At 41.7% G+C, this 126,499-nt stretch overlaps 9 protein-coding genes across 17 annotated transcripts in view; 3 read left to right on the top strand and 6 right to left on the bottom strand.

Moving 5' to 3' along the window:
* Nucleotides 1-8,568: 8,568 nt before the first annotated feature.
* On the bottom strand, nucleotides 8,569-14,920 carry usp18 (ubiquitin specific peptidase 18). The gene is made up of 10 exons (XM_079294931.1): nucleotides 14,685-14,920; nucleotides 13,527-13,623; nucleotides 12,691-12,845; nucleotides 12,537-12,616; nucleotides 12,317-12,451; nucleotides 11,732-11,827; nucleotides 11,497-11,658; nucleotides 11,287-11,418; nucleotides 10,574-10,611; nucleotides 8,569-9,984 (listed from the first exon to the last, which is right to left on the bottom strand). Exons 1-10 carry the CDS (start codon nucleotides 14,740-14,742, stop codon nucleotides 9,912-9,914), a joined length of 1,026 nt encoding a protein of 341 aa, XP_079151057.1. The 5' UTR covers nucleotides 14,743-14,920; the 3' UTR covers nucleotides 8,569-9,911.
* Nucleotides 14,921-15,422: 502 nt separating this feature from the next.
* On the bottom strand, nucleotides 15,423-17,309 carry pex26 (peroxisomal biogenesis factor 26). The gene is made up of 5 exons (XM_079294119.1): nucleotides 16,975-17,309; nucleotides 16,694-16,834; nucleotides 16,156-16,481; nucleotides 15,922-16,062; nucleotides 15,423-15,796 (listed from the first exon to the last, which is right to left on the bottom strand). The coding sequence occupies exons 1-5, from the start codon at nucleotides 17,178-17,180 to the stop codon at nucleotides 15,690-15,692; spliced, it is 921 nt and encodes a 306-aa protein (XP_079150245.1). The 5' UTR covers nucleotides 17,181-17,309; the 3' UTR covers nucleotides 15,423-15,689.
* Nucleotides 17,310-17,422: 113 nt separating this feature from the next.
* Nucleotides 17,423-19,195, top strand: llph (LLP homolog, long-term synaptic facilitation factor). The gene is made up of 3 exons (XM_079294053.1): nucleotides 17,423-17,515; nucleotides 18,199-18,406; nucleotides 18,680-19,195. Exons 2-3 carry the CDS (start codon nucleotides 18,211-18,213, stop codon nucleotides 18,841-18,843), a joined length of 360 nt encoding a protein of 119 aa, XP_079150179.1. The 5' UTR covers nucleotides 17,423-17,515; nucleotides 18,199-18,210; the 3' UTR covers nucleotides 18,844-19,195.
* A 138-nt stretch (nucleotides 19,196-19,333) lies between these two features.
* Nucleotides 19,334-24,830, bottom strand: hcls1 (hematopoietic cell-specific Lyn substrate 1). Its single transcript, XM_079294052.1, has 16 exons — nucleotides 24,730-24,830; nucleotides 24,043-24,126; nucleotides 23,884-23,957; nucleotides 23,046-23,169; nucleotides 22,825-22,935; nucleotides 22,504-22,558; nucleotides 22,296-22,406; nucleotides 22,106-22,216; nucleotides 21,924-22,034; nucleotides 21,779-21,834; nucleotides 21,463-21,532; nucleotides 21,157-21,305; nucleotides 20,906-21,073; nucleotides 20,175-20,331; nucleotides 20,034-20,099; nucleotides 19,334-19,940 (listed from the first exon to the last, which is right to left on the bottom strand). The coding sequence occupies exons 2-16, from the start codon at nucleotides 24,124-24,126 to the stop codon at nucleotides 19,804-19,806; spliced, it is 1,584 nt and encodes a 527-aa protein (XP_079150178.1). The 5' UTR covers nucleotides 24,730-24,830; the 3' UTR covers nucleotides 19,334-19,803.
* A 995-nt stretch (nucleotides 24,831-25,825) lies between these two features.
* Nucleotides 25,826-42,603, bottom strand: golgb1 (golgin B1). Of its 2 annotated transcripts, none has more exons than XM_079294378.1 (20): nucleotides 41,014-42,603; nucleotides 39,688-39,766; nucleotides 39,336-39,506; nucleotides 39,123-39,236; nucleotides 38,872-39,033; nucleotides 38,657-38,779; nucleotides 38,288-38,401; nucleotides 37,362-38,043; nucleotides 37,199-37,275; nucleotides 36,341-36,401; nucleotides 30,845-35,888; nucleotides 30,331-30,742; nucleotides 30,008-30,241; nucleotides 29,090-29,926; nucleotides 28,801-28,994; nucleotides 28,538-28,697; nucleotides 28,215-28,315; nucleotides 28,061-28,132; nucleotides 27,467-27,554; nucleotides 25,826-27,355 (listed from the first exon to the last, which is right to left on the bottom strand). In XM_079294378.1, the coding sequence occupies exons 2-20, from the start codon at nucleotides 39,754-39,756 to the stop codon at nucleotides 27,218-27,220; spliced, it is 8,853 nt and encodes a 2,950-aa protein (XP_079150504.1). In that variant the 5' UTR covers nucleotides 39,757-39,766; nucleotides 41,014-42,603; the 3' UTR covers nucleotides 25,826-27,217. The 2 variants fall into 2 exon arrangements, with proteins under 2 accessions (XP_079150504.1, XP_079150505.1); XM_079294379.1 differs by having other exon boundaries at nucleotides 27,467-27,548.
* A 573-nt stretch (nucleotides 42,604-43,176) lies between these two features.
* guca1aa (guanylate cyclase activator 1Aa) lies at nucleotides 43,177-44,583 on the top strand (the record flags this gene model as incomplete). The annotated part of the gene is made up of 4 exons (XM_079294791.1): nucleotides 43,177-43,374; nucleotides 43,932-44,081; nucleotides 44,164-44,257; nucleotides 44,456-44,583. 4 exons carry the CDS (start codon nucleotides 43,177-43,179, stop codon nucleotides 44,581-44,583), a joined length of 570 nt encoding a protein of 189 aa, XP_079150917.1.
* A 1,187-nt stretch (nucleotides 44,584-45,770) lies between these two features.
* Nucleotides 45,771-52,363, bottom strand: orc5 (origin recognition complex, subunit 5). 2 transcript variants are annotated; one of them, XM_079294466.1, is made up of 14 exons: nucleotides 52,097-52,363; nucleotides 51,929-52,021; nucleotides 50,795-50,980; nucleotides 50,430-50,504; nucleotides 49,983-50,094; nucleotides 49,530-49,660; nucleotides 49,381-49,429; nucleotides 47,784-47,874; nucleotides 47,601-47,656; nucleotides 47,256-47,368; nucleotides 47,044-47,091; nucleotides 46,843-46,953; nucleotides 46,127-46,239; nucleotides 45,771-46,012 (listed from the first exon to the last, which is right to left on the bottom strand). In XM_079294466.1, exons 1-14 carry the CDS (start codon nucleotides 52,208-52,210, stop codon nucleotides 45,967-45,969), a joined length of 1,338 nt encoding a protein of 445 aa, XP_079150592.1. In that variant the 5' UTR covers nucleotides 52,211-52,363; the 3' UTR covers nucleotides 45,771-45,966. The 2 variants fall into 2 exon arrangements, with proteins under 2 accessions (XP_079150592.1, XP_079150593.1); XM_079294467.1 differs by lacking the exon at nucleotides 51,929-52,021.
* A 1,000-nt stretch (nucleotides 52,364-53,363) lies between these two features.
* On the top strand, nucleotides 53,364-76,638 carry lhfpl3 (LHFPL tetraspan subfamily member 3). Its single transcript, XM_079294292.1, has 4 exons — nucleotides 53,364-54,071; nucleotides 72,995-73,225; nucleotides 73,881-73,938; nucleotides 75,209-76,638. The coding sequence occupies exons 1-3, from the start codon at nucleotides 53,636-53,638 to the stop codon at nucleotides 73,901-73,903; spliced, it is 690 nt and encodes a 229-aa protein (XP_079150418.1). The 5' UTR covers nucleotides 53,364-53,635; the 3' UTR covers nucleotides 73,904-73,938; nucleotides 75,209-76,638.
* A 30,935-nt stretch (nucleotides 76,639-107,573) lies between these two features.
* kmt2e (lysine (K)-specific methyltransferase 2E) overlaps nucleotides 107,574-126,499 on the bottom strand; it is a 26,284-nt gene continuing 7,358 nt past the window's right edge. The window contains exons 2-25 of one of the 7 annotated variants that reach the window (XM_079294472.1): nucleotides 125,098-125,282; nucleotides 121,313-121,427; nucleotides 120,528-120,757; nucleotides 120,238-120,377; nucleotides 119,582-119,763; nucleotides 119,424-119,462; nucleotides 119,120-119,320; nucleotides 118,790-118,956; nucleotides 118,495-118,612; nucleotides 118,280-118,389; nucleotides 117,916-118,168; nucleotides 116,798-116,896; nucleotides 114,485-114,556; nucleotides 113,705-113,890; nucleotides 113,011-113,340; nucleotides 112,562-112,861; nucleotides 112,211-112,361; nucleotides 111,900-112,129; nucleotides 111,755-111,811; nucleotides 110,934-111,494; nucleotides 110,317-110,585; nucleotides 110,070-110,149; nucleotides 109,868-109,947; nucleotides 107,574-109,776 (exon numbers count right to left, since the gene is read on the bottom strand). In XM_079294472.1, coding sequence (XP_079150598.1) covers nucleotides 108,745-109,776; nucleotides 109,868-109,947; nucleotides 110,070-110,149; nucleotides 110,317-110,585; nucleotides 110,934-111,494; nucleotides 111,755-111,811; nucleotides 111,900-112,129; nucleotides 112,211-112,361; nucleotides 112,562-112,861; nucleotides 113,011-113,340; nucleotides 113,705-113,890; nucleotides 114,485-114,556; nucleotides 116,798-116,896; nucleotides 117,916-118,168; nucleotides 118,280-118,389; nucleotides 118,495-118,612; nucleotides 118,790-118,956; nucleotides 119,120-119,320; nucleotides 119,424-119,462; nucleotides 119,582-119,763; nucleotides 120,238-120,377; nucleotides 120,528-120,757; nucleotides 121,313-121,427; nucleotides 125,098-125,168 — 5,073 coding nt within the window. In that variant the 5' untranslated portion in view covers nucleotides 125,169-125,282 and the 3' untranslated portion in view covers nucleotides 107,574-108,744. The remainder of the gene's footprint in view (nucleotides 109,777-109,867; nucleotides 109,948-110,069; nucleotides 110,150-110,316; nucleotides 110,586-110,933; nucleotides 111,495-111,754; nucleotides 111,812-111,899; nucleotides 112,130-112,210; nucleotides 112,362-112,561; nucleotides 112,862-113,010; nucleotides 113,341-113,704; nucleotides 113,891-114,484; nucleotides 114,557-116,797; nucleotides 116,897-117,915; nucleotides 118,169-118,279; nucleotides 118,390-118,494; nucleotides 118,613-118,789; nucleotides 118,957-119,119; nucleotides 119,321-119,423; nucleotides 119,463-119,581; nucleotides 119,764-120,237; nucleotides 120,378-120,527; nucleotides 120,758-121,312; nucleotides 121,428-125,097; nucleotides 125,283-126,499) is intronic. The other 6 variants (XM_079294474.1, XM_079294473.1, XM_079294475.1 and 3 more) reach the window with 6 other exon arrangements.

The raw sequence follows: 126,499 nt of genomic DNA, 5'->3' as shown, positions 1-126,499 counted from the left end.
GATATGAAGAGCCGAAAGGTTCATCTACAAACTGCTCGCTTATGATGGGCTAAATGCAGAGGCTAAATTTCATGTATGCATGTATGTGACAATAAAAATAAAGTCCTAATGTTGATTTTCTCCAATTCTTAGAAAAAAGGGGCCTTGAGGAGCCTCTCGGCCTGGAGCAGCCTTCCCGCTTTCAGGCCACAAGAAAACACGACTCTGCAGGAACTCCATTAAACATACAATAAATACTGGTATTGATGTCATCATGGTAACAACACCTACGCCAAGCGATTGCAGCGCACAACTCCACAGCTCAGTGACAGAGCACTGAGAGTGAAAGCATTCAAAGAGTCATTTCAGCGAGAGCTGGGTTTTTTTGCTCAGTCAGTCTTTTTTTTTTTTTGCCCACAGACGCTGCGTTGCATCTCAGCCGTAACAGGAACTCCGATGTTCCCACCGCCTACAAGCTTAATGTGACCTTCTGTTCACAACTGACACGCATTTATCTGTCACCGATGCGGGGAAGCAACAATGGGCAACTGACAGGCGGACGGGCACGTGCAAACACGCTGAGCACTGCACCCTCTTTTGACTTAACAGGAACGCCTGTTTTCCCACACAGGCTTTAGACACCAAACATGTTCCCACAACTGTTCTTTGAGATGATAACAGAGATCAGCGCACCTCTTTCTGTTGTTGGTGTACAACCACCACATCGCAGGAAACATGGTGGCATGACTGAGAGCAGCCTCTATAAAAGATAAAGACTGTGTTTTGTAAGAACAGAGGAATCCAACATCGCTGCCCGGCCCATGCTGTGTGAGACCGGCCACAGGGTAGAACCAGCTCTCATTCACACATCCACTGCAAACAATTAGGCTTCACTCACGCTGCCACATCAAATAGCTGCATAAAAACGCTAATGGGATTGCATGTCCTGCTGTTGGGATTTTTGTCAACATGACACACATCTAAACCTGCAGAGGTTCAACCTTACTTCCAGATGTTTGAGATTGCACCCTGATTTCAATATTGCAAACAATCACTGGCTCCTCTGCAGCACAGAGGTGCAGCAGTTAAGCCTCACTGTAATGGAACTTTGTGTGGGCTGAGAGCTCATCGACGTTGGCTCCCACAAAACGTCCACATGAAAATGCTTTTGCAATGTCATATCTCGGAGAATAGGCGCAGTTATCCAGACGACTACAGCAGTGGACTGTGCAGCAGATCAAAGAGGCAGGCCTGGGGCGCATTATATCCGATTTAATTTCGAGTTGAGGCCCTTCATTCATTTCTGACATTTACAGTTGGATCGTTGTGCCCCTTTTTCGAGGCCTCTTGGCTCCCGGTCTGCACTGAGGCCCCACCAGCCACTCTTGGAAAAACCCGGTGCATCTGACTTGCATTGCCTGGCTCCACTTGTGTGTTCTGTTTGGCCCGTGCCGCAGGAGGAGGAGAGCGGGCCAATTACCAGCTGCCGCTCCGAGACCAATATGATGTCATCCTCCCGCTCCGCCATAACAGGCTGCAGATGAGAGGGGCCGGGCCTCTCAGCAGCCTTATTCACTTAACGAAAAGCAGGAAAGCATAAAAGAAAAAAGGAAAAAAATTAAAATGGCATTGAATGTCCCTCAACATTAACATTTTTCTTCATCTCAACTCACTTATTATCCATTAAAGTAGCCCATAATGCATCACAGCCTGTTGGGAGCGCAACAGACTGGAGATAAAGAAGATAAGAGCACCTTGTTTGAATAACACTGATAACAGCCCATGTGAAAGCAGTGGCATTGCCATTGTGCTTTGAAGCCTGTGCGTTTCACAGAGGTGAGGCGGAAGTGAGGTTTCAGCGACAGAACCTTCTATTTGTTATCAACACGCCCTACCCGTCAGAGAAATCGCCTGCGTGATGTAGTCTGCTGTGCCCTTTTTCGTTTGAAGCGGCACTCCCTCGTTCTTTGGAGAAGCCGCAATCAGCCAACTGTGTCCTCACAAAACAAAGGAGAGAGTTTCACAACTACGCAGGCAGAAAAGACACTTCGATGCACTAAGACACAAGCCCAGGCACTCATTCACTCGAAAACACACGCTCGCAAAACTCTGGAGACGACTTAAGTGCTATCCCAGAAGGCCTTGCATTTCCGAGGAAGTCTTGAAGCCACATCAGAGAATCTGAAGGGGCCTGTGGGCTGCAACAGATCTCCTCTCATTTCCCCACATACTCCATCTCCAACACCCTACAACCACACGCTACGTATAGACTCTGGAGAGCCGGAGCCGACAGCAGGCCACAGCTCAGAGTATAAACAAATGGCAGCTTTAACTCTTTACGCGCGCTCCGCTGTGATTTTATCGACGTGAGAAAAAGAATCAAGTCAATACCGTTCAGGAAAAAGGTTTATCGAGAACTGCCCAAAGTCATTCATGTGTGGAGACAGACGTTGTTTACAGGTAAAGAAAGCTGCGAGTTATGTGTGAAATGTGGATATTGCAGGATTATTTACTGATTCATACTGACAAGACGCAGGAAGTCTTCCTGCATGCTGTTGTGATCTGTGGTTAGGTAGTTAGGGAAATACAAACCACTGCTGTTAGCATTGTTTTAGCTGTGTATACATTCAGAAAGGCCAGTTTTAGTCTGTGTGGGTTGCACGACGATGAGAGCGGAGGAAGAGTTTTATTTCCAAATTCAACACATCAGTTTTGATTGGAGGCTACAGCCGAGGCTGTACTTAGGCACAAAGTTACTGTGCGCTAACATCAACATGCTAACATGCTCACAATAACATGTTTAATGTTGAGCAGGTATGATGTTTCCCATGTCAAGCATCTTATTTAGAGACTGATTTTGTTGTGCAGGTATTCAGACATAAACCAAAGAACTGGAGCAATGGCGATTTTAACCTGATGATGAAAACGGGTCATCAAAGTGATTACAATTCATCCTGTTTAGATATTTCAGTCTGAAGCAAAGCGATGGATTGACCGACCAACCTTGCCATTCCTATAAATAGTTACCGTCGTCTTTGATCATTAAATCCCACGAATATATAAAAGAGTTCGGCCTGCAAAAGTGTCAACAAAACAGCTTAAAGTTACATTTCCCTCATCTCCAGAGCCCCTTCTCTCCCCCGTAGCTGAAGATGCATTATCAGGAGTATCTGTTGGTTATTTGTTGTGGGAGAGTGAAAAAGGCTTTGACATTAAATTCCACACTAAATCTTCACAAGCCGAGGTTCAGATACGACTCAGGGGAGGGTGGGGTAGCAGCGAGGTCAGGCGCTTCACCTCAGCATGAGGCGGTGAAAGAATTTACTTCATACCTTTTACAAATGAAAAAGCTATCAGTGTAATAATTTACGATTGATGAATGATAAGAGAGGCTGTTTATTATCAGCTGAGTGGCAACGACCATGTAACCGCAATGTCCACAGCTGGGGATCTTTATGGCAATGTGTCAGAACGGGACCTCCCAAAGGGCCTGCTAACAAATTTAAAGGGCTCCGCAGATGATGATGATGATACCAAACTGTCAAACCTTTGCTTTTTTGCATTAAGGATCCATCTCTTTCTGTCACTATTGAATAAATGGAAAACAATGCAGAAAAATGTGCAGTGGAGATGGTCAGGTTTGAGGCGATATGAATGGAGCTTCCACCCAGACATCCAATCAGAGTCGTACCAATCATGCCAGCAGAATGGACGACCCGACTGTCTGTAAACATGACAAATGACTGCAGTCATCCGGTGGCCTATCATCCTCTCTCATGAGGGCGGACTCCTCTCTGTAAGAAGACCTCTACCTTGTCAATTCGTCTTTGGGTCCACGCCATAGAGACTGTGTGAGCTATGCCCCGCATCGCATTCCTCTGCCATCCAACCTCTGTCCTGCCTGGACTTTCCCACAGAACCCTAAACCCTGTGAATGAGAGTAGGCCTTTGTTTCAGGCATTTTTCATCCTGATCCCAGCAACTTCCCCATGGTGGAATGCAACAGGAATGCCAGAGCCAGCTACCTGGCATTAGAGAGTCTTTGTGCGGAAATAGGAGAGGCCGACGGAGAGAGCAGGTCAAAGAGGTTTGACAATGGATAGCTCACTTCTCAAGGTGCCCAGCCCATACTGCAGAGCGAGTGAACAGCAGAACCCGGGTCAAGTCTCCAAAACATGACACGGTGCAATAAAAACAGCATCATTTGCAACCAGGCCAGTTTCGTTATGAGCTCTTCCCCTGTCGGGATTTTCTCCGACTGTAGAAATAATTAACTGGAGCGCTGATGTAACAACTGATTGGCATGCATGCACAAGCACAGCAGAAATGGGTGTCTGCAACAGTTAACAGGTTGTTATGAGCTTATCACTGGCTGAGAGCTGGAACGGTGAGGCAGCGGTTTGCCTCAAGGTGCAATTCCATTCATTCTTGTATCGTGAGAGACCAGAGGAGGAGGATTTTAATTTGAGGGAAGCCATGTGAAGATGAGGATTCATTATGATACTATCTGATGACGTTTGATCCCAACAGGTCACAACAAGAGTTAGTTTGAGTGACTTTCAATTGTGATTCTGCAGCACAGCATGTGCAGAATAACAGCATCGTCGATGTTGTGGAGGTGCAGAAACATGGCGGCGTACATGTCAGAGCAGGAGCTTTGAGAGACGGTTACCCCGTCAGTAAAGCCATTTCACCTGTAACCCGAGCAGCCGGGCTTCCGAGACGACGGCCGATCTTCTGCGGATCCTGAGTCTGATGATAAGGAGCTGAGATAAGGCGCTAACTGAAGGGTAACGACAGAGCTATGAAGACAAGGGTGGGGCGTCAGGTCATATATCCCCGCATGTCCTGACCACAAATTACCGAGGGGGGCCTCTCCGCTCACCTCCTGTGAGAACCAACATCTGTAACATGCCGCCAACTCCTCTCGGTTGGAAGTCCACTTCAGAACAAATATAAATAACCTGAAATATAACTGAGATCGAATACGTATCATTAGCTACTAAATGGTCACTTTCGAGCTGACCAAAATGAAAGTGAATCATTTGGTCCAAACCAAACCAGATTTCAACCGCACTTTTTCTTTTCAGTTCAGTTATAGCAGTTTGCCTGCTCGACGTCCCTTTTTTCCTCGAAAACTCAGCAGATGTTGAATTTATTGCGCTCAGACTGCCAAGAATCTCGGGGAGGACAACTGAACACGTAAAGAGAGGCAAACGTTGTGTTCACCAGACTCCCCTTCTCCCACCAGAGAGGAGATTATTTAAACTCACTGGGGAAAGATAAGGCTTCTTTCCTCAACACAGCCGCTCATGCTACAAATTCCAGTGAAATCACCACAGTATATCACAGACCGATGTGTGCGTTAACACCTAAAGCTAAGCAACACCGCTACGACACAAATATAAGCCAACGGCAGCCTTTTTGAAAGAGAATCGTTTCCTATTTGAAACGTCTGTATGTAAGGATGGCTGTGTGTGCTCAGCTGCTTTGCCACCCCTGAGGGATGTAGAGATATGCTGTGAGATTAGGTCGTATAGGATAAGAGCAGATAGGGGGCAGTTAGAAAGGGTCTCGGTTTTGGAAAATATAGGGGAAACATCTTCCCTGACACAGTCATCTCATAGGGGAGCATTCCTGTAAATACGCCAACAAGACCAGTCACCATTACAATCTCTGTCATGAGCAGAAAAGGGGAACTGTGTAGGCCTGCAGACATTGCATGAATGAGTTGACTTCCTTTTTAAGGCTGTAAAAACAAAAGCAGAAGATGAATGCAGTAAATTCTGAATGAAAGTGGTAGCTGCACTTCCCTACAAAGCCAAAAAGCAACCAGAAGAACCATGCCATCGGTGACTGAGTGAGTGTCCACGGCTAATCTCGCATTCTGCTGCAGCAAACTGCATAATATTTTGGTTGCCCAGTTATGGCTGCATGCTCAAGGACCTCTCGTGGTTGCTGTGACCGACACTTTCTTAAAACACCTTTTATTGCCTGTTTTATACTGCCATTGACTGCCAACCTATACTCCTCTCAGGGGCCACTAGTGATAACACAGCCGAGTGCATCTCAGACCCCCCCATCCACTACTCTGAGCCCACAGTGAGGGATAACAGTTTGCAGTTTGTTTGGCTAACAGCTAACGGGACTACCAGTACTGCTGCAGACGCACCTCGCGGGCCTCTGCACTCTTTTGAGTTCACCTTTTTGTTTTATCATACAAATAATTTTCATGTATGGAACTACACTGCTGCAAGGCCATAAAAACCCAAACAGATCTGCATCACGTTACAACGTGAAAAGTGAATTGTTATAAAGTGATGTTTTTCACTTTATTACGACATGGAAACGTACGATGCGATCGCCTATAATTGACATGGCATGAAGCTCATCTTTGAATAGCTGTGAACAGAGAACAGATACATTGAGGAATGTGGCTCATTTACATGGTTTGATTTTTCATGCATGGGTTGAGACATGCCATGAAACGTTGTCACAAGATAAACAGCACATATACACTTGAATGAACTCCATGAAAGTAGCATGTAAAATTGCAGCAACTACAAAACAGAGCTGTGTAGTACAAGTATAAGGTAGTGTAGTGTGTTGACTTTAATATAGATATAGTAGATGGACAGACACAAACCTAGTGCAGTTTCTTACACCTTACGGTCGAGTTAAAATGGACAAGCTTGCTGAAAAAGGACATTTTGTTGGTAGATATCCTCCCCTTGCATGCCATGTAGGTTATCCACATGTAAAGTAAAGTATGTGCATTATTAGGTATATTTTGGGCTCCTGAATTAACCTTAAATACCTCAATGTCAAAACTAATCGACAGCCATGTTCTTTGCATTTGAATTACTGTGTGGTAGAACATTATGAGGGCTGTTCTTTGACAAATGACACGAAATGACATATTGGTGGTTAATAACATCAAATAGAAGAGAGGAGGGCTGGAATACTTGCTGTCTGGCTGTCACTTGTGAAAATATTGAAGTCAGGCACAAGCACTTATCTAAGCCAGGGAAATCCTCCACACAAGAAAGGGAACATTTTTACAGTTCTCAAATAGCCAAATTCCATTTTCTTCTCGATGCATCACTGGTGTGCTCACCTAGTAACTGGTAAACACACATCAACAATGGCGAAGAGGCATCAATGAATCTTGATATATTCTCCAAAAAAACAAACAGTTTATGTGTCGCCACACTGCAAAGCCTGAGACATATCATTAAAGCATACTTGCCCACTGGGACTACGTTCACACCATATATCTGCCTCAGTATACTGATTTATTGTGCCAATCACTATCACTGCTGGCAAAATGATGTGCCAAACCAATAGAGCATTAGGTGTCCTTGGCTGACTGGATAACACCTGATCAAGATAAAGAGCTAAAAACTAAATTACAGAGATTGTGATCTGCCATAAAGTGTCCGAGTAACAGCATCCAGGGGCCAGAGCTCACCTGCAAACAATAGAGACACGTGGCGGGAAAGCAACGAAGACGTCCAGACGTTCAGTCTGACTTTATTCGTGTGGCCTCGGGGCGTGCTGCCCATATCGTGATGTTGTTCGTGTCAGTGTTGTGATCAAAGTCAGGGCGGTGTGGGACAGGTATTCGTCTAACTTGACACATGGTCATACAACATTAATTATTAATGAAAACCCGACAAAGACAAGAATCAGTTCTTTGATGTTTCTTCAAACATTTCAGTCGGCCTACTTGGGGATGCATATCGCAAATGTGCCTTTTATACAATCGCTGAGTAGTATGAGGTAGTGGAAGGTAACTAGTCCACTTTATGCAACATCTCAGACTGAAACCTGAACGCTTCAGTAAAAAGTTTGCAGATTCAGATAGTCAACGAATAAAACCTGATGCAGGACATAGACTAAACTACTCAACAGTATATCAAATGAGCTTGACTCGCTAAAGCACACGTGTCAAACTCAAGGCCCGCGGCCCGTCACGTCATTTTATGTGGCCCGCGAATCCGCCTGCAAAAACCAAAACCAAAATTTTTTTTTTTTTGGAAAAATAATTAAAAGTTAGACTTGAAAATAAAAGTATCATAAAAGGCAGACTGCAATCACAGCAGAATATATTCACACAGCTACAGCCCAGTGCATGCTGAAGGTATGTGAGCAGAGCTCCGACCAGATACAGACATTTACAAATGTCAGTTTGTGAAGAAACACCATCGCAGACCGAGTTGATGAACTAGCAGCAATCTAACAACACAGCTAGCTAAGAGACGAGCAGGTACGTGTGTTTCTAATGAACTGTTGATGAAAGCACAGACAACACGGATACATCATCTATCCATGTTCATCAGACCTGACTCTCAGTGAGCAGCTCTTGGATGTAGCTGCCATGCACAGGACGACGACAGGGAGGAACATTAGTGATGCAGAGAGGTGACACAAACAGCTTTGAACAAAGTTAATGTCATAACTCGTGTTTGATATTTGTCTTTGTTATTTTCTTTAATAGTTTGATCTTTGATAGAGTCATGTGGGTTTCTTAACCCTCAATTAAAATGATTTATGTTATAACAGAAATGTGTTTAAATATCATTTTTCATTTATATAACTGCATGTACAATATTTGTACACTTGAATAAACAATAATCAAATACAGAGAGAGTTATTTAACAATATGTTAGGGAGAAGTTAGTTATACAGTCTTACAGTTACAACCGGCCCTTTGAGGGCGACCGTGATGCTGATGTGGCCCAGAGTGGAGATGAGTTTGACACCCCTGAGCTAAAGCATTAAAATGCTGCCGACACAGTAATAATGATAATCTGACAATATGCTTGTAGCAGCTTTTATTAAATGATCTGAGCATGTATTCCACGACTAGAAGATAATGCATTATATCGCATGTAAATCCATCCAAGCAGCCACTAATCTCAGTGTTTGTTATCATGCAAAAGTGCTTTTTCTCAGTATACGTCAACAGGCTTATTAATGTCAAAAGATCAGATGAGATCTCAGTGCCACTCTGACTCAAATCTAGACACATAATAGAAGCATCCAGCCTGGTCTTTGGTGCAAATGTGGGAGGAAGATACCCCCTATATATACAGAGAAAGCTCGGCCTGTGCCTCAAGGCAGCGAGATGACTCAGCATGAGGCCTGCTGCCTGTGGCACCGTGCAGACATGTTCCATTCCGTCAGAGCTCTGCAGCACACCGGCACCATTTCACACGGTCCCCCGACTCTTGGCGAAGCGAATGGGAACTTTAGTGGCTCTGCTGACAGCCTATTCCAAGCATTCGAGCACTGCGGTTTTAACGGCGACGTTTCACCTCTTTTTACATACAGAACAGGCTTTTCATTTTGTGCGCGTCGGAGCGCATTCATTTTGAACACAGGTGGAGATGTGCTGGTGTTGATGCATCAATAAGAGTAATAAACTTTAAGGTGCGTCATTCCAAATCAGGTTTTGTACCTCATATGAAAGGGTCTGCAGGTTGTGAAAAAAAGCAATACATAAAATAAGAGATTTTAAGCCCAAATGAGAAAAGAAAATGAGTTAATACAGCAGTGTCAGGAAAATTAACACTGACTCCAATAGCAGATATTTCCCCAAAATAGTGAATATCTAAGCTAAGCATTCTTCTCAAACCATGCCCCCCCCCCCCCCCCACTGAGTGTGTGTGTGGTCTGAGGCTGGAAAACCCATCAGTGTGTTGAGTCTTTGTTGCCACCTGTTGGTGTTCGCCAGACATTACTGTGCTGAAGTACAATCCGAATGAGCTCGGAAGAATCATTAAATATACGACCATACACCACGTACCGGTACAATACAATTTTAAAAATACAGTAAATTCAGCAAATAAATGTTTATGTTCCTATAAATTCCGATAGGTATAATATTGCACCACAACCTCGGGTATAAATCATCTGCGTCCATCCACTCAGCCAGAGAGTTCAGGCCGTTGTCCGTCCTCTTTCGAACCTCTTCTGTACATTAACATGTATGCTGTGCGTCTGTAGAAATAACGGCAATAAACGGTTTGCAGACTGAAATGTACAAAACAAAGTTATGCTTCAACGAGTTAAGGCAGAAAATGTATGAAAGGAACACATTTCAGTGCAATAAAAACAAACAAACATTTGCTAAAAGCTGCTGAAAGACAAGACAACCCGACAGAGACGGATGTCCTCTGTTTATGAGTTTAAAAAGTTTAAAATCCCTTTCGTCTTTAATCTTCATTGAGGAAAAGACAATTAGGCTTTGTCTGAAGATCTGAAGCCGTTTCCGCAAGTAAAAAGATAAAAGCTGCTTGATGGCAGCGGGAGTCAAGAATGTAAGGCTTTAAATGTTATTAATACAAATTTGAAAAACTCTGAAAACAACTGGAGGCCAAGACAGAACCCTGAGGCACTCCACGGTCACGCTTAGCCAGGGAGGAGGAAGAACTCATCTTAGCGAATTTAGCTAACTTAGCATAAAGACAGAGCCAGACTATCTGTTTGCAGCGTCGTGTTTACCATTCAAATATAAGAGCGGCATTAATCTTCTCATCTATAGCTAAGACTCTTCCCAAGACATGAAAAACTTATGTTGAGCAATTACCTTCCTCCATATGTACTCTGCACATTTTCCCAGGAGGCCTATGTGTTGGAAATCAGAGACCAAATGAATCACACATTTGCAGAAAGCTGTATTATAGTAACACAAAAATCCCTCTTGAACAAGTGGAGATTTAAAGATATTTTTCCTTAATGGTTTTAGGGAGCAACCACAAAACAATTTCAAATACAAAATTTCACATCATGTGCTTTTTATACTTTTAACTTATACTTAAGGTACAGTGTGTAGCATTCAGCGGTATCTATTGGCAGAAGTGGAATATAATAGTATTAAGAAGGTTATCTTAAGTGTATTATCACTTTAAAAAAAACAATTGGGTTTTCTTTACCTCAGAATGAGGTTTATATCTACATACAGAGCGGGTCCTCTTCTACAGTAGCGCAGAACGGACAAACCAAACACTGGCTCTCGATCGGGCCATTCACTTTTTCACATCAGGCACCGTAGTTCTCCTACACGCTTTGCACACAGGTTTGCAATCTGCAACCTCGCCACTAGATGCCGCCAGATCCTACACACTGAACCTTAAAGATATGCTGTATTTATTTAAAATCTACACCAGAGCTTTCATGTCCAACTATACATTGAGGTTTTAATATGAAGTGAGAAATATATATTTTTTTATAATATTTAACAAGTACAAGCCAGAAATCAATTGCATTCAAGTGAGACAGATGTTGTCAGATTGGACGTACCTGTCGTACGTGGCTGTCGTCGGCGTAGTACCAGCGCTGGTTCACCCTGTCACGAACGTAGGCAGTATAGTGACCAAACGTTGCAGTTCCAGAGTGCACTACCACTGCGTGCAATGTGTACCTGCAGTCATTCTGGAAGAACACATGAAGTTGTGGATGACAAAAGATATAATGCGGAGATATTATTATAATCATTTTCAGTTTAAGTACCTGAGCAAAGTCTGACGAGAAGGCTTCTTTGAGGGTTTCAGAGAAGTCAATGGTTTCGGGAAAGGTAACCCTGCAATCAAGTTTTCGGGTGTAACCACCGTAATTCCGAAACCTTTTCAGGTGCACGCACAAGATAGGAGGCAGGGAGCGCAGTTTGACAGCCTGAGAAAGAAAAAAAGATGTTTCCACTGTGGTGGTTCATACTTTTCTGGGAAGCATTTAACTCGAACCTCACCTGTTTAGATGGAGTCTTCTTCTCACATGATGCACAGAAGCAGCAATTTATGCCCCTTAGCTCCTGATGCTGAAAGAAGGAGCTCATGCAGTATTCCTGAAAAAGTTCATGTCAAAAATGTATTTTAGTTTGACTTCAGGAAGGGTAACAGTAACAGTTTGACATCTTGAGAAATGAGGCTATTTGCTTTCTTGACGAGAGTTAAAGATTGAGACCACTCTCACGCACCCCTGATGCTCAATAATTGACAGATCATTAGGTTATGGGTTATATTCTGGGCTATTTCTTAGAAACTGCCCCTGGCCCACAAATAATCTGGTGCGTAACCCCCCTACATATTTGATTAGTCTGCATAAGAGGTGCTGGAAAGTGGATTTTGCAAAATGTGTTTCCCTCTGTTTCCAGTACTTATGCTGAGCTAAGCGGCTGAAAGCTGTAGCTTCAAAGTTTACGTACAGACACCAGAGTGGTGTTGATCTTCTCATCTAATTTTGGTTGAACAGACAATTATATAATGATATATTTCCCAAAATGTTGAAATATTTCTTAAAAACAATCCACATCTGAAGAAAAAAGAAACGGCACCAGAGAATCCTGCTCTTCCTTTACGTGCAGAGGCAGGCTGAGCATGTAGCTGGTCAGAGTCTGGACGCCGGAACAGTCTAAACACTCCACGTACGTCTCCACAGAAATCTTGAACAGATTGTGGATTTGAAGAGCCTGGCAAAGAAAACAAACGCAAGCACATTATGGATGATGCACATACGGGTGGAAAAACAACGAACATTCACGATTAAAGACCAACCAGAGGTTTGTCATCCATCTGCAGTTGCATCAAGTTCAAGATAGCGAGGAACACCTCATCAGCATCATGCTGCGTGTAAACTGCAAAACATTGTCAAAAGTTGTAAGATACACCACAACGGTATTAAACATTTTGCACGCTTGTTTTTCCGTACGTCGAACGCAGTTGCGGTCCAGAGAGTGGAGGAAGTCCCGATGAGGAGCCGGGTGAGGGCGGTCGCTCTTCATGGCCGCGAGAACTCTCTTTAGCTCCAGGGGGACGTTACAACCTCTCACACCAGCTGCTTCCCACCTTGTGCAATTCATGAACCTTAATTAATCATCTTCTCTTTATTTTAGCACCTGAGAAAAGCAGCCTTGGATTCAGATTGACACATGTGCACTCCCCTCTTTACTTCTTAGTAACATGACAGAAGACAAATTTCCCCTTGGGGGATGAATAAAGTATATTTCTGTTCTATTCTTCTTCTCAAGGCTGCTGTCATTGTATTCAATTCATATCTATAGTTGATGTGTTAAGACTGAGTTTGAGTTTATTGCATGGATTTCTTTTTTAAATTATTTTATAAGTCTGTATATATGTATCGTGAAGTATTACGGTGCATTCTTTATTGTACTGTTGATCCACAGTTGAGAACTCAGAACAACCAGTTATCTATCCCTCCGATGAAAAATAGTAGTATTGCCCTGTTACTGATGTTCATGGTAATAATTTACAAGTTAATCCATGACCAGAATAAACATGAATCCATGTTATTAGTAATACGTTCTTCCTGCTTTACTAAGCTGTGTCCTGTTGTGTAAACAGGGTGTGGTTTTTACTTACCTTCATACAACAGGTGTGGTAATTGGTCTGAACCAACTACAGAATTCATGGGGGAGCTCAAAATGTAAGTCCTAATTTCATTTGTGTTATGTGTTAGTAAATTAGCTTGTCCCCTTTTTGTCCTCTCAGTGTGTTCACAGCCCAATTTCAGCTTGATTTTCTTACTTGTCTAGTAGGTCTCCTATTTCCCAGGTAGCAGAGAAAGTCTGGAGTAAAGTGTTGACGCAGCAGGACAGATTGTAGTTGGAGAGGCCTCTCATTCCTGTGACAAACCATCAGAAATGTTAAAATAATCCTGTTTGTGAAAACTTGAACCAAGCACGTTATCCACGGCCCACCTAGCGTAGAGGCCCAGAGTGCCAGCGGGCATTCACATGTGTGAAAATAAAATGTAACAATAAAGTCCTGAAGCTAGAGGTAAATATAGCTGCACAGAACACCTACATATTGAATTCAAATAAACAAATCAATCATTTGATAGAAGACAGAGCGAGAAAGACGTGTTTGGTTTGTTGATTTAAGGCCCAATGTACAGGAGATGTTTATTTTACACAGATCCAAGGTCAGTATTTTGTTTTCTATGCCATCGCTGCACACGTGAGGGATTTATTGGTTGTGAAGAGAAAAATAATTGTGTGAAAGGCAGTAATAGTAGGACATTCACTGAAGAAACCACACACTGTGTGTATGTATCTGCATTGTTACAGGTTGCGGTGGGGCCCATGGAGATCTTAATTTAGCCGTAATGTTTTAACAGATGACTGTGTGGGGTCGCTAGATCTACAGTGCAAAAACCTGACGGGGCCTAGAGACCCTCAGGGATTCCCAAAGGAGCTTCAGAGAGGAAACACTTTTATTGTTTTTTACACCCTGAACATTTGTGGAAAATATTTAAAACCAGCCTGCAGTGGCCGACTCAGGTTGTCTGAGGGGCAGGGGCGGAAAAATAAAAAGGGCACCAGCTGCACATTACGTTTTCCAGCATTTCGGGCAGCCTGTATGGCACTGCATTATGTTTTCTCTGCTGGAGGGGCACCCTAGAAGTTACTTTATAATGTGGCAGCACAGCAATATAAAGCACTCAACTACTTCTTTTGTTTTCTGTGTTACTCAGTTAAGGTTTTACATTCATTCATTTTTCACCTTATTTACTGCAGAAGCAAATATATTACAGGCACCAACACAATGCAGTCCATTACAACTATAGCCTCTGTGGTAGTCATATATTGTACATTGCAGGGCTATTGTATTACAGGGTACTTTTGGGAATATTTAAATCATATTTATCAACAAAAAACGTTTTTCAATCAGTGGTCCACTTACCAAAGAAGAGGTCCCTCGCTCTAAGATATGAGAATGAACAGAAGATCCTTCCAGACATCCACGCAGACTTCACTTCACACAGTGAGGTAACTTTAGCTGAAGGTGTGGAGACGAACACAAACGTCTGCGCACCGCAGAGAGACTCGTCCTGCACAGTGTGGCGCAGTTTACTCTGGTAAAAGAAGTGTCAAGCGTTTGGTTTTACAGTATTAGTCTGTCGCCTCAGTGTAAACATCACCGTCGCATCTGCAGCTTGAGGATAACTTTCGTTTTTACGGTTTCTCGGCACTTTGACGTAATCGAAACCTAAAAGTTGACATGCGCACTGCGCAGCCTGTGAAATATGAATATACCAACAGACACAAAACAAATCTAAACTAAGCACCATTTAATTCGGCGACATTATTATTTCGTGATATTTCCTTTATCTCACGTTGTGTCGCCAATAACTTGTCTAATTTATCTTTATCTTTAGTAAAGGTCATTAGGTACCCTTTAAGAGTATTGAGACCCTAAAACAAGGTAAAGGCTATTTCATGTTTTATAATAAAAAAAGTTTGTCATCTCAACCGTTAAAACACTTGTTAAATCCACATGACTGATATCGTATTTATTTTAGCCGATAATTACAGTAATTATCAGCTAACAATATGTTGAAATGTACCGTTAAATTAAACATACACACACAAATTGAGCAGACGTCCGCATTTATTAGTAAAATTGACTCACAAGGACCTGGCTTAAAAGCATTCTGGCGAAATGAAAAGCTGACAAATTAATACCAGAGTTCACAATCCAGTGGAGCCTCTTACGGCGGTGGTTTCTGACTCAGAAAACAGCAAACACTAATAGAAATATCTTTATTTGGAGTAAAAATAAGAAATTAAACTGGTGTTTACACAGGTTTGATGAAATTTGAAAAAGAGACTAAACCATATTCTCTTGTCAACACAAAGTAAAAATGAATCAAAATGATGAACGAAACATATTGTGATTTTTAGTCCTTCACAGCCTCTGGGTGAGAGCCTGATAGTACGGTGCAAACATGGCCGTCCACATCTGTCTGAGCAGTTGGAGAAGTTTGGAAATCCACATGAATGAAGATGGAAGAGCTGCAGGGGAAGAACAGGAAGAAATGATTTATTTATTTAAACACTGATATATTTCCAGTAAAATGTTTCATACTTCAACAAAGCCTTGCGATGAAACTGAGCTACAAAGAAAGATTGAATCAAACCTGGATCCAAGCGGAAAAAAAGCATGTAGAGAAGGAGGGCAGCCAGAAAGACTCTCCGGAGAGGGAATGAGCCAGAGCCGGTCACCAACACGTTTCTGTACAGAAACCTCAGCATGGCTTCAAGTTTACGGGTTACAGATCCTGTACAACACAAACACAATCAGAAAATCTGCATTAATTGTTTGCACTTATATGAATTAGCATAATGCATGTCAGAAGGACTGAGCTGAAGACCTCGAGTTGAGACAGGATGTGCAGTGATCTCAGAGTTTGGACTGATGCCGGGATTCAGAGGCGGTTCTTGATTCTGTTGCTCTTTTTCTTCCACAACATCCAGTGCCGTCTGCCTCTGTTCTTCTGTGAACGCAGCGCTTCCAACCTCGCCTACGATCAGCTCCACAGCTTCATCTCTGTGGCCAAGAGGCACGAGGACATGCAGGAGGTACAGCTCTGCCACCGCCCTGAACCCTGTTACTCTGCTGTTGGATGGGCAGTGTAACCAAACTCTGGCGGCCTCCTGCATCGAGGCTGGCTCTCCCACCTTGGAGTAAAGAAGTATGCTGCCACGAGAGAGAAATTATATTGTATTGAGCTGAAAAGATCAGTCGTAAATTCATTTGTCAAACATCAAATGAATAAAAAAATGAGAATGTCTGCTTGTTTTTGTTATTAAAAATTATATAAAACAGAGACAATTTGCCACATCTCACATTTGAGAAGATGGAATCAAAGAATAACTTTCTGTTGATCTAAAAGCTTCAGCTCTACTCACCACATCTGCATTATTTTAGCCGGTATTGTCTCCTGGTGCTCGTACTGTTGAAGGACCCAGGAGAAGACACCACGCCACTGATTCAGCTCAGCCAGTGCTTGAATCCCTAAAATGCAGAAACCAGCCTTAAAATCTCCACATCTGGGGAGACAAAACACAGAAACACACACACACACACACACACACACACACACACACACACACACACACACAGTGACATTACGAGGAAGCCAGGGAGGGAGGTACATTCAACCGATTCAAGGTGCATTTTAGACTTTCACCTGCTGTCCTCTTGCTCCATGTTGGCGAGACTCTCCAGGCCTCTGTCGCACGTTTCAAAAGCTGCCTGGAAGTCTTTGTGGACCATCATTTGCTCTGCAGCGGTGTCCAACATGTTGCACATCTGTGTCAAAGAAGAAGTGAGCTGCGGGCTGCAAACTGTGCCGAAACTGCGAGCAGGAGCCAGGCTGGTTGAACAGTTGCTCATGACTATCTGTCAAATTAGAGACCAATAAAAAACAAAAAACACAAACTATTTTACAGCGCTAAAAGACCCTGCTTTACTTTGGGCAGCTTAGTTTATACCTGGGTGTCAAATAAACCTGTTTACATTCCATAATCCTTCGACCTTCCTGGTTCGAGATCACCAGCCAATCAGACGTTATGATCTTCAGATTGACTGAAGCAGCCAATCACGTTGCTGTTTCTTTAAACACGCGTCATCGGTTTTCTTATTCTCTTACTTGTAAACACGTGCACGCAGCGGAGTGTGTGTTAGCCTGTCTACGGAGGACATTTAAGCAGCTAAACCAGTTTTTTTTTGTAAGTTACCGTTTACTGTTACCATATGGAACAAGGCTAATACACTTTATTGATTTATTATGCGGTATTAGCTAGCTTTGAAGTGCGTACTTGAGCTGCTTTAGCTTTTGATAGCTAACAAGCTAGCAAACGGTTTGTATCCGTAACGTGTATAGCCGTAGCTATTAACTAATAATTAGTCACTATCACGAATTAACGACAATGTATAGTGTTAGCTTTATTATTCTGGTTGATATGTGGACACGTATGTTATAACTATGATCTTACGTTATGTGAATAGTGTTCATGAAAGGCCAAAGCAATCTCTTTTAGAAACCTATTTTATGTTAATACCTACTTCTATCAAGCAATAACTTGTACTGCTATCTTGGCTGTGAACACATAACTGTCACTTCTCACGTTTGATACCATCCTTCATAATTATCTAACTATAAATGTCCTGTTAGCTGTATTTTCTCTAACGTAATATTGAAATTTGTAATATTTCTGATCCTTTTAGGAGTATTATTTTTGATAGTCTTAATAAATAGTTCATAAACATGGTTTATAGAAAACTTTCCTGAAGCTGGACCATAATGTATTCATACTTGTGAAGTGTTGGCCCTCAGAGAGCTGCTTCCTGTCTAGGGAAAGAATTGGATAAGAATGTGTAAACCAGACTGGTGTGTTGTTTTTTTCTTCAGATCGTCCCTAAAATGGCAAAAAGCCTCCGGAGCAAATGGAAGAGGAAGATGCGTGCCGAGAAGAGGAAGAAATATGCTCCAAAGGAGCTGGCCCGTCTGAAACAAGCTCTGAGTCTGGATAAAAAAGGAGAAGTTGTCATGACTGACATGCAGGAGATCGCCACTGTGGTGTCAGCTGAGGAGATCAAGGAGAAGGCAATGGGGGAAGGTGAGTGAGAGACAGCTGATATAGTTGTGTATTGTTCCAGTTGTGTTTCAAAGTGTTCGTACTAAAAGGTCATTTTTAACTGGTTTCTGTAGATTTGTGTTTTAGCCACAGATTGTCAGATTGGGCTAATGTTTGGTATTAACCTGGGTTCCTTGAGAACCTGACACAAAATTTGAAAGAATTATTGACATACACACAGCATTAGACAGACTTCACTTTCTTCTCTTGGTGCTTTTGGGAAACCTGTTTTTTTTATCGTCTTTCGTGTCACAGATGGGAAGATGGACATGGACAGCAAGCGCAACAAGAAAACTCTGTTGGATGAACATGGTCAGTACCCTGGGTGGATGAGTCAACGGCAGGCCAAGAAACTGAAATGCAGACGGATGGCAAAGAAAGGTATCCAGGGCAAGAAGAAGAAGGGTATCGCCTGGTGAACCAGAGGAAAACTAAAGGCCTTTGCTTCGCCATAAAGACTTTTGACGCTCGGAAAAGCAAATTATTTCATGTATTCTTTTGTACATGACAACTGTGGAATTTCAGCTGTTGAATCTCATTCTGCTCAGATTCATGGTTGTGCATCAGAGTGACATTCTAAAATAATTCACTGCAGGAAAATGTTTGTTCTTATGGAACAGCAGGTTTATTTTCGTGTTTGGACAAGTTTTAAGAAACTAAGACTTGTGCAAAATATCCTTTAGCTCGTCTTACTACATCATAGCAGGCGATTGTCATATTCTCTATTACAACGTACGTTTTTTTCCTACTCTGATTAAAAAATCATCTACAGATCTATGGCTGGTTTTGTTTACTATTGTATAAAGACTGGGTGACGTGTTTAAAATCAATATTACTGGTGCAGCCTTGAGGCGTAGAGGTTGAGACTGCAAATGGTTTTGTTGCATCATTGAGTCATTCCTAATTTTCTCCCCTCACTTTGTTGTAACTAAGATTCTTTGGATTAATTGGAATATTTTTCCCAGTTCTCTGTGAGCACCATCATATAGAAGATGTATTCAAAATTATGAATTAATGTGTGAATAGCCCTGAAGTTACTGTAAATTGCCACAAATGAGAAGTTTATCAATCAAAGGTGCTTAATAAGATAAAGAAGCTTTCCATTAGAACATTTTATTCAATCCAATCAGGTCATTGCGGATAACAGATGACACTCCGTGTCACTAATACGGTCGTACCGTCGGATGCTCATTGCCACAGACCCTACGTGAGATATTACACAATATAGCTAGAAGTCTGCGGATCAGAAGCTATTTTGGCACAAATTTTCTGTGATTTATTCTATAAATACAGTGCTAAAATAAATTTCCTCTGCTGGACAACCTGAGAAACATGATGGTCGAAGTGAAGCCTGTGCACAACCTCCCTGAGCCCGTCGCTCACTCCATCAGCTGAACATAAGCAGACGGGAAAAGGCCAAAGCATCCGTGACACTGCCCCTTCCACCAGCCCTCGTCAATCATCTCTATGTTGGTGATGATGTCATCCGGGTTGAAGGAGATCTCATCTTCAGCCTCTGGGTGGTGGGGGGGGGGGGGGGATTTGTCATCACAAATGTTGAGGGATGATTATTAAATGTCAAAAATGAAGACCTCTAAAGGTGTCTTACCTCCTTCATAGTCATAAATTGCTATCGCCTGCGTGCCATTCGACAGGTCTTCATAGTCGTTGTCGGCTGTAAAATACAACATTGAAATAAGCGAGTGTTTCACATGCAAAAGGTTCGACGTGTAACTCAGCTGACGCAGACCTGTCGGCGGAGGAAGAGGCGGGTCAGCAAGTTCCTCGTACTCTCCTTCGTCCTCCTCTTCAGCTGCTGACCCGCTGGGCAGCGGAGGAGCACCCAGGTCGAGGAAATCGTCCGAGCGCGGAGGCAGAGCCGGGGGCTCATCGTAAAGTGGTTCCTCCTGGAAACATCACAGAACATCTTCAGCATAAGACCGAACCCCAGTTTCATGTTCATCCATTACGTTCGAGTCGCTGAGCCAAGTGGCTGTTTTTTCCAGAACCTCCAAAGACTCTTCTAACCATCTGGGTGAAAACTAATTCTGTCTACTGCACAGTAAAAGTGCAGTAGAAAACTTGTTTTCTTAAGAAAGATGGTAGCCATCTTTTGAGTATTTTATATTTTTATACAAAATAAATAACATTAATACACACTATAAATACTGTAATATAAATACTCACTACGCAGCCGAAAATAGTCCACAACAAATAAACTCATTTTAAAAGAAAGTCTCACTAATACTGGAAGAAAACTGACCCAGATATTAAAATATGGCTGGATGACGATGATGAAGATAAACAGGGAACTGATAGTGTGATGGGGAGAGATTATCTACACTCCGTCTTATTTCTCTCTCTTGTAACGCCAGTTTGTTTTGTTCTTATTTCTGTTTCTATCTTTTCAGATATTGGTTGACTGTCATTGATTTTGTTGACGAAAAATCGTTTCAATGGATAAATGAATGTGTGTCTTACCTCTGGTTCTGGTTCTGGTTCAGGTATTTCTTGTATCTCTGGCATGTTGTGGTGGATTTCAGGTGGCGGCATTTCATACTCAACATATGGGCCCTCATCTGCAGCCTCATCTGCAGCCTCATCTGGAACACTTGGTGGACACATGTCCTCCTCTCTCCTGCTCTCCTCCTACAGGAAACACAGAATCATTAACGTGCATATTGACGTCACTTAATATTCGGACCTCTTTACGTGTTTTCAGCTCGTGATACCTCTTGTCTGCGTTTGGACACCTCTCGCTCTCTGCTCTCTCTGGCTTGTCTCCTCGCTCTCTCTTCTTCCACTTTCTTCTGGTTCTCTTCACCCGAAGCTTTGGCCATGTTCTCGAAACGCGCCTTCATCTTTCCTGCACCTGCACTTGCTGCACGACACAGAGAGATGGTTATGAATACGGTGCATTGGCGATGGCCTCGGCCCCCGCTTCCGATCATTTGAACATGGGAACACGCCAGCACCGGTGGCTTTACAAGACAGATGGCGCAGTTGATTGTGGTGAGCGAAACAAAACCAGAACTTACAGGCCTCTACTGGTTTTGTCTTTTCATACGCAGAGGCAGGGGAGTCCATGTCAGAGAAGCCAACTGCACTCTGAAAGAGAGCAACAGAGAGGAAGATGTACTTGTTTCAAAAGGTCCAGATAGGCACTTATCATCAACATTCATGCCAAAAGGCTCCGTATCTGATTTGATATGAAACCCATTCAAATTTTTAAAAAGCCCCGCGGGGTATTTTTGATACAATTTCACGCAATAAACTCTAATCAGAGTTTACCTACCAAACCTCCAGATGAATACAAATATTAAAATAATGAATGATTGCAGCTGCAATTCTGACCTTGTCCATGCGGTCTGCCTGGACTCCATACCGACCTCCGAAACCTGCAGAATAATCTAAACAGAGATCAATCTGATCAGTCTGATGTACGACAGCTATTTAATACTGTCAGTATATCTTAAGATGTACACGTGTGTCTCCTCACCTTTCTGTGACTGGTGTTTCTCCGTCTCGCTCTTATAATCATAGCCCAAAGCAGCTTTATCCACTTTCTCCTTCTCAACACCAAACTTCCCTCCAAATCCCTTTGAATAATCTGAACGTGCAACGAACAAAGATGAATCCAATGTCAGGCCAAAACGTGTTAATGCCACAACTTAAACGTACCTTTTTGTGACTGGTGCTTCTCTGTTTCTCCTTTATAGTCGTAACCCAAAGCTGATTTGTCCACCTTCTCCGTCTCCACCCCGTACTTTCCTCCAAATCCCTTGGAGTAGTCTGGTGAAAATAAGACGCATGTCAAGCGAATGTCAAGCAAACAGTGTGACAACAGACAATTGCTACAACTTAAGCTCACCTTTTTGTGACTGGTGCTGCTCTGTCTGGCCTTTATAGTCGTACCCCAACGCCACCTTGTCCACTTTTTCTCTCTCCACGCCGTACTTTCCTCCAAATCCCTTTGAGTAATCTAAACACACGCGGATGGGAAGAGAAATTATGTCGCGTCGCGCCTTCAAAAAAGGAAAGAGTTGTACAGTAATTGAGAAGGTGGACAGACGGCTTACCTTTCTGAGATGCATGTTGCTGCACCTCTCCTTTGTATTCGTAGCCCATGGCTGACTGCACAGACAGCACAGAGATGGTATTTAAGATTCATTGCTTTAAGGATCCCTTGCAAAAGTTTTTTATAATTATTTGTGTCAGATTTTCCACTTAGTTTCATTCTAAAACTAGTTGTAATGTCAGAAAATCATGCTGGTAGTTCCCCGTTTTTTAACTGTGATTTAAGGTGAGCATAGAGAAACGTCTTCTAGTGTCAAACTTGTATATCATTTGGTGAAGGTGAAATAATAACTCTCTTTGAGAGGCTCTACTTGTCTTCTCACCTTGTCTACGCGGTCTTTCTGAACACCAAATTTCCCTCCGAACCCTCGTGCTGCGTCTTTCTGGGAGGAGTGCTGCTCGACTTGCGCCACATAGTCGTTCCCCAAAGCCACCTGGAGAGAAGAGTTACACTCATGAAGAGATTCAGCCCACAGCATACGGTTTATGTGAGCGAGGGCGGTAAATAAGAGGAGCTTTTAACCATGTTTTGAGTATCTTGTACCTTGTCCATTCGGTCTTTTTCGACTCCAAACTTCCCTCCATATCCGTACGACGCTTTGGGAGTCTGTTCCTTCTGCTTGCCCTGCTCGTGCTCCATCGTGACTTTGCTTCTGAGCTCTGCAACACTGGCAGGTCACGCAGTGGTCAAACACACTGACACAGAGATGCCAAAAAGAAATAATTTACTTATGATTTCTAGATGTGTTGTGAGAAATCCCTCCAGTGGTGTTGATCCTTTCTATTTGTTAGTCGTGCAATTGTAAATGTTGGAAATATATTAATAGATGCTGGAAGGTGTTACGCTACCAAATAATGCATCAAGTCAAGAGTTGTAAAAGTTAATAAGTTGTTCCCCTTCAGGTTGTCCCGGATGGTTAGTGGTCCAAAGTGTCTTCCTGGAGAACTTAATAACTATAAATTAGTTATAAATGAAGTGTCCTGCTGGAGGAGGATAAACACCAGCTGAAGGGATTCTTCACAACCTAGCAGGTAGCAACTTATAAACTCGTAAATAAACAGTGTGTTTACATCATGCTTTCTCTCAGACAGAGAAGCATTTCAAAGTGTCACAGTCATGACTTCACTCACACATTTATAAGTGTTTGTTGACTTTTCAGGACGTTTTACCTAAATCTGTGATCAATCTCTAAGTCCTAGTCTTACATGCAGCACCACTGCCTGGAACGATGTCAAAGTGTCATCATATTACCCATATTAGGAGAGACTTGCTGTCTGACAGCTTGTGCTCTCTGCTCTCACTTCCTCTTCCTGTTGCTACACGGCACCCAGTCTGCATTTCTCTGCATCATCTAAAGACACAGAAATAATGCATCTCTTACCTGATGTGTTCTGCTCGCCCTGAACCCTCGATGGTCTTTGCTCCCCACCTCTGCTCCTGCTCCGATACGTCATTCTGAAACACACATTTAGAGATGCTTTGACTGACGCAGACATCTTTTCCTCCACCGTGATACGCACCTCCAGGAAGTATACAGTACCTCAAAGTCAGGGTCTGTCTCCCAGTCGTCCCCCTCTGCAGCCACCTTCATGCTCACATTGTGGCCCGCGGCTGACTTCCACATCTGGGGAAGTAAAACACAATGAGCCACAATGAAGACACTACATAACTCTTATTCAAGATCATGTATTCACAACTGTTATACATGCACTGACAGACAAATCTCGATTTATGACTACACAAACTAATGTGCAACCACAAGCTCTGACCTCCATTTGCTGAAGTCTCAAAAAGGAAGTTATTTTCAACATGACGCTTCATTTCCCCATAATGAAACACACTTCATGTCGTACAAATACACTAAAATCCTTATGAAACAGCAATACGACAACATAGAGAAATACTTCCTGTAGAGCCTTAAATACTTTAACACACTAAACATTCTCTATACCCTTCTAATTATTTTTTTTTGTACCATATTTTACTGTTATAATTAGAAGTTGGTAAGTAATTGCAGAAGACGTAATATTGGACATAATGTTATGACATACAGGTAAAAAATAAGATATATATGCAACCTAAAGTTAGTCCACTTTTGAAGTTTACAGAAAACTAAGTATACGTCGGACTAAATCTAGTTCCTTAATAAACGTTAAAGGTGAATAAAATAAGTGTAAATACATTTAGGCTTGTCTGACTTAGTTTGAAGAAAGAAAAACAACATTACCTTCTAGTTGTCAGGTTAATGTATCCGTGTTTAGGCGGATATTACACCGACAAAGTGACCTCGAAGTTCTTCACTCAAGTTGTGACAGTTTGATGGGCGACACGTGAACGCGGATCTCGCGTACGTGAACGCGCGTTGATGTAAATAATAATACAAATTCTATTTTTATCGTATTTTAATTAAAAACACTGACACGGCTTTGTTATTGTAGTACAACATGTGTATATGTAGTATGATTATATTGTATTGTGTTTGAATAAATAAAGAGAAAGAAGAGAAAGAAATGCTGCATTCAAATGCGCTCGGAACTCCGAAGATGAAGGACCAGACAAAGTGCTGATAAGAGTAAATGGGGAGTTTTAGGATTTAAGAGCTACTACAACTACTTCAGACCACAAACACTTAAACACACGGACACTGGCAATCATCGCCATGACTTATAGATATAATTGTTTCCACTTAAAACTATTTTATGAGCAGAACTTGAATGCAGGGTCCGCTACAACTGTGATTTAGCCGGCTGTAGTGTAGCGACAACACTTTGGGGACAGACTCACACAGTTTATACACAATGAACCACAGCGATAGGAGAAACCTGGGAGAGAGATTTACGACGTGCTTTTGTTCATTTGTAAGCAAAGCATTTTAAATTTGGCTTCAGGTGTCACTGTTCTACGTCATTAAAGAGTTTTGGATGAAAAAGTGTCTAAAACAATAGCTCGGAAACCTCGATTTCACTTTTGCAAAAAGTGAATGTGCAAGCAAAGACAGTGTGTTTACGTCATGCTTCTTCCAATATAGAGAAGCATTAAGAGTTCTTAAGACGCAGCGCTTTATTGTGTGAATTATAAAAATGTCACATGAAGTCACTCCCAGAATTATAAATGTTTTCTGAAACGGCTAAATCATTGATTAATGAAAAACATTTCCGAATTACTTCACGAACAAATCAAAACAAATAGTGTTTTGATTTTCAGAATTAGAATTAAAATGAACCGAGCCCAAAATAAACAGTAAAGAAGTCAAAAAAAAAAAAAAAAATCCCAATGTCAGATTTTTCTACAAATGAGTAAATAATGAATGCCTGTCCCTGATCTACACCACCAACACTTTTATTGTAGGTTAGTTTTCTACACAGCCCTTTTAAACAATTATTTACAGTTAAAAGTAAGTTGCAGTGTAAGATGTGATTAAGATCATGAATGTTTAGGAAGAGGAGTACAGAGGGATCATTTCACCGACAGTGAGCGATTAAAGAAACAAGAATCGAGTGGATGATGTCAATATACACGAGGATCATTTTAACTGTTGTGGCAATAAATGACGCTACATCAGAGTAGTCTACAATGGGACGGATATCATTAGAAAGCCGCAGTCTTCCTCCTCTGGAATGAAGCCACACGGTGGTAACATTGCACCAGAATGGCAACTTCATCCGCCATAAAAACTAAGTCTATGCAAGAGGACCGGGAATCTTATCGGATATGCAAGAGGGGGGGAAACCCACATCCAGCTGACAGACATAATACACTTACATATGTACAGATATCAATATGCTCCCTTTTGTTTAATGTGATTTATAGAAGAAAAGAAAACCCACTATAGCAATATGTAACTTAAATTGCACTGTGCTCCGTTTTTGTGCATGAAATGAGTAGAAGAGGAAGAGACTGGACTATAAGAGCACGCCCTGAACCTCAAGCCATCTTAAAATAACAGTTTGGGAAGTATACGCATATTAGATGACAGGAATGATATCACTCTCATATCTGTCCGTTAGGCAGAGATGAGCAGAGCATATAGAGGAAACAGCTAGCCTCTAAAATAACCTCCAAAGCTCACTAATTGACACATTATCTCTCGTTTGTTCAGTGTTTAAACCACAATTCTACGCTCAGATATACCTCGGCCACTACACTATTGTACGAACACCTCCGGAAATGGAAAATGGTTACTTTGGTTTCCGTATGAACTAAACAAACACGATATAAAGTATCTAATGGTGGGCTTTGGAGGCTAGCCGTTTGTCTGGATGCTGAGCTAACTGCCGACATGTGGCGTCATTATTAACAGACATTTAGCTTAACGTTAAACTAGTCCCCAACACGTCAGTTTTTTGTTTTAACGGAACGTTTTTCTATCCCAAATCTAAAGGCACGTGAAAAACACAATCAGCCAGCACACGTGATTAATAAGAACAGACCTTTCCACCATATATACCACAGAGTTTTAGGAAGAAGTCCGTTCATGTCCTCTCTGGGGTTTCCCTCAAAGTCATACAAGAGCAACAGCTTCCGACATTAATCGACATACTTTGGCTAAATGCAGAAGTCCTGTAAAGTGCAACGTTTGTGTGTCGAACATCCTTCACACCCTTCTATAATGTATTCCGTGTAACAACACAAAACATATTGATGGCTTGGGTTCGGCCCGTGTCTCTCCGTCTCTTATCTGTCAGGTTTTTCTTTTTTTAAAAGGGGAGCTGCTTTCAGAGGTATCCGCCCAGACACAGCAGCAGCAGGACGTGCATGGTGATCAGATAGAGGCTGAACAGCAGAGGGGTGCGCTGCCGGGAGCAGAAAGCCACTCGGAGCATCCGCGTCAGACGCGGACCACCTCTCCGAGTCTGCAGGAGAGGGAGGACAAGGTCACGGGAAACATTCAGCGCGTACGTCTTTTATCACTCGAGCTGTTAAGATGACACATGAGGTGGTACAGGACATTAGCGGAGCCTTACTCGGGTGACAACTCCTTCCGGCTCGATCAAAAGAGCGGTGTCTGAGTGGTCCTCTTCTTGTGCGGAGGGCCATTTAGCCTGGCTGTGACTTGTCATGTTAAAAAAAAAAACACTGATGTTAGCGGCCATATTTTGTGGTGTGAACAAATCTGTCAGAGCAAAAAGATGAATGATGTAAATGCAGAGAAACGACAGAAAACATATTAAAGCGCCGTTAGGCAACAGTTATTACAGAATGTGAACAAACTTATGGTAACTTATGGAGAACTAATGTTTCTCTGTCTTCATCGGGTTTTGTTAAGGCAAAAAAAAAGCATGATTTGAAGATTTTAGCTTAGTTTTGGAACAATTGACAAAGTGACATAAAGTCAAACAACTAATCGAGAAAATAGGAAACGGCTTTGATGAGATGAGAGAGTAAAACCGGCCGAAAAACCAAAACAATGAGCTGAAAGATGCTAAAAAGCTCTTTAGATCCAGGTGATTTAGTCACCAGAAGAAACACCTCTCAGTCATTTTAATCCGGTGAAAATATACAAATATTTCTTAAAGCTCTAACATGCCTTCTCTGTTATCACGTATCATATTTCATACCGTTTGAATCGATCCTGTGTGGCCATTAGCTGCTCCTCCGCAGCCACCCTCTGCTGCATCTCTTCACCCAGCCTGATGTAAAAGAATCAAAGCATTGATGATCATCGACACGTTTTAAAACAGCACTTCCTGTAAGGCTTGACCTGTACTCTACCTTCTCTGGAGCTCTTTGACCTCAGCGACGTAGGCGTGGCTGTCTACAAGGCTGCTTCGCTCCTGTGGGGCTCCCGGAGCACTGTCCACTTCCTCTGTGCCCTGTGGGGAAGATGATGACGTTGTGGAAAATTCACATTATATGCAACATCACTGTCCTACATTTTGCTGATTTTATCGTTTACATCACGCCACATTTCTGGAGGGCCAACAGAGATTACTGACACGCAACGTGTTGTGAGATGTGGAACTAAAAGACGAGGAACAAACACACAAGCTGGGGGGCATTTGTGCCAAAAAGTCCTCGTACAACAAAATGTATACCTCTCTCTGATAGTGTTCCTGCTGGAGTTTGGGTTTATGAGCGCGGGCTTCCTCCAGCATGGCGCCGAGTTGCCGCAGTTGTTGGTCCCTCTCCGAGAGCGTGGCGAGGGTCTGCTGCTTCAGCTGCTCTGCTTGAGCCATCCAGTCCATCCGCTCCAGTCTAACAAAAGCACAAGGCAGACATATTCACGCACGACGAAAGGCCCTTTGTGCCACTTTGCTTGATTCAAAAACAGCGACAGAGCGCCGGCTCTGTGGCTCACCTGAGAGTTTCTATCTCCTGCTTGCCCATTTGCACCATATTCCCCAGCTGCATTATGTCAGCCAGCATGTCTTCGTTCTTCCTCTTCTCCTCAAACAGCTGCTGGCTGACTTTTATCAGCTCTCCTGCTCCCAGTCGAGCCAGCTCTGACTTCAGCATCTTGAGCTCAGACGACTGTGCCTGAAGCTGCTCCAGCTGCACAAAATAAGACACACATCAGCGGAAAACCCACGTCATCAAACCGTTTCACATTCTTTGCCAGGAGAGTTGTGGCCTGACGTGTAACTCACCAGTCTCTCCCTGTCATTCTGCAGGGCTTGCAGTGCGTTCTTCAGCCCCCACACTTCTCCAGTGGCGCCTCCAGGGCTGCTCTGTGCCACGTGGCCACCTGCCTTACTCATCTCTTCCAGCCTCCGGCTCAGCTCCTGGACCTTGTTTACCGCCTGGTCCCTGCTGTCCTGGAGGGAGGCCATGGCTTTTGAGAATGACTGGTGCTCTGCTCTCAGCTGCGTCGTCGCCTCCCTCTCCTCCAGCAGACTCTGTTCGACAGCCAGCAGGTCCCTGGCCAGCTCGGCCACCCTCTCCTGGGCGGTCTCCGACTCCGTCCGCATCACGCCTCCCTCCCATCGCAGCTCCGTCAGCTCTTTGCTCCTGCTCTCCTGCGCCCGTCTCTCCTTCTGTAGAGTCTCCTCCAGTGCCACCGCTTGATCTCTCGCCGCTTGCAGCTGCTCCCTCAGCTTCTCAACTTCTGCGCCGGGAGCATCCATCACCTGTGATGCCGTCTTAAAGTCAACAGCCTGACTGAGGGTCTCCCTCTCCACTCTGACTGCTTCTACCTCCATCTCTCGGGCTCTGCTCACGCTCTTGACCTGACTTTCCAATTCCTTGTGTTCTTTTTCCAGGGAGGCAATGCGCTCTCGCTGAGCTGCCAGAAGCTGTTTGTGTTGGGAGTCCTTCATGCTCAGGACTTGGTTAAGTTCCTCGCGGTAGCCGTGAAGCTGAGCCGACAGCTGGGCCTTTTCAGCATACAGGTCGTCTCTCTGGACAAGCAGAGAGCGCAGCTCCTCTTTCAGGCTGTTGTTCTCCCCCGCCGCCTCTTGGATCAGGCCATCTTTCTCCAACATCACCTGGGACACAATACAAGACATTACATCGGCGACGAAGTAAAGCTCGACATATCTTATAAGCTGTCGTTTTGTCTGCGTTACCTGCAGGTGCTTCTCCTCCAGCTGTTTGTACATGTTGAGGACTCTGTCTCGGTCATCCTGCAGGGAGCCCATGGCTTTCATGAAAGAGTCCAGTCTGGCTTTTCTGTTGTTGCTCTCTTCCTCTGCTTTTCGCAGTTTTTCTTCCAGATCTCGCAGTTCCCCTCTTCTCTGCTCCAGCTCCCCCTCGGCTTCTTGTGCCCGGCTGTCGGCCTCCTTCCTAGCTTCCTCTGCAGCCTGGGAAGCAAAACACGCGTGAATGGCGGGAAATGTGTCAAACAATGAACAATATACAAAGTGCACTGTAGATAAAGACATGTTAATACCTGAGCAACAGCCTGCTCCTTCTCCACCAGCATTTCCATCTCTCTCCGTTCCTTCTCGTTTAACTCAGTCTGCAGGCTCTCTGTCAAGGCCTTCGAGGACCTCAGGTCTGTCTCTAGCTGCTCCACGTTCAGACACAGCCGCCTCTCTTCTGCCTCCCTCTCCCTCAGCTCAGTCCTGGCCCGGTCCACTTCACCCTGCAGCCGACCCACAGCCTCATCCAGAGCTCTGGCCCTCTGCTTTAGACTCTCCACCTCACTTTTCAGGGCGTGGGCTTCATGCTGTGCAGACTGCAGCTCCGTTGTAGTTTGTTGAAGCTTGCTGCTCGCCTCCTCTAGGGCAGCTTGGCTCTCAGCGACTTTCTTTACCTCCTCTTCCAGTTTCAGCTGCCAGTCTTTGTCTGCTTTCTCAAGTCTGAAAGAAAAAAAGAATCTTGTGAGTTTTGAGCCAAAAAGCTGAACATAATCAATCAAAGGATTCGGGGAAATAAGACAAATGCAGGGAGACGATCTTTACCTGTCCACTGACAGCTGAAGTTCATCTTTCAGTGACGATTCTCTCTGAAGCTGTTCTGCCAGTTCCTTGGCTCTTGTTTCAGCCTCCCGAACTTCAGCCTCCTTGCTCTGCAGCACATCATTAAAGCGAGTCTCCCATTGTCGGGTCTCGTCCAAAACTCTGTCCCGGTCGTCTTGCAGTGAGGACATGCAGCGCGAGAAGGCGGCTAACCTGGCCAGAGACTCGTCCAGACGGGCTTGCATCTCCTGGGCGCGTCTCTCGGCTCCTTCTGCCACCTCTCTGGCCTCCAGAGTGGCTTCCTCTTCCCGGTCCCTTTCTCTGTCCACCTCTTCCAGTCTCAGCTCCATCTCCTTCAGCTCGGCGCCGAGCCTGAATCTCACAGAGTCGAGGGTTTGCTCTGCCTCCGCTTTCAAAGAGGCCTCTCTCTTTTGTGCACTCTGTTCAAGGATGCTTTTCTCAGCTAAAGCCTCGCGTGCCTGCGTCTGGGCCTCGTCCAGCTGGGATTTGCAGCTGGCCAACTCTGCTTCACACCCTTTCAGGTCTTCCGTGGTTTTGGAAGTCTCCAGTTGGGACTGCCCTAGCTTGCTGTGGAGCTCATCGTGGCCCAGCTGCAGCGACTTAGCTTCTCGACCCAGTTCGCTGATCCTCTCCTGGTACTTGATGCAGTCCCTCTGCAGCTGACGGACCTCCAGCTGCTTCTCCCTCAACAGTTCCTCCAGCTGACGCGCTCGGCTCTGGCTGCCTTCTCGGACCCTCTGGGCCGACCTCAGCTGTTGCTCCAGCTCCCTCTGCTTGCCCGACGCCGCTTCGGCTTCAGCCCTGTCTCTCTGGGCTTGCCTCATGTCCTCCTCCAGCCTGGCAGCCCGGTCACTCTCGCTCCGAGCCTCGGCTTCCAGCTCGGCTCGCTCCCTCTCCAGCCTCTCCACCTCCCGCTGCAGCTCAGCGAGGTGCTCGCGGTTGTCTGCTGCCTCTTGCTGGTAGCCAGCAATGCTCCCGTTGAGCTGAGCCAGCTGGTTCATCAGACGCTCCTCCAGGTTGTCTTTCTCAGCTTCGAGGCTTCGGAGCAGCTCCTTGAACTGGGCCTCCCTCTTTGATCCCTCTTCAACCAGACTCTTTTCTCTCTCTTTGCCCTCTTGAAGGCACTTCTCTAGCGACGCCACAAGGCTCTTCTTCTCGTTACCCTCCTGAAGATCTCGCTCGAGAGAAGCCAGCTCGGCTTTGAGTCCAGCCTCCCGTTCCTGCCACAGTTCCCGTTCTGCATTAACAGCTGCCTCCATCTCCCTCATTTTATTCTCCAACACAACTTTAAAACTTTCCGTTATTTCTGCCTTTTCGTTTTCCTCAGTAGGTTGAGAATGTGTTTCTGGTGCATGCACTGCAGCTATTTGGTCAGCTGGTGTCTCTTCTGGGGTTGAGGGTCTATCTCCGTCTTCATATTGACTCTCCACAGGCTCTGCTTTGGTGGTGATTATGTCTGATTGCTGGGCAGCGATGACCTCTTCTACACCAGCTGCAGAGCTAAGCAAAGGAGCTTGAATTACGCCGTCTTCTTTCTCTCTTGTCCGAACAAGTTGTTCCCTCAACTCTTCAATCTGCTGCCCTAAAGAGTCTTTTTCTGCCACAGTAGCATCCAGCTCACCTTGAAGTCTTTCAACCTCAACTTTGAGAGCCTTGCCCTCTCGTTTTATGACAGTCTTGTCCTGCATCTCGCTAAGTCTCTCATTCTCCTCCTCTAACTCCAGGATTTTCTGCTGCTTTGTTTTGGCAAACTTTCTCATTTTGTCTTTCACCGAAGTCACCTCCTTCTGTGCCTCTTCCGCCTGTCTTTCGGCTTCCTGCCTCCCAGCCTCGTGCGTCCTCACCCGGGTCGCGAGCTCTTGCCTCTCCTGCCTGGCGGCCTCCAGCACTCGCCTCACTCGCTCCGCCTCGTCGCTCACGTTTTCATACGACTTGAGCAGGATCTCGTACTCGTCCTTCGAGCCTTGAACCTTTTCCTCCCATTCTCCGCAGACTCTGGCCGCCTCTTCTTTCGCCAGCTCCACTTCTCTCTTACAGGCATCTTTCTCCGTCAGTATGCCCTCCATGGCCAGTTTGAGGCTCTCACAGGACGAGCCTAGGGTTTGGTTTTCCACCAACGTCCGGTCGACCTCATCAATCAGTTTAACTCTTTCCGCTCTGAGCTTCTCCAGCTCGTCTTCTGCCGACTCAATTTTCTGCTGCAGCTCAGCAACAAGCTTCTCAGTTGAAACTAGTTGCTCCTTCTGAGTCTTGTTTTCTTTCAAAGCATCTTTGCGAGAGATCAGAGCAGCCTGAAGCTTTCGTTGCAGCTGCTGGATCTTTGCCTCGCTGTCTCTTCCTTCCTCCTGCTGCTTCAGTGGAACCTCAACCTCTAACCTTTGGGCTTTTTCTTGCTCGGCCTGCAGGTCTTCTTGTAAGGAAGCTATTAGCTGATCCTTCTCAGACACCGTGTCCTGCATTGAGCGGATGAGAGAGTTCTGCTCGCTGAGCTGCTGACTCAGCTCCATGATTTCATGGTTTTTATTGTCGAGGAACTGCTTGAAGTCCTGCACTTCGTTCTGAAGAGTTGTGATGGAGGATGTAGAATCTGCAGTTGCTGCTTCGGCCTCCATCTCTGCTTTCAGGGATTCAGCGTAAGACTCAGCCTGCTGATACTTCTCTCTAAGATCACGAATTTCCTCCGAGAGTGCATCGATCTGCCTTTCCTTTTCTCTTAGAGCGAGCAGCTCTTTGCCCAATTCCAATAATTCGGCCTCTTTCAGACACAGCCCGGTGTGGGTTTCCTGCAGCTGCTTCTCTAGCTCTGCGTTAGCCAGCCGCACAGTCTGGATCTCGTCCCGGAGTGCTTTCACAGATTCCTCCGTTTGTGCAGAGAGGACGTCAGACTGCTCCGCAAAATGCTGAACCGGGTCGCTGGAATGCGGCCGCGACGAATCCGTCTCAGATGTGGCAAAATCCACCCAGTCCTCCTGGACCCAATCGCCCGCTGCTTGCTTTGCCACATTTTCAGCCAGTCGCTCGGTCTCCTGACGAGGTTCTCTTTCAGCGCTCACGTTCTCTTCCAGTTCTCTCACTTTGGTCAGAAGCTCTTCTCGCTCGCCGCTCTGCACCTCAAAACGTTCCACGAGCTCGCCGTGTTCTTCTTTCTGCTGCTTCAGCTGCTCCCGGTGGTGCCTGTCTTTCTCTTTTGCCTTGCGGATGGTTTCCTTGCGAGATTCTTGGGCATCTTGAACTTTCTTCTGAAGGCTTTCGCACTCTGCTTCCAGAGAGGCCACTTGGGATTGCAACACAGTCGTTTCAGAAGAACCGTCCGCCTGCTGAGAGTTTGCAGCTTCTTCACTTAGCTTTCTATTCAGAGCGAGCGTCTCGGTGAGAACTTGATCCTGCTGGCTGATTTTCAGCTCAAGGGTCTCGGCTGCCTCTTCTTTGGATCTTAAAGCTTGCTCGAGTTCGATGACTTTAGCCTCCATTTCCTGAATGTCATGTCCTCTCGATTGTTCTACCTCAGGAACGTCTGCAGGAGTTTCATCTCGCTCTGTCCGTTTCTTTGCTTCTACCTCAAAATCGGCAACCTTCCTGATGAGCTCTTTGCGCTGCACAAGTGCAGCCTGCAACTTCTTCTTTGTGGTCGTCAGCTGGGTTTCCAGCACTCCTTTCTCCTTTCGCACACTGACAACTTCATCATCCACATGAGCGGCCGAGTCTTCAGAACTCACTTTCTGGTTCTCGTCCCTGACTTTCTCAAGGTCCACTATCTGCTCCTTCAGTTTACCGACTTCCCCGTCTGTCTGGAACTTCTCTTCTTCAGCTTGGAGGAGTTTAGCAGACATGCTGTCACTGAGCTCCATCACCTCTTGCTCTTTTTGGCTGAGACGGTCGTGCAGCTCGCTGATCTCCATGTCCTTCTTTGACAGAGTGTCATTGTTAATATCTGATGTTTGAGAGTACTCCAGCATGCTGCTTTCCATATCTTGAAGCCTCCTTTCCAGCTCGGAGGAGAGGAGCTCTCTGTCCTCCAGCTGAGCACTCAGCATCCTGGCCTGGCCCTCCTGCTCGGAGAAAGCTTGGCGGGCTATTTCCAGATCAGTCTGCAGGTCCTGGATCTTCTCTTCCTTAATTGTTCTTTCAGTGCTTAAAATGTCTATCTGATCTTCCAGAAGCTGCATTTCAACACCGTGTTTCTCCACCACGGAGCTGAGTTGCTGAGAGAGCTTGTCCAACTCCTCTCTGGCTGACTTAAGCTCCTCTATGAAACTATTGCCCTGGGACTCGGCCTCTTCTTTGGTAGCAGTAAGGGACTGTGTTTCATCTTCCAGACTCTTGATTTTCTCCTGTGACTCTGCAGCTGCCGCTCTGAGCCTCTGAAGCTCAGCCAAGAGCTCACTGTACCTCCTCTGAAGCTCCTCAGCTAAGGCCTGAGCGAAGACCTGACCAGAGGCCACGTCACCATCTGCGGTGGAAGAACCGTGCTGAGTTACATGAACTTGCACCGTCTCTCGGATGATGACAGAGGAGGACTCGACTTGAACCGTGGAGGTTTCCTGCTCCATGCTCGTTGCCTCCCATGACTGCAGCTGCCCAAAGTCCTGCATGATGGACGGCCACTCCTGGCCTCCATCTTGATTCACAGCTTCTAGGAGCGTCCAGCTGCTGTGGGCCACCTCTGAATCACTACTGGCGACCATCTCATCCGAGGAGGTCCCTTTGGATTCTTCTGGGGACTCAGACTGGTGTCCAATAAGCTCTGGGCTGCTCTCATTATCAGCAGAAATGCAGCGGACCGAGGAGTCCTCAGCAACTAAGGTGGTCTCCTCTTCCTGTGTATCCTCCATGAAGTCAGGAAGGGCCGCAGGACTGTCACGGGGGCCCGCACTGGCATCCTGACCCTGATCTGGAGTCTGATCGTAGGTTTCACATGATGCAGCCCCACTGGAGCTGTGCTCGTCAGCCAGTCTGAGGGACTCCCGCAAGGCAACCAGCTCATTGTCTTTTTCTAAAAGCTGCTGCTCCAGTTCCAGTAAGTGCGCTGTGGAAGTCAACAAAACGAGGAAGTTGTGATTCATTTTCTGTCGATTGACTTGTCATTTCAGCGCTGAAGCATCGCGATTTATTTGTTGATTATATTTAGTATTAATAATCTAAATCTACACAGTAGCTGTACAATAAATGTAGAGTAAAGTACGAAGGAAAATAGAAATACAAAAACTTCAAATTTGTATTTAAATACAGTACTAAAGTAAATGTCCATATATATTTTTCATCACTGCCTCACACTCAATGTCAAGTTATGTAATTGTGTCCCTATACAGAGTGTCCTTGTAAATAAGAGCTGCATAAAAGGTAAACAAACACCTCTGACAGGCAGAGCAGAATCCCTTTTAGTGTGTGTGTGTGTGTGTGTGAGCGTACTGATCTTAACCATTATGTTCCATGTTATGTATGAATTTTATTTTGGGAGTACGAATCCAGTTTTTGTACCTTTATTAGCTTCAGATGAATCCTCTGCTGATGGTTCAGTCTCATCCTCCCTTTCAGACGCCTGAAACAAAAACAAAAAAGATATTAAGCAAGATTAAAGCTTTTTGATCTCATGATTAAACATTTACTGGAGATACTTTCCTGTACAAAAAGCAGTTTTTAAAGCTCTGTATGGCTTCTATGATTGATCTTAAATCTATATCAGCAGCACACACGGCTGTAGCGCGAGATGAAGGGCAGATAAGCCGGTCAGTCCTAACAGTGGATCAGTGCAGAGGGGATTAGGCGCAGTAGGGTCTGACTATGACCCTGCATCTGTCCCGTCTGAGACAGACACATGTTGTGACCCGGGACCAGGTGTACAGGACCAGCCTGACTCTCAACATAAAAGTTCTTCAAACAAGAGGTACAATAAAAAGACACGTCTGTCTGACTTTGTAGACGGACTACTGAGAGCCACTTTCACTTCTTATACCTCAGCTTATACTAAGCTTCCAGTCCCACATCTTACGCTTCCAACACCTTTTTTGATCGTATAAACACAGAGACAGAAAAACAGAAAGTCATTACGACGGCAGTGATAAACTTTGAAGTTAAATCTTTGTCGAGATGATAAGACGTGCAGAGTATCAAGGAGCTTATTTAAGATTCCCTTTTGAATTTGCATCAAGTCAGAAAAGCTGCTCAATTCTGGTGTTGAGCAGAAACTTGCTTCTAAGTTTTTAAGGCCACATTTGGAGGGCTCACATTGTCAACAACGTATTCCAATGCCTGTTGATTAAATGCCATTATCCAGTTAATGCCTCCAGATACAGATCATGTAATGATACCAGGTGTTCATAGGTTCTGAGCACTGACCGTTATGATTTGATGCTGCAGCTGTTGTGTCATGGCAGTGGTTTCCTCCGGTTCTGTGGTTTTTCTGTCAAGTTGTTCTGAAAATCAGAGATTCATATTTAAACATCTCGACGAAAGTAAAAGGTTTCGCATGCCTGAACTTCACAAACAAACAGTTTCATACCCTGAAGGGTTTCCATGGTGTGGGTGAGCTCGACACAATGTTCCTCTCTCTCACTGCGTTCATCTTTCAGCCTCGTCAGTTGAGTCTCAACAGACTGCACAGTGTGCAGGAACAGGGAAAGGTCAGCAGGGAGGGGGACTTCTTCTTCTTCGGCTGCTTCTTCGAGAGCCAGAGACCGCAGAGGTCCCCAAATTTCAGCCAAGATCTCAGCCTTCTTCTGGGCATCTTGATGTTCCTCCTTCAGCGAGGCCAGCTCTCGCTCCAGCTTATCGACTTCTGCCTCCTCCCTCTCTGAGGCGTCCTGGCTGGCATGGACAACTGCCTCTCTCGTGGAGGCGAGTTCACTTTCCAGCCGAACTATCTCCGCCCTGTCGCTCTCTGAAGCGTCACGCTCAGCCTCTTTCATCAGAGCCAGTTCTCTCTCCAATCTGGCAACTTCCATCTTTTCCTCCTCCAGAGCCTCCCGACCAACATGCTCTGCCTCTCTCAGGGAGGCCAGCTCGCGCTCTTGCGCCGCCACCTCCGTCCTCTCTCTCTCAAAGTCCTCTAGGCTGGCTCGGAGGGCTGCGACTTCTGCATCGGCCCTGCCGGCCTGTTCGGCCCACTGCTGCCTCTCCTCCTCCCTCCGCTTCACGGCCTCGCCCAGCTCCTGCTCCATCTGCCGGAACTGGGCAGTCAAGATCTGAGCAGAAATTAGACAGAGAGAAGTAGAAAGAGGACATGAGTGGGTGTGTTGTGTGTGGCTCAGCCAAACAATGCATGAGATAAGGGGTGTGACTGTTTGAGCAGTTTTCTTTTCATCAAGCAGGAGCACTATTCATTACAACTGAAGCATATGTAAATATGTGCCAACATGCACAACAGTCTCCAAACCAACACACCAGAAATATCTGCACAAATGGCGTCCAGTGCATCCGGTTCTGTACCTGTTTTTGTTGATCAGCACTGCTCACTTCCTCCTGCAGCATTTCCAGCACTTGGGACCGAGAGTTTAAGGCCTCCTCGAGTTCTTCACAACGCCTCTGCGCTGCATGCAGGGCCTGGGACAAGCAACCGCAAAGAGACCAAATCATCGCACAAACAATGGATGCATCTGTGAAGTGCGGCCATCATCTGCTCGTTCACGAGTGGAAAACCTGAAAGGTGTTTTGTGTTTATCCCCTCGAGAGGAGAGGAACTGAGGCACATTTGAGTTATGTGCCAGTTATCAAACTGTAATTACATAATGGGTTTCAGCTCAAACTATTTTCAGAATAAAGTGTGGCAGTTTTTTGAAGATCCGACGGGTCTTATACCTGCTGAAGCTCGCCGTCACGCTGAGACTGTGCCGTGACCCTCAGCAGCTCTTCCTCATGTTTCTGGATCCGTTCCTGGAATCGCACATCCTTCTCACAGACCACAGCCTGCAGTTTCCCCAACTGAAAACAAAAAAAACACACAACAAATCATTGAAAGCCATCGTCCGTCAACAGAGTGCGACTACATGTAACGAGAGACCCAGATATGTCACCTGTTCAGCGTGGGCAGACTGCTTCTCTTGAAGGATCTGTTCTGTGGTCTGGAGTTGCTCCCAGAGCTCTCTGCTTTTGGCTTCTTCCTCACTCAGCTTGTTCTTCAGCTCCTGGAGCTCCTCCTCGACTGCAGCTCCTGTGAAAGAGCTGTCTGGACTCTGCTGTAGACATAACAGATAAAAGCATGTATAAGATCGTTGTTGTAGGAGGATTTGTGAGGCTGAGGCTATTTGGGCTGATTTAAACTTACTGTTGCTCCTCCTTGTCCTCTCAAATCTGTTATCTGTTTGTTGAGTGCCACCATCTTGGCTTTGGCCTGCATTTTGAGTTTGGTGAAGCGAGCGTCAGCTTCCTCCTTCTCGTTCTGTAGATATGAAGCACAAAAAGCATGAGTTGACACCAAGAATAGAACTGACTTTTGGGGTATTGATAGAAAACACACACACACACACACGTTATTCACCTTGAGCTGTGCATCTTTGTTGAACAGCTGAGAGTCTTTGTCTCGGATGAACTCCTTCAGCTGGACCACCAGTTGCTCCAGGTGAGCCAGCCTCTCCATGGCCTCCTCAGGGGCCTCAGACTCCACAGGAGCCGGGCCCTCACCGGCAGGGAGCTGAGGCACCAGCACGCCCTGTTCAAGGAAACAGATATTGTCAGTTTGACCTGTTCAACCAGTTTAACAGCTATATAATATAGTGTATCAAATAAAAGGAGCTACTGAGTAACATTAGGAGAAATGGAGGGAATACCCTTTGAAGCTGCCTTGGCAAATACTCTTTTAATTTGCTATAATTGATGTGTTGCTCTCTCACCTGCGGATCTCCATCGGGGCCCTCCTCTCCAGAGAGCTCCTGGAGGACTGTGGCCAGACGGCTGAGCATAAAGATGGCTCTGTGAGGGGGAAACATATCAAAGTAACATTATCAATATCTGGCATATAATTCAATTTCTTTGCCACACCTGCGCAAGCCCTCTTCTGTTCCCCGTAGATAAAACCATGGAAGTGTTTAACTATTGACTTTCTGTAATGACCTCCATCAATGAGCATAATACATTACTCACAGAGCAGCCGTATGTTTGTAATCCACAGTATTTAATGTAGTTTATGTGCACATTTACTGTCTTTGCCAAGAACAGCTTGAGGTGCTGCCCAACGCTAAATGACACGTCCTCTCAAGGTGTGATTATAGTCCCAAGCATATGTATTTTACCTTTGTATACACAGTGTCTCCATGCAACGGCATGTTACATTACACTAGAGCGGACACTATTAGTCAAACGGATGTAGAAATAATTGATTTTCAAGTCAATGAAGTCAAGGCAATTTGATATCAGAATCAGTTTTATGGCTTACAAGAACTTTGACTCTGGTTTTAAGTTGTTCTTAATGTTACAAAGATAGGAAAAATAAACATAGATCTACATACAAGTAGATGACAAAAACATAATCATTTTTGGGCTCTAGGAAACTATGGTATGTTTTTTTAAATCAGAATATCATAGGCCAAATAATTGAGGAAATAAACTGAAGATTAACCTAAAAATGTATGCAATATTATGTAAATAGTATAATGTGTATGTTGCAAGATTTAGAATATTTGGAGATTTTTCAGAACCATTTCTATAAATCAACTATATAACCTGGATTTACAATGAAAAATATCTCTCAATTGTATTACTTTTTTACAAAAAAGAAAAAAGCAACACATTGGTAGACACTCCCTAGCCTATTTTTCCTCCGAGTCGGACCGGACAGAGCCGACTTTACCCGAACCCGCTCGGACACTCTCACTGCGGCTGCGTCACCCTTTTTGTGAACAGCAAAGATTATAAGCTAGCTAACGCGAAAAAGATGGATGGCAAACTTTCCGAGCGGCTGGACAGCGACGCCTCCAAAAAGATATAGGCACATTTAAAGATCAAGAAACGGCGGCGCGAGCAGGATAATCCGGGGAAACATCCGGTGTTTACTTTCCACGATACAGTAAGTTAGCTAATGCTACTTAGCGAGCTATCGCTGATCACTAACCTAGAAGGACTCTTTAAAACCGGCTTCGATGAGTTGTTCTTCTTCGTGAGTGACAGCTCTTTAATACCGCTCAGTAAGTGGTGTGTTTTTTTAAGGCCCTTTGACTCACCTGTGTTATTGCTTCCCAGGTGAATGTGTCTGCTTTTTATGTGGTATATATCCTCGGATGGAAGGCAGAGCATAGCCACATCACCAAAACATTCCCGGAAACAAAACTTCCTTTGCTCTGATTGGACAGCCGGGATTCGTGTATTTAAGGGACCGTCTGCAAATTCGCAGGCCTTTACTCCTTTCTAGGGAGTATCTGCCTATAAATATACATTTTAAAAAACGAAAAATATTTTTTCTACATCTGGAAGAAGTCAGAAGACAGACATGAGGATGGCAGGACATGACCAAGGAGTCAACCGGATCATCAACCAAGGCAGGCAGCTAGGGAGGAGTCTGCTGCTGCTGGTTCACTACACCGCAGTGTTTGTGGCCTTTGCAGGGCGCTCCGTGCAGTGGATGGTGGACGCAGTGAGGTGGACCACCCTGTTTGCACGCTACACGGTTTCAGTGTTTGACTCCATCTACAGACACCTGCACTGGGGGAAGAGGAAAAGTGCCGCTGGTGGTGCCAGAGAGATCTGCCCGTGCTCTGACATGGCGCCACAGTGACTCCTTGTTTGTTGTAACTTTGTCTGACTCGACATGAAGACGACAACAAAGACTGCAACTGAAACTGAAGGGGTGAACTTTTGGAAACTGAAAGAAGGAAAATGAGGCCTTAACAGTTTTTTTTTTAAAGCTCTTTAAACATAGCTATTTGTTACATCGTCTTACTTGTGCATGTGATTACGTAATATGTGTATGCCATGCTCTTCCAAAATGTTGGAAACTATCTTAAAGGCTGTTTGTGAGAACAAACCCTGTTGCTGCCATTCATCACTCTTATCTCTGACAATAATATTTTATATGACTGTTAATGCAAATATGTTACAGGTTAATGCAAACTAGAGTAAAATATGTTGAGCATATTGTGTCTTTTCCATATCACATTATTGCACTACAGCAGAGGAAGATTATTCGATTCAAATGATTTTTTTTGGGTTGTTTTTTTACAAACACCACATTTCATTTTGGCCAATCCTTTTGTGATATCGATAAATGAAATGAGCCACTCTGGCTGCACCTGTGGAGATGTTGCTTCCCGTGGGTTTTTCCTGTGATTACCTGAAACGTATATATACTTCTGCTTTGCAAGTTGTATTGCCAGAATGAAACCCTAACGCCCGTCCTGTGAATGTATTCAAGAGGCAACCGTTCCTGCAATGAGAAATGAAAAAAAAGAAAAGTGAAATGTTGCTTTAAAACGTCCCACAGCTGCATTTACTGATGACGTTTTTATTTTTACTTTTGTATTAATACACATATTTTATTTTTTTGCATATTTAGACCTCAGTTTAAGCACTAACATACATATGTTGTTTATATGTGACTTATAACACAAGTTGCAAGTCGTAAAAATGCACTGTTAGAAAGATGAACTTGTAACTGCTGAATACCACTAATACGAGATGTATTTAGTATTTCCCTTGTTTCTTGTATCAACACTGAGATTGAAAAGCTTTATGCATGTTTTTAATATTAATTTCACTTACTCAATCATATTTTTTACGTTACTGTACCGATCAGCCACGGCTCATCGTCTTGGTTTTAAACTGTGGTGTCCAAATAAAAGTCTCCACGAAATAATTTTGCAATCTCTCTTTTTATATTTACAGAATGAAACACAAGTAGAGCAGCAACTAAATGTTATTATTTATCAATGATTATTCTGCTGAGGCGTTTTTGTGGCGTGCACAGCGTCACAGCTGCACCACTCCGAGGTGAGTCATCGGTTCAGATGACTGTGATGGATGTCCTGTGTCTCCACGTGAGGGATGAGAGCTGCGTTGTGTTTGTCAGCAGTTCTCACGGTGGACGGAGATGAAATAGGCAACCTGCCCTTTTACAAGAGGCGATTATGCTGATGATCTGCATGTTCCCCTGGATTACGAGACAGTGATTAAACCCAAGGTGGACACAGAGGGGAGGGCACCGCCTCATCCCCCTGAAACACAGACGGCTACAAAAGGCCTCCGCCAGCTGCTACTCACACCCTAAGACCCGTTGTTGTGTGACTGTGAAAAGGGATAACCTCCGCTTCACAGTAGACCACTTGGGCTGAGCGGTTTAGCTGCAAAAAAACAACAACTATCCAGCTGTTTCACTCAGGTGTCAGGAAGAAATGGGTAACTCAACAGGAAGCACCGTGGACGACCTGCAGGCGGTGGAGATGCACCTCTGGTACAAGAAGTTCATGACCGAGTGCCCCTCGGGTCAGCTCACCCTGCACGAGTTCAAGCAGTTCTTCGGGCTGCGAGGGCTGGACCCGGAGGCCAACACCTACATCGAGCAGATGTTCCGCACCTTTGACATGAACAAGGTAAGATGCTGGCATTTCTTCTTTTTTTTAAACCTACAAAGTTGAATTCAGGAGGGTTTTTATACTTTGACTGCAGAGAGATGAACTTCTGAACAGCTTGTTAAAGCTAGACCTAAAGTTAGGTCAAGAGCAGGAAAGTTCCTACAACTTGAAACATGCTGCCCACATTTAAAAAACCCATCAGCATCATTCATGGCCACACAAAGCAGTGACCTCGCAGCAACAAGGCCTTCAGATCAGTTTAAATAAGTGTCTCTGAGAAGTTATATTTAGTCCTTCGCCCTTCAGCTCACAAAGGGCAGTGGCAATCTTTCTGCGTGATTTAAACTGAGAGATTATGAGACGACTGCTTTGATGCCAAGATTGTTGTTCAAACAGACCCTGGAGATAATCCTCCATCATGGAACGCTTTATGGCACACATATCTTTTTATGGATGGGGGGGGGGGGTCCTCTTTCAACTGAGGGTCTGATTTATTAATAATAATGTTTGACACCGTTTTGACAAGGAACTGCAGGGTGCACATCAGGCCTCATCTGGCCGCTTGTTTTCCGCAGGACGGCTACATCGACTTCTTGGAGTATGTGGCGGCTCTCAGCCTGGTGATGCGGGGAAAGATGGAGCACAAGCTGCGCTGGTATTTCAAACTGTATGATGTAGACGGCAACGGCTGCATCGACCGACACGAGCTCCTCAACATCATGAAGGTGCAGTGCCACTGGATTCTTTTTTTCTCTTGCAGCCTCAGCATGGCAAATTGATTTCTTTTTCCCACTCTGTTCCCTGCAGGCCATCCGTGCGATCAATGGGAATGAAAGTCAGGAAACATCCGTTGAGGATTTCACGAACAACGTGTTTGACAGGATTGACATAAATGGAGACGGTGAGTGTGTTCTGGATTCAGGAAGCAATCAATCATGGGTGGACATTTAGATATTTATCAGCTCCAGTGCAGTCTTGAGTCAGGAAACACAGATGAGCAATAACCATCCTTGCACATTTCTTACAAAATTCAACTTTCGCACATGTATGTGCGACACATATTTAATGTCTTTAAAATACAATCTTCCCCATCCGACAGGCGAGCTCTCCTTGGAGGAGTTTGTGGCCGGCGCGCGCACTGATGAAGACTTCATGGAGGTGATGATAAAGAGTCTGGACCTCACCCACATCGTGACGATGATCCACAACAGGAGGTGCAGCATTTAGTCACTACCTCATCCTCCTTCATGGTTGAACCCGAAGGCCTCAGTGCGTCGTGGCCTCTGGTGAAGAGGTAATTTATAGACTGAGATTACGAATAAGATCGACTGTAATTCCAGTGTGCTGCAGACACCGACATGTCCTATGTGTCTCATCTCTAATACAGGGACACGTGTGCACTCTAAATGCAGCCAACCTTTGCAAACTGGTCATGTTAATCGATGCTGAGCTCTTCCCAGGCCACCATGGCGCGAGCGATGATCCCTCATCGGTCCACGAGGGATAAAAGAGGGAGATAGTGGAGCTGAGTGGATATTATATGCAATATATTATATATATATGAAGTGTGCTTAACATCTTTATGCTAATTTCATTAAGTCAAAGGCTGTAAAATACAGGAACAGGTCAAAGTGTTTTACTAGTGCGCAGATTCTCAAATGTTTACCGTTAAAATAAAATGTTTTTAACCTTTTTTTAAGTTTTAAATAAAGTTCAAAGAGAAGGCTTGTGGTTTTGTGTTTCATTGACTGAATGTTTTGCTGCTCTAAATACAGATTTAGATGACTTTTCTTATGTTCGTTCACAGTGTGTTAAAAGTCACTTATATATGCTCTATAAATTCTAAATAGTGGGTGTTAAAGTATCAACCTGAGGGCGGCATGTTAAATCTCAGTGGTAATAGATTAGCATGATTGGAAAGCAGAAAAAAAACTGCAACAATTCTTTGGTTGCAACACTGGTCTAGTTTGTAAAGGCTGTGGTTAAAGGAGGACGGGTAAATGTATTGGTTTTCCACAATACATCTCCATAAAAGCTTGTTTATTGTCTCCATCACAGTATCAGTATCCTATGACATCACTATTCAACCTCAAGCAGCAAAGTAAACAAAGGTGCCACATCACGGAAACAAAATCCCCCCCTTCGAACAAGGACGATGATTCCCCTGCATGGTGCCACGGTCGCTCTGTGTCAGGTACAAAATGCATCATATTCATCTTTTCTCCCATTATTTTCAGCAGGATGAACCACATTATGAACTGGTTTATACCTTGTGTGAAAAGAGAAAAAAAAAAAAGATGTTTCTCTGAATACACAACAAAATGAACAGAGGCTTTTAACAAAAATTAACGAAAACAAATATAAAGCGAAATTGCCAATATGGCATTTATTTTATACAAATGCAAATATCTAACATGGACAGTGATAAGAGACGAGAACAAAGAAGCTCATTCATCAGCCACAAGGGGGCAGCGACATAATTGGATGAACATTCCTGTAGATGTTTCCCAACAACAGTGTGAGCTCTTCATTTTGCTCGTCTATAAATGTATGAATCCCTCTTTTGTCTTGACGTCACTGGGTGTCTTCTCTCCTGTATTCTCAGCAGGTTCACAGGAAGTCATAAAGGTAATTGACTATTTCAAAATTCACCGTCCTGGAAGATAAATCACACAAAACACGTCCTCTGAAAACTAGTAAAAAGCTGAATTGACTTGAATTATTCAGCTTTCAGTCTCGTGTATTAACACGCACACGCACATACACACACCTGGAGATGGCGCAGATGAAGTCCATGGAAACGGCACATTTGTACTTTGGGGCATCGAGCTGGTCGTCGTGGCTGACCCGAGTCAACAGCTGTAAGGTCACCAGAGAGGAGATCTAAATGGAGAATGGCGGGGAAACATGAAATGACTCTCTGCTCCACTTCGTTCAGCACAGCTTCTCCTCACTAAATGATCGAGATACGGCTCGAGCCCAATTTCCGAAAACCATTTCATGCTCATGGCCCAGAAATAGATCGGCATTTGGCCGCGGAACCCAAAACTCATGACCATATGGGTAGAAAACTCTCATGAGACGCCGTGGTCATTAGGCTCGATTTAACATGAAATAATGTGTTATTTGCACCTTGAAATGAGAAAAAAACGAATTAAAAATCCTCTGATTATTATAGTGTTCATGCATATGGGCTAAATTAAACCACTATAGAGCTTAACGAGAAGCATGTCTACAGACAGTTAAGGAGGTTCATTTAACTACTATATTTCCTTGATGGGTACTTTTAGTGTTCTGCTGACAGCCACATCTTTATTTGACCAAAACGTTCTGTCAAAGGAATCTGAAGAGCCTCTTCTAGGTTGTTTTTTTTGCGAGTTGACTGTACCTGTGCACCGTTCTCTGAATGTTTCGTGAAATCGGGAACAGCATGACGTAAATGTGAAGGGACCGAATGTGACCGAAGCAGCCAACCGACCAACTGACCTGGGAGAAGATGCTGGCAGTGGGGGCGACTCTGCTGTCCACCACGCTGTAGAAAATGGCGAGCAGGCGGTCCAGAGGGAACGGCTTTGGCCCCAGAAGATGGTTACTTGTCTAGGAAATGCATTGAGAGAACATGTGGATATTATATTAACAAGCTGAATCTGAGACTCGAGATCAAATGTGACCAGTTAAGATGATTACCTTTTCATTTTTCTTTAAGAAATTTGTTTTTTTTATTTTACCGTGGTGCTGTTGGGAGGAAACAGAGGGACACAAACAAAAACACTTTCATTTGTATGAATCACAAAACACTAAATTGCCTGAACGGGGCTTCACAATCTGTACAACGTGCAACATTCTCCATCCTTAGATTCAGATGTGGTGTAATATATTACAAGATAAAATGATTTTACCTTTAGAAAGAAGCGCTTATCCGTGCGGGCCGGGTTGTAGGATGCCAGGTAGGCAGCAATCAACAGGAACTTGGAGTAATAAGGCAGCTCAACATGAGTGTGAGCAGACAAACCTGAGGGGAAATAAACGCAATGAGTCTGGAAAACTAAGCATACTTTCACACAGTACATCAGGTGTTCAGTGCAACCAAAGATCTGGATTGTTTTCAGCGTGATGCATTGATGTGCCGTTAAGAATTTTTTTTCCGCATGAATCCAGGGTGTCACTGCACCCCCATCAACGCTTTTCCAGTCTGCAGTCGCATGATGTCATTAAGTGCAACAGTGCTCAGTGTGTGTCGGTACCTCTCATGGCTCCGTTCTCCTTCTCCTCCATTTGCTGCATCTGCTCCCACTGAAGGCTGAACACAGAGAAAAAGACACAACGACGGAAAATGAACCACAGCATCGCTTCACCGGAAGGCGGCAAACAAGCGGAATTCGCTCAGACCGGTCGTTGCGTCAACGACAGCGACGTGGTCCACAGACCTGGACACTTCTCGCAGGTAAACAGTCTGCATGGCTTTCTTCAAATGAGGCTCCATGTTTCTCCACAGCTTGTGTGTGTCGGTCTCTTTCACTGAAGACACAAAACAGAGCAGCGTTGGTGTCAGTTCAGGTTCGCTTGGAAAGAGAAAGGGATGTAATCAGGAAGGCGAGGACAAGCGAAAGGTGTAGAGGAGGATGTCATAGCGGCGAAAGATCCAGATGTTTCTGTCACACAAGAGCCAGAGGGGGAACAAAACAGAGCGACAAGAGGAGTGACTCTTCACCTTGAGCTTCGATTATACGTCTGCACTGTAGCTGACATGCACCTCTACGACAACATAGTGCTGCGCCAACTTTCTTTTCCTACACTTAAAGCTTCTATTGAGGTTTTCCAATGACGCTTTGAATGCAAGTCGTCCTATTTCATGACATCGTCACCCTAAGAAAAGAACAGATTGTTATCGTGGTTGCATAAATGTAATTTATGGCGCCGTTAGATTGCACCGATTGATAAGCGTACGCGTCTCCTTTTGTGAGCCGACAGCGGGACGGCAAACTGTTGTTTTTGAAAGACGAAGCATCAACAAATATGGATTGAAGCGAAAATATTTTGCCGGATGAAAAACATGTTGTGCATTGTGGAAATAATTACCGCCATCTTCTTTTCAATACATTTTGACTTTTGTACTTGGCAACGCTGTCTGGAGTTATTGGAAATGTCTGGACCAGACAATCCTGGAATCTCAATTCTACAAAATAGTGTCTCTGCAACTGTGCAGAAGTACCGGGTTTAAAAACACCGAATGGACAGGCGAAAAGAGATGCGCGGCGTTTGAACGTTGATTTGGAATTCGAGTGTCAACATTATGAACGAAGCTTCGAACTGTTCGGTACAGCCCTAACACAGTGGCGACGGAAACACAAGAGCCATATATGTTTCGCTGTATGCGTGTGCAGCAACTTTCTGTGGTGACAATATGTTTACAGCTTGTTCTGCTTCCCCCCTCAGGTTGGTGCAGCTTTGAGGAAATAAATATGGAAAAGTTCAAGAGCTTAAGTGTAGGGGTGTAACGGTTCACAAAACTCACGGTTGGGTACGATACAGTGGAGCCACGGTTCGGTACGTTTCGGTACAGTAGAAAACTATAAATGCCAGAGAAATGTACTTGATTTTAAATATATTTATTCATTACAACTAACATCATGAAGTTATTCTTTGACTTTGAACAATGATGGAACTATACCTGAGTGACTCATCTTCTGGGGTGTCTTCTTAGCAACACATGAGCATAAAAAACAAAAACTGCTCCTTAATGTTCTGTAGTATTGTTACTTACATCTTGCAAAAGAGATTTTTAATCTCAATGGGACTACCTGGTTCAATAAAGGTTTTTCAAATGTATTCGGTTCGTCATGCGTACCGAACCGTGAGCCTCGTACCGAACGGTTCAATGCGAATACGCGTACCGTTACACCCCTACTGGCATCAACGTGATAGAAAGATCCCTCAAATGAACACAAACAAAAGGGTAAAAATAAGGTATCTTTACATATTGATCAGCTGTCAGACGAACGACTACAACTCTTCATGCTTTACCTTTTCCTTCTGCTAACGGCTCGCAGAACTTTGAAAAGTTGAGGGCAGCCTGGTTGAAAAAGAGAAGACGAAGACATCAATGATGCGAGACTGAAAGAAAATCAAAACAATTAAAAATGTGTGTGTGTGTGTGTGTGTGTGTGTCTGACCAGGTGGCGCAGCTCTCTGAGGTCCCGACAGACAGAGTAAAAGACTCCCAGCAGGATGTTGATGTAGGACGAGTAGAACTCAGCAGAATATGACGGATGTTTGTCCCGGGACAAAATCTGCTGCAGCTCACCTTCAAAGGCGTGAACGGACAAGAGACACACACACACACAAAACAAACCTCCGTCACTATACTCGCACGCAAACAGAGATTATTATAAAAAGAAATATGTCTTCTCACATATCAAGTGCAATCACTCACTCCCTCTAAAGTGCTGGATTGATACAGTGGTGTTTCTACACAGTCGCTGCCTGAAGTGTTGGAACAAACTCGCAGGTACAAATCTCACATCTCACACTGCATCCGCCAAGCGTGTGTCATCATTATGCAGTGCATTCATGACACTGGCTGATGTAGCATGTGTGTGTGTGTGTGTGTGTGTGAACGATTATACCTTTACTGTAGTCTGGGAAATGGAGCAGAAGGGGCTCGAAACAGCCGGTGTTTGGTCTGAACTTGTCCCAGACGATTTCAGTGAGAAGGATGACGGTAACGTTGTCCTCAACCTGAGAAGGACACATTAGTGGAAACACATATGTATAGAAACATGTAGTAGAAACACATATATATATATATAAGTTATAAACATGTAACAGCGACTAAATATCACTAACTTTTATCTTTTTACAGCAAAGATCCAAAAAGGTGCAGCCAGAGATGTTTATACCAAACTTTCTCACGAAATGTATGAACAAGCTACAAAGTACAGACAATAACTGAAAAGGTAATACAGTATCTACACGTATCATTTCGACTCCTTTTAGTGCGACTGATATTCCTCATGTTACCTTAAAAAGGACCGTAAATTAAAAAACACAAAGCGCTTGCTGCTCGTTCTCACCAGTTCCTGAAGACGCAGCAGCGCAGGGAGGAGATTGGCATCGGCGTCTCTCAGAAGCTCGGCTTTTTCCATCACCTGAAGAATATATACGTCTGCATTTGAGCTTATTTTGCAACATCCACATTCAATAAACTAGAGGTTGTGAATGGCGGTTTTTATCACGGCACATTACCGTTTTATATGATGCGAGCTCACTTTTAAAAGATCATAAAATGATGAAGCCAACGCATCTGGATCATACGTTCCACATCACTACTCATCATATTATCGTGCAAACATTCAAGTGACACATCCAAAGAATAAATCCTTCCGACGTGTCACGGATTTGATTTTCCTGTTTGGGCGTAAAAGTGCACGACACTCACGATGTATCGCGTCTGCTTGGCGGGAGACTGGGAGCTCTGCTGTCTGTAGACGCGTACGAAGTCGGACAGGGAGGGACTGCGGGGGAGCAGCGAGGCAGCGTCGCCGCCAAAGAAGGACAGCAGGACTTGTTCAAACAGCAGCGCAGCAGAAACGCATTCGACGCAGCTGACTGTGGCGTGAGGCAGCTGCGGAGAGGAAGAGGAGGAGGAGGAAGGGGGAAAGACAATCAGTTTCATGTCTTCACATTGTGTTGGTTCTCTCCTTTGGTTTTGCTGCAAACTGAGCAATTACAACCTGTCACCAATGAAATGCTGGAATTGCCACAGCTCTTCTCTGCTGTAATTTGGTGTTGCAGAAGAGATATATTGGAAAAACAACTTAATTGGCACCTATTTCGGTCATCAATTCATCATTTCAGGCATTTTTTTAAACCAAAAAATGGCAAAATCTTTGCTGATTCCAGCTCCTCAAATGAAAAAGCATCATGTTTTTTTTTGTCTTAACTAAACATCTCAACGTTTTGGACTGTTGATTGGTCAAAAGAAGCAGTTCGAAGACCTCCGAGCTGCTATTTTTTGTACATTTTAAAGAAAATAACCTGCAGATGAATCGACAATGGAACAGTTATTTGCGGCCTTAATTGGTTATTTTGTTGTCCACATTGTGAAAACTGTTTGTTGAGGACAAACAGCATGTTTGAGAAGATATAAAGAGGCGATGCATTCAGCATTCTAACTGCAGTCGGCAAGAAAGACGTCGCTGTACACATGATCGGTGGCTGTTTCTTGCCTCTATAGCGGCTCCCTGAGGGTAAAAGCTCAAAGTGTGGGTGCAAAGGAATCTAAATCAAACTCCTCGTGATTCTGCTCATACATTTTGAATCAAGAAGGGACACACACGGCTACGAACACAAAGATTTGTGTGCACTGAGAAATTAGATTTTTCTGAAATACAATAAAATGTGTTGAGGGAACTGAATTTTTCATTCAGCAGTCTGAAGGAGGCTTGCACTGTTGTTGCAGCGTCTGTTTAAGGTTTACACAGCATCAGCTCAAACCTGATTGACACTTTGTCCCCGAACAAAAAAACCGCACAAACAAACAGCCCCAGAGTTCCCTGAACGTCTCTCTCACCTCAAGTTCCTTCAGCAGAACCTGCATCACGTGACTCTTCCCTGAAGACCGATGACCGTAGATGAAGACTGACGGGTAGCTGTACTGGTGTGGCTGACAGAACAAGATTCAGTACATTTGTACTCAATAGAATTGGGCCATTTCATTGTGATCAGTGAGGTTCCGTACCTGTCCCATGAGCGACAGCAGCATGCCCGCCTGGAGCTCTCTGCAGGGCAGCTGCTCCGAGAGCCTCTGCAGCCTCTCCTCCTCATATCCTGGTTGTTGCAACAGCGCCGACATCCCGATCTTCGCAAAAACAAGGAATATTGGAAGAAGTTGTTCACTGTGAACACGACAGGACACGATGGAAATACATATGCGTCATAATCGAACGTGGATCAAACTTAAAACGCGGTGAAAAGCTAAAAGTTAAAATGTTGAAAACGCAAATAAACAGTCGAACACACTCACAGGAGTTTCGCGCGCGCCTTCAGGTTACGTCAAATGACGGCTTCCGTTTACTAGCCAATCACAAATCACGCAAAGAATCATGGGTAATGGAGTTTATGGCTCTAAAACTCGGTAGTTGTGAAATAAAGGGACCAGAAGATGCTTTTATATACTTTAAGTCTTTAACTTAGTAAAGTGTCATATTATCTTGTAATTCCATGACAGCTAGATATATAGTGTGATATGATGATACAGCTTCAGAGTAGCTCTAACAGGACATTTACAACGTTATAATTCAGCAAGTTAATGCTTTGCTTTATTTTATTTAACGTGCATACAACTGGAGAGAATATGAATACAGGTCTCACATGACAAAATAGATTTGAACCTACATTTTGCAGGGTAGGCTAAACCTAAAACTGCATAAATGTATACGCAACATCTGGAAATAATATTATTCTTCTCATTGGAAGCCAACACCAATGCATTCAGTGCTACAGACATTGTATGTTTGTTGTATTCTTATTCTTTATGTTGCATTGTTGTTTTTTAATGTTTGCATTTGTCCATACCTCGCTCATACAATTGGGGTATAAATGTGATGCAGCTGTAGTGTGATCGGAGCATTCGGCTACATGTAGGACTATCTGCAGCAGTAGCCTACACTGTGGTTGTTCTCGATTGTGTCTGTTTAAGATTTCGCGCGTGTTACTGGAATAATGCGTCAGACTGGGATTAAGGGATGTGGGCTGGCCCTGCGATATCCAAGGCTATCCGCCTCCTCCTCGAATTCACTACAGGGTCTCAGCTGCGGTTGTTGGTCTGCCGGCGTCGAGCACAGACGCACCGTTTCAGCGAGATCTCGCTCAGTGAATCACAGAGCTGAGCCCGTTCGTCGGAATAACAGTCTCAGTTTTTGGACTCGAGTCAGGCAGCGACATTTTTAGACGGACATATGAGGACAAATGTAAAAATCGACGGGCTTCTGAATGGAAGATGGATTTCTAAAGCTCGCTTTTTTTTCCGCCCGGAGCTTCACGTTTCGTTATTGCGAGAGTGATGAATGAACATGGATACGAGAGTGCAGTGATGCTGTGGGAACAGCTGTGACTGAATAAAGTCGTGAAAAAAAATCGAATAAAATCCGAAAACAGCGACAAGTTCTGCAGAACACTGTGCTTTGTTGCCTTTTTACGGATCAGATGTTAGTTTGCTGAGCACAGGTTCATATTGATCCTGAGGACCGACCGGACCCCCCTTCACACAGACCGGAGGATGATCCCCGGGGCCCCCGGCACGACCACCACCATGCTCCCCGCCTCCGAGGCTGCCAAAATCTACCAGACCAACTACGTGCGCAACTCCCGCGCCATCGGCGTCCTGTGGGCCATCTTCACCATCCTCTTCGCCATCGTCAATGTGGTGTGCTTCATCCAGCCGTACTGGATCGGAGACGGCATGGACACCCCGCAGGCAGGCTACTTCGGTCTGTTCCACTACTGCATCGGGAACGGGCTGTCCCGGGACTTGACCTGTCAGGGCAGCTTCACCGAGTTCAGCACCATCCCGTCCGGTGCGTTCAAGGCCGCCTCCTTTTTCATCGGCATGTCCATGGTGCTGGTCATCTCCTGCATCGGCTGCTTCGGGCTCTTCTTCTTCTGCAGCACCGGCACCGTGTATAAGATCTGCGGCTGGATGCAGCTGGCTGCAGGTAGGAGACTCTGCTCTGACTACAGGCTGTAGTTTCATAAGACACTTCAGTGTGCCAGAGTGTGTGGGGCGCTCCAATGAGATTCAATCCACAAGAAATGCTGGTCCACAATCAGAGGGTTTGTCCCCATAAAGTTTGGTATAAAAACAGCTCAACATTCACACAGACTGCTCATAAAAATCCAGATGTTTTCCTGTTTTTGTTCAGGTCATAAGCAGGTCATTGAGATCTGTAAACATTACTTGCAGCTCAAATAAGTTTAATTTACTGGACATTGTTCACAATCACATGTTTTACCATCAACAGATTGTAAAATGATCAGAATGCAGACAGCTTTAAGGGTTACACCTTTTCCTGCTTTTTCAGGTTGAGGACTCCAATAGATTGTTCACAGCCCCATTTCAGTATTTTGTCAATTTTATAGCATTGCTGTGGTTATCAAAGCCCATAAAGCATTGTGTAACTGTCTTAAGTGTAGGTGGAGTGCAGTCTTGGGGGAACGTAAAACCTCAGATTGAAATGGTGAAAAACAGTGTGCATGAGTTAAATGATGAAAAGATACGAGCATCTTTTACAATCTTTTAAAAATGATACCTGCAGGTCAGAAGTGGACTTTGAGGTTACCCATAATACACAGACAGTGATGCAAATGCTTGATTTCCTTAAATGAAAAGAAATGTATTTTCAGAATGTTTTTCATCCCAAAGCTCAAATATTCAAAGACGATTACATCCCTTAAATGCAACATATTCCAAAGTACATCCATATTTTTGTCATATTTGTGTGGTAAACAACTTGGCTGTCATAAAAGCTTAATAAACTCTAGAAACAGGAAAGTAGGGTTTACATTGTGCGTGCCTTTCAACTGCAGCTTATATTGGAAATATGCAAATAGTTATTTCTCTTGATGAGAACAGAAAGGGTTTCTCTAACATCATCAAACCCGTGCACATTAAATGAAAAAGAAAAACACATGTAAGAGTAAATGAGAAAATAAGCATGTAGTGACTAAACTGCTTCTTTCCTTTAATTCTTTTTAGTCAAATTTCCAGCATCCTCTCTGAAGCAGAGAAGATCTTGATTTCCTTCCAAAAATGATGTTTTCAAATAACTGAGCTTTTTATATCTCAGCCAAGAGTTTCAGTACACCCGGGAGAATGACAAGTATCAACTTTAACAACTTTCCTCCTAAATCTTTTGATCGATTGGATCTCCAGAGCAACAGAACCAGAGGTTTATTTTAGGATTTTAGAAATATTGAATGTAATAATCAATAATAATAAACACACAAAGAATATTTTCATGAAAAAATAAATCAATTTCTTCCCATAGTCTACCAAGATTTCATATAAAAATCATCATCATATTTAATATACTAGACCACACATGAGCACAAACTCAGTTACATAATCATCACATATATCTGCGCTCTTCTTATAGGCGAACACACTCACCACCTATGCACACATAACGACAATAATACTCTACAATGCATCAATTACTGTGAAAACGTGACCTCTTCAACTTGACATCTCTCCTCTTTCTTATTGTGCGTATTCCCAGGCTTTTGATGATGTTTGCATTTAACACCAATTTGCCCTTTTCTGCCCGTTTAATCATCACTTTTAAAGAGTTCTCCACCAATTTAGTGTTCGGGTTGCACTCCGATGGCATTGTCAAAAAATGATGCAGCAGAGAGATGGCCTTTTATTTTCCACTCATTCTTCGTGCTCTTCAAAACCTGGCGCCTTCATTACCCACAATGCAACTCCACCACAGACAGTTCTGTCAGAGATTTGGCTGTGTTACTCTAGTAGCTAATGTAGCCTTGAACTGCTCGCCCCAAGCAGAGATGTGGAGGCAAAACATTTTAAAAGTCTTTTGATATTCATGCGCCTGAAGTTTTAAATCTGCTGTTGTTGCGATTGTTGTCGTCATCTGCAAACATTCACACGTTTAAATTAGCGAAAGCACAGGGAAGATCATTTGTATATGAGGGATAAACAGCAATGGTACGAGGTCAAAAAAGGAAGAATGCAATCAGCATGCCATTCAAATTACCTTGACTCAACACTTGCTGGGGAGATGGTGGACTTTTTAATATGCTGTGAAAAATAGACACAACAGATCAAGTGTGTAAATGAAGGAACTGTAAGCCAAAAACAACAGATTTGATGTTATTCCTCTGATGAGTGCCATCACACCAATTTGCACCCAGAGAAACATATAATGACTTTTTGAGCATAATTTAAGGTTCATAATTCTCATATAAATCTAATTTGTGTGTACAGCTAATATCCCATCATCACACTGCGCATCTTCACGGATGCCTGCTTGTAAACACAGCTTGTTCTCAAATGGGAATTTAATGTCACAGCCCATAATAATCACAGTCATAGAGAGCGCGCTTCTATTTTTGTCTCCAGAAACCCACAGCGGGCTAAATATCCTTTCTGATTTCAGGTGAACATGTGTCCCAAAGTCCGCTCATCACCAGTTTTAGCAATAAACAGCAACCACAGCCTGCAATCTAATCACTCGCTGCACAAGCCATTGATAGATATGGAGGTTAGTAGGGCCATTGGCCAGATGTGAGGCTATTTCTTAGCAAATAAAACCCCTGTGTTGCTAATATATATATGTAAAATATATAACTCTAGCAGCTGTGAGTTGGATAATCTTGGAGCGACTGCAGTGTGATGAGTTCCATCAGAATCCTAATGAGTGGCACATCCTGGCAGTTTGAGTTTTTGCAGGGTTTTTTTTTATCACAGTTCAAAGCTGCTTCTTATTCCTCTTGAGTCACATGCTGGCTTTCTCTAGGTTTTTTCAGAGGAGCAGATGTGACCGTAACACATTCAGGTTAGAGAACTAAATCAGATTTTCATCTCTGGTGGTTTCTGTGAATGTGGTTTGCAGTGGTGGAGAGTGCATTTGCTCAAGTACATGCGCTCAAGTACTCTTCAGAGGGAAATATTGAACTCTTTACTCCACAGCAGCTGTTGGTGGTGGTTACGTTTCAGAAAAGATTAAAAAACATCATGACGAGGGGTGCAAGTAATGATCATTTTCGTTATTGACTATCTGTTGATTATTTTCTTACTTCAACGATAAATCATTTGGTCCATAAGTTGCCTTAAAACGATAAAAATGTCACAAATTCCAAAAGCCCAAAGATGACATCTTCAAATTGCTGTATTGTCTGACCAACGGTCCAAAACACAAACATATTTGTCTTAATATCAGTATTAATAATCTAATAGCCACTGGGGCCTTTTTTGTGTGTGAGAAACAAGTACTTGATACTTTAAGTACATTTTTGCAGCTAATACTTCTGCACTTTTACCAAGAAAGAATAATCATTTTTGATAATCTCTAAAGCCCCATTCAGTGTCACTCTGCCCGTCTCATCTCGTCTCTCATTCTCATAGAGGCCGCTGTGAAATCTGCCATTTAAAGGTCTTTTAGGCAACTTAAATAGCCAATATCGAGGCGCTTCTTCTCTCTAAGACGTCTGAAATCCCATCGTGATTGTAAAAAAATCCTCCCCGTCAGATGTCATTTCAGGTGGTATGAAGCTGCTGTGATCTGCTATCAACGGCAGCACACACAGCTCAGAGGCAGCCCTCTTCTCCAACGATGGGATGTCCTGAATATTTGATGAGTTATAGAAATACAGATAATAATAATAATGATCATCGCTGTCATGATGTAGCTGTTTCTTTGCCTCTTTGCAGATGTGGGGAAAACAACACGGTCTGTCTTGATGCTCTGTTTTTTAGTTTGCACAAATCTTTTACATAACTTTGAACAGTCGTTGGCAGGCGCACATATCCAGCCCAAGCAGAGATACAACTTTTTTACTTCTCTCTCTCTAACCCAAACCCATTCATGACCAAAACCAGATGGCCACTGTGGCTCTTATGGAAGTCCACACACTGCTACTTCCTTTTGTTTTGGACCTCCATGTTGGTTACTGCAGACCCCACCAGGGATGAAACCTATTTTTTGTAAGATGAAATCAGACCTGGTATCATCGACAAAGTTAATTCAACAACATACATGAAAATGATGCGAGTCATATGTTGCGGCATTCGCAGTCAAATAAACCTCAACCTAATTGAACAACTACGGGAGATTTATTCATCAAATGAGGGAATATCTTTTGAAAAACGGTTTCATCCCCTCAGAGACGAGTGGAATCCATGCCAAGGAGCATTGAAACTGTTTTAAGCTTGTGTTAGCACCACTAAGACATTTAATGTCGATTTTTCCTTTCATTTCATTCACACTTAATGTGTGAATTAAAGAGCTTTAAAAAAAAAAAAAAGCAATCTGGAGAACGCCAAATGTATTTTTCACAAGCTTATGGCATTTAGGTTATTAATGGCTCGTTATTTATAATAAACCATTTTTAAAAGCTCACTATAAGTGCCAGTGATAATGAAAACAGGAGGCATGTTGGTGCTCAATAACCTGGATGGCCTCCAGAGCCGTGATGGCCATCTGGATCTCTCAAACACACACATTGCAGTGTGGAAGGAACAGCTGCACATTTTCTGTGGGTGTAAATCCGGGGTGTCAGAGGTGGGTCCAATTCCCGGCTGCCTGCCCGGCAGCTTCCTGTGGGCAGTAAGTGAAGTTCCTCACGGCGCTCTAAGTGGTCTCGCATTCGGAGCCAAAACTAGAAAGTCCATTTGGTTGCTGGAGGTTCATTGTTCATTGAGACGCTATCACGTCTGCAGAGGAGACGGATAGATCATGAAAACTGATCCAGGGAATGTCTGAAAGGGGAACTCTTCAGGTTGCAATACTGCTTGAGTTATTTCCGTCCATACAATAATCCAATAAATATCCATGTTTACTCCTTCATAGTCATCTTGTCTAATCTGAAATACACGTTATGAAATGACACATTCTATTCTGTGTTCATTCCTGACAAGAGATACATAAGAATGAAAGATATTTATTCATTAATTCCTGTATTTGTCCGTTTGACTTGTATTTAGATTCAGAAAGAACACATTCAAGGTTTAAAATAGAGTTCTCACCTTATTACATTGTTTTTTTTATGTTATTTCTTACATTTCATATGTTAAACATCTGATGATCACATGTGCCTGTACCTTGTAAATTTAGCACTTATGAAATCTCTGATTATCCACAAACTTTTCATATGTAAAATATTGTTTCCTAAGTGATCAACCTTTAGTTGAGATGGTGAGGCAGAGAGCGAATGACTTCAGCCCGGTCTTTATCCTCTCACACACATAATGAAGGACCTGAAGAGTCTGAGAGGCTTTACAGTGATGTAACATGACCACACATGACACAAAGAGATACACAAACACACACACACACACACAGAGAGAAGCTATAGCAGAAGAGAAAAAAGGATTCAGAGTGTCCACCTCAAGGTTTTTAAATCTGCCCTCTTTTATTTCCTCTCTCCAATCAGTTAAGTGCTCGCTATACTGTCTACCCGATAGGAAAAAAATCTCTTTATTTTTTAAAGCTCAGAGAGGTCACAGTGCATGGATGGTAATTACGTTTAAACAATACAGAAGAACAAACAAAAAGAGAGATGTTGACGCATGCAGAGTGAATCAGCTAAATGAATAGCCAGCCAAGTTGACTGAAGCTCACAGATCTCAAAGACTAATTCTGAGGATTAAGAAAGTGGATCACCTTCTTTAGCTGCTGAGGATTTTAAAGGGACAGTAACCTCTATCAGCCTCTCACTCTTATTGCCTCAACGTCCCTTTGACTGCAGAAACATTTAGGAAAGTAATGACTCGGAGAAAATAATGAAGCCACTTCATCATTGTGCTTCTTTGGCTGCTTCAAAATGAAGCTCTTTAGTCTTTTGACATATTCTGCATACTGAATATCATTGATTTACATTTACTGAAGATCAGATTTTATTCAAACTAAATTAAGTAAAATGTAATTAATAAATAATTGAAATTTGTTGGATTCAGCTCAATGTAATTTCAAACTTTACATGGTCTTTTTTTAATTATGTAAAGGTTACTATTATTTATTTCGGAGGTTTTTACAGTGTGGTCCAAAATGTAACTTTCAATTTCAAAAGCTGATAATAGAAGTTGTTTAAATTTCAGTTGGTAACGCTTAAAAGTTTAAGAATTGTACAGCTGGAGGTTCGATCTCTCTTGATGCTCCTAGCAAAAAGTTAAAGTGTCCTTGAGCAAGACGCTGAAGTCACATATTACTCCCAAGTTACATGTAGGCCGACAATATTTTCTGAGCGTGGTTGACCCATGAAAAAAATGCCCCTTCAAACGTATAGGCACAAAAAGAAGAGCTTAAAAAGGATGAAATGTGTCCTTTAAAGTCCAGCAGCCGGATGGTCAGTGAGCTTCTTAATAGAGCTGTCACCCAGAGAGAATAACCCTGAACACGCAGTGGGTGAGGCGATTTAGAGCTGTCCCATAAGGTGAGGTGTTTTATGGGGTGTGTGGTCTGAGAGGTGAGATGGAACATTGTGTCCAAGGTGCTGCACAGCCGGACTCGAGGTCCTCATATCTGCCTGTCAGCTGCTCACAAATCTTCTCCAGCAGAATTTGACATTAATGCGCACTAAATATTTCATGGGTAACAGAGTAGTTAGAGCTACAAGTTGCAGCAACATTGTGTTTTCTATAACATGGATTACAAGGTCTCTGCTGATATATATTTCACATTGAGTTTGAGAAAATAATCAATGCTTTTAGTGTGGATCTCAAAACATATTTTATTGATGGAGTTTTATACCGTAATTGACTGGTAGTTCCCCACTCCGGCCGTTAGGGGGCTGAAATGCTCAACAAACGAAGAAGAGACAGCGGCGAAAACACACAAACAAAAAAGAAGAAGAAGAAGAAGAAGAAAACTCACAAACAGCGTGTAACGCTCGAGGAGGCTTATTTTAACAACTAACTTTCGGGTTTATTGTGACAAAACCAGAGTGGGCGACTGTTGGAACATTGGGAAGACTAACCAAGACGTTTGTTTGGTGAGTTTCATTTTATTTTTGTCGAGTTTGAATGAAGTGTTGCAACGAGTTGACAAGTGGAAGAGAGCATGTGTTGCATGCAGGTGTTACGTCAAAGTCGGTTCCACGTCAAATTGCGTTTCACTGTTAAATTGATGGCCCCTGCAAACGAAACCAATTGACTGCCTTTCGTGACTGTCTCACGAACTGTGAGACGGTGTTGCTCCTAGAATTAGTCTTTTATTCGCCGTGGCATGATCGACAGGTGAAGCTGCAGGGGGCGTCTCGAGCCCGTTCGAGGTAAAGCGAGAGTGGTGTCTCGTGATTAGGGAGTCGCGAGGTATTTAGAGCCTTAAGTGTGACTGACGGTTTTGATTGCAGGCTCGTTAGGAAGTGGAATGAGCAGAGAGACGGAGATTATGTGAGACGATGAGGAAAAGAAGATGGAAATTACATCCAGAGTCCTTCGTTTTTCAGGGACTGTGTAATTATGCTCCACCAGGTTTAACTCCGAATAAATGAGCAGCAGTGATAGGGGTGTTTAATGTGGATGCACAAACAAAACATGTTATGTAATAGCCACAAGGCCATAGATTTGTGTTTGATTGATTTTGTGGATCATAGCCACCTTATTGCTTTGGCTGAGGAGGTCATATTGTTGGTACTGTTCTGGGCAATTGCTTTGTGGGGACAAGCACCAGAGACCTCACAGGCTCTATTACCTCTTCATTAAACCATTTCTGAGGAAGCTTGTTTAATGTTCATGTTCTTATGAAATTGCTAAGGGACATTTCTCAGCATCGCTGTTAATGGGAACTCAGAGTTGAACCTCCTAATTACACCCTTCATTTTCTTACGGGAAGCAACACGGAAGTCTAAAGAGTGTGCCTGTCGGAGGCAGCCGATAGTCTTGTTTTTTGTTTGCCAGAAGTATGGTTCCATGTTTCATGAGACCTGCCCGGTTCTCTTATGTTTAGCTGAGGCCGGAGGAAGAAACTGTGCCACTTTGGAGTTCTGTTGGCATTTTCCAGAGCTGCGTTGCCCTTTTTAAATTGGTGGGATGATGATGGGATAGTGCCCAGTTGCCAGACAGAGGGAGCCGGTGGTGAAGCTGATTGTGAGATAACGAGGTCTTTCCAGGAGTCTCTGCAGGATGTGGATATGCTGAAGTTTTAGGGTTTAATAACACACCTAATCAGGTGCTAGTTATGGAGCAGCAGGAGAGCTAACAGCTGGGGATTTAGGACGAAAATGAGAGCGCTGAATGGCATGATGGCGAGGAAGATGAGTTAGTGGCAGCACAGAGTTTGACGGTTTGTGTGTGTGTGACTAGAGAGTATCACTGATGCGACCAGCAGCCGTCGATGTTGTTATTTTCCTTCTCTGCGAAATAAAATGTCCCCAGTCTGCTGTTGTCTTATCCTGTTGTATTATGTATCCCCGAGGAAGCGTCACTAAACAGCTTGCCCGCTGCAAAAGGAATAAGTGACAAATCCCCCAGCAGGGGAAAGTGATAATCTCAAGGAGCATAAGCTCGTCCCACAGGAGAACAACATACTCTGTTTTTCCTGCTGCATTTTAAGTCTCATGGGAAGCTCCAGAATAACACTAACTAACTTCTTCGCCAAGGAGGTTATGTTTTCGGTTTGTTTTTCAGCATTATAACAGGAAAACTACTGACCTGATTTGAGCTCTGAGTGTCCTTCAGAGTTATGAATATCAGCCGTTGTCTTATGAGCTCTTGGAGGTGGAGCAGAAATTCTGATAGTAGCCCGTCCCTGCTGCCCCGACCTTTTCCCCCTATGAGGAGTCGTCGATTGCCACCTTCTCACTGAAGACTCCTCAAAACCTCAGACAACCGGAAACCTATGCAAAAGTTTCCCAGCAGAGCTAAGCACCAGATTGAGCGCTGAGGCTCGCCTGGCTGTGATGGGATGTGACAGGCTGAATGCGAGAAACGAGACCCCCGAACCAACAGTGTGCCAAATCGACCGGCGGATGACTTTGTGGCTTCTTGGTCCCTCGGGCCTTTTCAATCTGAGCTCACAGTTCGCTGTGGAGATACTCCAACAACCTTGCAGATTAAATGCTCCTGTTGTTGTCGTCGTCTCTCTGCAGTGGGTCACTTCGATCTGCATTGTAAATGCAAACACAACTGCTTGCTTGTGAATAAATCATGACACTCTTAGACATGAATGAAAGCCTCCGAGTGTCTGGACTCTGTGTTGTGTGTATGCAGTTTTTCAGAATTGAATCTGCCGATAGCAGCTGTAACTGATTCTCAGCGGCTCAAGAATGTAAATGAACCTGTACTCGGACGCTTCATAGTTACGAAATGAAGCAAGAATTCCTCTTAATTAGGACCTGAGGGCAAAGATACAGAGAAAACTCTTCACACAATTAATACCAACCCAAGGGCTACGAGATGGTGCCGTGTTTATGCAGAAACAAATGTGGTGCATTAACAACAAGACGCCATGTTTGCATTCACATGTTTGCTGTGCTGTTGAGAAGCTCTTCCTTGCTACTAATGATCTCAGGATCCTTCATTCATGCAGCTTGTCTGTGGGCTGGATTCGGCTATTTCCATGCTGGCAGTACTCTCTGGTTTACAGTTTGATTGGTGTTTCCAAGATGGAAGCTTTTAGTCTGTCACCACCTCGGGAAACATGAACTATGAGGACACAGTTTAAATGCTGTTTGAATAATAAGTGATACTTTGGTAAAAAACAACAACAAAGAGCTGCCAGTTATTACGCTTTTTGTACATTAGCAGGTCGTTTTTCCGTTGTGAAGCAAGAAGGGCCGTAAAAGGGTAAAACATGACCTGACAGCCTTCTCGTTTCTTTTTGTACACAAATGAGTGACCAGCAGGTATCAGCTATATCAAACATCTGTTTGAGCCATCAGCCTCTGCAGCTGTGTCCTCCACGGCTCGCTCTAACTGCCGTCAATACGTCTCTTCCACCGCCCGCTCGCTTTCACGCGTTTCCCAGAGGAGGGGCCGGCTTTATAGATTTCCCATCGGGGGTTTATCTTCTTGATCGCCGGGCCGGGGCGGAGAAGCCAGCCGGTTGATTTATCCTCCTCCTCCTGAGTTGGGCAGCAGGACAAGGACACGGTGACCCATTTTAAACTTATCTGCCTCGGACGAGCCCGTGCGTGTTCGTGGATGTGCGTTTGAGTGATTGAGTGACTGACGCGCCGGCTCAGGTCTTCATCATATATCAGATTCTGTTATGACACCTGGCTCTCATTGTTTGAGGGTGAATGATGCTCTGATGCTCCTTGATTTATAGAAAAGACACTTCGGCGAAGGTTGCAACACAGCCCAGATTTTAAACTCTGAAAAAAGGCGATGAACTCTCTTCTCGGATGACGGTTAGAGGAATTAACTTTAAGAAAGCTGCTATGAATGAGTACTGAATTTGTTTAGAATAAAATATGAATCGGTACATAAACGCATGTATAGTCTATAGTTTGACGAAACTAAAGACAGTAAAACATTGCACTTAAGATGGATCTTGCCTACTTCCTGAACAGTTTATTCAGCACAGTAACCAATCTTTATATATTATATTCTCTGTGCACTTCCCCCCCGTCTCCAAAATATCCAATTTACAGCCCACAAATCCCCTTTTTCTGGTCATCTCTGCAGGTCTAAAGTGCAACCACATTTCCTCTCCAAAGAGCCAAAACAAAACTCGGATCCATGAGATCTACTTCTCAGCAGGACGTTTCATTTCCGACATCCCACCCTCTCGTCAATCAATACCCTCATAGTGAACGAGGAAGCCGTTTGATGACGAGCATAATACAGACGTGACATCCAGAATGTATTCCTCTCTGTGGCCTCAGAAGAGTTTAGGGCTGCAGTGGGTTGACTGATGGGGAAACATGACCGCTGTTACTGAGTAATGACTCAAATCTGATGTTTATCTGCTGAAATACCTTCTGAATGGGACGAACTGAACCGAAATCCGTTCATGGATCACAGTAACGAGGCGTCTCCTCCCGCTGGTTTCCCGCCGAGGTAGACGCCTAATTACGCCGATGATCCATCGACGATCACAACGGCCGTATTGAGCTGCAAATGAGGAGTTGCACCCTGCTGTGTGGAAAACATGACGAACAATGTTATCCATTGGGAAACATATTGGCGGGGGGATTGAATCAAAGAATGCAGAGTGAAAACTGGGGACAGGCGTAGAATACAAATGAGGTTTGAGCGCGAGACGACATCAAAAGGCTCCGGAGCTCGTGTAGCGCCACAGCGGAGGTTTGTTATTTGATAAACTTAGCAGGGGGAGTGAAGAAGTGTGAGCTGTGGAAGTGTTTACATCCCAGCGGACTCACTTATTATTACGCTGGAGGAACACTAGAGACCCGAGAGAGGAGACGCTCTCGGGTCCGTTTTTCGAAGGTCGTGTGTGTGTGTGTGGGGGGGGGGAGGACGACGTGTGTTGCTTCGGTGATGTTTGCAGACATTCCATTAATGCTCTTCCTCCCTCCGAGCTTGCCGGTTGCCATGGAAACGCCTCTCGTGCCGCTGCTTGCTGGCAGCGTCCCATCACTCTCTCTCGCTCTCTCTCTCTCCACGAGATCGCCAGTAGTGAGCTGTTCGGGTCCTTAAGGAGCCGCCGAAAGGAAGAGGAGGCGATTTTTCGGCTGCTTCCCCAAAAAAAAGCCAACCGCTTGCTTCAGGTCACAAACCACAGGTCAGGAGATCATCATCACCCCCCTCCTCCCCCCCGGAGCGGTGAAGCATCACAGCTGCATGACAAGTGGCAAGATGATGGCTTCTCTTCTCACATCGATGCAATAGTGACAACAGTGGAAGCAGCTCGACTACCATCAGTCTCAAGTTTTGAGCCAAAATGGATGAAAAGAAAAGCTCAGAAAGGTTAAGAGAAATATATGTCTGAAAGTCTTTGATGTCTGTGTGTCAAAAGCTCCAAAACAGCGAGTAAATAAACAGTTTTTTGACACAATCTTGCACTGACTCAGCCTTTGGTTGGACCGTGTAGTTTTAAAGGTTTCTCTACTGGTGGATTTTCCTCAGTAAGACAGAGCTCTGTATATTTTCTGGCCTGCCCTCACATAATCAGCAGTGCTGCAGAAAGAGAGCGAGACAGAGAAGAGGGAGGGGAAAAGGCTTGAAAGAGAGGAGAACATGTACTCTCTGCCATCGCCACAGATCTGAGACGCATTAGAAGTTGCTGAAACGAAGTGGAGCAATACCCTCGGCTCGACTTCAAAGGCAGGTTTTTGGAAGAGGAAAATAAGGACAACCGTTAAAAGATTCAGAACTGCTTGAGTTGAGTTCAAGAATGCCGTCGCCAACATCTGAGGAGGCAGAGAGAAGAGAGAGCACTTCAATGAAACAACGGTTGATCGAGTGTGCGACGTAGAATTCTTCGGATCACAATATCTGACCATGTGGGCTTTTTCCTCGCCCTCAAACTGTTTTATTCCTCGTCTGTCAACTGCTAAGCCTCACAAACGTTATCGGCGTCAGGGGGGATTTTAGCTTTACTGACAGCGAGCATACAAGGCTTAGCGCATGTTTTCCTTCAGTCTGGGATGCAGCGTTCATCCTGTTTGGCAGATCCGTCTCAGGTTCACCAATGGGAGCTGTTAAATAACGTGAACACCTGTTCTTAATCGCCTCCTGATAGGTTTCTGGGAAACTTCCTGAGAACAAAAGCTGCTTCGTGTAATGTTTATATGTAGCGGTATGTTGCGCGTATGGTGGGGCTTTACTCATCAGACGAGACGGAAGGGAGAAAACACTTGTGTCACGCTGACACTCATCCAACCAGCCGATTGGATCCTCGGTGTGGGGGAGCGACCTCCCACTCCCGGACATATTCTGTGCTCAGAAGAAAATCAGAGGACGCTTTGATTAAAGCGCGCTTTGAATACTCAGAAGAAGGCTGTTCCAACTGGGACCGACTTCAAATGAGACAGGCAACCGAATCTGAGGCGACATCAGTGTTTGGATGCAACTTCTGGAGTCGTCTCCTGTGTGCTGTAACGCAGCAGGAGGGCCTCGTGCAAGAGGAGGAGGAGGAGGTGTCTGAGGGAGGAAAACAATACCGCCGCCCAGGAGGATTATCAGAATACCTTTTATGCAGATTATGACTAAAATAAGAAGGCTTTGTTTCTGTGGCACTGCCACGCCGAGGGGTTTAAAAACGGGCCGCTGGAGACGTCTTAAAATAATCCTAATTCACTCAATTTTGAGCACATTCTCACATCACCTGAAGAAGCTTCGAGTCATTTTCATAACATTAACTTCCATTATTTACCATTTTCTTTGAAGGAGTAGCAACGTTTCCACATATGTTGAAGTGGTTTTCCTTTCGAGTGACGAATCTCTTTGTTGCTGTAGACTTTATTGTGTGATGCACAAAAACAGAACTTTACAGGCAGAGCAACAGCAGCCTAACTAAGGGCGGTGGGGGCTGAGTTTCCACATTAGGTTTAAATAAAGGTGTGTCCTTTAACCACGGCCAGATGTTTTTCCTTGGATAAATGATAAAGCAGTGATGATATAATGACTTCTACAGAACTGAGCTGCTTCCCTCTCCGCGCAGAGATTATTAGATTGGAAATTTGATCCTCAATCAATTTTACGGCACTCTCTTCTCCACGGACCATCTCCAAACTAGCTCGTCTTTGACACGGAGTTAAATTTTATTTAGCTTTTCAATAAATTGAATGAGGACAGCCTAATTGCTGATTGCCCCGACCTGAAAGTCAGTCTGCTTTTATGTCTTTGAAGTGTGGTTTCGCCGTCTGTGCGCCTCCCTCTGATCTGACGGAGGAGCGTGGTCTCTCTCACGCTGCGTTTTTAAACAGCCACTTTCATTCCCTTCATGTCTCAAACGGGTTTCATTGGGATTCCAATCGTGTAACCCGTGTTCCTGCCGAATCCCTCCAGTCTTCCTCTCTAATCCACACCTGAGAATGACACAAGAATGACACGCGTATCTCACAATATCAATAACTTTTAGATTCTGTGCTCAAAAATCTCATCCTGATCTTGCAGTTCATTTCTGTCTCTTTTTACACAAACACTGCCACTGATGTTATTTTAAGCCGAGCTCCTCTTTCCTCTACTATTTTGTTTCCTCATTTCCTGTCTTTATTCTTTCTTTCCTTCTCTTCATCTTCAGTCGGTGCTTCATCTTCCTCACCGCTCCTTCTCCCTATCATCCAGAGTGACAACAGAAACATGGTTCTCGTAGGAGATGGAGAGAGGTCACAAGGAATTCTTGCTCTTGCGGGTGTGTTGTGCAGAGTGGAGCAGCTGAAAACAGTTGTAACTGAGATTTCAGCACTGCAGCGTGTGGACAGCTCCTTCAGGATCACAGCGTTAGCGGGGAAGTTCAGCTTGATGCTAAATTGAGTTAGCGACGAGATATTCTTGTCCTCTGTAGTTTCTGTCTTTGCATTAGATAGTGTTGTTGGTAGATTGGTTTGTTCAATATCAGGCCATGTATCAAATATTGATAGTATTTGCAGTGTGGGAATAAGAGCTGTAGCTACCACTGAAGATCCTATTTTATAAGACTTAATCCAGTATTTCTAGACTTTCTGCATCTATAAATTGTACCGGGGTTCGACTGTAATGGTTGCCAGGTTTCCATTAGCAATGATTTTGAGAAACTGGCAACCAATTCTGACACTATTGGACGTGTAGAATGAAGTGTAACTGTCACTTATTAGATTATTATTCTACTGTGTTTCAGATTGTTTTGCTCTGGTGTGCTTCACATAATGTTTGCTCACAGTAAAGTGCTGGACTGATGTTTTTGCTTTAATTCTTTTCTAAATCTTGCATGTACACACGTGGGTACAATTATGATTTAATGTTGGCTCGTTGTTTCTTTTCATGAGCCTGATGAAGTGCTGAACACGGCATGTTTCTCATGCCAACGGTAATAAAGGATCCCTGATCATGGAGCTTTTTATTGGCTGACTATGCAGTGCAGTCTTTTCTGACTTTTGTGTGGACCTAAGAAGTGTTAATGATGGGGGTATATGGCAGGATATGTGTTTCAAATCATGCTTCCTTTCCTGTATTATCTCTCCACACACACACACACACACACACACATGCGCTTCCTCAGTCCTCTGTGGAGTAGAAGGGATCAGGTTGGGGGGAGGGTAGCGGGAGAGAGAGAGGTGTTTCGTCCTCGTACCTTCTTGCATCTGCTGGTTTCTGCCCCAATTAACACCCATTAATATGATTTGTTATGGTCCACCTTGCTTAATGCAGACGGTATGAGCTCTTTATCTCCAACACGCCGCTACACGTGCACACCTGCGCATGCACTCACACCGCCTCGGTGACCGCGAGGTTTAAAGGAACATGAATCGCACAAGGCAGACCACTACAGCTGGGCCTGTGAAATGCACCATGAGTGGGTTAATGTGTGTGTGTGTCTGTGTGTGTGTGTGAGATAGCATGTGGCGATTGGACACAAAGGTCTACACTATGACACCTCCTCCTCTGATTGTCCCAGCTGTCGCTGCCAACAGCTGTCCGCTGAGAAGCATTCAAGTGGAGAGGAAGTGTGTGTTTAGCGTGTGTGTGTTTGTTTCAGAGCGAGAAATCAAGGGCATCCAAATGCATGATGGGGATGTTTTGAGAAAGTTTTTATTGGCAAACTTATTCAGTGTGACCTCCATTTGAACATTTTTAGTCTTCAAATTGTCAGTATATGCTGTTATTGTTTTCCAGAGCCCAAGGTGACGTCTTCAAATTGGTTGTTTTGTCCAAAATCAAAACGTACATAAAATATTGAATTAATAAAGCGGCAAATCCTCAAAACTTGGAGGCAAATGTTTGGTATTTTTACCTGATAAAAAGTTTAAAGAGCAACTGAAGAACCCTGAAAATCTTGTTTTTGCCGTCTGCACTGATGTAGAAGTGTACTCCAGAGTGTGTCGGTACACTGACATCACCAGAGAGGTTGCACACCGCCTTGGACACTATTAAGTTCCTCTTTAAATAGAATAATTATTACATTAGTTTCAATCAACTTTCAACACTATTATCTTCTTATCCTTACATTCACCTTAACTTCAGTTGAATTAAAAAAGCAAACTAATTACTGTCGAGGAATCCAGAATACTTCATCTGTTCAGCACTGTTCAAACAGGCCTGACGTCTCTCGTAAGGAGATGAAAGAGGAAGATGTAGCATTGATCAGTAATTGACCTCCTCTTCCCCGTGCGATGAAGAGTCGTTCTCAGGAGTCCAGTGTGACGGCCCGGATTAAAAGGCCCGCGGGCCGTAGTTTGCCCATGCCTGTTCTATACCTAAGCGCTTCCTGCAACAGTTTTTTCCTGTTTTCCAAAATGTACTGAATTTAATCTTGACATTTTTTCCTGTTAAAGTAGGCTGGGGTCAAGCTGCGCTGTGTAGCTACAAACAGTCCTATGAATGACATGCAGCTACAGTGTAATGTGCAGTAACGACGGGGGTAAACCAGCGGGGTCAGCCTCTTCGTCGCCCGATAAATAGATTCTCCTCATCTCAACATCCCTGCAGCCACAGCAGCCTGCACACAATCGCTGCCATAAATAACGAAAGATACCACGAAACGAAGACGAGGAATCATGTCGGCTCTTTAAATGAGTGACGTTTTCAACCTAAAAGCTCAGGATAACATCCGGCCCGTCAGATATTGGTACAAAATTGCCGAAACTATAATAAAGACTAGGGCTGGGCAGTATACCGGTTTTTTATTTCCGGTATGATATGAATTCGTCACACACCATTATACCGTTGCATAGCCGAAACAACTGCTGTCTGCTTTCAACAGGCAGCTAAATGTATTCCTTGCCGCTGTCAGCGCTAGTTCTCTTATGTATTGAGAGGGAATAATGTGGCCCCCGAGCCAAAACGTTTGCCCACCCCTGGTATAGAAGATGAATGGATTATAATGAGATCAGAGGAATTACATTTCTTTTGTACTTTTATGCAAAGAGTGAGGACGGCATATTTAGCTTCAGGTCGACTTACACTTTGGCTTTCGTGGCATCAAACCCGCGGCTGCTGGAGGTTTAAGTCTGCAGCACCACAGCACAGAAATGGACATTTTAAGGCCTTTAGATGAGTCAGACAGACCCGGTTTCTCTTTCATGTCCTGTGTTTCGGGAGACTTAAGATTTGCCTTTGAGACGGTGTGCAATTCAACTTATTCTATTAATATTACAGCTGCCTGCAGGAGCAGGTTGTTTACAGGAAAGAGCACTGGCTGTGCTAAATCCTCTAATATGAATAAAAGGAAATCAACACTAATACGCCGTGAAGGTTTAGAGTTTAGTGAACATGAAAAAACATTTCCTGAAGATCCGAAGAGTCAGAAAGTAGAATTAAGACATCCTTGCGTGACGCATTTTAAGCAGCCCGACTTCCACTGTAAAAGGCATTAATAAGCCTGTGGATTTAAGGTTTTAGCACGAAGCAGTAATGTAAATGTTCCCCGTGTTGGCAATTAGTTTTTCACTGTCGTTGGAGAAATGTTTTCTTGTGAATTTCACAGATTACATCCTCGGTTGCTTTCTTTCAAGCTTTCTTTTCGTGCCATTGTACTTCACACGGAGTGCAAATTCAACTCAAGATCCTGTCATGATCCTGTCGACTGGGATCTGATGCTAAAGAAGATAATAAAACCGGTTATGTATCAAATTTTTAGCAAATTTGAAGCAAATTAAAAGGAATTATTATATTATTATTATTAGACATACACGCTGTGTCAAACAGGTGCTTCATAATACAGCGTTTATCTCTCCCTTACGCAACCAAACGAGGAACATTTTGTAATAAAAATAATAAGAATAAATGTATTACAAAGAGCCACTGCTGCTTTACACACTTTTCTTCTCCTCCCTTTGCTCAGAAAACATTTATCTCTAAACTCAGGAAGGCTGCAGGAAAGTCAGTGGACTCGGTGCCTCCTGGGAAATGTAGGCGGAGGATGTGGAGTAGAGTGCTTCTACATCAATACTGGCTGTTATTACAGAAGCTTGTTGCTGCTTTTATTGGTACAACTGTGAGAGCGATGTCTGGTTGTGTTTAACTTATGACTAACAGGAAAACAGACACGACCCAGACACCCATGTGGTCATCCTTCCGCTGGATAAAGGTCTCTCTTGTTATTATGGCCGCCACAAAGAGAGGGGGGAGAGGGGGGGTAAAGGGAAGGAGGGACACAGGTCACCGACATTTCCGGAGATTATCCGTCTGCTTAATCTGCTGGCAACGGAACTTTGTGGGCTAACCTGACACACACACTCACGCAGCGATGGAATGTATCCAAGTACTGTTCTTAAGTACAAGTTTGAGGTACTCGTACTTTAGTTGAGTCTTTTCTTTTCATGCCACTTTCTACTTCTAAGAAGAAAGAAGAAGAAGACTCTAGAAAGATGAAGACTCTACTTAATTTAAATTTAGGAAAATGTGCTTTTTTCTTCACTGCATTATATTTGACAGCGTTACTTTACAAAACACACGAAGAGCTTATGAAATGAGATGCACTCAAAGGGGACGTTTCTCTGCACTTTACTTTGAAGTGGAGGAAATTAAAATTCATCATCGGTTATTGTCCCAGACTTTTAGAGGGGAAGCTCCCGCTGAAGTCACAGGAGACGTGCACAATTAGAAGTGTCTCTTTAACCTAAACCTCACTCTGACGTCAACCCTCAACTCACTCTCATTCTCTACAACACAGGAATGAAAGCCTCTGACATTCAGACTTTTGGCAGCATTGTCAACAAATAAAGATCTCAGACCTGTAAATCATTTGGTACTGTGCTCTTCATGGTGTCCCAAATCCATCATATATATTCCTCCCTTGGTAGCCGATGAGGACCTTGAACCCTGACCCATCTTTCTCTCCTCCTGATCCAGGCACATGTCTGATTCTGGGCTGCATGATCTACCCGGATGGCTGGGACAGCGACGAGGTGAAGCGGATGTGCGGCGAGCAGACGGACAAGTACACGCTGGGCGCCTGCTCGGTGCGCTGGGCCTACATCCTGGCCATCATGGGCATCCTGGACGCTCTCATCCTCTCCTTCCTGGGCTTCGTTCTGGGAAACCGTCAGGACAGTCTGATGTCTGAGGAGCTGCTGGGAGACAGTAAGAGGATACGATCTTAATGGCTCATCGATGGTAGACACAGGCAGTGCATGTTAGACTGCAGGTTGCACTTTTTTTTGGGAAACAATGCAGTTGGTCATGAAGATGAAAAGCAATGAGCGGAGAGACGCAGAGAGAGAGAAAGTTGGGTGACTGAGAGGAAGGGCTAATTGAAGCCTGGGGATGCTGGACAGAGTCATGAATTACTAATGGCTGTTTACACAGCTTGCTGCCAGCCTGTCTAAATGAATCACAGCCACAATATCAGCCGGGACCCAGACGCCCGTTCACCCGCATAAGCAGAAAGACTGGGAGGAAGAAGCTATTATCAACCGGGAGAGGGAAGGACAAGACGGAGAGGGATAATGAGCAGAGGAAGAGGATGAGAGGAGGAAGAGAGATGTGCATGAAATATGAGAATGAAGAGTGGGGCGTTCATCAAACAGAGGACGAAGTTTAAATAGGATGTTTTCTTATCTTGTCATTCAGGAGGATGGATTGTGACACCTGTCCAGAAACACCGGAGGGGTGTTTTAATTGATGCATCCTTTAGAGGAGAACCTCTGTGTAATACTGCCCCCTGCTGGTTAAAAAGATGTCAGTCATTGTTTCCTCTCAGTACTAAACTGATTTCGCTCTTTTTTTCCTCCCACAGAGAGCGGCAATAACGCCATATAACATCTGTTAATGGTGAAGCAGTCACAAACACACAGGTAAGGATCAATAATCAATCTTATGTTCGTACCACTGTACCTCTCGGGTGATAATTAAAATTGTTCCCATTGCAACCCACGTTATCATTTTAACGTCCGGCTTTCTCCTTTTATTCCTTTTGAGGCACCGAAAACTGAGTTTCAGATCATTTATTTTCCCGTAACATTACATTTCATGACTAAATAAGCAACAATCAAAGTCATTCTTAGTTATTTATTAAGAGTCAAACATTTATAAACGTTTCCTTTTATTCCCCTCAAGTAGCTTTAAGGTTAAACAATCCTCTAGTTCCACACTGATCAATTACATTGTCAGTGATTCTTGTCTTGCGATACGACGACGTAAGTGCTATTTCAAAACCTTCTCCACTGTATAAAAGAACATGAACATAGTCACGTAAAAGACATACAATTACATCATAACTTTAGCTTGAAAAGGTCGATCATGATGTTTAAAGAGAGTGAAATATTCAAACCGAAGACTATATTGTGTTATGGCTGCACCGTGCTATCAAGTGGCAATATTGTAGCTTTTGGATTTTCCCTAGAATTAAAAATAAAGTTCCGTAGGTTTGAGCAAACAGAAGTCGTAATGACCCACCATCTTTTTAGGAGTGCAGATACAACATAATTACTGCAACCACATGCTCCTCAAGCAGTCTATTATAATCAATATAATTATCAGAAAACGGTAGTAATCAGGATGATATTCATCATCAGGTGAACATCATTTAATGACTCGGTTATTTTTGCACTATTTTAATCAATGAAATTTATGTTCAGATTTAACATATCAAACATGTGTTTGTTCTTTATCTGCAAGTGGCTTCCAGCTGATGCTGTATTCATGAATATGAATCGGAGATACTTTTGCATTTTAAGTAAATAATGTGCTGTTAAAAGCATATTTGTACAATAACTGGATGGTGTGTGTGAGTGAGTACATCACGGGGCTCCACCTACTCCCTATTTTCTAGAGATTTATTTTTAATTAAAAGCACTGAAAACCGTGTGTGTGTGTGTGTGTGTGTGTGTGTGTGTGTGTGTGTGTGTGTGTGTGTGTGTGTGTGTGTGTGTGTGTGTGTGTGTGTGTGTGTGTGTGTGTGTGTGTGTGTGTGTGTGTGTGTGTGTGTATACACACACACACACACACACACACACGTTTTAGGCTATTTATTATCAAACAATTGGCTGTAGTGTAAACCAGAGTAACTGATCTATATCCATCCCCCACTGTTTTAAACTAAATGAATTTCTTCTTTGCCTGCAGGTCTTGCTGCCTAGACGTGATGTTACTTCAGGATCCAGCTTCCCTCTCGTGGTCCGACCTGTAGCGCTGATGTCTTGGTAAAGAACAGATCGAAGAAGAGGAGTGAGAGGAGGTCTGGAAGAGGCCACACAAACCTAGGTGGAGGCCAGGATGCTGCTTGTTCTCTCTGAAAGCTCCCCCCTGTAAAATAGCCTCCTCATTCTTCTCAAACTCAAAATTCTTGGAGGATGAATCCTCAAAAAGACCGTCTCAAAGTTTACCTGTGTCGATATGTCACTGCGTCATCTTACATGAGCTCTTCAAACTGACATTTCTTTTGTCCGTGTGGATGTGAGGAAGGCTGTCTGTGCTTATGTTCAGCTGAAAGAATATATTTAAAAAGGCTCTTCATGTTTTTAATTCAGATACACACCACGGAGCGACGGCCGCTCAAATCAAATCAAATTATCCAGACTTTGACCGACACAAATAAGGACTTTACAGACTCGAGGTCAAAACTGTCAAATCTTCTTTCTTATCAAGTCAACAAAGGAGTTTGACGTTGACACTGGTTGACCTTTTGAAACGACGGCACTGTTTCGTTATAATTAAATGTTTGATGTGATAGAATCAAAGGTAGTAAATAGAAGTTTTGCTGCTGACTACTTTGCAAAACGTGTACGAAAGGAGAAAAATATCAAGTCTTATAATCTGTGTATACGTAGATTACGTCCTTGTATTTCGTCTTGACTTCGAAATGTGCACTTTGAAATGTCAAGCTATTGGTCCATTATTAGTGTGTGCCATGCAGTATCTCGTAATCTGACAGTATTGTGAAGTAAGAAAAGCTAAACTGAACATGAATAGACGGATACGTTTGTTTTAATTGTCGTTCAGTCTCCCGGCTAAAAGAGATGAACACACGGGGAAACCTTCAGTTTGGGATACATGCTTAACTTTATTGCTTTCTGGCAGAGAGTTAGCAGTTGCATAGATAAGAAGATTACATATTGTGGCCAAACGGTGGAATTTCAATTTTTTATACTCCGAAGTCAAACTTTTTTGGGTCTTCGTGGGACTCTGTATCCGGTTCTTTTTATATACCCATGCCTCTAAAGTTCAGCAATTAACGTATCTAAGTTGTTATAACTGTACAAACGACAATTATCCGTTTTTAGCTAGCTAAGTAAAACACCATATTGCTGCCTTCACACTAGATTTTGTAAATTTTTACTGTTTTTTCTTGTTTGCTAGTGTTAAGCTAATTGGCTAACAGAGTTGGACCAGCTTGAGTGGTATCAATCATCTAAGCTAGCTAACTCTCTGCTTAAAAGCTAATTAGAGCAATTCCCGAAATCTCCAATACCCTGAACGGCTTTTTGAAACAAAGTAGCTTTGAGTGTCACACAGCAACATTATAATTGTGAACGTGCATCCTTTATTATTCCTGTTACTTCAGGTAACATGTCGAGCTGAAGGCTTCTATATGGGTCTGTTTTGATGAGTAACTTATAATATGGATTCAAAGTGTGAGACATAATAAAGAAATGACCACATTTAGTAAGGAATGTGTGCAATAAAGTCTAAAGAGTTAATTTTTTTCATATTTATTTATATGAAGAAATACTTTCTAACTTGTTAAATGTCTTAAAGCAGGCAAATGTCCACATACTTTTCTCTACTTTTGTTGTGGGGTTGTTTTTCATGGTTTGGGCCATGCAACATTAGCATGTCGAAAAAAGTAAAAAAAACGGTCATAGTATAGCATGTCTAAAACAGTCATAGTATAGCATGTCGAATGAAGTCAAAAACGGTCATAGTATAGCATTTCTAAAACAGTCATAGTATAGCATGTCGAAAAAAGTAAAAAACAGTCATAGTATAGCGTGTCGAATGAAGTCAAAAACGGTCATAGTATAGCATGTTGAATAAAGTCAAAAACGGTCATAGTATAGCATGTCTAAAACAGTCATAGTATAGCATGTCGAAATGAATCAAAAACGGTCATAGTATAGCATGTCGAAAAAAGTAAAAAACAGTCATAGTATAGCATGTCGAATGAAGTCAAAAACGGTCATAGTATAGCATGTCGAAAAAAGTAAAAAACAGTCATAGTATAGCATGTCGAATAAAGTCAAAAACGGTCATAGTATAGCATGTCTAAAACAGTCATAGTATAGCGTGTCGAATGAAGTCAAAAACAGTCATAGAATAGCATGTCGAAAAAAGTAAAAAACGGTCATAGTATAGCATGTCGAAAAAAGTCAAAAACGGTCATAGAATAGCATGTCGAAAAAAGTAAAAAACGGTCATAGTATAGCATGTCGAAAAAAGTCAAAAACGGTCATAGAATAGCATGTCGAAAAAAGTAAAAAACGGTCATAGTATAGCATGTCAAAAACGGTCATAGTATAGCATGTCGAAAAAAGTAAAAAACAGTCATAGTATAGCGTGTCGAATGAAGTCAAAAACGGTCATAGTATAGCGTGTCGAATGAAGTCAAAAACGGTCATAGTATAGCATGTCGAAAAAAGTCAAAAACGGTCATCGTATAGCATGTCGAAAAAACGGTCATAGTATAGCATGTCGGAATAAATCAGAAACGGTCATAGTATAGGATGTCGAAAAATGTCAAAAACGGTCATAGTATAGCATGTCGGAATAAATCAGAAACGGTCATAGTATAGGATGTCGAAAAAAGTCAAAAACGGTCATAGTATAGCATGTCGAAATAAATCTAAAACGGTCACAGTATAGCATGTCGAAAAAAGTCAAAAACAGTCATAGTATAGCATATCGAAATGAATCAAAAACGGTCATAGTATAGCATGTCGAATGAAGTCAAAAACAGTCATCGTATAGCATGTCGAAAAAAGTCAAAAACGGTCATAGTATAGCGTGTCGAAAAACAGTCATAATATAGCATGTCGAAATAAATCTAAAACGGTCATAGTATAGGATGTCGAAAAAAATAAAAAACGGTCATAGTATAGCATGTTGAAAAACGTCTAAAACGGTCATAGGATAGCATGTCGAAATAAATCAGAAACAGTCATAGTATAGCACGACGAAAACAAGTTAAAAACGGTCTGAGTATATCATGTCGAAAATGAATCTAAAACGGTCATACTATATCATGTCGAAAATGAATCTAAAACGGTCATAGTATAGCATGTCGAAAAAAGTCAAAAACGGTCATAGTATAGCATGTCGAAAAAAGTAAAAAACGGTCATAGAATAGCATGTCGAAAAAAGTAAAAAACAGTCATAGTATAGCGTGTCGAATGAAGTCAAAAACGGTCATAGTATAGCATGTCGAAAAAAGTCAAAAACAGTCATAGTATAGCGTGTCGAATGAAGTCAAAAACGGTCATAGTATAGCATGTCTAAAACAGTCATAGTATAGCGTGTCGAAAAAAGTCAAAAACGGTCATAGTATGGCGTGTCGAATGAAGTCAAAAACGGTCATAGTATAGCGTGTCGAATGAAGTCAAAAACGGTCATAGTATAGCATGTCTAAAACAGTCATAGTATAGCATGTCGAAAAAAGTCAAAAACGGTCATAGTATAGCGTGTCGAATGAAGTCAAAAACGGTCATAGTATAGCGTGTCGAATGAAGTCAAAAACGGTCATAGTATAGCATGTCGAAAAAAGTCAAAAACGGTCATAGTATAGCATGTCGAAAAAAGTCAAAAACGGTCATAGTATAGCATGTCGAATGAAGTCAAAAACAGTCATCGTATAGCATGTCGAAATAAATCTAAAACGGTCATAGGATAGCATGTCGAAATAAATCAGAAACAGTCATAGTATAGCATGTCAAAAAAAGTAAAAAACGGTCATAGTATAGCATGTTGAAAAAAGTCAAAAACGGTCATAGTATAGCATGTCGAAATAAATCAGAAACAGTCATAGTATAGCATGTCGAAAAAACGGTCATAGTATAGCATGTCGGAATAAATCAGAAACGGTCATAGTATAGGATGTCGAAAAATGTCAAAAACGGTCATAGTATAGCATGTCGGAATAAATCAGAAACGGTCATAGTATAGGATGTCGAAAAAAGTCAAAAACGGTCATAGTATAGCATGTCGAAATAAATCTAAAACGGTCACAGTATAGCATGTCGAAAAAAGTCAAAAACAGTCATAGTATAGCGTGTCGAAAAACAGTCATAATATAGCATGTCGAAATAAATCTAAAACGGTCATAGTATAGGATGTCGAAAAAAATAAAAAACGGTCATAGTATAGCATGTTGAAAAACGTCTAAAACGGTCATAGGATAGCATGTCGAAATAAATCAGAAACAGTCATAGTATAGCACGACGAAAACAAGTTAAAAACGGTCTGAGTATATCATGTCGAAAATGAATCTAAAACGGTCATACTATATCATGTCGAAAATGAATCTAAAACGGTCATAGTATAGCATGTCGAAAAAAGTCAAAAACGGTCATAGTATAGCATGTCGAAAAAAGTAAAAAACGGTCATAGAATAGCATGTCGAAAAAATTAAAAAACAGTCATAGTATAGCGTGTCGAATGAAGTCAAAAACGGTCATAGTATAGCATGTCGAAAAAAGTCAAAAACAGTCATAGTATAGCGTGTCGAATGAAGTCAAAAACGGTCATAGTATAGCATGTCTAAAACAGTCATAGTATAGCGTGTCGAAAAAAGTCAAAAACGGTCATAGTATGGCGTGTCGAATGAAGTCAAAAACGGTCATAGTATAGCGTGTCGAATGAAGTCAAAAACGGTCATAGTATAGCATGTCTAAAACAGTCATAGTATAGCATGTCGAAAAAAGTCAAAAACGGTCATAGTATAGCGTGTCGAATGAAGTCAAAAACGGTCATAGTATAGCATGTCGAAAAAAGTCAAAAACGGTCATAGTATAGCATGTCGAAAAAAGTCAAAAACGGTCATAGTATAGCATGTCGAAAAAAGTCAAAAACGGTCATAGTATAGCATGTCGAATGAAGTCAAAAACAGTCATCGTATAGCATGTCGAAATAAATCTAAAACGGTCATAGGATAGCATGTCGAAATAAATCAGAAACAGTCATAGTATAGCATGTCAAAAAAAGTAAAAAACGGTCATAGTATAGCATGTTGAAAAAAGTCAAAAACGGTCATAGTATAGCATGTCGAAATAAATCAGAAACAGTCATAGTATAGCATGTCGAAAAAAGTAAAAAACAGTCATAGTATAGCATGTCGAAAAAAGTAAAAAACAGTCATAGTATAGCATGTCGAAAACAAGTTAAAAACGGTCTGAGTATATCATGTCGAAAATGAATCTAAAACGGTCATAGTATATCATGTCGAAAATGAATCTAAAACGGTCATAGTATAGCATGTCGAATGAAGTCAAAAACGGTCATAGTATAGCATGTCTAAAACAGTCATAATATAGCATGTCGAAATGAATCAAAAACGGTCATAGTATAGCATGTCGAAAAAAGTAAAAAACAGTCATAGTATAGCTTGTCGAATGAAGTCAAAAACGGTCATAGTATAGCATGTCGAAAAAAGTAAAAAACAGTCATAGTATAGCATGTCGAAAAAAGTAAAAAACGGTCATAGTATAGCATGTCTAAAACAGTCATAGTATAGCGTGTCGAATGAAGTCAAAAACAGTCATAGTATAGCATGTCGAAATAAATCTAAAACGGTCATAGTATAGCATGTCGAAAAAAGTAAAAAACGGTCATAGAATAGCATGTCGAAAAAAGTAAAAAACGGTCATAGAATAGCATGTCGAAAAAAGTAAAAAACGGTCATAGTATAGCATGTCGAAAAAAGTAAAAAACGGTCATAGTATAGCATGTCAAAAACGGTCATAGTATAGCATGTCGAAAAAAGTAAAAAACGGTCATAGTATAGCGTGTCGAATGAAGTCAAAAACGGTCATAGTATAGCATGTCTAAAACAGTCATAGTATAGCGTGTCGAAAAAAGTCAAAAACGGTCATAGTATAGCGTGTCGAATGAAGTCAAAAACGGTCATAGTATAGCATGTCGAAAAAACGGTCATAGTATAGCATGTCGAAAAATGTCAAAAACGGTCATAGTATAGCATGTCGAAATAAATCAGAAACGGTCATAGTATAGGATGTCGAAAAAAGTCAAAAACGGTCATAGTATAGCATGTCGAAATAAATCTAAAACGGTCACAGTATAGCATGTCGAAAAAAGTAAAAAACAGTCATAGTATAGCATGTCGAATGAAGTCAAAAACGGTCATAGTATAGCATGTCGAAATAAATCTAAAACGGTCACAGTATAGCATGTCGAAAAAAGTAAAAAACAGTCATAGCATATCGAAATGAATCAAAAACGGTCATAGTATAGCATGTCGAAAAAGTAAAAAACAGTCATAGTATAGCGTGTCGAATGAAGTCAAAAACGGTCATAGTATAGCATGTCGAATGAAGTCAAAAACAGTCATCGTATAGCATGTCGAAAAAAGTCAAAAACGGTCATAGTATAGCGTGTCGAAAAAAGTCAAAAACAGTCATAATATAGCATGTCGAAAAAAATAAAAAAACGGTCATAGTATAGCATGTCGAAATAAATCAGAAACAGTCATAGTATAGCATGTAAAAAAAAGTAAAAAACGGTCATAGTATAGCATGTCGAAATAAATCTAAAACGGTCATAGGATAGCATGTCGACATAAATCAGAAACAGTCATAGTATAGCATGTCGAAATAAATCTAAAACGGTCATAGGATAGCATGTCGAAATAAATCAGAAACAGTCATAGTATAGCATGTCGAAAAAAGTAAAAAACAGTCATAGTATAGCATGTCGAAAAAAGTCAAAAACAGTCACAGTATAGCACGACGAAAACAAGTTTAAAACGGTCTGAGTATATCATGTCGAAAATGAATCTAAAACGGTCATAGTATAGCATGTCGAAAAAAGTCAAAAACGGTCATAGTATAGCATGTCGAAAATGAATCAAAAACGGTCATAGTATAGCATGTCGAAAAAAGTCAAAAACAGTCATACTATAGCATGTCGAAATAAATCAGAAACGGTCATAGTATAGGATGTCGAAAAAAGTTAAACAGTCATAGTATAGCATGTCGAAATAAATCTAAAACGGTCACAGTATAGCATGTCGAAAAAAGTCAAAAACCGTCATAGAATAGCATGTCGAATAAAGTCAAAAACAGTCACAGTATAGCATGTCGAATAAAGTCAAAAACAGTCACAGTATAGCATGTCGAATAAAGTCAAAAACGGTCATAGTATAGCATGTCTAAAACGGTCACACTATAGCATGTCGAAAAAAGTCAAAAACGGTCATAGTATAGCATGTCGAAAAAAGGACAAACAGTCACAGTATAGCATGTCGAAAAATGTCAAAAACGGTCATAGTATAGCATGTCGAAAAATGTCAAAAACGGTTATAGTATAGCATGTCGAAAAAAGTCAAAAACAGTCATAGTATAGCATGTCGAAAAAAGTAAAAAACGGTCATAGTATAGCATGTCGAAGAATGTAAAAAAGTCATAGTATAGCATGTCGAAATATGTCAAAAACGGTCATAGTATAGCATGTCGAAAAATGTAAAAAAGTCATAGTATAGCGTGTCGAATAAAGTCTAAAACGGTCATAGTATAGCATGTCGAAATAAATCTAAAACGGTCATAGTATAGCATGTCGAAGAATGTAAAAAAGTGATAGTATAGCATGTCGAAATATGTCAAAAACGGTCATAGTATAGCATGTCGAAAAATGTAAAAAAGTCATAGTATAGCGTGTCGAATAAAGTCTAAAACGGTCATAGTATAGCATGTCGAAGAATGTAAAAAAGTCATCGTATAGCATGTCGAAAAAAGTAAAAAACGGTCATAGTATAGCATGTCGAAGAATGTAAAAAAGTCATAGTATAGCATGTCGAAATATGTCAAAAACGGTCATAGTATAGCATGTCGAAAAAAGGAAAAACAGTCATAGTATAGCGTGTCGAATGAAGTAAGAAACAGTCATAGTATAGCATGTCGAAAAAAGTCGAAAAACGGTCATAGTATAGCATGTCGAAAAAGTCAAAAACAGTCATAGTATAGCATGTCGAAAAAAGTCAAAAACAGTCATAGTATAGCATGTCGAAAAATGTAAAAAACAGTCATAGTATAGCATGTCGAAAAATGTAAAAAACAGTCATAGTATAGCATGTCGAAAAAAGTCAAAAACAGTCATAGTATAGCGTGTCGAAAAATGTAAAAAACAGTCATAGTATAGCGTGTCGAAAAATGTAAAAAACAGTCATAGTATAGCATGTCGAAAAATGTAAAAAACAGTCATAGTATAGCATGTCGAAAAATGTAAAAAACAGTCATAGTATAGCATGTCGAAAAATGTAAAAAACAGTCATAGTATAGCATGTCGAAAAATGTAAAAAACTGTCATAGTATAGCATGTCGAAATAAATCTAAAACGGTCATAGTATAGCATGTCGAAAAAAGTTAAAAACAGTCATAGTATAGCATGTCGAAAAAGTCAAAAACAGTCATAGAATAGCATGTCGAAAAAAAGTCAAAAACGGTCATAGTATAGCATGTCGAAAAAAGTCAAAAACAGTCATAGTATAGCATGTCGAAAAATGTAAAAAACAGTCATAGTATAGCATGTCGAAAAAAGTCGAAAAACGGTCATAGTATAGCATGTCGAAAAAGTCAAAAACAGTCATAGTATAGCATGTCGAAAAAAAGTCAAAAACGGTCATAGTATAGCATGTCGAAAAAAGTCAAAAACAGTCATAGTATAGCATGTCGAAAAATGTAAAAAACAGTCATAGTATAGCATGTCGAAAAATGTAAAAAACAGTCATAGTATAGCATGTCGAAAAATGTAAAAAACAGTCATAGTATAGCATGTCGAAATAAATCTAAAACGGTCATAGTATAGCATGTCGAAAAATGTAAAAAACAGTCATAGTATAGCATGTCGAAAAATGTAAAAAACAGTCATAGTATAGCATGTCGAAATAAATCTAAAACGGTCATAGTATAGCATGTCGAAAAAAGTAAAAAACGGTCATAGTATAGCATGTCGAAGAATGTAAAAAAGTCATAGTATAGCATGTCGAAATATGTCAAAAACGGTCATAGTATAGCATGTCGAAAAAAGGAAAAACAGTCATAGTATAGCGTGTCGAATGAAGTAAGAAACAGTCATAGTATAGCATGTCGAAAAAAGTCGAAAAACGGTCATAGTATAGCATGTCGAAAAAGTCAAAAACAGTCATAGTATAGCATGTCGAAAAAAGTCAAAAACAGTCATAGTATAGCATGTCGAAAAATGTAAAAAACAGTCATAGTATAGCATGTCGAAAAATGTAAAAAACAGTCATAGTATAGCATGTCGAAAAAAGTCAAAAACAGTCATAGTATAGCATGTCGAAAAATGTAAAAAACAGTCATAGTATAGCATGTCGAAAAATGTAAAAAACAGTCATAGTATAGCATGTCGAAAAATGTAAAAAACAGTCATAGTATAGCATGTCGAAAAATGTAAAAAACAGTCATAGTATAGCATGTCGAAAAATGTAAAAAACAGTCATAGTATAGCATGTCGAAAAATGTAAAAAACAGTCATAGTATAGCATGTCGAAATAAATCTAAAACGGTCATAGTATAGCATGTCGAAAAAAGTTAAAAACAGTCATAGTATAGCATGTCGAAAAAGTCAAAAACAGTCATAGAATAGCATGTCGAAAAAATGTAAAAAAGTCATAGTATAGCATGTCGAAAAATGTAAAAAAACAGTCATAGTATAGCATGTCGAAATAAATCTAAAACGGTCATAGTATAGCATGTCGAAAAATGTAAAAAACAGTCATAGTATAGCATGTCGAAATAAATCTAAAACGGTCATAGTATAGCATGTCGAAAAAAGTCAAAAACGGTCATAGTATAGCATGTCGAAAAAAGTCAAAAACGGTCATAGTATAGCATGTCGAAATATATCTAAAACGGTCATAGTATAGCATGTCGAAAAATGTAAAAAACAGTCATAGTATAGCATGTCGAAAAATGTAAAAAACAGTCATAGTATAGCATGTCGAAATAAATCTAAAACGGTCATAGTATAGCATGTCGAAAAATGTAAAAAACAGTCATAGTATAGCATGTCGAAATAAATCTAAAACGGTCATAGTATAGCATGTCGAAAAAAGTCAAAAACGGTCATAGTATAGCATGTCGAAAAAAGTCAAAAACGGTCATAGTATAGCGTGTCGAAAAAAGTCAAAAACAGTCATAGTATAGCATGTCGAAAAAAGTCAAAAACAGTCATAGTATAGCATGTTGAAAAAAATAAAACGGTCATAGTATAGCATGTCGAAAAAAGTCATTCAATCAGGAGAAACTTCATTAGAATTTCACAATCATTTATTACACATTGTACAAATTTGAATAGTGCAACGTCTTTGGTGATTGGACTCCATCCTGAAGGAAGACAATCGAGGGCTGATGATGCTGAGGTCAGATAAGGCATAATCCCGCTGGAGTCCGGTCGTGGTGTTGATGAAGGGAGTTGCTACAGAGTCAAAAACGGTCATAGAATAGCATGTCGAATAAAGTCAAAAACAGTCACAGTATAGCATGTCGAATAAAGTCAAAAACGGTCATAGTATAGCATGTCTAAAACAGTCATAGTATAGCATGTCGAAAAAAGTCATTCAATCAGGAGAAACTTCATTAGAATTTCACAATCATTTATTACAAATTTGAATCGTGCAACGTCTTTGGTGATTGGACTCCATCCTGAAGGAAGACAATCGAGGGCTGATGATGCTGAGGTCAGATAAGGCATAAACCCGCTGGAGTCCAGCCACTGGTCGTGGTGTTGATGAAGGGAGTTGCTACAGAGTTATAAACAGCATAGTACAGCATGAAGGAAAAACAGTCATAGTGTAGTGTGTCGAAAAAAGTCAAAAACTGTCATAGTATAGCATGTCGAAAAAAGGACAAACAGTCACAGTATAGCATGTCGAAAAATGTCAAAAACGGTCATAGTATAGCATGTCGAAAAATGTCAAAAACGGTTATAGTATAGCATGTCGAAAAAAGTCAAAAACAGTCATAGTATAGCATGTCGAAAAAAGTAAAAAACGGTCATAGTATAGCATGTCGAAGAATGTAAAAAAGTCATAGTATAGCATGTCGAAATATGTCAAAAACGGTCATAGTATAGCATGTCGAAAAATGTAAAAAAGTCATAGTATAGCGTGTCGAATAAAGTCTAAAACAGTCATAGTATAGCATGTCGAAATAAATCTAAAACGGTCATAGTATAGCATGTCGAAGAATGTAAAAAAGTGATAGTATAGCATATCGAAATATGTCAAAAACGGTCATAGTATAGCATGTCGAAAAATGTAAAAAAGTCATAGTATAGCGTGTCGAATAAAGTCTAAAACGGTCATAGTATAGCATGTCGAAGAATGTAAAAAAGTCATCGTATAGCATGTCGAAATATGTCAAAAACGGTCATAGTATAGCATGTCGAAGAATGTAAAAAAGTCATAGTATAGCATGTCGAAATATGTCAAAAACGGTCATAGTATAGCATGTCGAAAAAGTAAAAAACGGTCATAGTATAGCATGTCGAAGAATGTAAAAAAGTCATAGTATAGCATGTCGAAATATGTCAAAAACGGTCATAGTATAGCATGTCGAAAAAAGGAAAAACAGTCATAGTATAGCGTGTCGAATGAAGTAAGAAACAGTCATAGTATAGCATGTCGAAAAAAGTCGAAAAACGGTCATAGTATAGCATGTCGAAAAAGTCAAAAACAGTCATAGTATAGCATGTCGAAAAAAGTCAAAAACAGTCATAGTATAGCATGTCGAAAAATGTAAAAAACAGTCATAGTATAGCATGTCGAAAAATGTAAAAAACAGTCATAGTATAGCATGTCGAAAAAAGTCAAAAACAGTCATAGTATAGCATGTCGAAAAATGTAAAAAACAGTCATAGTATAGCATGTCGAAAAATGTAAAAAACAGTCATAGTATAGCATGTCGAAAAATGTAAAAAACAGTCATAGTATAGCATGTCGAAAAATGTAAAAAACAGTCATAGTATAGCATGTCGAAAAATGTAAAAAACAGTCATAGTATAGCATGTCGAAAAATGTAAAAAACAGTCATAGTATAGCATGTCGAAATAAATCTAAAACGGTCATAGTATAGCATGTCGAAAAAAGTTAAAAACAGTCATAGTATAGCATGTCGAAAAAGTCAAAAACAGTCATAGAATAGCATGTCGAAAAAAAGTCAAAAACGGTCATAGTATAGCATGTCGAAAAAAGTCAAAAACAGTCATAGTATAGCATGTCGAAAAATGTAAAAAACAGTCATAGTATAGCATGTCGAAAAAAGTCGAAAAACGGTCATAGTATAGCATGTCGAAAAAGTCAAAAACAGTCATAGTATAGCATGTCGAAAAAAAGTCAAAAACGGTCATAGTATAGCATGTCGAAAAAAGTCAAAAACAGTCATAGTATAGCATGTCGAAAAATGTAAAAAACAGTCATAGTATAGCATGTCGAAAAATGTAAAAAACAGTCATAGTATAGCATGTCGAAAAATGTAAAAAACAGTCATAGTATAGCATGTCGAAATAAATCTAAAACGGTCATAGTATAGCATGTCGAAAAATGTAAAAAACAGTCATAGTATAGCATGTCGAAAAATGTAAAAAACAGTCATAGTATAGCATGTCGAAATAAATCTAAAACGGTCATAGTATAGCATGTCGAAAAAAGTAAAAAACGGTCATAGTATAGCATGTCGAAGAATGTAAAAAAGTCATAGTATAGCATGTCGAAATATGTCAAAAACGGTCATAGTATAGCATGTCGAAAAAAGGAAAAACAGTCATAGTATAGCGTGTCGAATGAAGTAAGAAACAGTCATAGTATAGCATGTCGAAAAAAGTCGAAAAACGGTCATAGTATAGCATGTCGAAAAAGTCAAAAACAGTCATAGTATAGCATGTCGAAAAAAGTCAAAAACAGTCATAGTATAGCATGTCGAAAAATGTAAAAAACAGTCATAGTATAGCATGTCGAAAAATGTAAAAAACAGTCATAGTATAGCATGTCGAAAAAAGTCAAAAACAGTCATAGTATAGCATGTCGAAAAATGTAAAAAACAGTCATAGTATAGCATGTCGAAAAATGTAAAAAACAGTCATAGTATAGCATGTCGAAAAATGTAAAAAACAGTCATAGTATAGCATGTCGAAAAATGTAAAAAACAGTCATAGTATAGCATGTCGAAAAATGTAAAAAACAGTCATAGTATAGCATGTCGAAATAAATCTAAAACGGTCATAGTATAGCATGTCGAAAAAAGTTAAAAACAGTCATAGTATAGCATGTCGAAAAAGTCAAAAACAGTCATAGAATAGCATGTCGAAAAAATGTAAAAAACAGTCATAGTATAGCATGTCGAAAAATGTAAAAAAACAGTCATAGTATAGCATGTCGAAATAAATCTAAAACGGTCATAGTATAGCATGTCGAAAAATGTAAAAAACAGTCATAGTATAGCATGTCGAAATAAATCTAAAACGGTCATAGTATAGCATGTCGAAAAAAGTCAAAAACGGTCATAGTATAGCATGTCGAAAAAAGTCAAAAACGGTCATAGTATAGCATGTCGAAATAAATCTAAAACGGTCATAGTATAGCATGTCGAAAAATGTAAAAAACAGTCATAGTATAGCATGTCGAAAAATGTAAAAAACAGTCATAGTATAGCATGTCGAAATAAATCTAAAACGGTCATAGTATAGCATGTCGAAAAATGTAAAAAACAGTCATAGTATAGCATGTCGAAATAAATCTAAAACGGTCATAGTATAGCATGTCGAAAAAAGTCAAAAACGGTCATAGTATAGCATGTCGAAAAAAGTCAAAAACGGTCATAGTATAGCGTGTCGAAAAAAGTCAAAAACAGTCATAGTATAGCATGTTGAAAAAAATAAAACGGTCATAGTATAGCATGTCGAAAAAAGTCATTCAATCAGGAGAAACTTCATTAGAATTTCACAATCATTTATTACACATTGTACAAATTTGAATAGTGCAACGTCTTTGGTGATTGGACTCCATCCTGAAGGAAGACAATCGAGGGCTGATGATGCTGAGGTCAGATAAGGCATAATCCCGCTGGAGTCCGGTCGTGGTGTTGATGAAGGGAGTTGCTACAGAGTCAAAAACGGTCATAGAATAGCATGTAGAATAAAGTCAAAAACAGTCACAGTATAGCATGTCGAATAAAGTCAAAAACGGTCATAGTATAGCATGTCTAAAACAGTCATAGTATAGCATGTCGAAAAAAGTCATTCAATCAGGAGAAACTTCATTAGAATTTCACAATCATTTATTACAAATTTGAATCGTGCAACGTCTTTGGTGATTGGACTCCATCCTGAAGGAAGACAATCGAGGGCTGATGATGCTGAGGTCAGATAAGGCATAAACCCGCTGGAGTCCAGCCACTGGTCGTGGTGTTGATGAAGGGAGTTGCTACAGAGTTATAAACAGCATAGTACAGCATGAAGGAAAAACAGTCATAGTGTAGTGTGTCGAAAAAAGTCAAAAACTGTCATAGTATAGCATGTCGAAAAAAGGACAAACAGTCACAGTATAGCATGTCGAAAAATGTCAAAAACGGTCATAGTATAGCATGTCGAAAAATGTCAAAAACGGTTATAGTATAGCATGTCGAAAAAAGTCAAAAACAGTCATAGTATAGCATGTCGAAAAAAGTAAAAAACGGTCATAGTATAGCATGTCGAAGAATGTAAAAAAGTCATAGTATAGCATGTCGAAATATGTCAAAAACGGTCATAGTATAGCATGTCGAAAAATGTAAAAAAGTCATAGTATAGCGTGTCGAATAAAGTCTAAAACGGTCATAGTATAGCATGTCGAAATAAATCTAAAACGGTCATAGTATAGCATGTCGAAGAATGTAAAAAAGTGATAGTATAGCATGTCGAAATATGTCAAAAACGGTCATAGTATAGCATGTCGAAAAATGTAAAAAAGTCATAGTATAGCGTGTCGAATAAAGTCTAAAACGGTCATAGTATAGCATGTCGAAGAATGTAAAAAAGTCATCGTATAGCATGTCGAAATATGTCAAAAACGGTCATAGTATAGCATGTCGAAGAATGTAAAAAAGTCATAGTATAGCATGTCGAAATATGTCAAAAACGGTCATAGTATAGCATGTCGAAAAAGTAAAAAACGGTCATAGTATAGCATGTCGAAGAATGTAAAAAAGTCATAGTATAGCATGTCGAAATATGTCAAAAACGGTCATAGTATAGCATGTCGAAAAAAGGAAAAACAGTCATAGTATAGCGTGTCGAATGAAGTAAGAAACAGTCATAGTATAGCATGTCGAAAAAAGTCGAAAAACGGTCATAGTATAGCATGTCGAAAAAGTCAAAAACAGTCATAGTATAGCATGTCGAAAAAAGTCAAAAACAGTCATAGTATAGCATGTCGAAAAATGTAAAAAACAGTCATAGTATAGCATGTCGAAAAATGTAAAAAACAGTCATAGTATAGCATGTCGAAAAATGTAAAAAACAGTCATAGTATAGCATGTCGAAAAATGTAAAAAACAGTCATAGTATAGCATGTCGAAAAATGTAAAAAACAGTCATAGTATAGCATGTCGAAAAATGTAAAAAACAGTCATAGTATAGCATGTCGAAATAAATCTAAAACGGTCATAGTATAGCATGTCGAAAAAAGTTAAAAACAGTCATAGTATAGCATGTCGAAAAAGTCAAAAACAGTCATAGAATAGCATGTCGAAAAAAAGTCAAAAACGGTCATAGTATAGCATGTCGAAAAAAGTCAAAAACAGTCATAGTATAGCATGTCGAAAAATGTAAAAAACAGTCATAGTATAGCATGTCGAAAAAAGTCGAAAAACGGTCATAGTATAGCATGTCGAAAAAGTCAAAAACAGTCATAGTATAGCATGTCGAAAAAAAGTCAAAAACGGTCATAGTATAGCATGTCGAAAAAAGTCAAAAACAGTCATAGTATAGCATGTCGAAAAATGTAAAAAACAGTCATAGTATAGCATGTCGAAAAATGTAAAAAACAGTCATAGTATAGCATGTCGAAATAAATCTAAAACGGTCATAGTATAGCATGTCGAAAAATGTAAAAAACAGTCATAGTATAGCATGTCGAAAAATGTAAAAAACAGTCATAGTATAGCATGTCGAAATAAATCTAAAACGGTCATAGTATAGCATGTCGAAAAAAGTAAAAAACGGTCATAGTATAGCATGTCGAAGAATGTAAAAAAGTCATAGTATAGCATGTCGAAATATGTCAAAAACGGTCATAGTATAGCATGTCGAAAAAAGGAAAAACAGTCATAGTATAGCGTGTCGAATGAAGTAAGAAACAGTCATAGTATAGCATGTCGAAAAAAGTCGAAAAACGGTCATAGTATAGCATGTCGAAAAAGTCAAAAACAGTCATAGTATAGCATGTCGAAAAAAGTCAAAAACAGTCATAGTATAGCATGTCGAAAAATGTAAAAAACAGTCATAGTATAGCATGTCGAAAAATGTAAAAAACAGTCATAGTATAGCATGTCGAAAAAAGTCAAAAACAGTCATAGTATAGCATGTCGAAAAATGTAAAAAACAGTCATAGTATAGCATGTCGAAAAATGTAAAAAACAGTCATAGTATAGCATGTCGAAAAATGTAAAAAACAGTCATAGTATAGCATGTCGAAAAATGTAAAAAACAGTCATAGTATAGCATGTCGAAAAATGTAAAAAACAGTCATAGTATAGCATGTCGAGAAATGTAAAAAACAGTCATAGTATAGCATGTCGAAAAAAATCTAAAACGGTCATAGTATAGCATGTCGAAAAAAGTTAAAAACAGTCATAGTATAGCATGTCGAAAAAGTCAAAAACAGTCATAGAATAGCATGTCGAAAAAATGTAAAAAACAGTCATAGTATAGCATGTCGAAAAATGTAAAAAACAGTCATAGTATAGCATGTCGAAATAAATCTAAAACGGTCATAGTATAGCATGTCGAAAAATGTAAAAAACAGTCATAGTATAGCATGTCGAAATAAATCTAAAACGGTCATAGTATAGCATGTCGAAAAAAGTCAAAAACGGTCATAGTATAGCATGTCGAAAAAAGTCAAAAACGGTCATAGTATAGCATGTCGAAATAAATCTAAAACGGTCATAGTATAGCATGTCGAAAAATGTAAAAAACAGTCATAGTATAGCATGTCGAAATAAATCTAAAACGGTCATAGTATAGCATGTCGAAAAATGTAAAAAACAGTCATAGTATAGCATGTCGAAATAAATCTAAAACGGTCATAGTATAGCATGTCGAAAAAAGTCAAAAACGGTCATAGTATAGCATGTCGAAAAAAGTCAAAAACGGTCATAGTATAGCATGTCGAAAAAAGTCAAAAACAGTCATAGTATAGCATGTCGAAAAATGTAAAAAACAGTCATAGTATAGCATGTCGAAAAAAGTCGAAAAACGGTCATAGTATAGCATGTCGAAAAATGTAAAAAACAGTCATAGTATAGCATGTCGAAAAAGTAAAAAACGGTCATAGTATAGCATGTCGAAAAATGTAAAAAACAGTCATAGTATAGCATGTCGAAAAATGTAAAAAACAGTCATAGTATAGCATGTCGAAAAATGTAAAAAACAGTCATAGTATAGCATGTCGAAATAAATCTAAAACGGTCATAGTATAGCATGTCGAAAAATGTAAAAAACAGTCATAGTATAGCGTGTCGAATGAAGTAAGAAACAGTCATAGTATAGCATGTCGAAAAAAGTCAAAAACGGTCACAGTATAGCATGTCGAAAAAAGTCAAAAACGGTCATGGTATAGCTTGTCGAAAAAAGTCAAAAACGGTCATAGTATAGCGTGTCGAAAAACGTCAAAAACAGTCATAGTATAGCATGTCGGAAAAAGTCTAAAACGGTCATAGTATAGCATGTTGAAAAAAATAAAACGGTCATAGTATAGCATGTCGAAAAAAGTCATTCAATCAGGAGAAACTTCATTAGAATTTCACAATCATTTATTACAAATTTGAATCGTGCAACGTCTTTGGTGATTGGACTCCATCCTGAAGGAAGACAATCGAGGGCTGATGATGCTGAGGTCAGATAAGGCATAAACCCGCTGGAGTCCAGCCACTGGTCGTGGTGTTGATGAAGGGAGTTGCTACAGAGTTATAAACAGCATAGTACAGCATGAAGGAAAAACAGTCATAGTGTAGTGTGTCGAAAAAAGTCAAAAACTGTCATAGTATAGCATGTCGAAAAAAGGACAAACAGTCATAGTATAGCATGTCGAAAAAAGTCAAAAACAGTCATAGTATAGCATGTCGAAATAAATCTAAAACGGTCACAGTATAGCATGTCGAAAAATGTCAAAAACGGTCATAGTATAGCATGTCGAAAAATGTCAAAAACGGTTATAGTATAGCATGTCGAAAAAAGTCAAAAACAGTCATAGTATCGCATGTCGAAAAAAGTAAAAAACGGTCATAGCATGTCGAAGAATGTAAAAAAGTCATAGTTTAGCATGTCGAAATATGTCAAAAACGGTCATAGTATAGCATGTCGAAAAATGTAAAAAAGTCATAGTATAGCGTGTCGAATAAAGTCTAAAACGGTCATAGTATAGCATGTCGAAATAAATCTAAAACGGTCATAGTATAGCATGTCGAAATATGTCAAAAACGGTCATAGTATAGCATGTCGAAAAATGTAAAAAAGTCATAGTATAGCGTGTCGAATAAAGTCTAAAACGGTCATAGTATAGCATGTCGAAGAATGTAAAAAAGTCATCGTATAGCATGTCGAAATATGTCAAAAACGGTCATAGTATAGCATGTCGAAGAATGTAAAAAAGTCATAGTATAGCATGTCGAAATATGTCAAAAACAGTCATAGTGTAGTGTGTCGAAAAAAGTCTAAAACGGTCATAGTATAGCATGTCGAAAAAAGGAAAAACAGTCATAGTATAGCGTGTCGAATGAAGTAAGAAACAGTCATAGTATAGCATGTCGAAAAAAGTCAAAAACGGTCACAGTATAGCATGTCGAAAAAAGTCAAAAACGGTCATGGTATAGCTTGTCGAAAAATGTAAAAAAGTCATAGTATAGCATGTCGAAAAAAGTCAAAAACGGTCATGGTATAGCTTGTCGAAAAATGTAAAAAAGTCATAGTATAGCATGTCGAAATATGTCAAAAACGGTCATAGTATAGCATGTCGAAAAATGTAAAAAAGTCATAGTATAGCGTGTCGAATAAAGTCTAAAACGGTCATAGTATAGCATGTCGAAAAAATGTCTAAAACGGTCATAGAATAGCATGTCGAAAAATGTAAAACAGTCATAGTATAGCATGTCGAAAAATGTAAAAAACAGTCATAGTATAGCATGTCGAAAAATGTAAAAAACAGTCATAGTATAGCGTGTCGAATAAAGTCTAAAACGGTCATAGTATAGCATGTCGAAAAAATGTCTAAAACGGTCATAGAATAGCATGTCGAAAAAAGTAAAAAACAGCCTAGTATAGCATGTCGAAAAATGTAAAAAAGTCATAGTATAGCATGTCGAAAAAATGTCTAAAACGGTCATAGAATAGCATGTCGAAAAAAGTCTAAAACGGTCATAGTATAGCATGTCGAAAAATGTAAAAAACAGTCATAGTATAGCATGTCGAAATAAATCTAAAACGGTCATAGTATAGCATGTCGAAAAAAGTCAAAAACAGTCATAGTATAGCATGTCGAAAAAAGTCAAAAACGGTCATAGTATAGCATGTCGAAAAAAGTCAAAAACGGTCATAGTATAGCATGTCGAAAAAAGTCAAAAACAGTCTAGTATAGCATGTCGAAAAATGTAAAAAAGTCATAGTATAGCATGTCGAAAAATGTAAAAAAACAGTCATAGTATAGCATGTCGAAAAAAGTCATTCAATCAGGAGAAACTTCATTAGAATTTCACAATCATTTATTACAAATTTGAATCGTGCAACGTCTTTGGTGATTGGACTCCATCCTGAAGGAAGACAATCGAGGGCTGATGATGCTGAGGTCAGATAAGGCATAAACCCGCTGGAGTCCAGCCACTGGTCGTGGTGTTGATGAAGGGAGTTGCTACAGAGTTATAAACAGCATAGTACAGCATGAAGGAAAAACAGTCATAGTGTAGTGTGTCGAAAAAAGTCAAAAACTGTCATAGTATAGCATGTCGAAAAAAGGACAAACAGTCATAGTATAGCATGTCGAATAAAGTCTAAAACGGTCATAGTATAGCATGTCGAAATAAATCTAAAATGGTCACAGTATAGCATGTCGAAAAATGTCAAAAACGGTCATAGTATAGCATGTCGAAAAATGTCAAAAACGGTTATAGTATAGCATGTCGAAAAAAGTCAAAAACAGTCATAGTATAGCATGTCGAAAAAAGTAAAAAACGGTCATAGTATAGCATGTCGAAGAATGTAAAAAAGTCATAGTTTAGCATGTCGAAATATGTCAAAAACGGTCATAGTATAGCATGTCGAAAAATGTAAAAAAGTCATAGTATAGCGTGTCGAATAAAGTCTAAAACGGTCATAGTATAGCATGTCGAAATAAATCTAAAACGGTCATAGTATAGCATGTCGAAATATGTCAAAAACGGTCATAGTATAGCATGTCGAAAAATGTAAAAAAGTCATAGTATAGCGTGTCGAATAAAGTCTAAAACGGTCATAGTATAGCATGTCGAAGAATGTAAAAAAGTCATAGTATAGCATGTCGAAAAAGTCAAAAACAGTCATAGAATAGCATGTCGAAAAAATGTAAAAAACAGTCATAGTATAGCATGTCGAAAAATGTAAAAAAACAGTCATAGTATAGCATGTCGAAATAAATCTAAAACGGTCATAGTATAGCATGTCGAAAAATGTAAAAAACAGTCATAGTATAGCATGTCGAAATAAATCTAAAACGGTCATAGTATAGCATGTCGAAAAAAGTCAAAAACGGTCATAGTATAGCATGTCGAAAAAAGTCAAAAACGGTCATAGTATAGCATGTCGAAATAAATCTAAAACGGTCATAGTATAGCATGTCGAAAAATGTAAAAAACAGTCATAGTATAGCATGTCGAAAAATGTAAAAAACAGTCATAGTATAGCATGTCGAAATAAATCTAAAACGGTCATAGTATAGCATGTCGAAAAATGTAAAAAACAGTCATAGTATAGCATGTCGAAATAAATCTAAAACGGTCATAGTATAGCATGTCGAAAAAAGTCAAAAACGGTCATAGTATAGCGTGTCGAAAAAAGTCAAAAACAGTCATAGTATAGCATGTTGAAAAAAATAAAACGGTCATAGTATAGCATGTCGAAAAAAGTCATTCAATCAGGAGAAACTTCATTAGAATTTCACAATCATTTATTACACATTGTACAAATTTGAATAGTGCAACGTCTTTGGTGATTGGACTCCATCCTGAAGGAAGACAATCGAGGGCTGATGATGCTGAGGTCAGATAAGGCATAATCCCGCTGGAGTCCGGTCGTGGTGTTGATGAAGGGAGTTGCTACAGAGTCAAAAACGGTCATAGAATAGCATGTCGAATAAAGTCAAAAACAGTCACAGTATAGCATGTCGAATAAAGTCAAAAACGGTCATAGTATAGCATGTCTAAAACAGTCATAGTATAGCATGTCGAAAAAAGTCATTCAATCAGGAGAAACTTCATTAGAATTTCACAATCATTTATTACAAATTTGAATCGTGCAACGTCTTTGGTGATTGGACTCCATCCTGAAGGAAGACAATCGAGGGCTGATGATGCTGAGGTCAGATAAGGCATAAACCCGCTGGAGTCCAGCCACTGGTCGTGGTGTTGATGAAGGGAGTTGCTACAGAGTTATAAACAGCATAGTACAGCATGAAGGAAAAACAGTCATAGTGTAGTGTGTCGAAAAAAGTCAAAAACTGTCATAGTATAGCATGTCGAAAAAAGGACAAACAGTCACAGTATAGCATGTCGAAAAATGTCAAAAACGGTCATAGTATAGCATGTCGAAAAATGTCAAAAACGGTTATAGTATAGCATGTCGAAAAAAGTCAAAAACAGTCATAGTATAGCATGTCGAAAAAAGTAAAAAACGGTCATAGTATAGCATGTCGAAGAATGTAAAAAAGTCATAGTATAGCATGTCGAAATATGTCAAAAACGGTCATAGTATAGCATGTCGAAAAATGTAAAAAAGTCATAGTATAGCGTGTCGAATAAAGTCTAAAACGGTCATAGTATAGCATGTCGAAATAAATCTAAAACGGTCATAGTATAGCATGTCGAAGAATGTAAAAAAGTGATAGTATAGCATGTCGAAATATGTCAAAAACGGTCATAGTATAGCATGTCGAAAAATGTAAAAAAGTCATAGTATAGCGTGTCGAATAAAGTCTAAAACGGTCATAGTATAGCATGTCGAAGAATGTAAAAAAGTCATCGTATAGCATGTCGAAATATGTCAAAAACGGTCATAGTATAGCATGTCGAAGAATGTAAAAAAGTCATAGTATAGCATGTCGAAATATGTCAAAAACGGTCATAGTATAGCATGTCGAAAAAGTAAAAAACGGTCATAGTATAGCATGTCGAAGAATGTAAAAAAGTCATAGTATAGCATGTCGAAATATGTCAAAAACGGTCATAGTATAGCATGTCGAAAAAAGGAAAAACAGTCATAGTATAGCGTGTCGAATGAAGTAAGAAACAGTCATAGTATAGCATGTCGAAAAAAGTCGAAAAACGGTCATAGTATAGCATGTCGAAAAAGTCAAAAACAGTCATAGTATAGCATGTCGAAAAAAGTCAAAAACAGTCATAGTATAGCATGTCGAAAAATGTAAAAAACAGTCATAGTATAGCATGTCGAAAAATGTAAAAAACAGTCATAGTATAGCATGTCGAAAAATGTAAAAAACAGTCATAGTATAGCATGTCGAAAAATGTAAAAAACAGTCATAGTATAGCATGTCGAAAAATGTAAAAAACAGTCATAGTATAGCATGTCGAAAAATGTAAAAAACAGTCATAGTATAGCATGTCGAAATAAATCTAAAACGGTCATAGTATAGCATGTCGAAAAAAGTTAAAAACAGTCATAGTATAGCATGTCGAAAAAGTCAAAAACAGTCATAGAATAGCATGTCGAAAAAAAGTCAAAAACGGTCATAGTATAGCATGTCGAAAAAAGTCAAAAACAGTCATAGTATAGCATGTCGAAAAAGTCAAAAACAGTCATAGTATAGCATGTCGAAAAAAAGTCAAAAACGGTCATAGTATAGCATGTCGAAAAAAGTCAAAAACAGTCATAGTATAGCATGTCGAAAAATGTAAAAAACAGTCATAGTATAGCATGTCGAAAAATGTAAAAAACAGTCATAGTATAGCATGTCGAAAAATGTAAAAAACAGTCATAGTATAGCATGTCGAAATAAATCTAAAACGGTCATAGTATAGCATGTCGAAAAATGTAAAAAACAGTCATAGTATAGCATGTCGAAAAATGTAAAAAACAGTCATAGTATAGCATGTCGAAATAAATCTAAAACGGTCATAGTATAGCATGTCGAAAAAAGTAAAAAACGGTCATAGTATAGCATGTCGAAGAATGTAAAAAAGTCATAGTATAGCATGTCGAAATATGTCAAAAACGGTCATAGTATAGCATGTCGAAAAAAGGAAAAACAGTCATAGTATAGCGTGTCGAATGAAGTAAGAAACAGTCATAGTATAGCATGTCGAAAAAAGTCGAAAAACGGTCATAGTATAGCATGTCGAAAAAGTCAAAAACAGTCATAGTATAGCATGTCGAAAAAAGTCAAAAACAGTCATAGTATAGCATGTCGAAAAATGTAAAAAACAGTCATAGTATAGCATGTCGAAAAATGTAAAAAACAGTCATAGTATAGCATGTCGAAAAAAGTCAAAAACAGTCATAGTATAGCATGTCGAAAAATGTAAAAAACAGTCATAGTATAGCATGTCGAAAAATGTAAAAAACAGTCATAGTATAGCATGTCGAAAAATGTAAAAAACAGTCATAGTATAGCATGTCGAAAAATGTAAAAAACAGTCATAGTATAGCATGTCGAAAAATGTAAAAAACAGTCATAGTATAGCATGTCGAGAAATGTAAAAAACAGTCATAGTATAGCATGTCGAAAAAAATCTAAAACGGTCATAGTATAGCATGTCGAAAAAAGTTAAAAACAGTCATAGTATAGCATGTCGAAAAAGTCAAAAACAGTCATAGAATAGCATGTCGAAAAAATGTAAAAAACAGTCATAGTATAGCATGTCGAAAAATGTAAAAAACAGTCATAGTATAGCATGTCGAAATAAATCTAAAACGGTCATAGTATAGCATGTCGAAAAATGTAAAAAACAGTCATAGTATAGCATGTCGAAATAAATCTAAAACGGTCATAGTATAGCATGTCGAAAAAAGTCAAAAACGGTCATAGTATAGCATGTCGAAAAAAGTCAAAAACGGTCATAGTATAGCATGTCGAAATAAATCTAAAACGGTCATAGTATAGCATGTCGAAAAATGTAAAAAACAGTCATAGTATAGCATGTCGAAATAAATCTAAAACGGTCATAGTATAGCATGTCGAAAAATGTAAAAAACAGTCATAGTATAGCATGTCGAAATAAATCTAAAACGGTCATAGTATAGCATGTCGAAAAAAGTCAAAAACGGTCATAGTATAGCATGTCGAAAAAAGTCAAAAACGGTCATAGTATAGCATGTCGAAAAAAGTCAAAAACAGTCATAGTATAGCATGTCGAAAAATGTAAAAAACAGTCATAGTATAACATGTCGAAAAAAGTCGAAAAACGGTCATAGTATAGCATGTCGAAAAATGTAAAAAACAGTCATAGTATAGCATGTCGAAAAAGTAAAAAACGGTCATAGTATAGCATGTCGAAAAATGTAAAAAACAGTCATAGTATAGCATGTCGAAAAATGTAAAAAACAGTCATAGTATAGCATGTCGAAAAATGTAAAAAACAGTCATAGTATAGCATGTCGAAATAAATCTAAAACGGTCATAGTATAGCATGTCGAAAAATGTAAAAAACAGTCATAGTATAGCGTGTCGAATGAAGTAAGAAACAGTCATAGTATAGCATGTCGAAAAAAGTCAAAAACGGTCACAGTATAGCATGTCGAAAAAAGTCAAAAACGGTCATGGTATAGCTTGTCGAAAAAAGTCAAAAACGGTCATAGTATAGCGTGTCGAAAAACGTCAAAAACAGTCATAGTATAGCATGTCGGAAAAAGTCTAAAACGGTCATAGTATAGCATGTTGAAAAAAATAAAACGGTCATAGTATAGCATGTCGAAATAAATCTAAAATGGTCACAGTATAGCATGTCGAAAAATGTCAAAAACGGTCATAGTATAGCATGTCGAAAAATGTCAAAAACGGTTATAGTATAGCATGTCGAAAAAAGTCAAAAACAGTCATAGTATAGCATGTCGAAAAAAGTAAAAAACGGTCATAGTATAGCATGTCGAAGAATGTAAAAAAGTCATAGTTTAGCATGTCGAAATATGTCAAAAACGGTCATAGTATAGCATGTCGAAAAATGTAAAAAAGTCATAGTATAGCGTGTCGAATAAAGTCTAAAACGGTCATAGTATAGCATGTCGAAATAAATCTAAAACGGTCATAGTATAGCATGTCGAAATATGTCAAAAACGGTCATAGTATAGCATGTCGAAAAATGTAAAAAAGTCATAGTATAGCGTGTCGAATAAAGTCTAAAACGGTCATAGTATAGCATGTCGAAGAATGTAAAAAAGTCATCGTATAGCATGTCGAAATATGTCAAAAACGGTCATAGTATAGCATGTCGAAGAATGTAAAAAAGTCATAGTATAGCATGTCGAAATATGTCAAAAACGGTCATAGTATAGCATGTCGAAAAAAGTCAAAAACGGTCATAGTATAGCATGTCGAAAAATGTAAAAAACAGTCATAGTATAGCATGTCGAAAAATGTAAAAAACAGTCATAGTATAGCATGTCGAAAAAAGTTAAAAACAGTCATAGTATAGCATGTCGAAAAAAGTCAAAAACGGTCATGGTATAGCTTGTCGAAATATGTCAAAAACAGTCATAGTATAGCATGTCGAAAAAAGTCTAAAACGGTCATAGTATAGCATGTCGAAAAAAGGAAAAACAGTCATAGTATAGCGTGTCGAATGAAGTAAGAAACAGTCATAGTATAGCATGTCGAAAAAAGTCAAAAACGGTCACAGTATAGCATGTCGAAAAAAGTCAAAAACGGTCATGGTATAGCTTGTCGAAAAATGTAAAAAAGTCATAGTATAGCATGTCGAAAAAAGTCAAAAACGGTCATGGTATAGCTTGTCGAAAAATGTAAAAAAGTCATAGTATAGCATGTCGAAATATGTCAAAAACGGTCATAGTATAGCATGTCGAAAAATGTAAAAAAGTCATAGTATAGCGTGTCGAATAAAGTCTAAAACGGTCATAGTATAGCATGTCGAAAAAATGTCTAAAACGGTCATAGAATAGCATGTCGAAAAATGTAAAACAGTCATAGTATAGCATGTCGAAAAATGTAAAAAACAGTCATAGTATAGCATGTCGAAAAATGTAAAAAACAGTCATAGTATAGCATGTCGAAATAAATCTAAAACGGTCATAGTATAGCATGTCGAAAAAAGTCAAAAACGGTCATAGTATAGCATGTCGAAAAAAGTCAAAAACGGTGATGGTATAGCTTGTCGAAAAATGTAAAAAAGTCATAGTATAGCATGTCGAAATATGTCAAAAACGGTCATAGTATAGCATGTCGAAAAATGTAAAAAAGTCATAGTATAGCGTGTCGAATAAAGTCTAAAACGGTCATAGTATAGCATGTCGAAAAAATGTCTAAAACGGTCATAGAATAGCATGTCGAAAAAAGTAAAAAACAGTCTAGTATAGCATGTCGAAAAATGTAAAAAAGTCATAGTATAGCATGTCGAAAAAATGTCTAAAACGGTCATAGAATAGCATGTCGAAAAAAGTCTAAAACGGTCATAGTATAGCATGTCGAAAAATGTAAAAAACAGTCATAGTATAGCATGTCGAAATAAATCTAAAACGGTCATAGTATAGCATGTCGAAAAAAGTCAAAAACAGTCATAGTATAGCATGTCGAAAAAAGTCAAAAACGGTCATAGTATAGCATGTCGAAAAAAGTCAAAAACGGTCATAGTATAGCATGTCGAAAAAAGTCAAAAACAGTCTAGTATAGCATGTCGAAAAATGTAAAAAAGTCATAGTATAGCATGTCGAAAAATGTAAAAAACAGTCATAGTATAGCATGTCGAAATAAATCTAAAACGGTCATAGTATAGTATGTCGAAAAAAGTCTAAAACGGTCATAGTATAGCATGTCGAAAAAAGTAAAAAACAGTCATAGTATAGCATGTCGAAAAAAGTAAAACAGTCATAGTATAGCATGTTGAAAAATGTAAAAAAGTCATAGTATAGCATGTCGAAAAAAGTCAAAAACGTTCATAGTATAGCATGTCGAAAAAAGTCAAAAACTGTCATAGTATAGCATGTCGAAAAAAGTCAAAAACGGTCATAGTATAGCATGTCGAAAAAAGTCAAAAACAGTCTAGTATAGCATGTCGAAAAAAGTCATAGTATAGCATGTCGAAAAATGTAAAAAACAGTCATAGTATAGCATGTCGAAATAAATCTAAAACGGTCATAGTATAGCATGTCGAAAAAAGTCAAAAACGGTCATAGTATAGCATGTCGAAAAATGTAAAAAACAGTCATAGTATAGCATGTCGAAATAAATCTAAAACGGTCATAGTATAGCATGTCGAAAAAAGTCAAAAACGGTCATGGTATAGCTTGTCGAAAAATGTAAAAAAGTCATAGTATAGCATGTCGAAATATGTCAAAAACGGTCATAGTATAGCATGTCGAAAAATGTAAAAAAGTCATAGTATAGCGTGTCGAATTAAGTCTAAAACGGTCATAGTATAGCATGTCGAAAAAAAGTCTAAAACGGTCATAGTATAGCATGTCGAAAAATGTAAAAAACAGTCATAGTATAGCATGTCGAAATAAATCTAAAACGGTCATAGTATAGCATGTCGAAAAATGTAAAAAACAGTCATAGTATAGCATGTCGAAAAATGTAAAAAAGTCATAGTATAGCATGTCGAAAAAAGTCTAAAAAGGTCATAGTATAGCATGCCGAAAAATGTAAAAAAGTCATAGTATAGCATGTCGAAAAAAGTCATAGTATAGCATGTCGAAAAATGTAAAAAACAGTCATAGCATAGCATGTCGAAATAAATCTAAAACGGTCATAGTATAGCATGTTGAAAAATGTAAAAAAGTCATAGTATAGCATGTCGAAATAAATCTAAAACGGTCATAGTATAGCATGTCGAAATAAATCTAAAACGGTCATAGTATAGCATGTCGAAAAAAGTCTAAAACGGTCATAGTATAGCATGTCGAAAAAAGTCTAAAACGGTCATAGTATAGCATGTCGAAAAATGTAAAAAACAGTCATAGTATAGCATGTCGAAAAATGTAAAACGGTCATAGTATAGCATGTCGAAAAAAGTCTAAAACGGTCATAGTATAGCATGCCGAAAAATGTAAAAAAGTCATAGTATAGCATGTCGAAAAATGTAAAAAACAGTCATAGTATAGCATGTCGAAATAAATCTAAAACGGTCATAGTATAGCATGTCGAAAAAAGTCAAAAACAGTCATAGTATAGCATGTCGAAAAAAGTCATAGTATAGCATGTCGAAAAATGTAAAAAACAGTCATAGCATAGCATGTCGAAAAAAGTCAAAAACAGTCTAGTATAGCATGTTGAAAAATGTAAAAAAGTCATAGTATAGCATGTCGAAAAAAGTCAAAAACGGTCATAGTATAGCATGTCGAAAAAAGTCAAAAACTGTCATAGTATAGCATGTCGAAAAAAGTCAAAAACGGTCATAGTATAGCATGTCGAAAAAAGTCAAAAACGGTCATAGTATAGCATGTCGAAAAAAGTCATAGTATAGCATGTCGAAAAATGTAAAAAACAGTCATAGTATAGCATGTCGAAATAAATCTAAAACGGTCATAGTATAGCATGTCGAAAAAAGTCAAAAACGGTCATAGTATAGCATGTCGAAAAATGTAAAAAACAGTCATAGCATAGCATGTCGAAAAAAGTCAAAAACAGTCTAGTATAGCATGTCGAAAAATGTAAAAAAGTCATAGTATAGCATGTCGAAAAATGTAAAAAACAGTCATAGTATAGCATGTCGAAATAAATCTAAAACGGTCATAGTATAGCATGTCGAAAAAAGTCTAAAACGGTCATAGTATAGCATGTCGAAAAATGTAAAAAACGGTCATAGTATAGCATGTCGAAATAAATCTAAAACGGTCATAGTATAGCATGTCGAAAAATGTAAAAAACAGTCATAGTATAGCATGCCGAAAAATGTAAAAAAGTCATAGTATAGCATGTCGAAAAAAGTCAAAAACAGTCATAGTATAGCATGTCGAAAAAAGTCATAGTATAGCATGTCGAAAAAAGTCAAAAACAGTCTAGTATAGCATGTCGAAAAATGTAAAAAAGTCATAGTATAGCATGTCGAAATAAATCTAAAACGGTCATAGTATAGCATGTCGAAAAAAGTCTAAAACGGTCATAGTATAGCATGTCGAAAAAAGTAAAAAACAGTCATAGTATAGCATGTCGAAAAATGTAAAAAACGGTCATAGTATAGCATGTCGAAAAAAGTCTAAAACGGTCATAGTATAGCATGTCGAAAAAAGTCTAAAACGGTCATAGTATAGCATGTCGAAAAAAGTCAAAAACGGTCATAGTATAGCATGTCGAAAAAAGTCAAAAACTGTCATAGTATAGCATGTCGAAAAAAGTCAAAAACGGTCATAGTATGTCGAAAAAAGTCATAGTATAGCATGTCGAAAAATGTAAAAAACAGTCATAGTATAGCATGTCGAAAAAAGTCAAAAACGGTCATAGTATAGCATGTCGAAAAAAGTCAAAAACGGTCATAGTATAGCATGTCGAAAAATGTAAAAAACAGTCATAGTATAGCATGTCGAAAAAAGTCAAAAACAGTCTAGTATAGCATGTCGAAAAATGTAAAAAAGTCATAGTATAGCATGTCGAAAAATGTAAAAAACAGTCATAGTATAGCATGTCGAAATAAATCTAAAACGGTCATAGTATAGCATGTCGAAAAAAGTCTAAAACGGTCATAGTATAGCATGTCGAAAAAAGTCTAAAACGGTCATAGTATAGCATGTCGAAAAATGTAAAAAACAGTCATAGTATAGCATGTCGAAACAAATCTAAAACGGTCATAGTATAGCATGTCGAAAAATGTAAAAAACAGTCATAGTATAGCATGTCGAAAAATGTAAAAAAGTCATAGTATAGCATGTCGAAAAAAGTCTAAAACGGTCATAGTATAGCATGCCGAAAAATGTAAAAAAGTCATAGTATAGCATGTCGAAAAATGTAAAAAACAGTCATAGTATAGCATGTCGAAATAAATCTAAAACGGTCATAGTATAGCATGTCGAAAAAAGTCAAAAACAGTCATAGTATAGCATGTCGAAAAAAGTCAAAAACGGTCATAGTATAGCATGTCGAAAAAAGTCAAAAACTGTCATAGTATAGCATGTCGAAAAAAGTCAAAAACGGTCATAGTATAGCATGTCGAAAAAAGTCAAAAACGGTCATAGTATAGCATGTCGAAAAAAGTCATAGTATAGCATGTCGAAAAATGTAAAAAACAGTCATAGTATAGCATGTCGAAATAAATCTAAAACGGTCATAGTATAGCATGTCGAAAAAAGTCAAAAACAGTCATAGTATAGCATGTCGAAAAATGTAAAAAAGTCATAGTATAGCATGTCGAAAAATGTAAAAAACGGTCATAGTATAGCATGTCGAAATAAATCTAAAACGGTCATAGTATAGCATGTCGAAAAAAGTAAAACAGTCATAGTATAGCATGTCGAAAAAAGTAAAACGGTCATAGTATAGCATGTTGAAAAATGTAAAAAAGTCATAGTATAGCATGTCGAAAAATGTAAAAAACGGTCATAGTATAGCATGTCGAAAAAAGTCTAAAACGGTCATAGTATAGCATGTCGAAAAAAGTCTAAAACGGTCATAGTATAGCATGTCGAAAAAAGTCAAAAACTGTCATAGTATAGCATGTCGAAAAAAGTCAAAAACGGTCATAGTATAGCATGTCGAAAAAAGTCAAAAACGGTCATAGTATAGCATGTCGAAAAAAGTCAAAAACGGTCATAGTATAGCATGTTGAAAAATGTAAAAAACAGTCATAGTATAGCATGTCGAAAAAAGTCAAAAACGGTCATAGTATAGCATGTCGAAAAAAGTCAAAAACGGTCATAGTATAGCATGTTGAAAAATGTAAAAAACGGTCATAGTATAGCATGTCGAAAAATGTAAAAAACAGTCATAGTATAGCATGTCGAAATAAATCTAAAACGGTCATAGTATAGCATGTCGAAAAATGTAAAAAACAGTCATAGTATAGCATGTCGAAAAATGTAAAAAACGGTCATAGTATAGCATGTCGGAAAAAGTCAAAAACTGTCATAGTATAGCATGTCGAAAAAAGTCTAAAACGGTCATAGTGAACAAGAGTATCTGCTCTGGTTTACTTTCCCTTCACACTGAAGTATCGCTACCCTTTATACATTAAGCAATGAACCAATTTCCCAAAGCTAATTTCTACAATTGTACCTGTAAGATAGCTAGAAATACCAAAACATTGCCATCTAATTCCCAATTCTTTCAATTCACAGACATGAAAACATTTGTCTCCGAGCAGAATAATTGGGAAAGAGTGAACAGTATGCAGGTTCTTTTTGTACACATTGTTTTATGGATGTACATGTGCTTGATGGAGATTGCCTAATAATTGCAAATGTCCAAACACATTAACCAACAATACTTTGGATATCAACTCCAAAATATCAGTTATTCATAGAAACCTTGAACTCACAGGTAAGTCTCTACAGCAGAACATGTTGCAGTCCTTGAAGGTTCCCCATCTCCTCTCCTGAAGGCTGATCGCCGAGTGGATATTCGTCAAAGACGCAGACGGTAGAGACAGCGGCACGGAATGTTCCCAGAGACGCATGACACAACAAGTTGTATAAAACTGTCATTACAGTGATTTATTATAATGAACCATGAAAATAGCCAAACAGTGCAGTGTCTGTGAGTCTCTCCCCTCCACACAAACATACACTCACACACAAATAATAATAAAAAAAAAGACAAAGTTGAAGAGAGTCCAGAGAGGGAAAAAAATAATGCTACAGTCACAGAAACATTCAGCTTTGCCAAGAAGAGCGTACATATTTACAACCATATTTCAAAAATGGGATGGGAGCGAATTGTACAAGCATAGAAAAGAAAAGCAGCAAATATTTACAACTGGTTCCTGGTGAAAGCTGGAGTAACCACCTATACATTAAATTACACTTTCTACAAATAACCATTGATATTCAAAAATAAACCGCTAACGTCCTACCTGTGGGCGAGGCCACTCTGCCTATCTCTGAAGACTACAAGCACTCGTTACAAGAATTCACACACGCACACTTTCCTCCTTTAAACAACCATACTCTTTCACATCCTATAACACACACACACACACACACAGAGACAGACGAACACACGAGTGCAGCCTCCCAGGATGGTGAGGCAGGCTCCTAGAAATGAGTCTTTTCTGAATCTGTAGCGGTGAACAGATATTTGTTGTTAGACAGAGGAATAAAAAAAATAATTGTTTTTTTCTCCATACAAAAAGCTTTCTCTTTGCTATAGTGAGCCACTAGATTATAACAAATACATGGTGTAGAGAGCCGACAACAGACGAGAGAGAAGAGGAAGTAAAAACGAATAACTGACAAAGGAGAGGAGGATGAAGGGGGGGGGGGTATAGGCTGGAATGTCCACTGATAAACAAAGTGCGGAGCCTTACAACGGGGGTCCAAACAAGACACGGAACAAAGAGCTTTCCTCTCCATCACAGGAAGGATATATAAAAACAAACGGAGGCCAGAGAGAGCGGGTCGAGAGCACCAGGGGGATTGTCCATCTTCGTTTTTATCAGTTTGTCTTGAAGATTAGGTTACTGTCCATTTTTCTAAAATATTCTGTCCTTGTTTTATTTTTTTTAAAGTATCCTTTTATCCCACAATCAGCTGTTTTTCCACTGGCCATGTGTTCATGTAAATAGAAAACATATCTACAGCTTATGATACACGGCCCTCTCCGGCCGAGTTCAGGGGCTGCCGGGGCCCGACAGCAGAGAGGGCCGTCAGTGCCACCCCGTGCTCAGGTACCCCGGGCTGTGGAAGGGGGTCGAGGACGTAGGAGCCCCACGAGTCCCAGAAGGCATCTGGGAGGCAGCGGCCTGGGCCTGGCCTTGTTGAGTCTGTTGGGGAGGTGGAGGGGGAGGTGGGGGCAGTCCGGTCTGCTGAAGGGTTGGGGGGTACGTCGACGGGGGCACTGAAGGGTTGGCGGCGGTGCCCGGGTGCAGCAACGCCGGCTGAAAAGCCCCCAAGTTCTGAAAGTGGTGGGGCTGCATCAGGACGCTTGTCGACGGGGCGGGGGGAGGCGGGGGAGGAGGCGGAGGAGGGGTGAGCGACAGCAGGGTGCTGCTAGCAGGAGGCTGCTGCTGGGAGGTCTGGCCCTGCGGGGGAGGAGGAGGGGGAGGAGGAGGGGGAGGGGTGGTCAACATGAGCTGGTGCTGCTGGATGGGAGACGGCTGCAGGTTGACGTGCAGCAGGGTGGGGCCGGACAACAGGTGTGGGGGGGGTGGAGGAGGCGGTGGAGCCGCTGAGCTCTGATAGTGCACGCTGTGGGGAATAGTCTGCATCAGGGGCTGAGAACCAGGAGGGTAAGGGGGGGTGACGGCAGGTTTAAACCCAGAGAAAGGTCCGGCGGGTGAGGGGCTCTGGCTGGGAAAATACGCCGTCGAGGCTGGTGGAGCTGGTGGAGGAGGGGGAGGTGGTGGTGGAGCACTCTGTGCGTTATACTGGGGGAAAGGAGCTGGGCCAGTCTGAGCCTGAGTTTGAGGTTGAGCGGAGAACAGCGCCCTCTGGCTGCGGTAGGGAGAGCCCTGAGGCTGAGGCTTGGGAGAGTGGAGGAGGGAGGGTCCAGGGTAGTGGACAGGAGAGGAGGGCAACGGGGCAGGATGCAGCTTCGTGGGGGTCAGAGGAGCTGGTTTGGGTCCCGCAGGCTTGCTCGGCGGCTGGCTGGTCTGATTTGGCGTCCGAGGCCGACCGTCACCGTCGTCCTCCTTCGCTGGCCGACTGGGAGGCTGGACGACCGGACCGGGAGAGCAGGGCTGTGAGGGGGGGAGCGGGAGAAAGTCACACAGGTGTTGCTGACTAGCGGGGACGGGTCAGATCCACCTCGTGTGGGTGAGGTTGACTTACTGTGTGGGTAGGGGTCTTTTGAAGACTTGGAGATGGGCAATCTCTCAGTGCAGGTGTGTCTCCACCTTCCGTCTCACCATCTAGAAAACAGTAAAAATGTTGATGTAAACATAAATCTTTAAAAATAAATAGACATTTTGGGGAAAACGGCTACAGCATTACATTTAACGGTCAGATATGATGTGGTAAGCATTATTCTCACCTGTGTCTTTGTCTTTGCTGAGCAGCAGAGCTCTGTGGTAGCTGCGTTCTCGGGCCTGCTCTACAGAAGTGGACGACATCCTAAAAAACATCGAGGATCATCACAAAGTTCCTCTGGAAATCTGCACCAATTAATTAATTTGACCTCGATACAGGATATCTACTATACACTACACTACTAACATGAATCACAACTGGATAACAAAGGGTCCCTAATGTTTTGCTGTAGAAGTACTTTTGAAACATACCACTGTCCCTCTCCTCCTTCCTTCTCTCCTTTCTCTCCAGACCCCTCTGCCTCCTCACTTGTCTGGGGCTCCTTCACTGTGGCGGTGGTGGTTGTGGTGGTGTTGCAGAGAGGAGCGGGTGGTAGAGGAGATTCACTGGGGGTCTCTAACGCAACAGGGAAGGCGTCCACGGTTGAAGGTGGCACGGTGGAAACGGGAGAGCTGCACTCGGTCTTGGAGCCGCTGCGACGAGCTTCGCGCTGACGCTTCCTGTATTCTAGCAGGGAAACCTGGGAAGATGCAGAACCACCACCTCAATGTCATTCATGAACAAAGAGCACGTTTCATGTTGCACCAGTAGAGGGCAGCACTTGGGCAGCGACTGAAACAAAGAGCAGCATGAGCCAATTCATCTCAGAGAGGAAGTGACAGAAAACATCAACATCACAGCATTTCTAACACTGTTTTTCTTTGGTTAGCTTTCCTCTCACTTACATATTGTCCCAGCAGATGTTTTTTAAAATAAAGAATATCAACTAGCCCGAGTTGAAATCTAATTTTAACCTATTTACAGTATCTATGCTATGCTCCAAGGATTAAGAAGTAAAAGTAAAATGTAATGAGCACTGCTCTCTCACCTTCTTCTTCTGTGGGGGGTTCTGCGCTGACCCTCCTCCCTCGCCAGAGCCATCCCCATTCAGCGAGCGCGAGAAGCCGAGTGAACTTCCCTCCTCGGGGCCGGGGTAAAAGATCGGCCCCTGGGCTTCACTGAAGGGCGGCTGGGAGCCAACCAATGGCACCGTCACGACTGCGGGCCCTGCTGCGGCCCCTGCTGCAGCCCCAGCTGCAGCCTCGGGCCTGAAGGGAGATACCAGAGGCTCCAGGGTGTGTGAGGGGGTGAGGTCCCTTAAGTTTGAGTTGACTGGAGAGAAGTTCAGGCCAGCTGGTCCAGTCGGGACTCTGTCTGGGCTTTTTATCCAGCCAGGAAAAGAGGAAGCACAAGTTTCTGCAGATGGGGAAGTCTCATTAGTCCCCCCCTCAACAACCACACCCTCTGCCTTGTCCTCTACGCAGTCCACAGGCTCGGCGGCCGGAGGCTGCGGACTTTCAGGAACCGACACCGTGGCTTCTGTCGGGGGTCCGTCTGAACTGGGAGCCCCGGAACAAGGAGAGGAGGCCAACGAAGGAGGACGATCGGCCTAGGAAAGGAAGGAGGGAGCAACGTCAGGGGACTGACATAACAAAAGGACCTCTTGTAAACAGTCAAAGAAGAAAAGTCATCTTACTTTTAGAAACTTAACATTTGTCAAAATAAACGCATTTGCTAGATTGGTCATCATCATTCTCTACTGAAGAATCATAGATTGTGATCCCAAAATAAAGTTGTTTACCTGATAAACAATGACATAAAATAATCATTGCAGCCTAGATATACATTTTAGGTTCATCCTTCGCTCACCTCTTGCACACTGGGTTTTCGGCTGACCTCTGGGGAGCTTTCCACTGAAGATTCACTCTGTGTAACAACAACAGATTGAGCCACTCCAGTTCTTTTACTCACGCAAACAAATGTGCAGCCTCCAGTGGGGTTTCCACACCCTTACCTCCTGAAGGACATCAAGTGTCTGTGTTGGGGTGCTGGGCAGGGGCGGCTCTGTACTTGGCTCCTCCGTTCGGGGACGCGGTGGGGTAGCCAGTAAGATGGGGGTCGTGGGTGTCTCCGATTGGTCGGCCCTGGTGGGCGTGGCACAAGGGGAGTCGTAGGGAGTCGAGCTCTCGGACATGCAGGCATCGAGCGGACTCAGCCGCCGCTTTTTCAAAGGTGTGGGCAACTCTGTAGGGAGAAATGTGTGATTTAGCCGAGCATTCATCCAACATTTATAACGTTACACCAGACTGAGTGCTGGCTACCGACCTGGTAGTGAGCAGGTACCGTTGTAGGGTAGAGGGCTGTCAGAGTCTCCATTAATGGGGGGGCTGAGCGGACCCTCGCTGGGCATGAGGAGGCTCGGTCTTCTGGCCGGGCTGGTGGAGCCCTCCTCTTCTAGAGCTTGCTTCAACCATCGCTGTAAGAAAGAGTAAAGGGTCAGTCAGCCAACAATGGTCGCAGCTAAACACCGATAGCCTTACGGGCATTTAACGCAATAGCAAAGAAGAATCAAAGCCACTGACTGACAGAAAGGCAGTGTCCACTAAAGACAGATCCACAGGTGTACGTTCTTCCATCAGTATCGAAGCCAAAATGGGGATATTTCTAAAGCAGTACCTTCTTGCAGGAGCCGGTGGTTGTCGGTGTTTCAGGCAGTTCTCTGGAACGCCGTCTCCCAGTGGGGACTCCGGGAGTGGTGGGGCTGCGGTTGGCCAGGAATGGGGAGGAGAAGCGGACGTAGTGTTTGGGGGTGCTGTAGACCTGTGGAGAGCCGGCCATGCCCGGTAGGGCGTTGAGCTGTGTGGCGAGTACTTCAGGGTCGCTGCTTATTCTCAGCGGCCTCTCTGGGACTGGCTCCGGGGTTCGCACTGCACCGTGGTCCTGCTGCTTCTCTCCCACCCACTCACACACAAAGTGCTGCGGAAGAGAGTTTGAGAAGATGTATCAATGTACAATCCGTAGGGTTTCCCATACATTGAATACGTTTGATATTGACCCAGATATTAGACAAAAGACCAAAACATAAACAAAAAGAGTCGAGTATATCAGAGATAGTGCTACGGTACCTTTTTAGCTCTGAAGTTCTTGCTCCCGTTGCGGTTCCTGTCAGGTGCAGGTGAGCTGCTGCTGTGCGGAGGGCTGCTGTCCGGGGCTTCGTCGGGGAGGGCCTCCGGCTCAGGCGCAGTGGCCATCTCTCCTTCGGGGGATTCATTGTTCAGAGGCTCCAGAGACTCGGTCGGAGAGCCAGGGGCCAAGTCGGAACAGGTGCTGATGGTGCGAGCTCGCCGGCGCTGTTGACCGATGTGCGTGCGGTTCCTGGAGAAACTCTTCCTGTTCCTCGAGCTTTTGACCTTGGCCGGCTTTAATCCCGGCTCCTCTTTCACCTCCAGTAGCGGCTGTGAGAAACACAGTAGAGCATTTATATCGTTTAAATTGATGCAAAGCTACAAACGCAACCACAAACATGTCCCCCGTGGCCACTAGTCATATTTAATCCTTGATAGATAGTTTGATGTATATTTTGTCTTTAGTAATTTATCTTTAGTAAAGGTCATTAGGTACCCTTTAAGAGTATTGAGACCCTAAACCAAGGTGATGGCTTGATTCTCATCCGTAAATAGTTGAGTTATATCACTGTTATGGACCAGCAAGTTTGTTATTGTTTTCGTGAGGCTGGTAGAACACAAGACAGCTTTGATAACCAGACTGCTGCAGTGGATTGCGCAACCATTTAAAGGTTTTGTGTCTCCATGTTCTCACCTGCATGACGGTTGGAGAATCGGCCATCTCCGGTGTGACTGGAGGCTCCTCCTTGATGTCGCTGCGGCCCCCGACTTCCGTCTTGACGCCGCCGATTCTTTCCAGGGCCTGCTCTCTACGTTTCTCCCTCTTCTCCATTCGGGCAAAGGCTTGCAGGATGGCCTCCATCTTTCGCTCTTCCCGTGTCTGCAGAGAGATAGGCGTGGGGTTGGAAAAGGAAAGGGGCGATGGACGGGAAGAGGGAGCGGAGACATTAGTCCATGGAGTTATACTCTCCCACGTAGCCCCAGAGGTAGCGATACAATGGTTAATGTGTTGCTACACAGCAAAAAGCCGATCAAGCTGTGCAAAGTGCCGAGTGAAAGAAAGGGTGTAAAAGTGGCCCCTTGCTTTCACAATAAGAGAAACAAAAAAAGGAGACACGGTCAGGCAACAGGAACAATGTGGTGAGGATGTAAATGGACTGCATTTAAACACCGTTTTTCATAACTTACCGGAAAAAGAGCTTTACAGTTAAACCCCTGACAAACCAGGAGGTTGCATGTCTAATGTGTTCCTATATGCATGTTTGTGCCACAAATAACCCCGGCTCTACCTCCACCAGTCAGAACACCCCATTGAAAAGATATTCATACCACGAAACATACTGAAACAACAGACACATCGCCGAAAGATCGGGCTGAAGACGGGACAGTTAGTACGCTTGTAAGTCAGTCACCTCTGGGAGATTTGGGGGTAGATGGGTGGAGTAGGAATTGGCTATGAATGGGTCAAGTTTACCTCCTTGTGTTTCAGTCCCTTCCAGCTGGAAGCCGCCCCGACAGGGAGATGGGACTGCTCCGCTGGGTTGGCCTGAATGTTCAATAAAGAGACAGCCCAGTTTAGAAGAGACATGTCCCCCCTAAACAAGGCTTCACAAACACTGGACAGGGCTAGACTAGTGGCTCCCTGATCTGGTGGTACAAAACAGGTCTGCGTCAGGTACTCTAGATGTTGGACAGGTTGGAATTTACGTAATATCCTACGATAGACTATACTGGTAACAGACGTAACGCCACAAACTGCCAAATAACTTACGATATCTAGGTTACGGGTCATTTCTGAAATAGCTGATGTTTTCACATTTTTGTAGTTCACACCTGCCACAACACTTCAAGGTTTTCCATCATTATATAAACACCTCCCTATATCACAATACAAGTTTAAACGGTGTGGTTTTGGGCTTTCTGTGACTAAACTTGAAATCGTGAGGGAAATATGGTAAAAACAAAAGAAATCTTTGGTCTTCAATCCAAAAACTGTGGTTGCAGATTGCACACTGAGGAACATCCTGTTTGGAGCACAAAAATCAAAAGGGCAAAAAATCTGACTGCTGCTCCCACCACCAACTAACCAGAAGAATAAACTGGCCAGCGCAACATTCTCGAAGCCCTATTTTTATAATACAGTTCAGGAAACAGAAACACACACGTGCACATGTGAGTCTGGCAATAAATAATGGCCAAAGATTGTATGTTGTTTTGCTGCAAAAAGAAGAAAGAAAAAAAACTAAAAAAAACACATGTGCACCAATCACCTAAAAACAACGGGCGGTGGTGCAGTTAGCACTGTCGCCTCACACTCGGTTCGGACCTGTGAACCTGGGGCCTTTTCTGTGCGTTCGCTAGCTCTGCGTGGATTTCCTCCAGGTGCTCTGGTTTCCTCCCACAGTCAGACGGGAGGAAGGTTTAGGTTAATCAGTTCATCTCTATGTGTCAGCACTGTGATTGACTGGCTACCTGCCCAGGTTGTACCCCGCCTCTCACCCAATGTCAGCTACGATTGGCTACAAGGATAAGCAGGTATAGCTAATGGATGGGCCTCAAAACAACCGTAACGTTATTGTCCTTAAGGGTAGACTTAACTCACAGCCAGGTAGAATGCATACTTGAGGCATTAGCCGGCACAAAAATACCAAATTTTGTCTACACAGGAAAACCAGGATGCCTTTTCAAACAATAAGGGCTCTTGTTTCAGTAGGCAAAATATCATGGCAACACACAACAGTGTTATCTGCCCCGCGCCTTCGATTTTTAAACACCCACATGCATCTACTATGCTTGTGATCGTCAGTTTATGAATGCACACTTCTTTGATCCGGCAGCAGAGCTCTCTCCTGGGCCACATTCCATGGAAACCAGCCTATTGGATCTCCCAAAGTCAATACGGCCCTGGCAACAAGGCTCTACCCTCTGCAGCGCCTCCTCTCTCTCCGACTCCCTCTCCCTCCCTTCAAATATCTATCCCTCTCTGGCCGATTAGCAGAACTGTATGCTGGCCAAAGATGAGTCAGCACTTTACACCTCGGGGTCCACCGTGTGAAATGAAGCTGACTGCGGGGTAATTTCCAGAGAGAGTGTGTGTGTGAAGTGCACCATGTGTGCGTGTTTTGATACCATCTCTCAGGCACAGTCTACTTTTTGGCAGGAGAAAGAGGGTTTGAACCAGTAATTGGCCATTTTAAACTTCAAGCCACAATAAAGGTGAGAGGAGAGCTATACTCGGAACTATAACGCACGCTGGGGGTTTCAGCTTCCATCAACACACAACATACTGGTTTGTTCCCACTGACAGGAGATGGTGTTCTTAACAGGCATGTAGCCCTGAGAGGCAGATTCATTTTTTTTAATATGCTGGAGAGAAAAAACTGGTAGCAAATGAGGAAAATAAATGCCACTGTGTAATGACAGACAAGCACGAAGCCTCAGCACTGTGAGGAAGAGGGAAGCCAAAGCTGCAGAACAAAAAAAACAACAAAAAAACACAAGTACGACTGAGCAAAATATCAACAAGGGCATGGACAGAGGCGGGAGCACTAGCAGTAGATAAGTGATGAAGAGGAGGGTAGTTTAATGGAAGGGAGATAGGACAGCTGCTCCTATCCAAGCCACAAACCCCCCTGGCAGACAAATGGTTTGGTCCACACTCAGAGAAACAGTCATTTTTATTGTCACTTTCTCTGCTGGGTGGCTGCATAGCAAAAAAAAAAAGAATTTAAGAAAAAATTTAAGAAAAAAGAAGAAAAGCTGTAGCCCCCTAGCTTGGCACACTTACCATCTTCCTCCTCCTCTCTGCAATCTGCTCCTCTGACTCCATCTCTACTTCATTGCTAACGGAGGTTTTGTCTTCTAGATCCTCATATAACTCAGGATCCTGTAAGAGGAGGGGAGAGGGGGGTATGGCGCTTTATCATGGCTGATCAGTCAGTCTAGCTACAGACTAGAGGGGGGAGACAGGTAAGAGGGGAGGAGAGGGAGGGAAGGAGGGGAAGTAAACTGAAATATAGGGGGGAAGCGACTCTGCTACTTTTCAGGGGTCAATCTGTGCACAAAACATGCTCAGAACTCGTCTTTGGTCTTTCACTGGTGTTCATAAATGTTAATAAATGTGTTAATAAACACTCCATGCTGTACCAGCACCCTCTAACAGAATCAACCACTAAGCAGCTGACATACTCTGCCCTGCCTTTAGTGCGAACATATGGTTGTTATAGGGCTTTTACACTGTTTATCTACTCTGTTGGTACATCTTTCATCTCATCATTCTGAAATTACAGCGGAGACATTTTGGGATGTCTAACCCACAGTGTTAGGCTAGTGACACACGGGAATGATTTCTTAATGATGAAAGCACCACATTTTGAAATATACTTCAACACTAACAATATTTCTGTGATTTCAAACTGCTTGAATGAACTTAAAAAAACAATTTGACTTGGCCATGGCAAGTGAAATTTGCTTTTCTGCTACAGACGAGAAATTCTGTTGCTGTCAACACATCCAAGAGAAACGCCATTCTCCGAGTGCGTCACAACTCGGCCAGACAAATGGCACAAAAGGCGTCTTGTGCAATGACAGTAAATCTGAATTATTTTGTCAAAATTCTTAGTTTGGGGGGGGGGGGGAGGGCAGAGGTGGATGTATAAAGGGATGATGGGGAGAAAATAGGGAACTAAAGAGCATGTAGATTGACTGACAATGGAAAACACATGCACAAAACATTTAACAGAGATCAAACAAAATTGCATGCATGGACCACAAGGGTAAATGTACATCAACAATAAATATGCCATAGTGGACAGAGTCTCAACATGTAACATATGTATGTTCAGTGTAAAAGAAGGATGAGAGTGGGTGCGTTTCGTGTGCTGTTCATTAAAAGTGTAATCTTGCCTGGTTGTTTGAGATGGAGAGGCGGAGAGGAGAGAGTTTCCTCTGTTTGCCGTCGCCTACGCTCTTGCTCTTCCCGTCGCAGTCCAAACCCATGTTCTGGTTCTGGCCCAGGTCGTCCCGGACAGTCTCCTTGTCCTTGCGACTCCCTCGGCGCCGGCCTCCAGAGCCCAGGTTCTCGGTGGGTTCAAGGTTGTGCTTGAGCACCGGGCACTCCTGGTTCCCCTTCACACAGGCACAGTCCACCTTGTATTTACTGCAAATATGAAGAGAAAGAAACACAAAAGAAAGACGGGAAATGTGAAGTTAGGAGGCAAAAGGATCTTGCCATACCACTGTGGTTCTGCATGCTACTCTCAGAACTCACCAGCTGCCATAGTCATAATCAAAACCAATGGTGATCTCTGTGCCTTTGGTGATAGGCCTCAAGGAGTAGATGTATAAATGCAGCATGCCGTCCTCAACGACGTGCCGCACCTGAGGACAGAGAGTAATGCAATATTAAAACTGTGCATAAGGGCTGACTTAATTGAAGTGGGTAAGATTACCATACTAAATCAGTTTTTTCGGACGTTTACTTACTTCAGAATTGGGGGTGCAGGAGCGACGGATGAAGCGGGCCTCGTTGCCAAAGCTGCGAGCGTCCACACACATCTCCAGTCCGTCAAATTTAGAATAAAATAACACAAAGGGGTACGGCCTAAAAAGGGGGAAAGCATGAATGTCAATTATTCACATAAAAACACCACACTCTAATGAACTACATTCCCCAGAACCCTTAATATCAGTTAATTGGTTTGAGCTGCAATATCCAATTTACATTCATATGAAACAACTCCAGGGAGAACTCCTTCTGAGAAGTGACTAGTGTCCTGACCTCTTGAAGAAGTATCCGTTGGCCTCAAACTGCTGTCGAAGCATGAACTTCCCCCTGTACTCAATGATGAGGGAGTCTGGGGCCAAGTCTCGCACCGCCTTGAGGATCTTCTTATTCTTCTGAACCTGACTCTGGAAGAGAGAGACACTCTGGCATGAGTGCAGATCCTGGACAAGGAACACATTAAGTTATAATAAAATACAAAGAGGAAGCTGGGATGGTACATTTGCTTAAATATAAGAAATGATCAGGGTATGCATGTCCTGTTCACAAGGGATTGTAAGAGTGGGCGAGTTTGTACATCTGACTTTAATGTAAATAGGTTTTTACCTCCACAGGCGGCTTGAAGGAGGCGGGGTGCGTGTTGTACGCCAGGCTCTTGCCATCGCCTTGCTCTTTGACACGCAACAGGACCTGGACGTCCTCACTGTACTGATTGCTGCTGGCCTCCTCGTAGCGCTCCATCCACGTCTTGAGCTTGTTCTCCCACAGAGACGGGTGCTCTGTCGGCTCCTGCTCCGGAGCAGCACCCTGAGAGAAAGAAAACAAAAAACACGACAGTCGTTGGTACAAATGGTTTAAGGGTTTGACGGAAGACAACGGGACTCTTGAGTGCTGTGTTCAGTGAGTTTACCTTTACTCTGGAGGACTTTCTGGACCCTTCTCGGAAGGGCTGCCAGACAAAGTAAAGACATCAAAAACTCTATTAATTGAAGTATACAATAATATATAATAAGGATGTAATACATAATGTGTTTTGATTTGGTTCATTATAAATTCACTGAATCTGACCTTCTTAGCTCGGGCAGAGGATGCTGGAGACTCTTTATCGCCACTCTTTTTACGTTTTTTATCAGTCTGCTTATGGCCAAGGCGTCCAGTGGTGAGCGTGATGGTGGTAGGCGTGTGTTGGAAGGTGGAGTAGAGCTCTAACGGCACCTCGTCTCCACTCTCTGTAGCACTGGTGTCACCATCTGAATAAGCAAACAAATGCATATTATGTTATGAGGAGGGAGTGCTGAACAAAGATATAAAAGACTGCACACTGCTGCAGGCCAACATAGAGAGCCAGCTGTGTTACACCAATGGAAGATGAGGTATGCTACAGCGCAGATTAGAAAAGGAGTTTGCTTCTTGTCCAGCAGGTGTCAGCGTGTCCCAGGCTGAGGAAGCGGCATCCTGACACAGCCTGCAACCTGCTGGGTTCAATAACAATCTGGCCATTTACTGCAGCAAAGAGGACAGTTAAAGCAGAACTGAAAGAGCCATCTATGAGCTCTAACAGAAAACTTCTAACCCCTCATAACCAGCTCTCAAAATAACAACCGTCGGTCTGTATTTTATCCAACTTTGTGTCAGCATATTGCAACTTTGTTGAACATGAAGGTAAACAAAAACATTCTGAGGCAGACTAGGGCCTAGATATACACATGTGTAGTCTTGCTCACCAGACAAACACTCTCGTTTCCTGGTCTGCAGCAGGATGGCCCTCTCTCTGTCCAGGTGTCGTGGTTGGCAGCGTTCACACAGGTAAGTCTCAGGAATGTTCTGCCTGTCGATGCCCATGCAGTCAATATGCTGCCAGGCACTGAAAAAAAGGGCAAAAATCATAGCAATAGATTTTTAATACACTTTTAAAAATCACAGTTTGAAGTTGCTTCAACTTTGGGACACACGAGGAAACACACGTGTGAGTCACCAATTAATTTAGGTCGTGAAGAAAATCTGGTCAGTTTACCTGCACTTGTCACAGCAGATCATGTAGCCGTCATCGTGGGTGAAGCCACAGATGCAGCGGGTGATGTCGGCCCCGTAGCTGCCATCCTCTGAGGTGCTGAGCGTTGTGCCCCTGGATGCTTCGTCCTGGCCTCCTGGAACAAACAACCCCCCCTCTCCTTGTCGGATCAACATGGAGGGGGGAGGGGAGGCCGGTGGAGTGGGTGGGGGCCGCGCCCCATAGTTATGGTCCTGATGGAAGGAGGGAAGATGGGCGGTCACCGGGTGTAGGTAAATGACAGTTTATCATAGGGATAATTCAGCAGGGAGGAGTAGTAATGTGGAGCACAGACCACTGATTCACAGGCATCTGGACTACAGATTATTTTCATTGTCGATTAACCAATTGTTTCTTCTGATTAATCATTAATCAAACATAAAGCCTGAGTTGATTATATCAAAAGTCTTGTTTCATATGAACACTGTTCAAAACCCCAAAATACTCACTTTACCATGTGACAAGACAAATCATCACATTTGAGAAGCTGTGAACATGAAATGTTTATCACGTTTTCTTAAATTACTACCTGAACGATTAGTATATTATCCCCAAAAAAACGTGCTGATTAATCGTGTGTCAATCAACTAATCAACTAAACCCTGCACCACTTATGCCACAGTCCATGTTCTATGTTGACCTAAATGAAAGCCAGTCATACGCTCAATGATTAACAGAGAGGGCGGGCCTTAGGTTTGTAGGTTATTTGTCTTATGGTGCGAAGGGAAGAACAGTGTGTGTGTACTCACAGCGTAAGGCAGGCCAATGTAACTGTGGGAATGGTGAGAACTGCTGCTGTAGATCTGGTGTGGGTAGCTGGACTTCTCCACCACCACAGGGCTGGCCTCCACCGATTCTGGTCTGCTGAGCAGAGAGACAAACGGAGAGCACACATTACAGTACACTGACAAAAAAAAAAAAAACTCTGATTACAAGGTGTACACGGAGTAATTGTTCTTCCTCAAACTCTGTTAGGAAGTGTGTGCACGGCAGTATGCTTAGCAGGGGAGCTAGTGCTGGTGACATAGAAGTAGAATGTGGACGCATGCTAAAAACAGTCACACTGTCAGGGGACCTGGAGCAGTAAGTCACTGCACACCCAGTGGGGCAAAGTGCAAGTACTTTAATAATGTACAATTCCAACTTGTACTTTGAGTATTTCCATTTTATGCTATTTCATACTTCCACTTTACTCTGCTACGCTACCATTTAAGGGGCAAGTGTTGCACGTTTCACACACATTAAGATGTACTGCATTTCCCTACTGAACTTCTCAGATGTTTCAAGTAAAGATAAAGAAAGAATTATATAAATTTGTGTTGCAGAAGTCTCAAAAACTCTTCAAAATCTCTGTTACATGGTCCGTTTTCCTGCAGAATGAGTACTTTTGCTTTTAATACTTCCAGTACATTTTGTGATATGTTTGCTAAAGGATCTGAATACTTCTTCCACCACTGACTGCACCCGCTGTCATGTCACCGTGGCTGTAAAAGTCATGCCTGAGAGTCGTAATAATACTACTACTTCATTTCAAAATAAATGAAGTCTGACCCCACATCCACAAGGCAGACAATCACTTCAAATGTGCCGTCTGTCATCCACACAACAACTAAACCCACAACCATGTACTCCTGCAAAACCAGTAGATCCACTTTTCCCAGGATCACAATGCAGTTAAGAAGGGAGCCTGTTTGGCCGTTTGAGACCAACCCACCCTTATTATGACATGACTAATCTATTCTTCGGTTGCTGAAGGGGTGGCTCTAGAGGAAGAGAGAATGGGAACTGCCATAACGCATGGCATGAGACAAGATAGTTTGGTGTAAAGAGGGAAGAAAAAGAAAGAGGGAAACACTTCAGGACAAGCACAATGCACTTGCGAGGTGCGGCAGCTATTCGGATACATGCGTTTGTGGACCAATCATGCAAAAACATCCCGTGAATCTTCTCTTTTCAGAGTCCTATCTCGGAAACCGTTCCGAGGTGGGAGACAAACAAAAACCACCAAGGGGTGTCGGTATAAGTGACAGCTGCGGAAGCTTGTTTCCTTCTCTGCTCCGTCTCTCAACTCTAAAAGTACACCATACAGCAACTAAATCCATGAGAGCCACTGCCAACAAGTTTCTGTAAACAAGGCAAAAAACATGGCGAACAGCTCACATGGCATACTGGACAGCCTCTCAGATATACGGAGCACGATGGGTACAAAGGACTAACAAACTATGGGAGCTCTGAACAGGCCATATTTTGAAGCTTTTATTCAGAAAACAAGTAGCCAACGGTGAAAAGAACCAACACAGTTGGATATATATCGGTAACAATTACGTAGCTGGAGCAAGTGTTAATGAAAATCTAGAATCTCGAAGTAAAGTGGTGATACAATACCTGCGAGAGTCCTTCTCAGCCCTATCTCTCTTGTTGCACGCCGTAAGAGCAATGTGCAACACTTCCTGTATGCGTTGCCGCTCAAGTATTCACTGTCAAAGTGAAAATGTAAGAGCATGCATGAGGTCTGGAGGCGGACCCAGTGTAAGGTGTGTGTGTGTTTTTGTGAGTGTGTGCACAAAAGATTAACTGACACAGAAGAATCTAAACTGTTTAAATGTGTGGAAAGAGCCTGGCTGAAAAGATAGGGGGAGAATTTAAAAAATCATACTTAAGAGAATGCAGGCGGCTCAATAACTTTCTCCCATTAATGGTTAACCAGATCAAAGTCTATATTTTATAATACATGGATTAAAGATCTGTCCGAAGCATGTATCATTAAGTGGTTAAAGGAGGGGGATTGTTCATGAAGTAATTGGGGTTTCGCACTCTTTCAGTTTGTCCTACAAGTGAATCAGTGAGAGAGGCAGTGAGAGAAAGAAATGCAGAAGGCAAACATGTGAGCCAGCCTGTTCAGTAAGGAAGTAAAGCATGTCTGAATGCATGCGTTTATAGCTGGAGGAGTTTGTATCACTCATGACTACACTCCTGGGAGGTGGAAAGGAGGGCCTAGAGAGTTAGAGTACACATGAGTGAGAGGGTTGCAGATATGTCATGATCAGACTCAAAACATGAACAGATACACGACAACGAGTGAGAGACAGAAATGAAGAGAATTAAGGTGTGTCGCCAGGTATGCACTATTTATAGCTCATACGTGTCAAGAGTATTGAACAAAAAATTAAAAACACCGGCCGAGAGAGAAGGTGGAGAGAGGCAGAGTGGACGAGGAGAGATCAACAGCAGGAGAGGAAAGAAAAAGAGAGCAGCACTGAACAAGCCAGAGGCAACGCCTTCACTCCTTAAGTACTCCCCACTTGCTTCCATGGTAACACGACGTATCCCAGTTTGACGTGAGCGCGCACGGCGAGCTCCAGTGTCACTGTGGACACGTTACTGCATTAGACAACAGCTGGTCACGCTGCTGCAGACTTCAGGGGCGACGAGTAAGGGACATGACGCTGTTTTGCTGGTGAGTAACCAGCCCCACTAACTCGGCTGGCGCACTCACAATACGCCAAAGAGCTGCGTATATATATATATATATATATATATATATATATATATTATGTGCGTGTCCAGCTACGCGAGGTCCCTTTGGTCTGGCTGCAGTAGCAGCTGGATGCCCCCTTTTTCAAGCTCGTTATCTGCTTTTGAATAAAAGCTGCAGCAGGCGATCGGACGCAGAGAGTCACGGCTCTACTTCTACCCCCGGTGGGACGGTTTAAAACGCCAATGTCTATGTGAGGACCACCTGTCACTCAGGGCCAGTGACCATGGCAACAGGCCCTGCGCAGTGCAGAGGGGGGGAGCAAGGGTACCATGGTAACACGAGGGCAATGCCTCGTTTTTTTTTTAAAGAGACAGGAGTTGGTGACGTGTGTTTTATTCTTTAGTCATACGAGATCTTCTTGCTTCATTTATTTGACCGGGAAGATGTCCTTGACGGGACTATAGGAGACAAGGGAAGGAGGAGGCAACAGGAGCCGTGTTGCATTTGTTTCACCGACTCAATGCAGCGAACACATGGGCAAACATCAAGTACAGGGAAATGATGTTGTGTACGCTTCACACAGCCAGTGTCATGAACAGTCAGCAGACATACATCTACATCCTGGGCTTCCAGTTTCACAAAAAGCAGATGTAGTTAATAGCGGAGAACAGAGTCAATGTGATGAGCAACGGCTGAGTGAAAGTACAATCAATGGTAAGACTGAACTGTCCATTAGAGCAGACACTTTAGGGGCCCTGCAAAATACCTTTCCATTAACTTTGTAAATGTGGGAGAGGAGATCTATGTGAGAAGACAGAATTTAAATTAAGAATATAATAGAGCTGCTTTACTCATAATAGAGGGCATAGGAGAGGGAATCATATTGACTAAGAGCGTCAAATGCATGAGTGAAGCCAAACCTAAGAAGGGTGAGCGATGAGAACAGGTAGTGAAACTGAGAATGAACTTTTTTGGCAAAGACGAATATGCAAGAACGAATGAGGGGGGCATTAAAAAAGGTGTGAACGGTGTTGGTGTTTGTCAAGTGTTACTCACTCTGAGCCTGCAGCCATGTCCAGGTACAAGGTGTCTGCTGTGTCCACCCCTACTGGGATGACTATGCTCATGACGTTCTCTGCTGATCAGTTCTTGTCCTACTGAGTCCAGAGAATGGGAGTCCAAAACACTGAGGCATGCCAGCCACAGCAGTCATTGCAGACATCTAAGTGCATCCACAAGGCCTGAGCATGTAGTAGGAGAGGAGGGTAGAGAGACAAAGGAGAAAGGGACCAGTTAGTGATGTGTACACAATGCGTGATTGATTTCATACCAAGAACAAAAGCACTTGCGAGGCTGCAGTACCAAGCAAACCCCAAATTACAAATCATCGTGAAAACGGGGTATTTCCAGAACACGCTATACATGATTCATACTTTCAGACCAAGAACGGCGTTTGACAGGGAAGTGTTTGACAGGGAATTTCCCCTCTGACAGAGCTACCAAGCTGAGGTATTGACTGATGACAAGGGAGAGGATACAATACTGTGTAAGTGAAGCCTGAGCTGCTGCTGCAAACTGCGCTAAAGCAACCTCGACACACTAGCTGCCAGGAATGCACAAGGCTGCACTGTAAGGAAGCTCCCACAAAGGGGAGCAAGAGAGCGCAGAGCAGCCAGCCGCCATGAAAGGAGGGAGGAAAAAACGCAACAACACGTAGAAGCCATTTTTCCCCCCTTCGACTGAAAAGGACTGCTCTATTCTAAGCACTCAAACCCACCTATCCAAAAGACCACACACACACAGAGACTCTCTACATGCATTACTGATATGAAAGCTTACATTTTGATTGTTACTACTGTTAAGAGTCTCTAGTTATTCACATGGAAAAACACTGCGAGAGATCAAGTAAGATCGTTTCATCAATAATTGACTGTCAGGCATTGACTGTAGTGCCCCTCTGGTCCCCAAGTCGGAAGTCAGTTGGACTAATAAATCATATACTAGCAAAAGTATTGATATATTAAGCCATGCATTTGTGTCTGAGGCGAGTCCAGACGGGAGCATATGTGTCCGTGTGGCTGCCTCTGATTCAGAGAGCTCTGTTGATAAGCGGGATTAATGTGAGGGACAGATGCCGAGACAAAATAGGCTGGAGGTCACACCTCCGCCTGCTCATGCACACTGGGGCCAAACAAAAGGCTCAAATCGTGGCTTGGGGTGTACACGGGAGAGGGGTTACAAAGCAGGAATATGTCATGTATTTAGCAGGGACAATATTTTACACACTTAGCAAGTAATAACGCACCAAAACATGTTTCTGCACGCCTATGATGGGACTGCCTATTCTGGCTTGTCCTCTGAAACATGTCAACACACATGTCTGAAAACTTGATTTCATTGCCGGGTTAATTGTCAAAGGAACTGATAGTTCACATGGGGATAAACACACAACTTAAGA

Source organism: Melanostigma gelatinosum (assembly GCF_949748355.1).
Source record: "Melanostigma gelatinosum genome assembly, chromosome: 22".
Lineage (NCBI taxonomy): Eukaryota > Metazoa > Chordata > Actinopteri > Perciformes > Zoarcidae > Melanostigma > Melanostigma gelatinosum.
Note: the sequence above shows the minus strand (reverse complement) of the source record. Positions and strands in the feature narration are given on the sequence as shown.

Coding starts and splice junctions, on each gene's coding strand:
- usp18 (XM_079294931.1), bottom strand. CDS start 14,742: ATGTCTGGAAGGATCTTCTGTTCATTCTCATATCTTAGAGCGAGGGAC. Junction 12,452..12,536: donor AGATGGATGACAAACCTCTG/GTTGGTCTTTAA, acceptor TTTCTTTGCCAG/GCTCTTCAAATCCACAATCT. Junction 11,659..11,731: donor AGAAGACTCCATCTAAACAG/GTGAGGTTCGAG, acceptor TTTCTTTCTCAG/GCTGTCAAACTGCGCTCCCT.
- pex26 (XM_079294119.1), bottom strand. CDS start 17,180: ATGAGCAACTGTTCAACCAGCCTGGCTCCTGCTCGCAGTTTCGGCACA. Junction 16,835..16,974: donor ATGGAGCAAGAGGACAGCAG/GTGAAAGTCTAA, acceptor TTGTCTCCCCAG/ATGTGGAGATTTTAAGGCTG. Junction 16,063..16,155: donor ACATCCTGTCTCAACTCGAG/GTCTTCAGCTCA, acceptor TGTGTTGTACAG/GATCTGTAACCCGTAAACTT.
- llph (XM_079294053.1), top strand. CDS start 18,211: ATGGCAAAAAGCCTCCGGAGCAAATGGAAGAGGAAGATGCGTGCCGAG. Junction 18,407..18,679: donor GGAGAAGGCAATGGGGGAAG/GTGAGTGAGAGA, acceptor TTCGTGTCACAG/ATGGGAAGATGGACATGGAC.
- hcls1 (XM_079294052.1), bottom strand. CDS start 24,126: ATGTGGAAGTCAGCCGCGGGCCACAATGTGAGCATGAAGGTGGCTGCA. Junction 22,559..22,824: donor AGAAAGACCGCGTAGACAAG/GTGAGAAGACAA, acceptor CTGTCTGTGCAG/TCAGCCATGGGCTACGAATA. Junction 21,835..21,923: donor GAAACACCAGTCACAGAAAG/GTGAGGAGACAC, acceptor ATCTCTGTTTAG/ATTATTCTGCAGGTTTCGGA.
- golgb1 (XM_079294378.1), bottom strand. CDS start 39,756: ATGCTCAGCCGTCTGGCCACAGTCCTCCAGGAGCTCTCTGGAGAGGAG. Junction 38,780..38,871: donor AGTCTGCCCACGCTGAACAG/GTGACATATCTG, acceptor TTTTGTTTTCAG/TTGGGGAAACTGCAGGCTGT. Junction 28,133..28,214: donor GTCAAAGAGCTCCAGAGAAG/GTAGAGTACAGG, acceptor CTTTTACATCAG/GCTGGGTGAAGAGATGCAGC.
- orc5 (XM_079294466.1), bottom strand. CDS start 52,210: ATGTCGGCGCTGTTGCAACAACCAGGATATGAGGAGGAGAGGCTGCAG. Junction 50,095..50,429: donor TGCTGCGTCTTCAGGAACTG/GTGAGAACGAGC, acceptor TGTCCTTCTCAG/GTTGAGGACAACGTTACCGT. Junction 46,240..46,842: donor CTGCCAGCATCTTCTCCCAG/GTCAGTTGGTCG, acceptor TTCTCCATTTAG/ATCTCCTCTCTGGTGACCTT.
- lhfpl3 (XM_079294292.1), top strand. CDS start 53,636: ATGATCCCCGGGGCCCCCGGCACGACCACCACCATGCTCCCCGCCTCC. Junction 54,072..72,994: donor CTGGATGCAGCTGGCTGCAG/GTAGGAGACTCT, acceptor CTCCTGATCCAG/GCACATGTCTGATTCTGGGC. Junction 73,226..73,880: donor TGAGGAGCTGCTGGGAGACA/GTAAGAGGATAC, acceptor TTCCTCCCACAG/AGAGCGGCAATAACGCCATA.